Source organism: Populus nigra, chromosome 2 (assembly GCF_951802175.1).
Source record: "Populus nigra chromosome 2, ddPopNigr1.1, whole genome shotgun sequence".
Classification (NCBI taxonomy): domain Eukaryota; kingdom Viridiplantae; phylum Streptophyta; class Magnoliopsida; order Malpighiales; family Salicaceae; genus Populus; species Populus nigra.
Genome location: NC_084853.1, coordinates 47587295 through 47730139, shown reverse-complemented (window position 1 = coordinate 47730139; position 142845 = coordinate 47587295). Strand labels below are relative to the sequence as shown.

At 33.6% G+C, this 142845-nt stretch overlaps 15 protein-coding genes across 26 annotated transcripts; 9 read left to right on the top strand and 6 right to left on the bottom strand.

Moving 5' to 3' along the window:
- Positions 1-1712: 1712 nt before the first annotated feature.
- LOC133681679 (cytochrome P450 81Q32-like) lies at positions 1713-3956 on the top strand. The gene is made up of 2 exons (XM_062104788.1): positions 1713-2874; positions 3069-3956. Exons 1-2 carry the CDS (start codon positions 1945-1947, stop codon positions 3687-3689), a joined length of 1551 nt encoding a protein of 516 aa, XP_061960772.1. The 5' UTR covers positions 1713-1944; the 3' UTR covers positions 3690-3956.
- A 1959-nt stretch (positions 3957-5915) lies between these two features.
- Positions 5916-6718, top strand: LOC133681670 (MFP1 attachment factor 1-like). The gene has a single exon (XM_062104781.1). It carries the CDS (start codon positions 6008-6010, stop codon positions 6548-6550), a length of 543 nt encoding a protein of 180 aa, XP_061960765.1. The 5' UTR covers positions 5916-6007; the 3' UTR covers positions 6551-6718.
- A 17667-nt stretch (positions 6719-24385) lies between these two features.
- Positions 24386-25250, top strand: LOC133681450 (F-box protein GID2). Its single transcript, XM_062104499.1, has one exon. It carries the CDS (start codon positions 24492-24494, stop codon positions 25041-25043), a length of 552 nt encoding a protein of 183 aa, XP_061960483.1. The 5' UTR covers positions 24386-24491; the 3' UTR covers positions 25044-25250.
- A 9053-nt stretch (positions 25251-34303) lies between these two features.
- On the top strand, positions 34304-38744 carry LOC133682519 (protein MRG2-like). Of its 2 annotated transcripts, XM_062105882.1 has the most exons (10): positions 34306-34620; positions 34716-34769; positions 34877-34890; positions 35450-35595; positions 36392-36432; positions 36603-36707; positions 37080-37159; positions 37381-37550; positions 37888-37972; positions 38455-38744. In XM_062105882.1, the coding sequence occupies exons 1-10, from the start codon at positions 34429-34431 to the stop codon at positions 38543-38545; spliced, it is 978 nt and encodes a 325-aa protein (XP_061961866.1). In that variant the 5' UTR covers positions 34306-34428; the 3' UTR covers positions 38546-38744. The 2 variants fall into 2 exon arrangements, with proteins under 2 accessions (XP_061961867.1, XP_061961866.1); XM_062105883.1 differs by lacking the exon at positions 34716-34769 and having other exon boundaries at positions 34304-34620.
- Positions 38745-40981: 2237 nt separating this feature from the next.
- On the bottom strand, positions 40982-42341 carry LOC133682520 (transcription factor MYB44-like). Its single transcript, XM_062105884.1, has one exon. The coding sequence runs from the start codon at positions 42223-42225 to the stop codon at positions 41290-41292; it is 936 nt and encodes a 311-aa protein (XP_061961868.1). The 5' UTR covers positions 42226-42341; the 3' UTR covers positions 40982-41289.
- Positions 42342-60407: 18066 nt separating this feature from the next.
- On the top strand, positions 60408-61807 carry LOC133682026 (probable carbohydrate esterase At4g34215). Its single transcript, XM_062105264.1, has 2 exons — positions 60408-61116; positions 61413-61807. The coding sequence occupies exons 1-2, from the start codon at positions 60526-60528 to the stop codon at positions 61713-61715; spliced, it is 894 nt and encodes a 297-aa protein (XP_061961248.1). The 5' UTR covers positions 60408-60525; the 3' UTR covers positions 61716-61807.
- Positions 61808-64195: 2388 nt separating this feature from the next.
- Positions 64196-66124, top strand: LOC133681492 (probable carbohydrate esterase At4g34215). The gene is made up of 2 exons (XM_062104541.1): positions 64196-64815; positions 65755-66124. The coding sequence occupies exons 1-2, from the start codon at positions 64249-64251 to the stop codon at positions 65956-65958; spliced, it is 771 nt and encodes a 256-aa protein (XP_061960525.1). The 5' UTR covers positions 64196-64248; the 3' UTR covers positions 65959-66124.
- A 1953-nt stretch (positions 66125-68077) lies between these two features.
- LOC133682709 (D-3-phosphoglycerate dehydrogenase 3, chloroplastic-like) lies at positions 68078-71170 on the top strand. Its single transcript, XM_062106195.1, has 5 exons — positions 68078-68794; positions 69183-69559; positions 69639-69749; positions 69840-69935; positions 70214-71170. Exons 1-5 carry the CDS (start codon positions 68260-68262, stop codon positions 70883-70885), a joined length of 1791 nt encoding a protein of 596 aa, XP_061962179.1. The 5' UTR covers positions 68078-68259; the 3' UTR covers positions 70886-71170.
- Positions 71171-75057: 3887 nt separating this feature from the next.
- LOC133681488 (probable isoaspartyl peptidase/L-asparaginase 2) lies at positions 75058-77016 on the bottom strand. Its single transcript, XM_062104538.1, has 4 exons — positions 76771-77016; positions 76216-76449; positions 75792-75878; positions 75058-75708 (listed from the first exon to the last, which is right to left on the bottom strand). The coding sequence occupies exons 1-4, from the start codon at positions 76930-76932 to the stop codon at positions 75205-75207; spliced, it is 987 nt and encodes a 328-aa protein (XP_061960522.1). The 5' UTR covers positions 76933-77016; the 3' UTR covers positions 75058-75204.
- Positions 77017-91958: 14942 nt separating this feature from the next.
- LOC133681616 (cyclin-D3-1-like) lies at positions 91959-93936 on the bottom strand. Its single transcript, XM_062104707.1, has 4 exons — positions 93232-93936; positions 92917-93118; positions 92678-92808; positions 91959-92567 (listed from the first exon to the last, which is right to left on the bottom strand). Exons 1-4 carry the CDS (start codon positions 93760-93762, stop codon positions 92292-92294), a joined length of 1140 nt encoding a protein of 379 aa, XP_061960691.1. The 5' UTR covers positions 93763-93936; the 3' UTR covers positions 91959-92291.
- An 8772-nt stretch (positions 93937-102708) lies between these two features.
- Positions 102709-113514, bottom strand: LOC133681875 (protein DCL, chloroplastic). 10 transcript variants are annotated; one of them, XR_009836573.1, is made up of 8 exons: positions 113161-113185; positions 112966-113080; positions 112085-112160; positions 109498-109682; positions 106951-107390; positions 106756-106870; positions 103236-104371; positions 102902-103129 (listed from the first exon to the last, which is right to left on the bottom strand). XR_009836573.1 is itself a non-coding variant. In XM_062105053.1 (8 exons), the coding sequence occupies exons 4-8, from the start codon at positions 109513-109515 to the stop codon at positions 103125-103127; spliced, it is 672 nt and encodes a 223-aa protein (XP_061961037.1). In that variant the 5' UTR covers positions 109516-109682; positions 112085-112160; positions 112966-113080; positions 113161-113185; the 3' UTR covers positions 102902-103124. The 10 variants fall into 10 exon arrangements, 6 of the variants coding, with proteins under 6 accessions (XP_061961034.1, XP_061961037.1, XP_061961038.1 ...); XM_062105053.1 differs by having other exon boundaries at positions 103236-103329; XR_009836572.1 differs by having other exon boundaries at positions 103127-103329; positions 103405-104371.
- Positions 113515-114836: 1322 nt separating this feature from the next.
- LOC133683120 (F-box protein At1g47056-like) lies at positions 114837-116888 on the top strand. Its single transcript, XM_062106649.1, has one exon. It carries the CDS (start codon positions 114982-114984, stop codon positions 116581-116583), a length of 1602 nt encoding a protein of 533 aa, XP_061962633.1. The 5' UTR covers positions 114837-114981; the 3' UTR covers positions 116584-116888.
- Positions 116889-121740: 4852 nt separating this feature from the next.
- On the bottom strand, positions 121741-125696 carry LOC133683121 (mannose-P-dolichol utilization defect 1 protein homolog 2). The gene is made up of 8 exons (XM_062106650.1): positions 125466-125696; positions 125220-125373; positions 124482-124554; positions 124329-124395; positions 124008-124067; positions 122913-122973; positions 122788-122829; positions 121741-122163 (listed from the first exon to the last, which is right to left on the bottom strand). The coding sequence occupies exons 1-8, from the start codon at positions 125610-125612 to the stop codon at positions 122060-122062; spliced, it is 708 nt and encodes a 235-aa protein (XP_061962634.1). The 5' UTR covers positions 125613-125696; the 3' UTR covers positions 121741-122059.
- A 7675-nt stretch (positions 125697-133371) lies between these two features.
- LOC133681742 (transcription factor LHW-like) lies at positions 133372-135474 on the top strand. Of its 2 annotated transcripts, none has more exons than XM_062104864.1 (7): positions 133372-133744; positions 133890-133943; positions 134026-134157; positions 134249-134357; positions 134469-134507; positions 134612-134668; positions 134745-135474. In XM_062104864.1, exons 1-7 carry the CDS (start codon positions 133602-133604, stop codon positions 135360-135362), a joined length of 1152 nt encoding a protein of 383 aa, XP_061960848.1. In that variant the 5' UTR covers positions 133372-133601; the 3' UTR covers positions 135363-135474. The 2 variants fall into 2 exon arrangements, with proteins under 2 accessions (XP_061960848.1, XP_061960847.1); XM_062104863.1 differs by having other exon boundaries at positions 133375-133744; positions 134466-134507.
- Positions 135475-137439: 1965 nt separating this feature from the next.
- On the bottom strand, positions 137440-140762 carry LOC133683066 (cysteine proteinase mucunain-like). The gene is made up of 5 exons (XM_062106574.1): positions 140148-140762; positions 138866-139101; positions 138613-138753; positions 137996-138445; positions 137440-137897 (listed from the first exon to the last, which is right to left on the bottom strand). Exons 1-5 carry the CDS (start codon positions 140620-140622, stop codon positions 137802-137804), a joined length of 1398 nt encoding a protein of 465 aa, XP_061962558.1. The 5' UTR covers positions 140623-140762; the 3' UTR covers positions 137440-137801.
- Positions 140763-142845: the final 2083 nt, after the last annotated feature.

Genomic DNA, 142845 nt, shown 5'->3' with positions numbered 1-142845 from the left:
GCTTTAAATTCAAGGAAAAAAACATGTTTGTTCTTAAATTTTAAGTTGGTTAATGCTCTGAAATTTATATATTTTTATCTTAAAAGATAAAAAAATTTTAACTTTTTACTTAGATGGTTCATGAGGTATTTATATTTCCTGAACCTTATTGTTTTTAGAGAAAAAAATGACTGAAAAGCCCTCTATTTTCAGCGGTATTAATAGGAGAAAAATATCTTTTACATATCATTAATGAGATAATTAGTATGATATATTTATTAAAAGACCTTGTGTACACCTATGAGTATAGCTATGACAATTTATCATGTTTTTTTTATATTTTTATTGTAGAGGATCGTCCATGATCAGACATATAGCTTTAAAACTTAAACATTAACAAGTTTTTTTGATTTGACATGTTTATTAGAATCATGTTACCTTAAAATTAACTAATTTGCAAGTCCAAATGAATTTGGCATATTCTTCAAACGTTTTATCCGAGATGATTTTTTTATAAGAATTTTAACTAAAAAATGAACTCATCAGATATTAGATAGTATAACCATCTTGAGTATATAAATCTTGATGCTTGGGATACATTGGGCCCATAAAATCATCATTAAATTAGAAATCAGAGGGTTATGATCTAATAATGGATTCCATGGCCTCCTACCTTGGTAAAACCCGATTCAATTTTTTTGAGTGAGAGATCTGAGATCTTTTCTTTGATTATGATAGAATCACCCACAAGAACTTATTTAAAACAGGAATCAACAAAATCTCTTTATTATTGTGCAGCCAATATCAATATATAAGAACAAACGAGGATAATGTTATCATGGAGATCTTGTTAAACCTGGTCTATTCGGTAAATTAACACGGGAAATCCATGATTTGAAGTCTAAATTGGAAAAATCATTGATTTGATCATTGTTTTGGGTGCAATATTCCTTCCTCCCTAATTTTGGACATGGAATGAGAAGAATTTTTTTGTGAAAACACTGCAAAGGAGCTCTGATGATAAGAATGAGACACATAAATGAGGAAGGCCTCTTTGTTTTGAAACTGCTTGTGGAACAAAGAGCGACGCCTGATCTTTCCAAATGTCTTCCATTACTACATCAAGAACACGTCACAAAGAAAAATAATAAAAAATGGAGAACTTGCTCGGGCTTTGGTTCCATTTGGTGGTCAAGTTACGACTTACGAGGGCATTCCAGATTCCAACACTGGCTCCAAAGGAGATGCCTGGGAGAACTGAATCAATGTCAGAACGTCTCCAATCAATTAAATGCAGACACCCAAGTAAAGAATTAGAAAAAAAAAACAATTCAAGTTAACGGGCCCTAAAACTCTGTTTATTAATTAATATATATCATAATTTTATATATTAATTATAAAATTATGACATCTCAATTTAGTTTGAATTTGAGTTAATCTCCTTTTCCCTTTGTTCTGCTTCACCCTTAGTTTGAATTTGACATCTCAATTTTCAATTCCAATGCCATTAGCTAATGCAAAATGACAAGGGCCATTACACTGACAGAAAATACACGCAAAGGCCAATTTGTTTTAGCTGTCTCTTTCCATTATTTGGGTTCTAGTGGCCGGCCAACTATGTAAAGTTTACCTTTGCAATCAAAATTTCTGGTACAAATGTGTTTGTTTCAGAGGTGAAGGTTTCGCCAAAAAAAAAATTAGTTTTTATAAATGAGTTTTTTATATAACTAGATCACAACCTTAAAATAAATAAACACCAATTATTGTGATATTTGTAAAGTTCCTATAGGATTCAAGACTATTGACTTCAAGATTTCATAGTGGGAAGTGTAATCGAATCAGTCTGAATCTCTAGATCCTGTCCGTCATAGCTTATATCTGCAATTCTTCATACTAATTACTGCTGTCTTATCGTGAATTTTATTAACATCCATCCTTCCTACGCAGAAGCCTGCACAAAGGAAGATGGAGGTATCTCACTGGTTCAACTTTGCAGCACTATTCTTCTTCCTTGTGCTTGCATCAAAGCTTGTTATATACAAACTTGGAAGTCCCAAAAACCTCCCACCTAGTCCACCTTCCCGTCCTATCATAGGGCATCTCCATTTATTAAAGCAACCAATTCATAGAACTCTGTGCGAGCTTTCTAAGAAGTATGGTGACATACTGTTTCTCCGATTTGGGGCTCGTAAAGTCCTTGTAATCTCTTCACCATCAGCCGTTGAAGAGTGCTTCACTAGAAAAGATGTAATATTTGCTAACCGCCCTCGTACACTAGCTGGAAAACATCTCAATTACAACTCGACAACGATGGGTTTCTCTTCTTATGGTGAGCATTGGCGCAACCTCAGGCGCTTAGCAACCATTGAGCTCTTCTCTGCAAGTCGTGTTGCCTCGTTCTCTGATATTAGAAAAGAGGAAGTTCAGCTATTGCTAAAGCAATTGTTTCGGGATTCCAGCAAACAACAGGCTAAGGTGGGGCTTACAGCAAGTTTTATGGAGCTTACATTCAATGTTATGATGAGAATGATTGCAGGAAAACGTTATTATGGAAAAGAAGTGGTGGATGAAGAAGCGGGACAGTTTCAGAATATTATAAAAGAAATGGAGGCGCTGCGAGGGAGTTCTAATATGAATGATTTCTTTCCAGTACTGCAATGGATAGATTTCCAAGGCTTGGAGAAGAGAATGATGGGGTTGAAGAAGAAGATGGACAAATTCTTGCAGGATCTCATCGAGGAGCACCAGAAAGTGAGGAGTCAGTCATCTCACTCCACCAAGATAACCGGTTTGGGCAACCAAAAGAGAAACATGACACTTATTGATGTTATGTTATCGTTGAAAGAGACAGAACCTGAATTCTATACTGATCAAACCATAAAAGGTGTAATCATGGTAAGAAAATCTCTAGAACTTATGATCCCAATTTCAACAGATTGACCAGAGACAACTGTTGGGGATCACAAGTGATCATTCCGTTAGGTGATGGGCAATAGGCTCTTTACTGTTGATAAATTTCTACTAATATTCCTGTTTATCTGATATCTTCATTCTGAAGACATACTGGTAACACATCTGAGCATGTGCAGTCAACACTAACCGCAGGAAGCCAAACTTCAGCAGCTACCTTAGAGTGGGCAATGTCGCTTCTCCTTAACAACCCGGAAACAATGCAAAAGGCTTCTGAAGAGGTAGATGCTATGGTTGGAACAGAGCACATATTGGATGAAGTAGATGTAACAAAGCTCAGTTACCTCCAAAACATAATTAACGAGACATTTAGGCTCTTTCCACCTGCGCCGCTTCTTTTACCACATGAATCTTCCGAGGACTGCACTATTAGTGGATTTCATGTGCCCCGAGGCACAATGTTACTGGTCAATACTTGGAGCATTCATAGAGATACCAAGCTGTGGGTGGAGCCAACAAAATTCATGCCAGAGAGATTTGAAGGTGGAGAAGGTGAAGGGTATAAACTGCTTCCATTTGGTGCTGGAAGGCGGGCTTGTCCTGGGGCTGGTCTAGCCAAGCGAATCATAGGCCTGACACTAGGTGTCTTGATTCAGTGCTTCGAGTGGGATAGAGTTAGCAAAGACGAGATTAATCTGACTGAGGGAACAGGGCTTACCATGCCCAAAGCTGAACCACTGGAGGCGTTATGCAGACCTCGCCAATCCATGGTCAACCTCCTCTCTTCTATGCGAGTTTGAGTGGGATAGAGTTAGCAAAGAGGAGATTAACTTGACAGAGGGAACAGGGCTTCCCATGCCCAAAGCTGAACCACTGGAGGCGTTATGCAGACCTCGCCAATCCATGGTCAACCTCCTCTCTTCTATGTGAAGCATATGGATGATTTTCCTCAAGTATGCTCTCTTTGTTTGCTCTGAGACATTCTATAACTAAGGGAATACTTTTTTCATAGCATCCACAATAATATATATAAGCAATGAAAACCTGTCCCAACTTTGATGAACAAACGAACCAGAACGTAGTTTTGGCTTGCTTAATTCCAGTCGCATGTTTTGCTTGCAATCTGACTAGAAAAGTTCCCAATATCCGATCATGTAACTTCCCTTAATTAATTTTAATGTCTGATTTAGCCATTCCTAACAAATTTGCTAGATTTGAACTCGTAATTATTTCATCAATAACATATTAGATATTATATTATTAGGTTCATAGAAACATAATTTTTTACGCAACAGCAGTTTCCAGCTTCTTAGTGATTTCCTGAACAGTTCTATATAGTCTTTTCTTTTTTAATGTAGATGCAGCTCTATATAGTTTAGTGCATGCGTGAGTGAACACTTTCAAAACTCCACTTGCTGCAACTCGTAAGGGGTTCAAATTTAGCGATGCACAGAGCTATGTTTATGGGGTGACCAGGTCCCTGCTTATGAGATTGCACATTAATTTTGAAGATTTTGCCAGTAACTCCATAGCCGAAGGCTTAATTCTGTCCTGTTATAAGACCTCTCTACACCGTGCAATTGAATGTTTTTTGAACAGTTCTATATAGCCGAAGGTTTTTTGGTGATGATTCCTTCGATTTGGGAGGGTTGCTGCACCTTGACCTCAAGATATTTCAGTGCAATCTTTCGTAGGTTTGAAATTGACACCATTTGGAGTGGGGAGGAGGTCATGTCCCGGGGCTGGCCTTGCTAATAGGGTGGTGGGATTAGCATTGGCTTCCTTGATTCAATGCTTTGAGTGGGAGAGAATTCGTGAGGAGGAAGTAGACATGTCTGAGGGGTCAGGAATCACCATGCTTAAAGCTAAGCCTTTGAAAGCAATGTTCAAAGCTCGCATGTCCATGATTGATGTCCTTGCGTAGCTGGGAATTCTGTCTGATCACCTTCGCAAAATAATCATTACAGATCCAAATTAGTTCCTCGACACTTGAAAGATCTTTATTATTTGTCTGTAGCTAAAGCATTCCAGCATCTTATCTTCTGTAATATAGAAAAGGGGTTTGAGAGTATGAAAGTGGTAATTTTTTTAAATGTTTTTTATTTATAAATATATTAAAATGTTTTTTTAAAAAATAATATAGAAAAATAATTTTTTTTTAAAAAAACTGTTTTTCTACCTGGAAAAATTATCACGTTTTAAATTGTGGTTTTTCATTTGAACCATAAGGTGTCATCTCACCCTTGATCTCCATATTTCTATTCGCAAAAATTACTCATTGTCATGGCCTGGTCTTAGATTACCGGTTACATTAGAGCAAGGTCGTGCTTCAAAGTTTTAGCTTCTTGCGTATTGCCTCAAAAGAGAGGGAAGAGCTCATTTTTGTGCTGTCCATTAAGCATCATTGCGTAGTTTGTTTTTTTATTTTTTAGTGAAATTTCGTTCATTGTTGTTATTAAAAAAAAGTGTGTTTATTATTGTACTTTTAAAATATAGCTTTTTATCTCCAAAATATTAAATTCGCCTGTTCAAAATAAATCAAAGTAAATCCAAATCACATAATTTAAAAAAAAATAAAAATTAAAATTGAACCATTTTAAAAGGTCTAACTAAATCAATTGAAATTGAGTTGTAGTTGAGTTCATAACCTCAATTTTTATTTAATTTATTTTAGAATCTAACTCAGGCTAATTTATGGGTTAATTCATTTGATTGGACTAGGTTTAATGAGAATGATTATCTTTAAAAAGAATCAAGAAAGAAAGAAAAAAAATAATTCAATTTTGAATATGAAATTTGCTTAAAAATAAAAGTTGAAGATTAAAGGATATTTTACAAATTTATATATCTTCGTGACCAAGTAACGTATCAATAGTTAATTTTTTTTTTTTTTTAATTTGGAACATTACCCATAATTTTGTTTTCCACAGCCGTCCACGTGGCATTGAATGCTCCTGATTGTCACGAATTAGATCTAAGGTGACCCGTCACACGACATCACCTCATCATAAAACGACGCCACACCATTTCCCCTTCACATTTCACACACCCGTAGGCCGTAGTACTTCCATCCTCTTCTCTCTCAGCCCCTCGCCTCTCTTGCAAAAAGAACCCCAAAATGTCGGACTCTGAAACTACCCCCACCGTCTCCACCACAGCACCGCCATCAGAGGACCACTCATCTGCGGAGGGTATAAAGAAGCAGGCAAGCGGCGGCTTTTCTGTGCCATCAGACGACCACTACTCTGCGGAGGGTACAAAGAAGCAGACAAGCAGCAGCTTTTCTTTTAGCATTTGGCCACCGACTCAACGCACTCGCGACGCAATTATATCCCGTCTAATCGAGACCTTATCCACCACGTCCGTTCTCTCCAAGCGCTACGGTACTATACCTAAAGAAGAGGCCTCCGAAGCCTCCCGCCGCATTGAGGAGGAGGCATTCTCTGGCGCCACCACCGTGGCTTCCTCCGAGAAGGACGGGCTTGAGGTTCTCCAGCTTTACTCTAAGGAGATCAGTAAACGGATGTTAGAGACCGTCAAGGCTCGGGCTGGATCGGGTGCCAATGGTGATAATAGTGCGACGGAGACAGCGAGCGCTGATGTGACGCCGAAGGCGGTGGCGAATGAAGAGGTTTCGAGCTCTGCTGAGGCTGAAGCTTGATCTAATTAGGGTTTTTAGCTTCAAATTTGGTATGCTTTTAGGGTTTTTTATCTTTTTAATTTTGGTGTTTACTATGTTGAGATCTGGATATTTTAACTTATGGTTTTTTATGGTGATTGTATGATGATAATGATTTAGTATTATTATTAATAACTAGGTTTATTCTAATTTCTGATTGTTACAGTTTTGTGTTTTGATGTGTTTGCTATTTGCTGGGCTATTTGTGATCATGACAGTGTCAATGAAGTGAAAATTTATGTCTCATCAGCATGTTCATTGATTGATATCATAGAAAGTTTAGGCCTCATCAGCATGTTCATTGATTGATATCATAGAATATAGGGCACACTGATGGGCTCGTGTTAGGGATTTGATTGAACGGTGGGCAAATTTTGTTTTGTGCAAGTAATTGTGGTTTCTTAGAGCCAAGTCTGTTGTGTTTGATTTAAGAGCTTGAACTCGTATCGATATGTTTTTTGCTTATCTTGAATTTCAATTGGGGCATTTTATAGAATTGTTTTAGAAATATAATCACTATACTACATTGCGTAGTGAAAACAAGAGAAATTGGACACATAGTGAAATGGGAAGAAAATGGGGAAAAAGAAAAATGTTGCGAATCTACATATTATTGCAGTATTTCCTCTGTCAATTGTTGGTGTTGTGAGATGTCTAAAAGAAAAAATCATTCCTTTTGTAACGAGTGGGAAGACATTGTTATGTTATTCAACCCTTGATTACGCATGTTGTGCAATTCTCATGAGATGCTTTTGTGTAGACTAGGCTTAATGCACATACAAGTCTTCAATTTTCACTCAGACACCTCAAACACTGTTGTTTATCTAATTTCTAGAATGCATACTTGTATGATGGAGTGTGGATATGAAGTGCTTATGCTAGTTGTTTTAAAAAAACTGTTATTTGGATAGTTGAACCCAGGGAAGTTTCTGTTCTAGAGAGTTTGGTACTGCTAATGTTTTCTACCATCTTTCTGGTTGATCCAAGTTTCAACTTGGTTCCTATACCTCATTGTTCCTGTGTTAACCCCAGCAGTCTGAAATTCCTTTTTAACAGTCTAGGACGTTAGGCACGAGCTACTAGTATTATGCTTAGTGACTGGAAAGTGTTCTTGTCCCCATTCATTTCTGCATCATATACTGATCATTCTGTGTTGGGTTGTGGGGCCGTTTTCAAATTCTGAAAACGATTAGGACTTAAATGTCACCGGTAACATCTCTCGTTGCAAAAGGCAGCCATTTCATTTTCTGGAATTTAAATCAGTTAGTATGACTGCAGTACAAAAGGCAGCCCATCTCCCCTCTTCATTTGACATATCCATTTATGTTTTTTTTTTTTTTTTGCTGGATCCTCCTGGCATAGTCTCTCTCTCAAGGGTACAACGTCACGGCAATTATTTTTCTCGATCGGGAGTGTCGGAAATGATATGGATGGAAAGAAGAAGGAATTCTTATCCTTTATTAGTAAAATGAAAGAGAGGATAAGGGTCGTCGCTTAGTATTTTAGTCAATAGTAATCCTGACTAGTCTCGGAGTTTGAGTAAGGGAATTGATTGTGTAAAAAGAATATATTAACACTTTTAGTATGTTTTACCTGAAAGACGTTGTATTGTTTATTTATCTGATATAAACCAAGGAAATGTTGTGTTTTCTAACCTTTGACATGTCTAAGGTTTAAGAAAAGGCCTCCTTGATAAGGATGTCTTTATCTTATCGAGTTAAACATTTAATCGTTCTAATGCTAACATAAAAAATAAAATAAATTATCTTTTTATTTAATATCAGAAATATATCTTGCATAAAAGTTTATAATCTTGTATATTAAAAGAAACAAAAAAAAAATTTATTTTAATATTAGAAATATATCTTACTAATAAATTTATAATCTCACATATTTAAAAAAATAAAATAATTTATTTTTGTATTTTTAAAATGTGGGTCAAAATCTTTTAGAATTTTACGAACTTCTAAAATTCATGCAATATTTTTTTTAAAAAAATAAATATGTCGAAGTATTTTAGATTTTTTTTTTAAAAAAATACTTAAATAAATTTAGGATTTTTTCTTAGGTTTTGTTTGGTAAAAATTCATTTTTTTTGTAATAAAACTATCAAAAATAGGTTAATGTATGTTTGTCAATCACATCTTTAAACTAAATAGGGCCTTAAATCTTTTAACCTAATTTTTATGTTAAAGATGTGAATGCAACAACATTTGTTAAGTATTTCAAATCTTTTTTCTATGCTTATAAACATAAACATAAAATAAAATAAATAAAAATCAACAGAAACAGGCAATGAGGAATCCACTTTTGAATTAACAAGATATATCTATAACAACTACTTTCTCTTGGCTTTTCTATTTTGCCTCTCACAAAAACTTTTGTTTAGGCTTTTGGATCTCTATACTTGTGTTTCTTAATGATATTTTTCTTATTTTTTTCTTCTAATCTTTTCTTTTTTTTTTCCTTCCTTATTTTTTAAGCTTATTTTCTTGATCTTAAGATGAGTATTTATAGGGTTTTACTAGTATTTTGAGAGGTCTTGAATTTATTTTTTACCTCTTGATCTTGAAAGAAGTTTTGTAAACTCTTGATATAAACTCATTAAGGAGCCTTTGTGTGTGAACACATGAAAATCAAATTAGTTTTTGCATGATTGTTGCATTATTGAGGCTAATTGAGTTACCCACTTTTGAGGTCTCATTGGACCAATTCTGATATCATTGTTGCTTAAGACCACTTGAAGTTGATAGATGGGGTGTAGATCTTTCATTTAGATCTAACTTTACTCAATTTAGAAGTCAGCAGCTTCATATTCATTCATTTGAAATTGTCATCTTGATTAGTTAAAATTGTCAAAACGGAGATGCAAGTTGACGAACGACGTGTCATTTACCCTCTCTTCATTAAGTCTGAATGACATATTGTTTAGGGTTCTTAATTTGGGATTTGACATATTTCAATTGAGTCCTTATTCTTTTAATTACTTTTAATTATACTTGCAATTGCCTTCAAATTTTTAATTTCATGCAATTTTACCCTTGTCAAACTCAATTGGCAGTCCCAAAGTTGACCGTTATTTTCATTTTAGTTCCTAATTCTAAATTTGTGTATTTCGATCCTCAATTGACCTGAAAATTTTAATTTTTTCAATTTGGCCCGTGATTTGGTCAATTTCAACCCTTACATTCACATGTCTTTTTCTATTTGGTTATTGGTGTTGGATTTCTTTATTCAAGTCCTTAATTGCCCATTAAACTTCAATATTTATGCAATTAAGACCCTAATTTGACCAAATTAACTCTTAAAAATTACAATTCAACCCCTAGACTTTATTTTTTTTTAATTAAAGCCTAAATTGATTACAAATATCAATGTTTCTTGCAATTAAGCCCTTAATAAATTCAATTAAATCTTGAAAAATTTCAATTGAGTCCTTAAACATCCAATTTTGAATTTTCCTTCTGAAATTGAATTTTCTTTGCTAACTCATCAGTCGAAAATACATTGTTAAATTTTTAAATCTTGTATATTTTGATCTTCCTCAAACAGTCTTCAGCAATTTCCTAGCTATTCTGGTGTATTCTTCTTATTGGTATATTTTTTTTATTTTTTTTATTTTTTTTCAATTTTTTTTTGTATTTTTTTTTCTGATTTTTTTTGGTTTATATGGACCCCCTAAAATGGGTAACAACACTGTCTTTATCAAATATTTATTGGTTGGTATATATTTCTGTTTAAGCATGTTATCAATATTCTGCTTTAATCTAGGATGACCTGCCTCACCTGAGTACATTTACTCAATGTCGAAGTTGTGCTGCTGCTTGGACAGCAGAATGAATTGGTTATCCGTGGAGTGGCGGGCATACTTTCGGATCCTGTTGATTATACCCGTGATGTGTGTCATAGCAATGATATAGTACTTGAAATGCACCTCCACTGTTGATTATACCCGTGACCAGTGGCCTAAGCATTTTAGCGCAGGAATTGCTTTTTCTCTACCGAAAGGAAATACCACTCTTTAAGCTTAGAAAGCGTATTGTGAACTGTCAGTGGAAAAGAAAGGGCTCTTTAAGCCAAGACAAAGGGCATTTTTGAATGAGGTTAAGCCAGCAACGAGAAAGAGAAGTAGGAGATTAGGCCGCCTGATTCAGATCAAGGAGAAATTCCCCCAGAAAAGAAAGGGTAGAGCCTTAGCTATAGTCTAACTAGGTTGGTGCTTTACCAATATTAACCCTTGATGTATGCTCGTATTAGGATGATAATATTTGTGACTTCGAAGTTTGGAATTGCAGTGTTTGAAAACGTCCTGTTTCTTTCAAGACTAGGGACTTTTATACTGTAGTTTTGTGGACCGCATACATGCTTCTACTGTAACATTCCTTGCCCCCCAACCCTGTAATTCTGATTGGTTTGGATTATTAAAATTGTTTATAATGCTCAAGAAAGTTGTCATGGGATAACTAAATGTTGTCTTAGGTTTCAGAGTGTCCAGTCCTGCTCTTCCGTCTCCCTGGAGATATTTCACACTTGCACTGCACGTCTTAGATTGCCTTTGTGTTTCAAAGCCTTGCAAAACTTTTAAGAGCAGCAGATCAAAAGCCATTCACTCGATCCTCACTTCGAAGTTCCAACTCTATAGCTTTTACTGAAAGGAGGGTATTAATCAGTAATACTCTGCTTTTTGTCTGGTATGTCTCCTTTTGGATGAAGTGGATTTTGCTTCAACAAACTTTTCATCGCATGCATCTGTATTATCCAGCTGGTTGAAATATTTTGAAAGTTTTCCCTTGACAGTTGAATCTTTGTATGATAAGTAGGTAACCTAATTGAAAGGATATCTACTGTCGGTAATTTGTAGTTATTTCGAGGACCACACAGAAGTTGTTCACATTACAATCTAGTCGAAGGCTCATGTCTAATCATATAGTCCATGCATGCTCGATCAAGGTTAGATTGGCATGGAAGTTTAGATTGTTTTGAGTGATTCCCATCATGCTAATCTCTCTCTCTCTCTCTCTCTCTCTCTCTCTCTCTCTCTCTCTCTATTCTAGTAGTTTTAACCTAGAACAGTTCTATATTTTTCTGTATCCGGGTATAATTTATGCAGGCATACCCTTCGCATAAATTAATTAGTCCTATAGTTATTGTTCAGGTCTTCTGGATGTTCTTCGGTATTTATCCTCGGTGCTTAGAAAGAAACCCGAATCCCTTTACGAGACATCAACATAAGTGGTGGCTGAAGTTATTCTCGTGCACTCTCTCTCTCTCTGGAGTCCGGAATTTAGAATCAGTATAAAAACCATAGTTATAAGACCGGCCTGAGTCACTGTTTTGCAGTGTTAATGGTCAACTGTTTTGCAGCTGTATTCCCAAGTTTTTGACCAGAAAATCGTAGTGGGTGGTGGTGATGAAAGCATTTCTGTCAAAATTATATATTCCCATCCATTTGAATTCAATCGCAAGGGTGTCAGCAGTAGAAGCTCGGTGCACTAGTTGTCGGTTCTCTACTACATTTTCTTTGCTCTTTCTCCTTTTTTCTTGAAAAAAAAAAGGTCAGGTTAAATTAGGTGGTGTTTGACAAACAGTGACATGGATGAAAAATTGAGGAGCTTGCCAAAAAGAACAGAGAGTTGTTAATTTGATTACATTTTACCTACTTTCTCATCAATGAGTTGTACACTGTAATTCTTCTAATAATATATGGTGTAAATTGATTTTATGATATAATCATAATGGGAAAAAGTAAAGGTTTTTCTCCTAAAGAGGGACACCCAAGACATTTCACTGCAATTTTCTAGCACAAAATTTTGCCACTTGGATTTTCTATATCTTTTTATGATGACCAATTTTAATTTCAATAGAGGGGAACATGCATTTTTTGATTCTATGTTTAGTAATGCGATATATTTTATTAAAATATTTTTGAATTAAAAATATATTAAAATAATATTTTCCAGATTTTTTTAACTTTTCACATCTTTATATTGAAATTATTAAATATGCATAAAAAATTAATTTAACCGCAAAACAAGCACTTGCTAGACAATGGGCAAACAGTAATTCAAGCATAGGAAACCGAACCTTATTTTTTATTGCAAATGGAGGCGATATCGAGTGCCTATATTTTGGCGTGATCTAGTGCCATATTTTATTGCCACCATTCTATCAGAATCTTCTTTTTGACTTGGAGGCATTAATGTTTACAGAATTGTCCGAGCGAGAGAATAAAGCTCGTCGACTTCTCTGAATGTATTGGATAGCATGAGTGCCGAATTTATAAGAAAAAAACAACTCATTACTCACAGGTGCATTAATTTTTATCAATGTTCTTCATATGATTGAATTATAAGAGATGATATTACGTGCTGTGTTCCAGAGGTTTAGTAGATGCCCTGTTGATGACATGTATAAAAAGGTAGAGGCCAAATTGTATCCAAAGAGTTTATCTATAATGTTTCTATATCTGTAGCACTACAAATTACATTGTACTGGTCTATAAGATCAGTCCTTTGAAGGGAAAATCCTGGCAAATACAAAAACATGGGAAAACATGAGGGGGGGGGGGGGGGGGGGGGGTGCAAAAAGAGTCATGAAATCTGAGTGTTAATGGCCAGGGCCTCTTTTGCTAGGTCCAGAAGCCAATTTAAACATCAAGCTTCTCAACGAAGGACGACCGCCAGAGTTGTTTGAAGAAACAACAAATGAAGCCACGCCCTTTGATTCTTGAGCTCCATCTACTTGCTGGTATCCTGTGGTAGTGATGGTGCTGGAAGTTGAACGAAGGGCCCTGCAATGGACGACTCTCATCTCTGTCGACACCACCAATAGCATTAGGCCTAACGCAAACCAAAGGCTCTTCATTGAGCTCCCTTTTGTCATTGAGATTTCCATACCTTTAATTTGTTTCGAATTTCTATCTCTCAGAGAATTAGGTCGTCGTCTGAACCTGTTTTGATCAGTTCTGATCTCTCACACAAAGCTGAACTAGCTAGCTTCTTCTGTAATTCTTGTTGGGCTTTGTATTTGTGTGCCGTTTGATGCATATATTTATAGCAGTGTATGCTTGGTATGGACGGTGAGGCTCCTTGTCAAGTGGGACCGTAACAAGATCATCTGACTTGGCACAAGCAAGCTACCCCTTTCTTTTTCTCCTTTCGATCTGTTTAATTTGTGGTTTTATGCAAGACTATCGACCGTTTGGTTAAGGGCTAGTACGGGCCGCGGGGAGGTTGGAGGGACATTGAGCTTTTGCTTTGAAAACGTTCGTGCTGTTTCAGTTTGACCGTGTGCATTTATTCAAGCTGTGCAGTACATATATTACATAAAGTCGTGAGGAAGATAGCAAGAAACTTCAATACGTTACATATATGTATATGTAAGTGTGTGAGACTGTGCGATACAAAATAGTGCCTTTTCTGCATGGTTTCACACGGTTTCTGAGTTCAGAATCAAAGCGTGTGTTTACATTTGTCCAAGACGGTGCGTCCCTAGGGCATGGTCAATAAGCCAGGAGGGGGCAGCAGAACATGCTAGGCCCGTATATGATTAGGCAGCAAATTAAGTACTCATATTGAGGAGGGGGGGGGGGGGTTTGTAGCCATGTTAAGGCTATTTTAAGCCTATATTATTAAAATTTAATGATTTTAAAATATAAAGTATCAATTATTACCATTAAATTTCACTATATTATGCCTTGCAGCATCCACAATGTAATTTCAAGCTTTCATTATCATGAAACTTGATTTGTACTCACAAATCAACTCAAAACCTTGCTGACTTGATATCTAGCTTAGGTTAGATTTCATTTTAAACTTTTTTTCTTTTATCAAAAAATTATCATTTTAAAGATTTTATTTTAAGAAAAATCATAGCATAATAGCAAATCAATCCACTACCATAGTTTTAAGCAACTTTTAGATTGTGTCTTATAGAATAGATCTAATATGAAGTTGTTTAGGGGAGTAGTAGGAGTTGTTTTTTAAAATATTTTTTATTTAAAAATATATTAAAAAAATTATTTTTAATATAAACACATCAAAATAATCTAAATTAATAAAAAAATAATTTGAATTTTTTTAAAAAAAAAACTTGCAAAATTACGGTCAACCAAATCATCATGCACCCTCAAAGTGAGGTGAGGAGGTGCCACAGAATGCAGCATCCTACAGGCTGAAAAGGTAGGAATCCTTCGTCGGTATACACAATTTTCTGATATATAGTTTTACTAATAACAAAGCTTTTCTAGCTGTCGTTGTTGTCAAAGAAAGGCATTCAGGCTCAAAGTTTTCCACGTTCCTTTTCAAACCACATGCCTTTCAAGATGCGATAGACCACTTGGTGGATTAAATTGTTAAATCTCTAATTACTCCTTATTTACCTGTAGAAGGATTGACAATAATATTGTTGTCAGAATGATATGATCAGGTCTATCCTTTGACTATTACATAAACTCGATACTGGTTGCTAGTGCTTTATTATGCTTTAATTAAGCTATTAATTTACCTGTCTTTTTGGTACCGATTGAGACTTTGTTGTATGCATGGAATCAATCAAGTGATTTCCATGCTTCTCTAAGTAGATCAAACGACGACGATGTATGTTTAGTATTGTTGTTGTAAATTTTTTTATATAACCAAGATTTTAAATTAATAGAATTTTCAGTGAAATTCATTTATAAATATGGTATGTATTAATTAAACACTTTCAAAATTATAACCGGAATAAAACATAGTTTCAACTACACGGCAACTCTCCAAAACCAACCTAATATCATCATCAAGAAAGCAAATTAAAGCCCTTTAACAATTACAAAGAAAACATCGGTGTACAATGTGCATCGATCTACATTAGCATGTATGCTGCCACTGTCCTTGATCGGATGATAATTGAATTATAAGCTGCTCTGACAACAATACCATGGTAATAATAACACTTTATAATCAGAAAAGTTCGACGCAATTAGGTTGCTAACTTTATGAGTTTAGTTAAGGTTTGGGATTTAACAACAAAAACGAAATTATTAGGTTGAAAGGTAGGTTTTAATAATAAAAAGGGCCAGTCAAATATTACATCGCATGAGTGTTTCATTGAGTCCTGACCCTCTTCATTCACATGTGTCCCCAGAAATTGTCATAAATCAAATGTCAATGTTTTGATCATGTTTCTGCTTGAAATATCAGCATGGTGTCTGCCGGAATACTTCGACAGATTATATTAGTCAGACTTGATTTGCGAATTTATTGGAAAATGATACTTTGTTGTTTGGTCAAATTATTGGGGGCAATATAGGTAAATTATTTTTATTAAAATAATATTATTTTATTTTTAAAAACTTTTTTTTTTATATTGATAAACTTAGATTTAATCGAAGCTTAGTCAGGTTAATCGTTTCAAATAAAAACTCTTCTCCGACCAGGCAAATCTTAACAACCATGTAAAACACATTAATTGCAACCAAATCATTTAAGGCAACATTCCCCTGCAATTAATATAACTACCAATCTTTCAACCTGATGTCAAATATATGCTAGGATTTGGCATCTTTTTTTTTTATTATTATTATTTGTTTACTAGCCACAGCCAGTTCCTATACTGATCAAATCAGCCAACTTGCAGCCAAATCGTTTTGCAAGATTTACGGAGCTCAAATATATATATTAAGACACCTACAATTGTGTGTTCATGAACATTGTGTATCACGAACATACACTCGTGTTTTTAAGTTTTTCTACATTAGATCTGGCTTGCCAATTTACCGCATAAAGTTGATAAGCCTACCGAAAGAATTCTTTCGTAAGAGAATATGATTATGGTTTTCTTTATTTGTGAAAAAAAAAAAGTGAAGCAATGGTTCAGTTAAAGAATTTCTTAACCCCCGATTTAAAGAATAAATTTGACATTAATTTATGGTTTTATTTTTTTATTTTATCTTGGTCAAATATGATCTATATAAAGATGTGAAATGGGTATTAAAGAATCTATCTAGAGGCTCATGAAATGAATAAGATGATCTAAAATGGAGATAGTTATTATTATAGTTGTTGAGTTATTTTTTATATTTTTTTTATTAAAACCTATAAAATTAGTGTACAATCTGTCCTTTTTCTTTACTGTATGGGGCGAAAATGCTATCCACATTCATTATTCCCCTTGAATTCTTAATTTTTTTAATTTCTCATATTAGGTGAGCTGATTAGTCTCCGATTGCATTCGATTTTCACACTACTTTGTTGATCACGCATGCAACTACAACAAGCAAGTAGCAATCTTGCGGCCATGATCACAAGATTTTCTTCTTGTCCTGGCGAGACTTAAACTGGAGATGTCAACCCATCATGGATCATGCGCTGAGGAAAACATATTGTAGATACCTGTCTAAAATAATGCCATCAACATTCTGATGCCTTGTGAATATTAATTTTCATACTATGTTGCTGGACTGGCAATAATTCCTGCAAGGGATCTTGGAATAGTCCGGCAGGAGGCGAATAAGCCAGCACTTGCCAAGGTTGAAAGTTGTGGATTTGTGTTTCCATTTAGCAGAACCAGCAAGGGATCGAAAGGCGTTGACATTATTCAACCAGATCCTCTCCTCATTCACGGGTCGACTCGAAGAAGAAAGAATATTTCATTTTTCAAAAGAACCCATTTAATATAGGGGATTTGGTAAACATAAAGCTTTCTCAAATTCCATATTATTATTTTAAGATTAATAATACATATTAATAAATAAAAATTATGAGATTCTAACTCGTAATCGCTTGATTATCAAGATAAGATTATAGTATTATGTCAAAAAATCAATTCAATCTAATAATTTAAAATTTTAAATAAAATTTTAAAATATAATTTATATTATTTTCTAACAAATATATCATACTTTTATATATTTTTAGAAAAATATGAGCATAAAAAATGTAAATATTATATTAATAATATATTCATTTAGTCTTACCTAATCTTCATCTAAAACCGTCAAAGAATTTCTTGATAAAAACAAAATTACCTAAGAATTCATGGAATTTCGATCATGTCCAATGGGTCCATTAATTAATGAATTGTAAAAATATTATATTATTAAACCCTGTCCATGTCAATGTCAATGTCAATGGATGGAAGTAGTAATTTATGGGTTAAAGCTGGGTTTTGTTTTAACTAGTTTAAATATTAATTCAATTAAATTCAATCAATTCAATAATATTTTTCATAGTTATTAAGCTTAGTGTATACTAACATATTAATCCGGTAATTTGTTGATTAAAAAATTAGCTAAGATTGATTATTTTTTAAAACTAATTTAGACATTGATCCAATTAAATCTAAATAACTTGACAAATCAACTTGTGATCTAGTTCATATAGTTAAAAAAAATTAAAATCTTATTGGATCAACTCCAATAATTTAAAAAATATATATTCAAAACAAGGTTATTTTAGTTTATTTAAAAAAATTGTTCAAAACAATATTTTTTTAATTAAAAAAATAATAAAACAACATCATTTTAAAATTGGATAAACAACCTAATAACCCGAACCTCTAACCATATAAGAAACCAGTCCGGTCCATAAAGCGATGACTTTGTTATTCTTTATTCTTGCAATTTCTTTATATAATAATAATAAGTTTGACTGTAGTGAAAGCTTGTATACAGTATGCAATTTCACTTTGTCGAGTACTTGTCACAATCATGTATCACATTTTTTGCTGAAAAAGGGAGACTTTTTGGCCTTTTGGACATCTGGTATATGTTGAAATTTCTCAAGCAAATTGAGGTACACATGCGCTGTTTATTTCCCTAACATGCAGTCCATGAATTTTCCACTTGTTCATTCTCCTATTTATACCCAAAATATTTCCTTTTTTTTTCTATCAAACAACTTGAGCAACAAAAATGAAGCATCCCTGTCGTAGCTTCTCATATTCCTTGATTAAATCCTCTGCCACTATTATCACATTCATCCTCGTCCTGTCATGTTTCATGAACGTGGAGAGCTCTAGGACTTCAGGGCGGCATCTGCTTTCTCCTAGTTCAACCAACGCATTCAAGAAAGCTACAGCTTATGGCGCCAGTCACAGTCACGGAGGGCTTGAACACCTATCTCAAGAGTACTCTGGCCCCAGTCATGGAGGGATTGGTCACCAATTAATAACCCCTTGACTACCAAGTTCATATTCAGCTAATTGTTTCTATATATTTTTTTGTTTCAATTTCTATTCAGCTGCCTGCAGAATGTATGGTCTTCCTCGTTATCATGTATTCGACTAGAAAAGTTTGAACCTAATACTATGTTCTGTTTGTGATTGCATTGAAGAAGGGCGAGCTAACTGCATTGAAGAAGGGCGAGCTAACTCCAAAAATCCATCCTCAATTCAGATTGCAATATGCAACTCGCCTGCATAGAGCTAGAATCGCTAGTAATCGACCGTTAGCCAGCCATTGTGGATTGGGATTTTTTAGAATATGATAGTCATATTTATTATATCTAAATTATTTAATTTAATTCAAATGGTTATGATTTGATGTAAAATATAGAAATAACAATAACTTAAATGTTTGATATTTTTATTTTATTTTTACCTAACTGAAGTCATTAAATTTAAAATCAATGATGAGAATTAGAACATGATCGATAATATTTCTTTAAAAATATAAAGAATTCAAATCTCATGTGTATGAAGACATTTTTGGCATTTGTATCTCTTCATGGTTTAATTATTAAGTGTACAAAAAACCTGTAAATTGCCAAAAACAAATAATAAAAAAACAGAATAATATTTTCATAAAAAAGAATCATTTCGAGACACCAAAAACAATGTTATGCATAGTTGAGATCATAAAAATCAGTATTCCATACCAAAGGTTAAAGGCTAAAATAACATAAACTTGATCAGTTGTGATTAAGACTTGATTAAAGAAAATTCCGAAGTTTGGATATTATTTTAGCAACCCTTATTGATAGAAAGAGGCAAAAGCTAAAGGAAGAAACCACTCATCTTTAAGCCAAAACTCAGATCACTAAATCGACCACATCCTACAATTACATACTCGCATATCCATGAACATACACAAGAAGAAGAAGAAGAAGAAGAAGAAGAAGAAGAAGAAGAAGAAGAAAGAGTTGTAAGTGAAAGGAGAAAGTGTACTCACATTCAAATTTTTTGATGAAGGAAGAGAAAGAGAGTGAGGCTCGATCTAATTTGATGAGAGTTCAAGATGGGTGGAAATATGAAACGTAAAAAGAAGATTAGTGGGGATAAGAAAAGGAAAAACTTTGTCATTTAGAGGATTCCATTTAGATTTTCATGCAATGGAAGGAATGGCTAAATTCTTTTTAAGGGTATTCCATTCAATGAGAAAGAAAATCTTGTATGACCAAAAAATCAGAGAACTTAAATCAAACAAAATAGTGTTGCTCTACGATATTGGGCAGTGATGGAATGAAAGATGGGACGGTCATTTGACTTTGCCAGTGCAAGAATCAAGTTGCAAGAGCAAGAGGGTAATGGCTACATTTGACTTCGGCTCGCAACTTGGGCTTTAATTTAAAAGGATTAAACAAGAGTGACGATGCTCCTATAACCACCGGGAACGGTCGGGCATCTTTTAACTATCTTATACATATAGTTATAAAAGCCAGATGATTTGACAGATAAATCTAGAATTTATTGATCTTGGACCTCGACTAATTTGGATTGAAAGAAGAATAGGTTAAGATGTTAATCCAGCTTAATCTGATAAAAATTCTAAATAGACCCCAGGATTATTTATAAAAAAAATTAACTATGCTCCGACCAGTAAAATCATAGAGGGTATTATCCTAAACAGTGCATACTCCGCCATGCTCTTTTAGCTCAGACACATGATATATGTTTTATGCCTTAGATCGTGGGGACAACTAGAAGTCCCAACTAAGGCCCATTCGTTGTTTATGAACAAGCTCATTTCCAAATGGCCCTTCAAGATTCATCAAATTATTTGTTCAAGAGAAAGGAGAAACAAGGAGAAATTAAAATTTTATCATGGCAGACAAAAACCTTGTAAAGGGAGAAATTAAAATTTTACTGTGGCAGACTAAGACCTTGTGTAGGGACTAGGGCAGCCTGGCACGGCCTGTGAATTGCCCAAATACATTCAGTCCAGGTAAGTTTGTCTATGGGCCAAGAAATGACATGTTGTAGATACAGAACGCACGTAAGCATCAACACATAAGAGAATGGTTGCCAGGAGAGTGGTTGTCAAATCCATATGTAATAGAGTTTAGGGTGTAGGATTTAGGAAAATTAAGCTTAATATGTTATCAGATTTATATACTTTCAGGTTAAGTATATAATTGAACTTAAGAGTATTTAATTTGATATCTTACTAGATTTAGATTTATATACATTTAAGTTCAGCGCTAAGCTGACAAAGTAATTAAATTTAATATCTTATTAGATTAAATGTACTTGGACTCGGAATGTAACTGAACTCAATAATATTGAATTTGATATTTTATCAAATTTATATATACTTTGACTTAGAAAACATTTAAATTTAAGGATGTTGGATCTGGAAAAAAACCAAACTCATTCACCAAGATTTAGTATTCTATCAAGCTTAGATACATTGGGTTACTACCATGCATTTAACTCTTTTAGTCCTTATTTTTTTTATTTAACACATTAAAGATATATTTATCCATTGATTTGATAACTGAAACAAGTATGTTATTGAGTCGATTTCAAATTGGATTCAAGTACTTTGGTTTGTTTTACAACCCTACCCACTCCCTTGGAGAAAATTCTGATTTTTCTGTGTTCAAGGTTTCAAACACTTGGTTCTACTCACTAATCAAATTCCAATTGCAAGGCTTTAGAATGCCAATCCTGAAGCAACTTCGTTCCAGACCGTGCTCCAGGGTGGCTGATGCTGATTGATCTATCATTGATATTTGGCATCTAACCCTCGCATTTGGAAGCATTCCTTCATGATGAAATACTTGTACACGTCAATTCTAGGCTTCACATCATCTTCATGACACCGTTACCTAACTCTTCCTATTTGCTGCCAGTATGGTATTATATTAATGTATGCTTGTTTTCTAATTTAAGAACCAGATTATTCTGTTATTCTGTTATTCATGACACTTTTTGATAAAGTTTTATTAATGCCATAGCAAATCCCATTGAGATAAAAGATTTTTGTTTTTATAGTGTTGTTGGGGATATTTTTAGGCTGGTCGTCAAAAAAAAATGCCTTTCAATTTAAATTATAGTAAAATCTTGGGTGCGAGAAAAACTATAATTTATAATTTTTTTATTTTTTTAAAATTACAACCGCAAAAGCTACCGTAATACAAAACAAATTCAAAATGTAATTTTTATGGAATTGCATGCCTTGTTGATTATAAGAATTGTCTTGACCTTGCGTGTGAGAACTTTGGATTCTTAGAATCACTTCAACCATGCCAACTTGATAATCACATGGTTATGGTTATGGTCAAGGGGCATCGCTAATCCACTTTGGAATTAAATATGGTGTAGAAAAAAAGAGAGAACTCATGGAGCAGCCAACGTAGGGATCCGGTGGGTCGTGCCAAAAACCTCACTTTCAAACCAGATTCTCAAAATATTGTTTGGAATAATTGTAGCAAAACAACAATTTAGAAAGCCAAGGGGGGAAAAAGTAGAAGAAGCTCTTTTCTCTACCACTGAATTTGCTCTCTTCCTTTATCCTCGTTTTTCTTTCTTTGTTTCCTGTTTCGAAGACTTGAAAGCTTCTGTTAGTTTTCCCGAGCAGCCAATGAAGGCTCTGTGTGTGCTTTGATGCTCCATGAATCCATGCGCAAATTAAGCCCAGCCAATTGGTTCATACAAAGAAAGTAGAAGAAGACCCAATCCATTCGGTTTCCGAAAGCCTTTTAGGATAAAAAGACATGTAAAAAGTCATGATTTCGTGGTCCGAAAGAGTTTTTCATTTCTTACATAATTTTTGCTTGGACTTTAGATTTTTGAAATTTATTTTCACTGTTTTATAAGAATTTCTAACATTTTGATATCACTAATAAAATAAATGGATTAAAAACACTGATTATTTTCTCCTCTTACCCATTTCTTTTGCTATATTCCTTCACTGGCCCTCTGGGAGAATCATGTGCATACGTGCAATACAACAAAAGGTGGAAAAACACAGACCAATAAACCCAAGTGGTTTCAAGCATGCTTCCATAGATTGAAAAAAATTCTCATTTTAGTTAGTTTCAAAGAAGATAGTCAATTCTGTTCTGGTTGTAATTCTGTTCTCTCAATTGTAATGATATGTTTTAGTTTTGAAGTATTTTAGCATGTGTTTTCGGGAATGTACTATTCTTTTATATATATAAATACAATTCAAAATATTAATACAATAAATATAATTTCAATTCAAATCTAAAAATTAACAAATTAAAAATTATGCTATTCAAATTTCAAGCACAAAGTAAAAAATTAGAGTTGAACTTATTTGAAATTATACAATTTAAACTCCAAACACATATAAAAAAGTAGGAGTTGAGCCAATATAACTTAATCGACTCGATGAGTTCAAAAATAACTTGGATAACCGATAAAAATACAATTTGACTATAAAAAAATCAAAAACAATATTTTTTTAAAAAATATTGAGACGACAACATATTAGATCGACCCAGGTTAACCTTTTAAATCCGTGATCCAAGTAATGAAATCATGATAACTTCGAATAAAACAAATTATAAGACTCAATTCTCAATAAACCCATTATTAAATGATACAATTTAGAAAAAAAATTAATTTTTAAAAAAGACAATAAAATTACATTTCTAAATAAAAATCATGAATTTAGACAAAATTACAAAAATACATTTAATGAGTCCATGAGTTATTTTCTATATTTGTGTCCTATCATTGGTAGTTTCATAAGGTTTTTCTAGACTTTGATTACCCTTAGATTTTAACATGAGATATAAAAATATATTAGGAGACTCTTTGTAAAATTTCAACTCAATTTAATTGTTGGATTGAAAGATATGATTAATACCGTAAAATTAGAAAATATTATTTAAAAAAAGTAAAAAACAAAACATTATTTAGCCAGAACATAAGCCAGAATTTAGATGGAATTTTTGGAGTAGACTGAGATTCTTAAAGAAATAAAATTTATTCTAATATGTTCTGTTTTTTAAACTATAACAAAAATAATTAACAAATCCAACAAACTTGAATTACAGGTTGACTTGAAAAAAAATTGAAGACTCCAAGTATAAGTATACGTGTATTTTTATGGTTGTAATTTAAAAAAAATTATAAATTATAATTTTTTCAAATTAAAGTTTTAAAAAAGAGTTTGTAATGAAACTCATTATTCTAATTACAATTGTTAATTCTAATATGACTTATCACACGATTATCTAAAAAACTAAAGAATTAAAATATGTGTTTAGAATTGTGATAGTTTTTATTGATATAATTTTAAAATTTTTTTTTTTGAGAAAAGCTATAAATCATAATTTTATTATTATTATAATTTTATTTTTTGTAATCCAGGTTTCAAAAGAGTTTGATTAGATGACCCTTGAAAATCCTTTTTCCAGATATGACAATATTTTCAAGTTTGACACCAAAGCAACATGATAAAAAGAAAAAAGAAAAAAAGAAAAAAAGAAAAAAGAAAAAAGAAAGTAGAAACAAAACGCACCGTCATACAGATAACAAAATTACTAAAATAAACGCAAAATAGGACAAATTCGTCAATTACATATACACAGATGATAATAAATAAATAACAGCATCAACTCACCTTCTTGTCCTCTTCGATAACAACCAAGACCAGGCCCCATTAAGTCCATCATCTCTTCTCTACCTCCTCCGTTATTTCCTTTATCTAACCCTCTCCCTCGTCCCTCTTCCTCTCATTCATCTCTCCATGAAGCGCCCACTAGACACCGGACCCGAAATCCACAACAAAACCGACATAAAAATGAAGAAGAAAAGGCTCCAAGAAGAAGGAGAAATCAAGGAAGAAATAGAATCCGAAACCAATACAGGAACTGGGTTTATGAATTTAGACGAGAATTTACTTTTCGAGGTGTTGAAGCATGTAGACGCGAGGACTTTAGGGACGGCAGCCTGTGTGAGCAAGCAGTGGCACAGGACAGTACAGGACGAGAGGTTATGGGAGCTGATCTGTACCAAGCACGGGGCTAATATTGGCTGTGGTAATCAACAACTGAGATCTGTTGTTTTAGCTCTTGGTGGGTTTCGTCGACTTCACTCTCAGTATCTCTGCCCCCTGTCAAAACCACACTCAACTCCTGCACCCTCTTCTTCTTCTTCTCCTTCCGCCCGGAACCCGTTCCCGAAGATGAATGGGAACAAGCCACCGGCTAGGTGGGGCAAGGATGAGGTGCATCTGTCTCTGTCTTTGCTTTCAATTCGGTATTATGAGAAGATGAATTTTAGTAACAGAGGAAGGTGAATTAGAGTTAATTTATGTAATTTATACAAGAGAGTGTCTTGTTAATCTTTTTTTTCTTGTTTTTGTCCAAATTTGAATTCGGTATTTTTATTTTTTTTGGGTTTTGGTTTGGTTTTTTGTTGTTTTTGATATGGGTTATGACTGACTAGATCTGTACCGTGTATGTAAGCTTGTTGTAATGAAAAATGTTGTTTCACATTTTTGCTAGATTTAATGTTTTTGTCCAAATGAGGAGTAGTGGAAGGATTACGCCTTAATCTCTGAGCTTGCAAGAGCTACAAATCTGTGTTTGGACAAGATGAGAAAAGAGCGTGATGATATTTTTTTCTTTTTGATTGGAGGGAGAAGCATAAAGCCATTAACAGACAGAGCCAAGGTGGGTACAGTTGAAATTAAATGTCTGCCACTGCCCATGCCTTTTGTCAATTTTGCCATGGCCTGATTGTAAGAGACAAGATGTTGAGGATTAGATTTGTAAAAGCCCTCGAGTACCTGAAAAGAGGATTGGATTGTCGTTTATGTGGTCTTCATGATTCCACCGGGGGGCGTTTGGCAGGCCCGGCTTGACTTATTGGTATTGAGTTTTGAAAGTTATTTTAAAAAAATTTAATTTTTTTTTATTTTTTTACATTATTTTAATTGTTAATCTAAAAGTAATTTAAAAAAAATAAAAAAAATATTATTTTAATATATTTTAAAATAAAAAACATTTTAAAAAATAATACCTATTAACTTATTAAATCCGTGAACTTCTGTATTTTTTATTTTTTTGACGTTTGAGTTTGATTATCTAGAGTACATTTATTAAGCTCTGTTTGTTATTTTCTAAAAGCATAGATTGTTTTAATGTGATAATATTAAAAATAATATTATTTTAATATATTTAAAAAAATCATTATTATAATTCTACATGTTCTCAAAAACTGATGCCTCGTCAAGCATTTGTCAATTTAGAATCTAACTGTGTGTGTGTGTGTGTGTTGTGTGTGTGTGTGTGTGGAATAATTATCATTCGGGTTCACCAATGATCGGTATGATAATTATGCCTAGAAGTCGGAAGGCTCTTGGGTCACATGCAATTTCTGTTTTATTTCATCTTTATATATCCTGTGATGACTGCTGCATATGGAGCCAAGACAAAATGAATTGTTTCAAACAAGTTCCCACTACCAAGGTTTCGATTATTCTTGGGGATTGAGATCTACTTGGTTGTTTCTGTCTTGCCATGTGGCCATCAGAAGGAGATCGTTGGTATTTCTGCTCCAAGTAGACAGGCGATCAGAGTGAAAAAATTAATTCTTCCATGATATTAATTTCAAGCTTCTTTTCGGAGATTATACATGCGATCCATTATTTAGCAACATGATTCGCGAGTATCAAGTATTGTATCTACGACTCTTATAAATTGCAAAATATTTTTATGTTATTTATCTCTCTCTCTTCTCTCTTCACATATTTATTAAAAGGAGGGGAGATGAGAGAAAAAAAACAAAGAAAGGAAACAAAAATAATCTTGGAGGTATATCAAGACTTCGACAACGACCCCACTATCATTGTTAGAAATATCTTAACGAGACGAGTTCAACAACATCAAAGAATGTCACAAACGATGAACGGAGAGGGCCACACGAGCCGTCCAATGGTGTTAGGGCTCACTTGATTTTGGGCTACTTGTATGGCCTACTTCAATCACCATTGGTGATCTTTTTTAATATTATTGGTTTCATTTCGTTGAGATATTTTCAACAATACGGGTGGTGTCATTATCGAAGTTTCAGTGTATCTTAGAGATTTTTTCTTTCTTTCTTTTTTTCCTTTTCTCCTCTATTCTTTTTTATTATTATTAAATCTCGTGTCTTTAAAATTCAGCAATTTGAAATAATCACATATAACACTTGCGAGTCATGAATCGTGTAATGGCCTGGCCCAATATGTTGTATATTGCCCGCATTGGGCCTTCCAGTTCACCCATTACCAGGGCTTCCACCCAGATCCCCCTCACGGTTTTGTTCTTAACAGCCACGCATAACCCCAAAAAACGTACAACATGTTAGCAACCAACACCACTAATAAGGCCAGTTAGCACTCCCTCACCCGCCGACGTGGGATATTACAAATCTTATTTATCATTTGTAACTTTTTAAATCATGTTATTTTTTAAAATATTTTTTGTATGGTCTTATTTTATCATATCTTTTTTTTATACTATGCTAGAAAAAATAACTCCTTAGACAGTGATGGCATATTAACCTGGTAATCCACAGGAAGAAGAAGAAGATGTAAGATTCTTTGAACACTGGATCTCACTAGGGTTTATTAATTTATTATAAAGGGCTGGTCTTGCAGGCATTTTAATCAGACACCACAAGTGAGGACTCAGGAGGCCTTTCAACTGTTATGATATTTCATCTCGGCCCATACTGAAACTTCCGTTGCCTGGACACAGGCCTGCTTAACGGTCCTACACAAGCGTACAAGCTTGCTTACTTGTACAAGAAGGCCTTCCGAAATTGAGATGTATAATAGGAGAAATGGATACAAAGAAGTGAGAGAAAATTACATCTGGTTTTACTAAAAGTAATAAAAATATAATTCTTCTCTTTATTTTATTTTTAAATTATCATTTCCTGTTTTTCTTTCTTTCTTGTATCTATTATTTTTTATGTTATAACTATTGGTAATTATAGTTTGAACATTATAAAATTTCTTAATTTATGCTCAAGGAACAATGATTAAATTTGAAAACTCTCTGGCTAATGGAGCAGTCCTTGGTTTATTTTTAATTTGCCACATGCTTACAAGTGTTTTGTCCAAAACAGATGTCAGTGTCAGCAGAGGAAATCAAAGTTTTATATTTTGAGATAAATATCTAAAAACATTTATTAAGTTTATTTGAATGTATCAAATATATATGTTAGAGAAATTGATTATGAATAGAAATAAATAAAGAATTATTTTAGAGATGTGAAAACATTGTTTTAACGTGTTTATTTGTTTTATATATAAATAATACCTATAAAATACAAACAACCAAGCCCTCTATATATTTAACAAGTTTATATATTTGTTCCAAGTTTAGTAACATGTTTACATAAACTTCAAATATTATAATAAAATATTATAACTATTAATGAAACAGTTATATTTTAAATTAGACTAAATAATTGTTATTTATTTGTATCCAAACAACAATAACTATCAAAATTAATTACAAAAATTAAAAGAAATAAATTTAAAAAAATTTATTAATATCACTAACATATTAAATTTCAAATTTCAAATGTTATCTTTTAGTATTATAAATATTTATTTAATAACATTAAAAAGCCTACTAGAGAGTTTTTCCATCTTGTTTCTTAATTACTTAATTTACTACATAATAGAAATTTATTCTTATAAACACTTAGAAATTAGTGTTTTTTTTCTAATATAAAATAGATATTATTTTATTCTTTATTCATTTACAAAACCAGTCAACAAAATCAATATGGGATGTTCTTTTTTAAATTCTTCATCGCTTGGAGGAGTTTTAGTTTTGATTAACGAGTGAGCTAGCTTGAGCTACTTCTTTTGAAACGATCTTTCCCTACACGAACGAAAGAGGAGATTGTAAGTTGACCAAATGGCAATCTATATATATGATTGTAATTTGGCGATCCATGCTCACGCAAGCTCACACGATAATATTTGTGCACAAAGTGCCTTTTGATTTGTTGAATGCATTCTTACATCTTTGCTGATCCATCAAAGACCACAGGTGGCGGCACCTTGACAACCCCAATCCACCATGTTTTTAAACGTTCACACTGTCTAATTTTCTCCCAAGTCAAAGATTATTGCATGCCAATGGGCGATCTTTGCCTATATATATGGGAAGAGCGGGAAGAACCCTTTGCACCCACACAAAATATTTCCACCTTGCAATCTCTCTCAACTAGACAACTCTTTGTCATTCTTTCTAAATCCTTTCACGAATTCATATAGCATATTCATGGCCAGAAGTTTCAAGTCTTTTAGGCCCATGATTAATGTTCTTCTTCTACTTCTTGTTGTAAGTTCGTCATTTTTCATCTCAGATGCTCGTCCTCTAAGTGTTGCAGGGGCTGATCATGGCTCCATGAACAAGGGGTTTGAGCTTTTCTTTGATGGGTTATACATTGAAGGGATCAAATCGGGTCCTAGTCATGGTGGAATTGGTAATAAATATACCAATGCGCAAACCCTCGGAGCAGTCATCAACTCTGGCCCGTCAAACGGAGGTCCGGGAAACTGAGTGAACAATGTCACTGCAGTGCACCAGTGTCTTTTACATGCTATTCATCTATTTAAATTACAAGATATTTGTTATTTATTTTAATTTGTTTGATTTTTCGATTGTGATGTACTAGCTAATGCAAAATAATTTGAATTGCAAGAAATTAATTAGCTATTTATTTTAAAATATTTGATTCATCGATTGTATGTGATGTAATCATTAACATGCTGAAACAATAGTATCTTATGAGAGTTTGGTGTCTCAAAAAAATTCGGCCGACTGCTCAAAAAGCTGAAAAGAAACCAATAATGCAGTTCCATCCATGTTGCATGAACTTCAACGACATAATCATCCATAGTAATGAAATATTGAATACCTTAATGCCTGCGTCTCAGGCATTACATCAAGAAATCGCTTTATCTTCGCGGAAAAATCATTTAATTATATATGAAGAAAACAAAATCCCTATTCCAACTTAAGTTGCAAAACCCCACAATCTGGATTGATACGGAAAATTATAGGCTCGAAATCTGAGTTTGCTAGTTAAAAATACAAGTCCATTGACTCAACTAACCAACTTAGATTTATTAAAGAAAAATTTGAAACGATCAGATAGAATAATTAACTTGGAATCAATAAATTAGAAGTTAAAAATTATAAATTTTAATTAAAATAATTGTTTATTTAATTTTATATCAAACTCTTAATTAGAGTCAAAAGTTATTTTTAACAAAATATGTTTGTAATTTTTTTAAAATAAAAATTCCAAAAACAACTTAAATCAACTTACAAAAATCATATACCAAATGTAACCTTGATTTTCATTCTTTACTTACTAGAATAATTTCTTCTGCATATCACTAGGAAATGATTTATTATATTCAATAACATATTTCCTCATCTAAGGATGATATAAGATTCAGTTGGAGAATTAGTTCGATTTGGAATATTAAATAAACAAAATGAACAACTAATACCTAAAGTTAAAAATAAATCACATATATACACCTAAGAATTTAAATCTTTTAATACACTCAAAACTCAATTATTAAATTTAATCAATTCTAATAAATACTTTATTATTTATATGAACAATAAAACATTTTTTTCACTATTCAAAAAATTGTTATTATATAAATCGTGATTAAGAATTCTACCTTATCATTTATTAAATAATAAATAATGAAGAGAGAGAGTTGTCACTAGCCTTCGTTTTTTTTTTTTTTTTGCTATAAATAAAATGTTATAACCTAAGGGATTTTTTTTATAGAGGATGGACATGGGTAACCCCAAAATTAATTAATTGATGACCTGTATTCCACCTGCACCTGTGAATGGACCTGGTCTCTGCGCACTTATGGTGCTCTTTTTTTTTTTTTTTTGTGGTTACTAAGGCACTTACTCAGACCCTTCTGCTCTCATAAAGCAGCAGAGAAAAGTAAAAATTGATTGCTGACAAAGTTCCTTTTATGTCTTGAATTTTTTTATAATGTTTTTCCTCTTTGCAATTATTGTACAATGTATAATACTGTTTCTTCCAGGACGCACATATAGACTGACGTAGCCCCTCCTTTCAGGAAAATGGTAGAGAGTCAGGTGACGGCAACTGAAATGCTCTCGAGCCACCACGTGTTTTCCAGGGGCTGTTCCTCTCCTTTTCCCTAGTCAAATTTCTAGGTCATATGTTGCAGAATGCAGACTTGCAGTCCCTATAAATAGGACACCGAGTTAATTAGCTCTCTACTTGCAAAAAACATTCTTCTGAATAATACTTGGAAACTTCGTCAACAACAAGAAATATCTTGATTGCACCATTCAATGGCAAGACTTTCCATGTCTTCAATACTCTTCGTCGGGCTTCTCTTCGTAAGCTCTCTGCTTTTGATAGTCTCGGAAGCTCGTCTTCTCAATGTGGTGGAGTCACATGGCTCTGTAAACAAAGGGACTGGTGCGATATTCTCCGATGGGTTGCATATTGAAGAGATTAAAAACAGCGGCCCAAGCGAAGGAGGGAGGGGCCATGCTTCTAAGAATGTCAACACCCAAGAAACCCCCGACGGTCCTAGCCCTGGTGCGGGTCACTGATATAATATTGAATACCAGTCTTCTGTGAATCGATTATTCTTTTAATCTTTGTAGCTTGCTAGCTATATAGCAATTCATTCCTATATAGATTCTCATGATTATTTTCATTAATTTAATTTTACTTGGCAATGAAGCTTTCTTCCATATAGTTTCTCTCTTACGAGCAGAGACATGATCTTTAATTTTCTCCAGCCTGACTAAAGAAAACCTTGTTATATCTAGTAATAACCAATAGGAGTTTCAGGCAACTTGATCTCATGATCAGCTAGTTTACAATTGGCTGCTGAACATCATAAAGGTTTTCAGACCATGCCGAAATATGTTCCTCGGTGACACACATGATGTCTTCGTACGTAAGTTGAAAAGGGACCTTAATTTGGTGCTTGTAATTAAGAAAAGGGAAAAATGGACGTATCAATGCAACTACATCAATCACATTTATTAAGACAATGCCAGTACTAGCGAGCAATCTCTTCCACTAATGGTCACTCAATCTCTTCCCACGGCTGCTCTTATTACATCACACCACTACAAAAATAAAGCTTTTAGCAACTATCTAATCCATTATCCATTGCAGATAAAATTAAGATTTGTTTCTGATAAAAATAGCAACAAAATGAGCAATAAAAAAAATATGAGACGTAGATTTGTGGTTGTTGATTTATTATAATCAATATATTTTTCATTGTTGAAATCTATAGCTGACAATTAATAACGAGAATATTCATTGCTGAAATTAGTAATGGAGATTTTCCGAGTTATTTCTAATTAGCAACAAAAAATCAATTCCTGTTTATATAGATTTTTTAAATTAATTTATATATTTTTTTGTTTTGGTTTGTTATTATTTTGATTAATTATTTTTGGATATTTTGAAAGTAGTAGAAATTAAATATATAAACAACATACACTAATATTTAAAACTACTTCATCAACAAAAATAAAGGAATAAAAATAAAATTTAAAACTCATTTAAACTTAAATTAATCCAAATAAGGATACTAAGGATCAACGCAAGGTTGTTACTACAACATCAGCAACGAAAAATCCATTGTAAATTTCTTAGATAATTTATTTTTTAAATAATTTATTGTTTTTCAACCATGAATTTTTCATTGCTGATATTAAAAAATAAATATATACATAATTTGTTGATAATCTGTTTCTAAATCAATAACATGATTATTCCATTGCTAAAATCCGATGTAACAGCTCTAGGTTTTAGTAGTGTCAATTGCATTAACCAGGAAAGAAAGTTGTATAGCTATCTACCTTCGACCATGAGAACCTGTGTCCATAAGTTACAAAAATCTGCATGGCTAGCTACATCAACATTCGATGAGACTTTTGGAAATAAAAAAGAAGATACATTTCCTAACCAACGAGAATTGGGTCTAGTTCTTTCTGTAAAGCGAATATGATTTAAATCCCTGCCGGTAGTGGAACCCGCTTTAAGGTGCACGATGATACCACAAATTAAGAGGATTAGTCTCCTGATCTGAAAGGAGCCGGAGGATACCCTGGTGCAATAAAAAAAAGAGAGGAAAACCTAACCCTTGCCCCACCCTAAAAGGCGTATGGTGCATCCTTTAAAGAGTCTCCCTCCTTGTTCGTCCATGACGTATTAGTCGTCGTTTTTCACAAATTGTATGAGCAGAAGCTCTTATCTTCATGTTTTTAATTTTTTTAATTTTGAATATACATACTTTTGAGCCAATATTTAATGAACTTTTTGAGAAAACTGATTAAAACACTTTCCAGGAACAGGATAATAAAAGATAAATTTCTTTAAAAAATATAAAACAAAAAACAGGTTCCATAATATGACCAAGTTCTAGCATAACTATGCAGTTTAATTATTTCTACTAAAAATGGATTGTGTCAGGGAGAGGTCTTGCTTTCTGCATATGGATGGGGGCTCTTAGAAAGCAAAGAAAACAATACCTGAAGAAGAGATGCATCATGGCTATATTTTCCTGAAGAGTTCGAGAATTGAATACGAACAAACTCAAGACGGTAGGGCTGCTTCAAAGTGCCGTGGACTACAACCAAACTTGGCTGCTTCCTTCTGTTTTGTTCTTTTCTGTTCAAAGCTTTGACAGTCAAAATCAACACCTTTAACAGGACTCCAGGAAACAACAACGCGTAATGGTTGTTGTTTGCTGTATGATTTAGGTATTTGTCCTCCTCAAATTTTTGTTAGCTATATAACATGTTATGCTATTAAGTATGTGTTTTAAGCGGTTGATTTGCCTTCTTATCATACATTCTCACCGATCATTTCTAGGCTTCCGGGGGAGGTTCTTATAATCTTTATTGTGCTGGAATATTTCTGATACCTTTTGCCTTTGGATTATTTTGCAACTTTTCTCTCGTAACAATATTCAAGCTTTGGCTTAGATTTGGTCTAACAAATTGATCCGTAAACTAAACTAATAGAAATATATAACACATAAATAAAATACCAATATCAATTTAGATGGAGTTTGTAATTCCTGGAATTTTCGTTCCATACCTCATTTCATAAATACCTCAAAGTCACTTCAAAATTTAAATGGAGTTTTTTTCGAAATGGGTTGAACATTGACTCAATTTTACTCAAATGATCTGATTGATCAATTTATAATTTGGTTGATCAACTCAAACTTAAATGAAACATAAATGAATTAATTTTATTTTTATTTTTTATTTTATAAAAAGATGCCATCTCAGTTTAAAAAAAATTAAAATAATATCATTATAAAATAATATAAGCTGACTCAGCTAACTCGTGAAATGGCTTTTGAATTGGGTGAAGTGATAACCTTGTGATGATGGACGATGACTGACGAGCAGGGGCCATCCACCATGGATAATAAGCCTACTTGCCAATATGACCCAAGCCCTAAAATCCCTGGTCATTGACCAAATATCACCCAGCTCGGACTAACTTTGGGTTTTAGCGTAATTTCAACGAGCCCACGTATCATTCCATTTCCCAAACTTCTTCGTCTTCTTTATCCTCTCTCTAAAAAAAACCTCCATTACCATAGCTTGCAAAGCAAAATGGGAAGCTCGGACACTGGATTAAACAACGATGATGACTCAGCGACCGTGTCAGATGAGTCAAACACCGAGACAGACTCAGACACGAGAACCGAAACCGACGAGGAATGTCAGTCTTCGCACCCTCCATCTGTATTTGTAAATGATGAGAAGGTCCTCGCTTTTCACTCTGGACAATACTATGAAGCCAAGGTAATTGTAATATTCAGAGAAGGTTGAATCTTTGTGTTCTTTTTTTCTTTATTTTATTAAAATTGAACGTAATTTGAATAACTCCATGTAAATAGGTGATAAGAGCTTTATATGAAGAAAACAAATGGGGTTTTTTTGTTCATTACACAGTAAGGATCAACTGCCAAGTTGTCTAATTTTATGTTTATTTATGCACCCACTTGCCTTTCCTTGTCCTTTGAAGTATTTTAATTTTGTAATGTCATGTGTTTTGCAGGGGTGGAACAAAACGTGAGTAGCATCTTCTATGGTACTGAAACTTGGGATTTATGTTTTGAGGGAGTTAGGCAGGTTGTTTTTTGTTGGGACTATAAATCTGCTCAATTTGCTACTTTTAGTTCTTCGAAAGCTTCGTTCGAGTTTCTTTTCTGATGAATTACTTTCTCCCTGCTTAAACTCCTCAAGTATTGTTCTTTTCCTTCTACTTAAGAGCTGAAGGAAGTTACTGAATTGGGGGGAGAGAGTGTTTCTTCTCAAAGCTTTATCCCTTCATTCTGGCCTACTTTTATGTTTTTATGACCTCGAACCATGTTCTAAAGGATTGTATTTGGAGCACATTTAGCTCTTTGGATTTTAATATCCAGTTTAACTTCTACATAAAATATGTATTTTTGCTTGAAAGTTTTGGAATGTTTGTTGGCTGGTGCTGAGAGGGTGGATGGAGTTGGAGTTGATTATTTTTTTTGAGGGGGGGATGCTATGCTAAAGCTTTTCTCATTCGTTAATTGTTTACTCTGCTTGTAAAAAACTCTGCCCTTTTGTCATTTCTTGAACTTCTGTTTGTGAACAGTTGGGATGAATGGGTTGGAACGGATCGTTTGCTGAAGCACACTGAAGAGAATGTTCAGAAGCAGAAAGCCCTCAAAGAACGATTGGAAATGGAGATGAAAACAAAGGCGGTACAGGCACCACAAATGAAACTGAAAAATTCTGGTGGTTAGTATGATTCTCACACTAAATTTACTACTGTATAGTGTATGTTGAAACTTTGATATACTAAGTATGATTACATGATGATGCAAGTACTTTACATTTCCATTTCTTTTTAAAGTTATTGTATTGGTTGTTGTAGAACATGCACTTTTACTTATTGTGGAATGAAGAATATGATCCGTAATACTGTATAGAATCAGAAAATATTTGGGATAAATTGAATAGTGATTGGATTGCTTCCTATTGTCTTGTGTTATTGGATAATGTGCACAGATGTTGATTGTTCTAGTTTCTATTTTCTGTCTAGTTTTAAAATTGGAGATTGTGTCCCGTATCTCCTATCCTCAGCATCATACATAAGAGTTCACTGTTCCAGAATTTGGTTTGCTGTAATAGTTGTAAGATCATAAGTTAGAGATACATGCAACTTCAGTCTTATTAAGAGGAAACTTGATGGTTGAGGTCAAAATAAGTCTTTCAAAGCAATTCAAACAGTCCCTCAATCTTGATGCAAATTTAATAGCATGACATGCTTTGTTATTAAATCCATTAAATTTGGATTCTGATCCATGGTTTGTTTCCAAAATAGATCATTGGTGGCCCAAAGAAGGGAAAAGTTGCCTTAATTTACCATTACAGATGGAACCTTTGTTATTCAGGAGAACCTCCACTAAGTTTACTTTAATCTTACATGCGGGAAAAAAAAAAAAAAAACCTTGTAATTGTTGATTGCAAGATTCTTTTTGGTAATCCTTTGGACTGGCTATTTCTTAAAGCTGTTCTGGGGACATATATGCAGTTTCAAGGGGAAGGAAGCGGAAAAATGACAATCTTAATAAGGTACTCTCCGGTTTATTGAAGCCTTGTGCACTTTTGGTTTGCCCATGTCAATCTAAGCGTATTCCTTATCGTAAAAAATTGAATCAGCTAAGATTTTTTAAAAAAAAATTAAAAGGTTTTCCATTGATCATTTGGCATCTTTTTGCTTAGCCTGTTGTTTTGACTGTTAGGAAAAAGATCTTGTACCCTTGGAAAAGCTGGTGAATCTCCAAATTCCACCAACACTAAAGAAACAACTTGTTGATGATTGTGAATTTATCACTCATCAGAGCAAGGTAATTATTGTCACTGTTCACAGCTGGTTTCTCAGATTTAAATATTTTGTAAAATTACTTGTGTACACCACTGTTACATTTCTTTGTGTTTCCCTTGCCGCCAATCTTTTTCCTTTTTCTTTCATCATCTTTTCCATGCCTGTTTTACTTACTTCTCTGTTCAATTGTAACTAATTAAGCAGCACTACTGACTGACTGTTTTAAATTTCAACTTGTTTGACAGCATAGACAAGTAAGATTTGATTACTACAGTGCTGAAATAATTGTGTTATCATTCTAATGATTAGCTTGGCATTATATCTGTTTGTTTAGATGAAGAGTTAACTTTAATAACTGATTTAATGTATTTTTTTTTTATCTCTTTTCTTTCAGCTCGTGAAACTTCCTCGTGCCCCAAATGTCCAAGACATATGTAAGAAGTATTGTGAGTATAGGTCAAAAAAAGATGTCATGTAAGTAGAGAACCTGCTCTTTTGTCAACTTTTTATTATACCCTTGGGGACTGCTACTCTTTAAGTTATAAGATTTAGCCCAAGTAACTAGAAATAATTATTTCAATAAATATTTGGAAACTTTTTTATTCTCTGCTGACCAGAGGAGAGGGGAGAGTGTTTAGATTTTTTATTGTCAATAAAGGACAGTGCTCTTAGGTTTTATGATTTGATGGGTGTAGGATGCCTGAATCAACTGCTGAAATTATGAAAGGTTTGCGCTGTTACTTTGACAAGGCCTTGCCAGCAATGCTTCTGTATAAAAGTGAGCGGCAACAGTATACTTATGCAATTAGAGATGATGTTTCTCCCTCAATGGTATATGGTGCTGAGCATCTACTACGCCTCTTTGGTATGTTTACTCTTTGCTGTGGGAAAAAATAAATCGTGTTTTCTTTTTATCAAAAATAGCTTTGAAAACTGTGTTTGGTTTCCTTTGTCCACATTTTTTAAATCAGTGAGCTAGAAACTTGTCTTCTGGCAATAGATGTAGCATCGAATTCTATGCAACACTGGTTTTCACAGGATGCTTCTTGCTGTTCATACTAGTACTTAATACATTTGTCTGTGCACAGGCCTCGAGAAGTATAGCATGGTGGTACTGATATTTATTGGAAATACAGATGCTGAAATACACTAGCTATCTATCTCAACTTATTGTGCTAATATTCTCCTTGTTGCATTTTCAGTTAAGTTGCCTGAGTTATTGGTTCATGCAAACATTGAAGAGGAGACACTGACAGAGTTGCACCAAAAATTGGTTGACTTTCTGAGGTAGGAACTCCAACCATTAATAAATCCTTATGGCTGGACTTATGTTCTGTATTTACCACCTTTATTTAGGTTTGAGTTTCCCGAGATACTGATTGATCAAGAGCAAAAGATAGTTGGATCAGAAGTCTAACTTGGACTAGCTGCACCATGATGTCTGCAATACATTTTTTTCATCTGCAATACCCGCTGACAACCATGAATTCCGAGCTCATGTCATCCTTTTGTGGCAATTAGAAATCTATATTATCACAGAAATTAAGTCCAACTAATAATCTCAGAAGAATTAACTTAGTTTACTGTTGTGTGTAATTCCAACTGTTGAACTTCATTGGAACAAATAGAATTCAATTGACGTAGCTTGCTTTGTGTATGTTTCTGGAAAATTATTTCAGATAATCAGTGTCTATGATGCTTCAGTTTCATGTTTTTCTTTTTTCATTTAGGAATTCCGTCATACTGATATACTGTCTACTTTCATGCAGGTTTCTACAGAAGAATCAGAGTGCTTTTTTCCTCTCTACATATCATGTCCCAGAAGATTCTGAAGCAAACACCATCAAACAAGATCACTAGGTTGGGGGCATAAGGATGTCAATTTGTACATAATACACCATCAAATACAACTGAACCATTTTAATCTATCCCCTTTCTACGTTAAAAACTTCTGAGATTCAAGTGTATGTCATTCACTTGCGAACCCTTTTGTGAGAATCCAGTAGTTACTTAAACTAAATTGATTATCTAGATGGTATATGCCAACTATCTTTAGCTATCTTGTCTTGCAAGGTACGCAGGAGGCTGTGCCCAACTTTATTAGAATCTCTTTCACTACCTAGCAAGAGAGAGTTAGGTTTGGAATTGAGAATGTCATTTCCAAATTGTTCTTCTTTAGTCAACTTCAGTCACGTGTGTGAAGGAATTGCATCTCGTTGAGAGACTTTTGAAAAATCTAAGAGAGTGGTGTCTAAATCAATGCTCAGATTTTTATCTTCCTCGTTAAATTCCAAGACAATGAGACTCGTGTAGTACTCAATTTGTCTAACAGCAGTGATAAGAATATTCACCTGTAGCCCAAACTATTCTTCTATTTTCTTTGTATTGGTAATTGCTCTCTGAATACTCTAGAATTTCTCGACAAGCACTATTTTTTATGAAATGTATAGTCGAATTTACATAACTAATTCAACGTATCCAAATCTTTTGAAACCGGTGCCAGCAAAAGGGTATCTTGTTTAAAAACTTGGGGTTATGATCGGGCCTAGCCATGAATCAGCACGCCTAGAAGAGTAGTTGCTTTGACTTCTGGACGGGATAAAGACAATTTTTGTTGATTTGAAGCTTCTCCAGGGGGTAGCTTCTCCGAAGTTTGAAGAACAAGATTGCCGGATGCCACTGTTTAGTATAGTTGGAGTTGCACTCGAGAGAGGGAGGTTGAATATTGCCCCGCATGATCAAAGCAAGCAGAGGAAAAACCGTTCCAGTTTTCAGCAGGGAAAACTTAAGAGCCTTTTGCATTAACTGGTCGATCTCTATTTTCCATCCAAACTATTGTTGGAAGCTGAAAGCATTGTCCCCTTCAGAAAATTAGAACCCTGCAGAGAAAATACCATTCTCTGGAACAAAAACATCGTTTGATTTCTCATTTGACAGAGATGGGTATTGTTGAAGAGTATCTATGGTTTGCAGAAGATGAAAAACGAAGTTGCAACAAGCAGAAGAGAGCGAGAAAGAGAGCTGAAAAGACTGAGAAAGCCATTAGTAATTGCATTGCCATTAACTTCAAGTACTTTTATCCAAGGAAGGATTTACTTATACATGAATAAAACTTTTAGTATTGGATGATTTCTCAACCTTAAATTTATTTATTTATTTTTTTGTCGAATGATTAGTATTAGAAAAATCAAATGGATTGGGTCATTTTTTATTGCATTTCATCAGTATTTTCTTTTGTTTCGCTGCGACTGTTGCTTGTTGACAATGTCTAGATATGAACTGTGCAACATCAATTTTCACCTTAAAAATAAAGATAAAAACGTAGTTGTTAAGCCTGGTTGTTTTTAGCGGGTCAACTCATAAAACTCATCCATCTGGACCTAACCTAGATGTATTTCAAGTTAAATAAAAAAATATTAACATTGTAAAATTTAATAGACCACTCGAGTTAATAACCTAATAAAATCTGATTGATCCAATCAAATTAATCCGTGACCAAATTCATTCGGCTGGCTCCAGCCCAACTAGAAAAAATAAAGCAGAAAAAAAGAAGAGAAAGCAACCCGTTTAAAAAAGAAGGATAATTGATTGTGTGATGCTTCTCAAGGCTGAAGATATTTTAGTAGAGTATCTGAGGAGGAGCTGTTTCCCTGGATGCTTTAGTGGCAACAATAATGAATGAACAGTAATCGGAAACATCCTCAATTTAAGCACCAGCTTCTCCTAGTACCCATCCAATCAATGCATCCACCGAATCTTCAAATGTTTTTTTCTTACCGTTAATTAAGTGGAGTCATCAACCACAAGCAGCAAACTCAATCCTTCCGACCTGGTTAAAACGAACCCGAAAGACGCCACCTAAAAGTCCAACACAAAATTCCAAAAAGTGTAATTTATTATTATTTATTTTTTAAAAATCTTGTTTGATAGATCGAGAGAACGGTTAAAATTATTATTCGAGTTTTTTTATAAATCCAGAAATTCTATTAAGATAATGTTTTAAGATTTTCGGTTCTAATTGCCGTCTTTATAGTTTATATCTTTATAGTTTATTTTTTTCGAAATATAAAAAGATTTATTACCATTCAGAGAATTTATCCTTAAAATTACCAGGTACAACCCCTTAATCATCCTCATCAAGCAAGCCAACAACCAAACAAAATCATTCGGTCTGAGTTTTGGTTTTTCTTTCTGTATACAAACAAAAACGGTTGTGTCCTTTCTGTGCATCACTTTACTACAGTGCAGGTCATTTAATTCCAGTTTTCTTGAATTTAAATTAAAGATTAATAAAAATAAAAGGAAAGATCGTTTTTTTTTTTCAATTTATATTCAAAAGAAATTTTGTTCCTTCGAGATCCTCTTCTTCTCTGCCGAAGAAAACTGCTCTGTACACTACCAAAATTATTACTTCTGTATAAAGCAACGATTAAAGCAACTTTAAAGAAAGCAAATTTAAAAAAAAAAAAAAAAAAACAAGAGTTTTTTTCTCCTTTTTGCCCTCCTCTCTCATTCTCTCTCCGAGTCAACTCAGCTGCTTCATCATCATGCCCAGATGATCATGATCATGGCCGTCACTAACAATCTACTTCTCTTCTGCTTGGCTACTCGATTCTGCTAATACCAATTCGTTTAACCACAGCGTTCCTTATAGCCTCTGTTCCCAAACAGAGCCCATTTTGCTCAATCCCGGACATATAGTTCCTCACTTCCTTCCTTATCATCTCTTGCATGACTGCTAAAAACTCAGCACTGAAAAACTGGTTCTCAAGTCGAGACCCAGGATTCTTCTGTTGCAGAAATGAAACTTGCTCCTGTTGCTGCACAGCCACTGCAGCTTGTGGGGGTGCAGCAGGTGTTTGCACCATAGGTGTCGGGTTAACAACATGGGATCCAGAACTTGAGCCAGAACCCGGAGCCTGACAAGTAATGGATCCAGGCAGAGACAGGGATAATGAAGTCGGTGGATCGACGGTCGGAGTGGACACGTCAATCGACAAACTAGGTGGGACAAGAGAGGCGGTTTTGACTGGCGGCCTGAAAACGGGAGATGAATTCACGCCGGGTATACTTGAATCGCTCAAATCGGATCCGGATGGGCTACTCGGGTTCAAGTGTAGACCCGAACCCGCCCCGAGACTTGCGGATCTTTTAAGAGGCTGTTGTTGTGCGTCGTCGTTTAAGTCATCAAACATGGAAGAACATTTTCTCTTGAGGGTTGAGTTCCAGTGGTTCTTGATAGCGTTATCGGTGCGCCCATTGAGAAGGCGGGCGATGGTGGCCCATTTGTTGCCGATACGAGCATGGGCCCTGATGATTGTGTCATCTTCTTCAGCACTAAATGGTCTGTGCTCGACCTCAGGGGATAGCTGGTTGCACCATCGCAACCTGCATGATTTCCCAGATCGACCAGGGATTGATTTGCTTATCAGAGACCAGTTTCTTGGTCCATAGGTTTGGACTAATCTCTGTAACGCCTCGTCTTCTTCGGGGCTCCATGGACCTTTAATCCGATCCACATCTTTTCTCGTAGAAGCCATGGATTGATTTAGAGATAAATTAAGCCCTAAATTAAATATAAATTAAGAGAAGGGTTTTCTTTTCAAGTGGTGGAGGCAGAGCCTCGCCGTGGTTTATATGAAAGAACAGTGAAAGGAGTGGAAACGGGGGTATATATATATATACATGGAAGGGTTAGGGATGACTGGTTAAGCCGGTTACAATGACCGGTTATGGCCGTTAAAAGAGTGAGGATTCTTCCTGGCAAGGCAGTTACTAGTAAACAGCTGTCAAACTAACACGCGTCATCTGTTCGTTTATCTAACTTTTTAAAAGCTATTTGAAAAGTAAACAATAACAAATACTATCTAAAAAATCCAAAAACAACAGAAAAAATAAATAAATAAAAATATATTATTTAAAAAAACACGATCAATGCCGCAGTACCGAACAGTGTTTCAATCACCACTCACTTCCACTCGAGATAGAAATAACTGACTCATCTGCAGTTGGCATAGTACAGCCCGTCCAGTTCACACACAAATAGAGCCTATAATATAGAGGAAAAAACTAAAAATGCCTAACTGAAATTCAAATTTCGAGATTCTTTTATTTTTAAGATTATATTGTTATTTGTTAGCACTGCGGTTTTGAAGTCATAAAAAAGCTATTAGGTATCCACAGTCCAAGATCTTAGTTATAAAAAACCAATATATATTTTAAAAATATATTTTTTAATTGAAAATATATTAAGATAAAAAAAATAGATTTTTTTATTTTTATATTAACATGAAAAATTATATATAAAAAATTATCTAATAAATTAATTTCATATTTTTAAAAATAATTTTAGAAACATTTTTAAAACATGTCAACCACTCTTATTATAATAAAAGGATTTTTTTAGAGAAAAAAAACGTGGGGATTAAGACATGGACGGGAGGGGGGGGGGGATGTGAATGTGATTCTTATCCGCTAAGGGGAAAATAATAATATTTTTTAAAAGAAAAAGGCAAATAAAATGAGGGGTGACTTTGACCAAAGACAGGCTGGAGAGCATTTACGTCCGATGGATTTATTTTAAAATTGATTTAAAATGAGAAGGGAGTGAAAAGGACGCACGGAAGTGGTGAGCTGGCAGAAAACGACAAGAGTTGAGAAGCAGAATCAGGGGACGAACGGTGCTAAAATCTTGTCAGTCCAGCCTGTCATGGGAGCCCCACTCGCCATTACCCTCTTCTCTAACGGCCTTCTCCCCCACCACTGCCACGTGCCAGTCACGCTCCTTTCCTTGCTGAACTGCCAAAACCGACCTCACCGTCCTATTTCTTGCGTTCTTATTTATTTATCATCTCTGCCTTTACGAGGCTTTCCCTGTTGTTTCGCTTCCCCTCTTCGAATTTTGAACGATGAAACACGGATCGCCTCGTACCCATGTCATAGTTGTACAACTTCACAGGAGGATTGCCCTTAGCAAGGCAGTAATAATAATAATTATTATTATTATTATTATAATCAAAACAATATTGTTTTCTGTTATTTAAAAAAAAAAACAAATCAATAAGTTGAGAGTTAACTGAGTCATTAAGTTAACCACGATTTTTTATTGAGCTAATCAAGTTTTTTTTTTCTATTTTTTTCAATCCAAACATGTCTCGAATTGATCTTTCAGGCCTGCGTTTTGGGTTCGTCTATAACTCGTGTAGCGTATCTTGTATCAAAATCTTCTACTTCTTTTTCTTCCTTCTTGTTATTTCATGTAATACTATAAGATAAAAATCACGTGATCACATGATTACATGATCTACATAAAAGAAAATCTTGAAAAAGTCAAAAAAATTAGGTTTGATAAGAATATAATATAAAAATTAATTTAATTAAAATACCAACATTATTAAAATGAACGTCCACCAAACAAATACTTATTCACGAATAAAGAATATAAGGAAAAGGCTATAAGTTCAGTTATAAGTTATACATAATACAGATTTATTAGCTCAAAAGCTAAAATTTAATTATAAGTAAATAATTTTATTTATTTATTAGGTATAAAAAAACATTATAAGCAATTCTGGGGGGGAAAAGATTCTAGATATTATATCTTATCACAACGAATTATAAATTAAGAGACACCATGCCGACAAGAGGTTTTTATGTCTTTAAGCAAGCATGGCAACAAGATAGATTCATAGTAACCAATGTTACCTCACACGTGGCTAATAGTATGCATTCAATGAATTTGATATTTTAGTTTTGAAAACTGGATTCATCATTTAAAAAAATTATTAAATTCATTTAAATACATCATGTTAATATAGAGATACACCTTATAAATAGAAACCAAGTACACAATTGTTCGAAATTGAATAATCCTTCTAGCTTCGTAGAGAAGTGATGAGACCCAAATATTTAGAAATAAAATTGATGTATTAGATAATTGATTAATTTTTTAATTTAAATAATATGATCTATTATTCGTAGTTAATATATCTGATAATTTGATATGAAAAATTTAGAGGGTTAATGGTAACTAGGAGCAGGTGATGTCTGGTAAGCTAAGGTGATCGGTAACAGTGATAGTATTAGGTAATACTTGGTAAGTCAGGTAACCAATAGATGTTGTAGTAGCATGTGGTGTTTAGTAAGTCACGTAATTGATAGTTGTGGCAGTAGCATGTAATGTCTGTTAAGTCAGGTGATCGATAGTTGTAGCAGTAGCAGGTGATACCGAGTGAGTCACGTGATCAGTAATTGTGGTAGTAACATATGATGTTTGTTAAGCTAGGTGATCGATAGTTGTGGTGGTAGCAGGTAATGCCTAGTAAGTCATGTGACCGGCAGCTGGTACTTATAAAAAGTCTTTTTTGATAGGCATAAGAATTCTCTAATGGTAAAATCAATAACTTTACAAAGAGAAAAAATACAATGATATTTTAAAGAGATAGATTCTGAAAATATATATGTTGAAAATGTTAAGAATTAAGAGATTCTCCATCTTTGTCTTAAGGATTCATGGTGTATTTACAACCTATGAATCTTGTTTTTTTTTTAGAGAAGGGGTTAAAGTGTACTTTTACTTTATAATATTTTAAGTTATATTATATTCAAAACAATACATGTTGGATCAATATAAATGTTAAGGGACTCATCTTGGGTCCCATAAAAGTTTTCTGACGAGTGTTGGATTCGAGGCGCATGCCCGAGCTCATGGAGAGCTGGGCTTGGGACGCATGCCTAAGCTCGTAGGGGTTTTTAGGCCTGTTTGTGGTTTTTTTGATCCATTTTATTTGAATCCTTTAATAAGTAAATTATAAAACTAGTTTACATGACGAGCCATGAGAATTTTTTTTTCAGTCCTTTTATTGTAGATATTTTATTTATTTATTATTATTATTATAGATTTGTTTTTTTAGCACAATAATTAAACTTTAAACATGCATTTAAAATTTTTCATTGCCAACAAAAAAAAAAAGCCCCCACATGTTTTTTTTTTTAAATTCTGACCGCAACATAAACACAAACACCAGAACTAGTAATAAACTGCATATCTTAGTTTGTGCTTTTTCCAGGTAAGGAAAGAAGTGATATGCAAGATCCGATTTTATACCTGAATATATTTTTTTCCCTCTCCTTTATCGTTGTATTAGGTTTTAATAAAATTACGGAATTACCCTTCTTTTCTTTCAATTTTTTTCTTCTCAAAATTCGTTCTTACAGGGACAAGAAAGAGAGGCTATATTTCAATAAAAGAATATGAGATAGGCGAATCAATTAACTAAGGGACCGAACTACATAATACGAGCAAATTCAAGGACAAATAGTGTTATGAACCCACTTAGTTAAATTGAAAAAGGCTCTGGTTACAGGTACACACCGCTAAAAAAGAATTTATTCTTGCACAAAATTAGTGTTCAAGAATATAATAGCTTCTGTTATTTGTGTGTGATTCGAAAAAAAATATTGGCTTTATATTTTTTAAGTGTTTTTTAATGGTTTTAACATGGTAATGAAAAAAAATTAAAAAAATATTTTAATATATTTTTAAATAAAAAATATTTTTGAAAAATTATATACACTAAAATACCAAACAAATAGAGACGTGCATCACCGAAATTCCTTGATTAGATAAATCCTTTATCCGTCACTCCCCACTCATTCATTCTGAATCTGAAGCTCTACTACGAGAAAAAAGAAGAAAAAGAGATGTAAAATAACATAGCAGAGGAGGAGCAGTAACCATTCAGAAATGATAACGACACTGTCGACCTTTATATGACAATACAGTACAATACCGAGGTCCCTCCTCGAAGCAATTATCAGGTACAACATACGATTGACGTACATGTTCACCTTCCCACCCACCACGTTATAAATTTTGACCCTTTATAAGGCCGGTTGCAGAATCAACCCCCCGAAGTTACTTTTAAAAAAATATAAAATTATTCTGTTTCGACAATAAAAAAAAAAAAAAAAGTTAATGAATTAAGAATCGGTCAGCCCGAATCAACTAGATCATCATCGACTAAATCATCAAATTAATATTGTATTTTTTACTGATTTAGTCCAGTTTTTTATTTCAATACAGATTAGTTAACATCTCGAGCTCCGGGTTAATTTATTAAATTTATTTAAATTTTGCAAGTATGATTCTCTCACACCCATGCCTGAGATATATATAAAAATAAAGGAGGGAGGGAGAGAGAGAGAGAGAGTCCGAAGAAAAGCAACAAAAACAGAGAGCCTAAAGAGAGGAAAAAGAATGGGTGTTCTTATCTTCAATATGCAGTCGTTTTGCGGGAGATTGCTTTTTAAACCCGCACCCCTTTTCTAACACCCTGCCATACATGCATAACCACTCTCATTGCCCGCACGCGCCCACCTCTTACGTAAGCATGTCCTTTACCCGTACTTCCACGTGACCTCCTCCTCCGCACGAGTGCAACTCACGTGGCAACGGAAACGCACAGTTTTGATGCACCTTTTGTATTAGGGGTGACTTGGTTCGTCTTTTGCGAGAATCGAAGGCATGTTAAGTAGATATTACTCTTCATTGCCCGCTTATGGAATCTGGGAATGTCTAGAACCGGTTTTACATCTTGATATCATGTACGTTTATTATTTATTCTGAAAAAAATAAGAAATTATTAATTTTTCATGTTTACATTTACGATCTTGGGATTTAGATCTTGATATAGATTGAATCTTTAGATAAACACCTTGAATTGTAAGAAATCCCCTCCCTCTTCCCTCTTCCCTCTTCCCTCTTTTGATTGTGATTTTTTAAAATAAATCAGGCAACATAATTAATTTCTTCCTTCATTTTTTTTAAAACCGATCCGGTTTAAGTTTGAGATAAATTAGGTTTAATTTGGATCAATCCAAGAGTTGTCCCAAATCAACAAGCTTACAATGGTATTAAGGGTCAACATGTTGTACTGCAGCATTGTTTCTGGTCAGTATGAGAGAAATCATTAAGCACAATATGGTCCCAGCAGTGGTGGGCATGCTTAAGGTTTGCCTTTTAGCAGCAATTATAATGCTTTGGATTCCTGCAATTGTGCCATATGCTACGGATTTTTTGCGAAACATCGTGTCAGTTCATTCGGAAGTGCATGTTTTCTTCAGAATTATAGATAATTACAGATTAATCTGAGAATTAAAGAATGATAGAGGGATCTGGGCGAGTCACATGGTCTGGAAAGAGGAAGGATGTTTCCTCTCTCGCTCGAGCTCGTGATTTAAGTAATAGTCACTGACTCACCGGCTTAATATAATAAGATGATGAAGACCGCGAGGAAGCAAAGCTCCCATTTCTGGTCTCGGAAAGGCTAACCTTCGAATCCGAACAGACAGGAGAAAATATTTGTTTCCATAATTTAAAGCAAGTGGCATCGTGCCTTGTTTGAATCCACAAGAGCATCACATAAAATAACAAGACGTTGAGAAGAAAAAGGTCCCAGAAGATTGTACGCATGTGGGAGAAGAATAATAACCCAGGATTTAGCCTCATGAACCACTATGGTGCTTGGATTCCCTGGAACCAATTAGAAGATAATCATCTTTCTATAATTTTCATAGGAGCATTGAGTTATAATTAAATATTCAAGCATATTTAAAGGGCACTAAATGCACTTTTCAAATGCATAATTTAATAGCAACTCTTCTTTATTTCTTTCTTTTAAATCATAATTAAACAATGTTGGATAGTCCTCTTAATATACATAGATAATATTAAAATTTTATATGGGAATTTTATCGAGACATTATCTAAATTGATACAATTATTATTGTTATTGTATTTAAACAGGAACAATAGCAAATTAGATATTTATGATGATGCATATGGCTTCAAATTTTTAAGATTGTATAATGAAATATTAATAATCCAAATTGCTTTTTTATTAGTTGAAGAACGCATTTTAATTTATATTACACCTATTCAGTTAAAACATCTTTATTTATCAATGATATTGATTGAAATGAATTAAGAAAAAAAATATTGTGACAGGAAAAGGAATAAAAAAACCAAATTGTAGATACATGTATGATAAACCCAAATTTAATAGACAAAAAAAAAAAACCCAAAAGACCCCATTCAATGTATAGTGACACAATAACTTCATGGACTCGTATTAGGTACGCTTTAGCCCCCCTCTTCATAAAAACACAAGGCTCATGAGGTGTAAATATAGTGTGAATCTTTCAAATACAATATTCATAATATCTTTATTCTCAACACTTTTAAATACATATTTTCAGTATTTATCTCTCTAAAATATCATTACATCTTTTTTATATAAAATTATTGATTTAAGCATATGAAAGTTATTACATCCATCAAAATGAATTTTTTACAAGTACCAGCTACTAGTCACCTTAGTTTACCAGAAACCATTAACTACCAGTTACCAACCACATACGCTTTGCATATGAAGCTATCAGATACTTTAGTTAGAAAGAATGGATCAAATTACTTGAACTAAGAGCATAACCGATTATCCAACATACCAACTTTATTCTTGGACATCTTGATTTTTGAGACACATTAATGTATATAATATATTCTACATTCTCCATGCACAATCAAATTAATATATATTACATTGGATGATTTTATCATTTTGCTACTAAAGTCTTTAATTAAAAAATAATAAGCATGTAAACAATACATAATTCAGTTATTGTATTGTCATAAATTTTTAAATAATTTAAGAGGCTCTAACAAAAATTGATTCGGCGTGGATGAAAATTTTATAATATTCAAAGAGTAATTAATAACATATTAATAGCTACATCGTGGATCCATCTTAAATAAATAAATAAACACAAAGAAAATAAAAGAAAATAAAACACATGACTGATAAAAAATGATAAGAGTAATATCTCCACCTAATATTTCTTTCTCTTAATTATATCATTTTTTTTTATTTAAAGTGAGTTTAGAAAATAACTAATAACATACCATTAATTACTTTCTAAACATTATAAATTTTCTCTCAATATGAATACAATTTCTTTGTCTTTTTTTCTAGTTTTACTTCTAAAAAAAGGTATTCAACACACCTCTTAAATTAAAGTATACAATATGAATTTTTAATTACTGCAAACAAAAGTAATAAAAATCAAACAAATTGTAAGAAACCTTATAAATCTAAAGTTTTTGGTTAATTTTTGTTTTATCTCTTCTAGAAACTTTAATAATGTTCTTTCTTTTTCTTTTGTTTTTTATAGTAACACATAACATAACATAGTCTGTCTCTCTCTGTCTCTCTCATGAATTATTAAGGGTCCCACCCAGGAACATAGAGACTTGTGAGAGTCCTAAATTTCTTCGTCCCAGCCGGGCAGTTAAATCATGCCGAACCCAGAAACAACACGTGGACACACAGATGATGACTGAACAGCCGATGCCCTAACCATATACCTGACAGTGCCACGGATGCTCTGTCAGAAGTTGAAGGGTAATTGGTCATTTATAAATAGGCAAAATAACATAGAGTAAAAAGATTTGCTGAAATAATAAATGTATGAAAGTTATAGTTCTAAGTCGTGACATCAAACTAAAGGTATATTATAACATGGATGAACACAGAGCTAAGTTAGTCATCTTCATGCATGTTTATTTTCTTTTTCTTTTTTTTAATGAGAGGAGACATACATATTCTTATATTTTAATTAACACTCAAAGTTAAAAATATAAAAATAGAATTTTGTATTTATTTTATTTATGTAAATAAATAAAAAATATATAATTTTAAAGCAGATATATTATATTTCAGAAATATAATATTCATTAAGTATTATTTTTTTAAGTGTGACAAGAAAAAAAAATATTTTATATAATTTTTTTAAAATGGTATGATTTTAATAATTTTTTTCCTGTGCTAGTTTTTTTTTTTAAAAAAACCCCCCGAAGTAGGGCAGGGGTTAGTTTTGTCTGTTTCAGTTGACGTGGCAACGTGGGACCAGGAACTGTAACGGACCTAGCTGCGAGCATTTAAAAATCTTTGGCCACGTCAATAGAATGCCAGCCAGAACCCACTGAATTTAGCCCGAGTTCCAAGAGAATCATAATCTAGGGATTCGCAAAGAGACGTTAAGTGGGGACCACCAACATGATTTTCCGATTCATGCATCCATCGTACGACTCGAAAGAAGAGCACCTGACGTCTGCTAATGAGAGCGTGTGGGAGGGAGGATATTTTACTCGTACGGATTGTTAACACCAACTCTTCGTTTGTTTTACTGCTTTCATATCTTACTCGCATCTATTAATTTTCATATCCTTTATTTATCAAACTCGTTCACCCCATTGGTTGCTTTAGGTTTTAATTGAATTAAAAATATATTGATTTTATTAAATTTGGTTAGATTGATTTAGTCAAGCTTAATTTAAATTTAAACTAGTTAGTATTAGAATTTAAAAATAAATAATAAATTATCATTTTAAAAAAAATTAATCCAGTAAAATTGAGGTTGACAATATAAGTCAATAGTTCATTTTTTTTTTCCAATCAAAACTTCAATCATGACCTAAAGTGCGTGTGATATTATAGTAGCGGTTATTTTTTTTAAATATTTAATTTTTAAAATTTATTTTGATATCAATATATTTAAAAAATAAAAAAAATAATTTTAAACCAAAATGAAATAGAATTTTAGTAAATGATATTTTAATTGTGGTGCAAAGTACACTATAACTATGATCATAGATAGCAAATTTTGCTGTCAATAACACACAATAACACTTGGAAAATGAGAGATCATCAATACATATTTTTTTTATTATTCTCTCTCTACCCAAAAGTTATCAATGCGTACACAGAGAAATATTGAGTTAGTTTATGTACGGTGGTAGTCAAAATGGACAGGTGCAGGTTTTAATACATGATCAGTATTACTATAGTGGATAATGTTTTTTATTTTAAAATATATTAAAATATTTTTTAAATTTTTTAATATTAATATATCAAAACTATAAAAAAATAATAAAATAAAAATTTAATATTTTTTATAGTGAAATATATTTTTAAAATACACTCAATAACATAATTTATCATATTTCTAAACACTCAATTAATTCGATAGTCACATAATATCATCTTATCAACTTTCATTATAAGCATTTAGTTCAAATTTTCGGTGTGGGTGTCGAAATTTTCCATTTGGTTTTAGCTTCGATCAAATGTTTCTGAAGCAAAAATTAAGCAAACTAAGCAAATTCTTTGATGTTTTTTATTTGCTCAATGGTTCTTTATCATTTCTTAGACGGTTTGAAAAGCAACAATTTACCTAACCTGACCCCAATGAAATCCTTAAAAACATGAGATTGGGTACCTCAACTACCTGGTCGAAATTGACTCCGAGGATGGTTGTAACGTAATTTGACTCGGAGTGATCATGAGCCATCATCCTTTAACCGCCTACCGCCCGCCGACGCAAAGGACGATATTTCAATGCAAGGCAGACGGTCCAATTTTCCACATCCCATCTCCTAACTTTCAATTTTCAGCCCGAACCAAATGTAAGATGTTCAAAACATTCGTTGCCATGGAAATTGGAATGTTGATTTTTCTCTTTAAACCTCTTATGAATTTAACAAACAACATTATTTTCAACTACTTTACTTTGATTTTGTATAAAAAAACTTTTTTAAAAATTCCTTCACCAATCATGAAATAACAAATCAGATCATAAAAAAAAATCAAATCAACATTTTAAACGGTTTAAAAAAAATTCTAATTAGAGCTAGATTCTAAATTAAAAGGTCACCATATCAACCCATTATATCAACTAATCAAATTTTGGATTTGCTCTTCAAAGATCACCAGTTCGAGTCCTACAAATCTCAGGGTTACTAGAGACCTACGTGGTCGATAACTTCAAGGTCTATGAGATTAGTCGAGCTGCGCACAACCTGACCTGAATACCCATGTTAATCTAGAAAAAAAATTACTTATTCTGAAAAAAATGTTAGAAGGACTAATTTAGGTAGTTACTAAAAATAAATTAGAAACATCTTGAATTAATCAGGATGAAAACAATAGATTGAGGAATCCATTTTGGCTTTCCCCTCTTAAGGAATCCAACTAGTTGATAAAACGTCATCTGTCTCCATTTATAATCGTTGTTTATCATTATTCGCTAACGTTGTGACTTGTTAAGAGAACATTATCCATGTAGTCAATGTATTAATCGACCAGGTGGGTTACAACTAACATCGTGTTCATACTAGATTATTAATAATATACTTTGTAATATTTTAATAGGTTAATTAAACAAACGATTTGCTGAAATCAACAAGTCTTGTGGTTACCTATCAATTATGCAATCCTGCAACTACACATCTTCTCGGATTTGTTGCGTCTTGGCATGGGAAACCAAACAATTTTGGATCACGTCCAGAGGGCTGGACCGGAGCCACTTGCTCCCTTGATGGCTACGACATTACGGTCAAAGGTTGGCCAATTATTTGATAGGTGGACTCACTAGAGATAAAATCAACCTTGGCAAGTGAAAAAAAAAAATGATGGTTAAGTGGTAAGAACTTGGGACCAAGAGCTTTGCTTTCTCTGTGGTTTCAGGTTCGAGCCCTGTGGTTGCTCATATAATGACCAATGGAGGTTTACATAGTCGTTAACTTCAGGGCCCGTGGGATTAGTCGAGGTGCGCGCAAGCTGGCCTGGACATTCACGTTAAAATAAAAAAATAATAACAAGACTAAACGTGTTTAGTTCTTTGTTGAATTACTCAATATAATCCAATAGATGTCTTTTAATTATAGATTTTTTTAATTATTTTTTTAAATTTATTTATTAATATTAATTTATTTATTTAGTTATTATACTCTCATGTTATATATCCTAATTTTGACAAATTAATTTGATTCGGCGGGTTAATACAGTTGATTCAAATTCTTTTGCTTCTTCTTCATTAGTTTTTTTCTGCCGATAGTTTTTTTCTCTCTTTAATTAATCTTTTTTTTTTGTTTAATTCTATTTATTAATGTTAATTTTTTTTTCTATTTAGTTATCACACTCTCATGACATGTATCTCAGGTTTGACGGGTTAACCCAGTTGATTCAATTTTTTTTCTTTTTCTTCATTAGTTTTTCTCTTTCAATTTTATTTTTTAATATCATAACTATAACTAAAAAAGATCAACCTTTCACTGTGGATTGCACTATGCAAATCCACAGTGAAAGACAGATGCCTTTTAGTTATAGGTTTTTTTTTTATTTTGTTTATTTTTAATTAATCTTTTTTTTTGTTTAATTTAGTTTTTTAATATTAAAAAAATTTCAATTTAGTTATCACACTCTCGTAGTATGGATCTCAAGTTTGATGGGTTAACCTGGTTTAGTGGGTTAACCTTATTGATTTAGATTTTTTTTCTTTTTTTAATTGGTTTTTTCCCTTCCAAATTCATCTTTAATATCGATTTGATTGAGAACTAAATTTCATGATTTATTTTATTTACTTTTTATTAGATTATCGTGATCTTATAAGGGGATTTTACTGTACCATTTCTCGTAAAGCACCGTTCATTGGAATAGTGCTTTGCTTTGTTTTTTTTTTCCTTTTCAAATAATAATTTCTTTTTGTTTAATTTCATTTTTTAATATTAATTTTTTTTATATTTAATTATCACACTTTCATGACACGGCCTTGCAGTCAGACCTACATACAAGGCTCTTGGATTTGGTGTTGTAGGCAGACCCACTTAAACTTGGGTCATGCAAGTTTAATATTATTATTTGTATTATAATAATATTATTTTTATTATAATGACTATTGCTAATATAATAATTAATAAATTTGAAAAAATATTAATAGTTATAGGTTTTTTTTGTTTTTAATTATTATTTTTTGTTTAATTTAGTTTGTTAATATTAATTTTTTTTCTACTTAGTTATCACACTCCCATCACATGGATCCCAGGTTTAGTGGGTTAACCTGGTTTGACGGGTTATCCCAGTTGATTCAAAAAAAAATTTTAAAGTAATTTTTTTTCCAATTTTATCTTTTAATATTGATTTGATTGAGAATTATCATGATTTTTTTTTGTTTCCTTTCATTAGATTATCGTGATCTCATGAGGGGATTTTATTGTACCCCTCCTCGCAAAGCACTATTCATTGGAATAGTGCTTTGCTTTATTGTTTTTTTTTTTCGTTTTCAATTAATCTTTTTTTTTGTTTAATTTCATTCTGTAATATTAAATTTTTTTCTATTTATTTATCACAGTTGCATGACACGACCTTACAGCAAGACCCACATCTAAGGCTTTTAGGTTTGATGTTGCCGCCAGATTCAAGGCTCTTGGACCTAGCGTTGCAAACAGATCCACTTAAACTTGGGTCATGCAAGTTTAATATTATTATTATTATTAAAAATATTATTACTTGTATTATAAATATTACCATTAGTATTATAATTAATATTATAAATATTAATCTTGGGTTAGGCGTTGCAGCCAGACCCAAAACTCTTAGTTCTTGCTTTGCAGATAGACCTAACACTCTTAGATCTTAGTTTTTTTTTGATATTTTTTATGCCAAAAACAATTAGTGTGCGGCGTAGCGTGAGCCACCTAACTAGTAATAACTAAACGAGGAAGAGAGCGGATAATGAAGACTATTCTCCAGAGGAGGTCCATGCTAGGACTTGGGGGGTTGGACGTGATAGAGACATTGAAAAAACATCTCACCTTTTCTTGTAATGTGGAAGAACTAGCTAACCCAAGCTTTCAACGTCATCTTACACTTATTAAACATATGGCTTTTCAGGTAAGATAGCAAATTAATTTTATTTTATTTGTTATTTTTAAAGATAACTTATATTATCTTTTTTGTTGTTTAGACCTTCATGATATGTGGTCAAATAGTAGGTGGGCTGAAGAGAGAAAGGCTATAGAGTAGGCTTTTGAGCAGTATCGTGCAGATAAGTTTTAAAATACATAAACTTAAAGAAAAAAAGATTGCTTTAGATATTGAAATGGACTCTTTTAGAACTGAGTATTCCAGGCTGCAAAGACATATGAGAACTCAGACCTATCTCTTAGAGTCAACTGAACAACGATTGGTGGAGGCTTATAGTTGTATTGACCTCCTAAAGAGAGGGGGGGCATGTGTCTCTAACAAGGGTTGAGCTTAAAAGGGAAAAGGACACCCAAGAAGAAAAACTAAAAATAATGAGGGAGGAGGTTCAAAACTTTTTTTATTAAGTATGTAAAACTTGACGAATTCCTCCCAAATGTTTTGGTTTGAATATAGGGAGTTCGGGTCTCTAACGGAAACAATATGGGAGAAACTCTTCTTGACCATGCCAAACTTGTATTTCTTCAACCTATCTAAAGAAATACATCTTGACTTTAGTGAGATTTTTTCAAATGACCAAGTCCTAACTTTCATTGATGTCTTCTCAGTTAGAGCTACTTTAACCAGAAGTGGAGTTTATCTCGCCTAGAAACCTGGCTTGAAGATGAAAGTTCTTTTAAGGTTGTTTGTTTTTTTATTATAATGTATTGAATACTAGAGCGTTTCAAACTTTGAATTTAGCCATAAAATTTATATCTTACTTACATTATTATTGTATTTGAGTATGCTAACAGGTTTTATTATAGGTCTAAATGGGTCCAACACCCACTATTAAAAACACAAATCTTGAACACTTAGAAAAATTCTTATAAAAATGTTAACACTGACAATGAAAGTTTAAAAAGTTTGGAGGGATCGTTCTATTTTAGAGATAGTTTGCCCTTACTCTATTTGTTACTCGTAGCCTCTAGTTTTTTAAACCTTGCCGTTATGATATTGAGTAGTCTGAGCTTATAGACTTTATTCTTAAATGTAGTTGTCAGACATGACTATTCTAGAAAGTCGAGGTTGGTCCTAAGACCTTGTTCATTACCTTTTGAGTTATAGTGAAAAATTTAGTGGCTTAAACATTCTATTTCAACTGGTATCATGCCTTATGTCCCATATATGAGAAGAAATAATGTTTCACCAATGGACCTATATGTGAGAAGAAATGGTGTCTTACCACTGGTTGTTTTTTGAGTCGTTATGTAGGCCGATAAAATTTCACTCAACAATTATGTCAACTCTGACTTGATTTTCCCTGTCTTTTACTTAAGTCTATTAAACAAAATTTTGTTAGTCAACTCAATTTGACCATTTATTTGAAGGTGTGATACTAAGAAGAAACGATGATTTATATGAAGCCTTTGACAATGTTCTCTCATCTTGTGATTGTCAAATTATGTTATATTATTAGTGATCAAAACTTTTAGAGCCCAAAACGAAATATGATATTCTTTGAAAAGAAATAAAACACTTTATTAATGGTTATCTTTACTAGAGCTTCTAATTTAACTTATCTAGTATGTCGCACGTGTGCGGCTTCGCGACGATCATCTACCACTCTCAGGAAAACATGTAAATGTATGGTCTATCTGGCAAATGTGGAGAGACAAGGAATTATTGTCTCAGTGAAAAATTTGAATGAGAGTCGCCACCTGGTATTCTGGCTATTAGGAACCCTAACTGGTCTCAGAGATCGGGTACGAAGACTAGTTGCGTAAAGGGAAGGTATTGACACTCCAACTACGCCCTACCTAAGGTAAACTGTATTGTTTTAATGTCTGATAAAACTTATGGTCTTATTGTATTTTCTAATTGTTGGTCCTGTCTGTCTAAAATTGAAGAAAAACCCTCCTCAATAAGGAGGTTCTTATCTTAATGGAGTAAAACCTAACCGTTCTACGTCTGGAAAAAAATAGAATTTAATATCCAGAATACGTATTACGTGTAATGTCGTACCCCGGATACTAAAAAACAAACAAAATAAAATTTCTGTTGTTTTTGAAATTTTGATCAATGTTCTATTGACTTTAATAAACTGGTTATTAAAACCAAAATGCATGCTAAAACATTGTTTTTTGGTGTATGAAAAACACAATATGATTTTTTTAGCTTTGAGACACTTTGTCGTATGCACAAAAACATTTTTTTTTTCAATTTTTTTTGTATTTTGGAAGTTTTGACCAAAACCGGGTATTTTAATACTAGATTCGTATTTTTTTGAACTAAAATACATACTGATATTAAGCAAAAAAGGCGTATAGCCAAAAGGTGAAAAAAGTCACAAAATTTTAAACATAAAATTTTAATTTTTTTTTTGAACTGTGTCGGATCCGGCCCAATACTGTGGGCTGGGCCGAACCCAGCCCAAATACGTGTGCTGGGCTGAGCCCAGCCCGTGTGAACAGTGTCTTACACTGTTCACATGCTACGTGAACAATGGAGGTGTTGCATGGACAAAGCAAGAGAAAAAAGAAGGGGAGAAGGGCTGACATGCGGTGGCTGTTGTCGTTGGCGGAGCTGCTTGAGGTGACAGGCAATGGCGCTGGTGGCAGTGGCTCTGTTTTTTTATTTCTTCTCTCTCTCCTCTGTTTTTCATTCTCTTCTCTGCTTCTTCTTCTCTCTCTCCTCTGTTTTTCATTCTCTTCTTTGCTTCTTCTTCTACTTTTTTTTCTTTCAGTCTTCCCCCTCTTTTCTGCTCTCTCTCTCTTGTCCCCCTCTCGTCTCTTTTTTTTCGTTTGTTCTGCCCCCCTGTTTTTATAGGCAAAAACAGGGGAGGGACATGACTGGAATGGCCATTGTGCTGCCGACTCCACCGCCCATCCAACATGTGGAAAGCTTTTGGGCAAGTGGGTGTCCTTAGTCGACATCTTTTTGATGCTTTTTAGAGGAAAAAAGTCGATGAAAACAGGGGGAAGAAAAATCTTTTTCTTCCCCTGCCTCGCGTGTCTAGGGGAAAAAGAAGATCCAAAGTGCCATCAAAACGACATCGTTTCGGGCTTCTCTTTTTTTTTTAATGAACAGTGAGTGAAATGGTGTAGTTTCGGGCAAGACGCGCAATTTCAGGCAAAACATGTCATTTTATTTAAATGAAAACGACACCAAACTTATGTCAAAATACAATTTAGTCCTCAATTTGTGATTTGTTCAATCAAGCCCTCAATTGCAATTTTGATTTTAAAAATCAATTCAATTGCATCCCTACCAAATTCAATCGCCGCCCTTGAAGTTGGCCACCTTTTTCAAATTGGTCATTGGTCTTTAATTAGTGTAATTTGACCCTCAATTGAGCAATAAACTTCTAATTTCTTCAATTTAGCCCTTGATTCGATTTAATTACAGTCCCTCTATTTATGCGCCTTTCCAGTTTGGTCCTTGGTTTCAGATTTCTTCAATTAAGTCCCTAATTGGGAAGCAAACTTCAATATTTATGCAATTAAGCCCCTGATTTGACCAAATTAACTCTAAAAAATTATAATTTGACTAAGAACTTTAATTTTTTCCAATTAAAACCTAAATTAACTTGCATTTAACATAAAAAGAATCAATGGATATGACTCGAGATGGCTAGACACAAAAGAAAAATGGATAAGGATAAATTATTGGTGTGGTTTCACTTACAAGTGGACAATTCCCTGGTTTCAAACTTAGGCATGCCAAATCAACTTGAACTTGAATGATATTGACTCAACTTGAACGTAATAAGTGATTATTTTATAGATTGCTGTTTTATATAATTGGTAGGGTATGAATATTATTAATTTCAACTCAAAATGAGCCCAAACTTAATCCAAAATAAATATTTATATTATATAGATATATTTGTAGATCATTTAGATTATGTTTTAATATATTATGATATATATATATATATATATATATATATATATATATCTCAATATTGATATAAAACACACACACACATATTTTTATTGAATAATTAATTATAATAAATAATGAATAACCATATAGATACTCAAAATTAAATAAATTATTTATAAATATTTAATAATAAATAAAATATAAACATTAAAAATATATGACTAATGAATACCCATTGCCATCCCTGTCCAAGCCCCAATTAATTGTTTATTTATTTCTGATAGTAATGGAGGCGTCATCTAGGACTCCGAACGGCCAGCACTCTTCTGGTCCCATTTCATGCGGTGTTGGGCTTGACTTGGATAAACATCTACCCTTGGAAAATTCAGTATTGCTTCAAATTATTGAAAAGAAATACGTGGGCTTAGTTTTATTTTACTCCTCCGAGCAATATTGGTTTTATGAGTTTTTTCTCATTTATTTATTCTCCGTCATTATTTTTTATTGATTAAAATACATGTTGATTACCTTATTTTCATTCCATGTGAATGTTTGGTATCATCAGTGATAAATAAAATAAAACTAAAACAGAATTAAAAAAAATTTTATTCATTGATTAGACTATCAAATTGTTTTTGTTACCTAAGAGGCTTTGTTCTCTGGCTTAAAAAAAGTAGCGGAATGATACTTGATCAATATACACAACTCTATCTATAGCATAAATAATCTTGATAATTAATACTCGGTAAATTAATAGTATTAATTACATAACATTTTTTGGGTCTCGATTTAAATTTGAAAGTTTAAATAATATTTTAATTAATTAATAAGTATTCACTGCCCAAGAATACTAATTTATAGAGATTTAATATTTTTCTTACATTTCATGTGCAAATTCAATTTTCCTCCTCCCCTTTCTTTCTTTTTATTTTTCCTGTAATAAAAAAAAAACGTTTTCCCCATGATCTTGGCACGTGCCTTGTTTCTTAAAAAATGTATCTGAGAAATAATCAATCTTCTCTTAATTAATCACCAGACTATAAAAAAGGCTTCCACTTTGCTTTCAAAATGGGGTGAGAGGCGAAACTGAGAAAACAAGAAAGAGGACTGTCTCGTTTGCGACATCTCAACGCAAAGTGAGAGAGAACCTGAACGATGCTTTACTTGTTGTTCTTGGTTCTTCTAACTCAAGGCGATCTATCCATGTCTGAACAACTGCCTCAAAACATATTTATCTTAGCCGGACAGAGCAACATGGCCGGTCGTGGAGGCGTAGTCAACAACACCAAGAACGGCATCCCCTCATGGGACGGCGTTGTCCCTGTTCAATGCCAACCAAACCCATCGATTCTCCGGCTAAGTGCCAGCCTCACGTGGGTCCAAGCCCATGAACCTCTACACGCCGACATTGATTATAACAAGACCAATGGGGTTGGACCAGGGATGTCGTTTGCCAACGCAATCTTGACGAAAGTGCCTAACTTCGGTTCCATTGGTTTAGTACCGTGCGCCATCGGAGGGACTTCGATAAGTGAATGGGCAAAGGGAGGTTTCCTCTATGACCAGTTGGTGAGGAGGACTCAGTTTGCCTTGCAGAGGGGGGGAGTCATTAGAGCCATGCTATGGTATCAAGGAGAAAGTGATACCCAAATCAGAGAAGATGCTGATGCGTATGAAGGAAGGTTGGACAGGTTTTTCATAGATCTCCGCGCCGATCTAGGGTATCCAACGCTACCAATAATCCAGGTAATTAAGGGCTATTCTTTCACATATGTCTGGATTGCTTCTAAACATCATGCACACCATTTTAAAACATGAAAACTAAATCTACAATTGCAATCAAGTCCCAGGAATCTTGGCCTTCTTGACTAGATGCCTGAACAAAAAAATAGAGAGGAAGTTTGATGAAACAAGACAACTTGCTCAGTCAACAAAAACAAAGAATAAAATTAAAATGTGTGTGTGTGGATAGCCAGCTCACCAGTTCTGAAGCAACAACCGTTGACCGAAAAGCATATAACGTTAATTGTTTAAATTGTTAGGTGGCTCTGGCATCCGGGGAGGGGCCGTATGTGGAGATTGTGAGAAACGCTCAACTGGGAATTAACCTTCCTAACGTGCAGTGCGTTGACGCCAAGGGACTTCCACTAGAACCAGACAGGGTGCACCTTACCACGCCGGCTCAGGTTCAACTCGGTCAGACTTTGACCGATGCATTTCTTCAATCGCTGTCTAGCCCAATTCATATTGCCAATAATTCTTGTAGGAGATTTTCAAATCTCATGTTTCACTCTCTTATCCGTCCATTATTGAGATTTGTTATGTTGATTGTAGCTTTTACTTAGATTTGTCCATTGAACAAAAGTTATTTAAATGGAACTTACTCGTGAACTCCATCGATTAAAATAAAAATACTATTTTAAATTTATTTTTTTAATGCAAACTAGATATTCATCCAGTCCTGGGCATATCTGGTTACTCCGATTTAATTGAATCATCTCCTATCTTACTTTTTTAAACACAGACCAAGTGAAGTTTCTTATTATTTTAATGACTTGAGTTAAGGGGTGTTGGGAGTACAGTAATGTTTATTTTTTAAAATATTTTTTATTTAAAAATATATTAAAATAATATTTTTTAATTTTTAATCAATCATCCTAAAAATGATGAATCAAAAATAATCTGAACAACGTTGCTCCTGTGGTTGTGTTATTGTGCCAATGCCTTGGGCACTAAACCAGTGACCTAATGGCAACTACTTTGAATCTTTTGGGTCTCACTTTACTATTAATATTAATTAACTAACAAAACACAACACTAAAGGAATTTAATTCACTGTTATAGATTTTTTTTTTCTTTAATTTTATCCTTTAACAATTTTTTTTTATCATTTCATATTAAATTGTTTTATAACAAAACACTAAAAATATGACTAAATCATTATAACCACACTCATAAAATATTATTTACTGTAATAGTTTTCTATGTTTTTTTGTTTAGTTTTTTATTATTATTTCACCCTTTAACAATCCAATATTTTTTTTTATCAAAGTTGTCCTTTAATATTATTTTATTTTTAAACAAATATTCAATGAAATAGTATTTTTTGTTTTTTGTTATTTATTTATTTATTTAATTTTACCCTTCAATAACCTAATTTTTTTTAATTTCATCATTTGATATTAGATTATATTTGAAATTTGTGCCTCGATCGTAATGTTTTTTTTTTGTTTTTTTTTATTATTTCAAAATAAAAGGAATAGTTTTTTTTTATTATTTCAAAATAAAAGGAACAACAAATACATCCATGAAACAACTATTTTTATCTTTTTATCTTTAAAAATAGCAATCAAACCCTGAAACGAAAATATATTTAACCAAATGATTGGAGAATGTTTTAACCAAACCATTTACTTTCTTTTCCCTTACTTACCCTAAACATGAGAAATGTGTTAATTGTTAAATTCTATGGGTATGTTTAGTATTGTGATGTAAAGTGATATTTTAAAAATAATTCACTTGAAAATATTAGATTTTATTTATTTATTATATCAACAAGTAAAAACTATTAATAAAAATAAAAAATATCAATTTAATATTTTCTTACAACAAATATATTTTTTAAAAATATAAAAACAGAAACTATCCATCACCAATACCATACCGAATTACCGATAAATAGCTGGGGGCAAGGCCCAAAATCCAATTCGTACAAATCTAAAATCGCGTCACTCAAGGCAGCAGAAATGGGACAGCCTACCAATCAAAATTTCCAATTTTTGGGTTGGAAAATCCAATTTTTACAAATTGATTGACGGTTCCTTTTCCCTTTTTTTTCCCTCTCAACTTCTACGTTTGGAAATAATATCCCACCTTACATTGCACTTGGGGAAATTGTTTTAAACATAAACATTAAATGCATCTCCAAATTATTAGGATAGTATAATTTTGTTTTTAAATTATTTTGTTTTTTTAATTAGGCTTTAAAAATGGATTAAGATCCTTAATTAATATTGTTTTCTAAATTTAGAGTAAAACTAATATAAAAAAAATTTTAACGACAAAATCAAGACTACGTAACTACTACTAATTTATAGGCCTTTAATTAAAAAATTATTTAATATCATTTTTCTAGAATTCATTTTTTCAAAATTTATTTTCTAAAAAAAATTACTTTTCAACAAACAAATAGCATCTTAATTAGATTTGTTTCAAAATTGACAGATTTTGTTTATCCTTTTCAATTATTATAAAAATATTATTATTATTATTATTATTATTATTATTATTATTATTATTATTATTTACAAAAAGAGAGATTCAAATTAAAAACCTCTTAAAAGTTAGAAAGATATTAATATTAATTGCATTACATCCAAATTAGCCATATAAAACTTTTATACTTTAAAATTCTATGTTTTTGTTTTTAGCTTTTCAAAATGTTTTTTTTTTGCTTGAACAAGTATTAAATTGATATTTTTAAGTGTTTTTTTTTTGAGATTTTGTTATATTTATATTAAAAAATTAAAAAACTATCATTTAACACATTATCAAACACTCACATACTATTATTAGTGATAGTAACTAACATGTTTCAAATTACTTACCTCTAACCAAATAATTGACCAATATCTTCTTGATTCATGGCATACTTGTTAATAATAACTAACCAAATTAAACATTTACTAATTACAAAATCAAGCAAGATTTCTAATTAGAGTAATTCCCCTTTGCTCGTAAAACAAATCAATTCGTTAGCGCCGTCTAGGCTATATAACATTGTCATCTCAGTACGTAAAATAAACCTATATAAACACCTGCACCAGGGGCAAGCAATAGGCTCTCTTCTCGTAGTAAGCTTAATAAATTATAGAAGCCATGTTCAAGCTACTTATGTTGTTGCTAATGTTCCTTTCCAGTTTAGCAGCTAACGTTTCCCAGGACATCTTTATTCTTGCTGGCCAAAGTAACATGGCCGGCAGAGGCGGTGTGGAACATGGAAAGTGGGACGGGAATGTCCCGCCGGAGTGTAGACCGAACCCATCAACACTTCGACTGAGTGCTAAACTCACATGGGAAGAGGCACACGAGCCACTCCACGCAGACATCGATGTGGGAAAGACATGTGGGATTGGCCCAGGCATGGCATTTGTTGATGGACTCAGAGCTAATGGCTCGAGAATTGGTGTGGTGGGTCTGGTCCCTTGTGCGGTTGGTGGGACCAAAATCAGTAAGTGGGCTCGAGGTACGCAGTTGTACAGTCAGTTGGTGAGTCGGGCTGGAGCGTCAGTAAAGGATGGCGGGACGATTCGAGCGATTTTGTGGTATCAGGGAGAAAGCGATACTGTTACAAAAGAAGATGCTGATGCTTACAAGGGAAATATTGAGACGCTTATCACCAACTTGCGCACTGATCTTAATATACCATCGCTGCCTGTAATCCAGGTACGACCCTTTTCTATTTCTTTAAAGATTTTAAGGTACGTACCATACACCATTAGTACTACTGATATAACATAAGGTGATGAAACAGTAGTGGTGGGGATGGTTGTTTCAGGCCCATCAAGTCTTTTAAATTCCTCTGGTGGGGAAACCAATAATATGTGGCTCCGACCAAATTCGACTGAAAGGCTGCCATGCCTATGAGAACAGTAACATTAATTGTAAGACCATCGTGTTCTGCAGTATTAATAATGGGTCTTGTTCATGAGAATTTCTTTGATACAAGCATGTCGCCAGAATAGATTCTTGGAATGATTAATCATCTGGAGGATACATGTCTTCTGGCTTGCAGATGTTCCGAGAAATTGATGATTGGATAATTGATTTTTAACCATTTAAATGGTGATCCAGTAATAAAAATTTAGAAAGAGATTTGTTTTTTCTGTAATCTCAGGTTCGAATCCTGTAATTGTTTATATGATGGTCACTGAAGACTTATATAGTTATTAACTTTAAGATCCATGAGATTAGTTGAGACATGTATAACCTAACCCGGACATCCACATTAAACTAAAAAAACATTTTGTTTGGATTCTACGTCAAGTACAAAAACGTTAAACATATAGGTACAAAAGGTAAAGTTGTTCTCCGAATAAGTTTTGTAAATGATGCCCTTCACTAGGAGGTCGGGCCCTTATTAGAAGGGTAGTGATCCCTGGTAGATGTTATTGGGAAAGTTCATTGCAAGATAATATTTCAAAGATTAGCTAGTAGCATCACTCGTCTGCAAAACTATCTACAGGTTCAGCTTAGGCTACTTGTAGGCAATAATCCTTGCTCGGAATGCAAAGTTTCTATGCTGATTAATCCTGTTCTTCAACCAAACTTCGAGATTATTTTAGAAGCATTTTGTCCTTGTGCATAAAACTTTCTTGGTTACAGGTAGCTCTTGCGTCAGGTGAAGGCAAATTCATAGAGACTGTCAGAAGTAGTCAACTTGCAATCAACCTACCTAATGTGAAGTGCATAGATGCCCAGGGACTGGCCCTTCAAAGAGATAACCTGCACCTCACTACAATGTCTCAAGTACAAGTAGGCTTGAAGTTGGCCAGTGCCTTCATAGATTCTTTCGGCAATATGCCATGAATGAATCGCGATTATAGAGTTAAAATGTTGTGCTCGCCATGTGGACAGCAATTAAATCCTCAGACACCAACTTCCTATATTCACTGGCCTAGTTTTATAATATTACCTCATAATTATTAATAAATAATTAAATCCATCAAACAAAATGCAAAAAAATAATGTTAATGATAAGGATAGATTTTCCCAGTCTCCAAATTATTAAATACAATTAGTCTTTTTAACTAATGAACAAATTTTTAAACTTAATGAACAAATTTAAATATTTAATCGAGTCGTTTTAACTTAAACTAAGCTTTCATCCAATTTTTAAATGACACGTCTAATTGGATGGAAATATAAAATTATTAAGAATGTAATCAAATTATATTTAATTATTTTAAATATTTGTAAGCATAATACAACAATCAGTTGCCCAACATTGTTACTGTAAAAAAAAAAGGGACGCGGACCATGCTTAGATTAATAATAAATTCTAAAAGAAATTGATTTCTAACAACACTTATTTAATTAATTTTAATTTCAAATAAAACTCCATTCACCGCTAAACTATTGTAATCAAGCTATAGAAATTTCCTGGAAAATATCTTACAATATTAGATTTAATTAAAGTTGCTTTTGCTACTGGCTGCTCCTTATACAGTTTCGGTATTGCGTTTATACTACACTTGAAAGTGTTTTTCAAAGCGTGCTTAATTATAAGCACATCAATTTTATGTTTTTTTAAATATTTTTAGATAATTTGAATATAAACATAAAAAGATATATGAAAATATGTTTATTTAAATTTTTTTAAAAAAAATTAAACATACTTTTATCAAGGTACACTTGTTTGACTTCTTGTGCTGCACCGTAGAATGAAGTACTTTTTTACTATTAATAAAAAATTAATTGTAAAATTAAACAGTTTATACTTTCATTAAATAAAATAAATTGATAATTATATGTAATAATAAATAATAATAAATTTGTTAACTCTAATTAAAGATTGAGTTGAAACCTAAAATGAAGATGTTATTTCTTAGGGGAAAAAAGATATTGAATCTTTATTTCGGTTTAAAATTGAATTTTTAAAGTTTTAATTGGTTTGAATTAATAAAATAAAATTTTAATTTATCAAATTGAACAATCACTTAATAATAAAACTTATTTTTAACATTGCAAGAGCCTCATATAAAATTAACTAAAATAAAATATCAAACTCAACTCCAAGTCAACTTAATATGAAATGGTTTGATTGAGAATAAAATACCAAATGGCAAAGAAAAACAAAAGAAAAAAAAATATTGTGTGTAATTATTGCAACCCAAATTGTGTCATTCTTTTATATTATTTTGTTAATATTTTTTCCGGGTCTTGTATGATTATGATTTCAAATATCATTTTATAATTTACGGAATATTAATTTTACAAAATCAAATTATAATTATTAAATAAAAACAGAAGGACTAAATTAAGAAAAATGAAGGATGCAAATGAATAAAAAAAACACAATAAAAAAGAAGAAGAATGTGAATTAAAAGGATGATTCATTGTTTATAATTTAAATATCAATTTCATGATTTATATAGCGTCAATTTTACAATTAAATAGGAAGCAAAAGAACTAAAAAAAGCAGTAGATGTAAATGAAAAAGAAACCCAATAAAAACTATATATAAAAAAAATGACATGAAGAATGTTTTCACCTCAAATCTTTTAATGTTTTTGTTAACGGACTGCACTCCCACATCCACTCCGCGTTTGGTGGAACTTTATAGTATTTTGCTATAAAGTTCTTGTTCTTGACGTTGAGAAGGAAACAACCACTACAAAAGAAATGTATACATTCTTCCATCTTGTTAGGTGCAAATTCAAACAGATTCATTTCAATGATCAACCAATTTGCAATTAAGTATGTTAATCATGGGCCCACATGATTAAGGTATATTATACACTAATCAATGGGTTCGATTTTAATTTAATATTATTAGTATTAAATCAATCATATAGATAAATAATATCTAGTTAATAAGTCGCTGCCAAGTGTTATTTAACTCGGTTTCAATTAACCAGGGTTAACGCATTCAATTCGTGATTAGTCCCATACCGAGTTTAATGAGTTTAACGAGTGTGGTAGTTGGCAACCAATCCAAAGTTCTTGCTGATATGTTGCTGACTTGTCAGCACTGAAGTCCCCAAAACAACGAATACCTTCGGCCACTTGACAAGCACTTCTACCAATGAACTATACAGAGTCAACGTGAATCCTCGATTTAGTTTCAGCCTTTCAGGACTCCAAGACAGAGGCGAGGAGGAACCTGAAATGGCGGCTACATCTTGGAATTTCATGGTTACTCCGACAAAGCCTTCTCTCTCGTGGAAACTCTCTTTTCTCTCTCCTTTAACTACAGTCAACGTTACCCGCCGCCAAAACAGGACGGCCAAAAGATTTGTCGTCTTTGCCACTGTATTTCTTGATCCCAAGCCCACGGTCCTCGTTGCCGAAAAACTCGGAGAAGCTGGTCTCGAGCTACTGAAAACATTTGCAAATGTTGATTGCTCTTACAACCTCGACCATGAGGAGTTATGTACTAAGATTTCACTTTGTGATGCGTTGATTGTGAGAAGTGGGACTAAGGTCACCCGCGAGGTTTTTGAAAGGTCAGGCGGCAGACTTAAGGTTGTGGGTCGGGCTGGTGTTGGTATTGATAATGTTGACTTGTCGGCTGCCACTGAACATGGGTGTTTGGTGGTTAATGCTCCCACGGCTAATACGATTGCAGCTGCTGAGCATGGGATTGCTTTGCTTACTGCTATGGCTAGGAATATTGCTCAAGCTGATGCCTCTATTAAATCTGGTTTGAGCTCTCTTTTTTTCATGGTTATGCCTTTTTTAATGCTTCAATTAGTCATTTATCGAGCCGGTGGCTTACTTTATTGTTGTGAGTTGAATTTTTTTCTTTGCTATGTTCTTCAATTCTCTGTTCAATATGTTTCTGTTATAATGATCAATAAGGGTTTTCTTGTTTAAACTTTACTGCACGGTCAGTGAGATTTTGGAGGATAACGTGATTTCAACAGATCTTGTTTACGCACAAAATTGTTGAGATTAGCAAATTGGTTGTATTTTGACCATATCCTTCATCAATGATCAAGTAATTTCCAAACAATGGCTTAAATAATGTCTCTGTTATCATCCAATTTTGAAATTCTTCAGCGGTGTCTTATTCTCTGTTATCTGCCCAGGAAAGTGGCAGAGAAGCAAATATGTTGGGGTTTCACTTGTGGGGAAGACACTTGCTGTCATGGGGTTTGGAAAGGTTGGTTCGGAAGTGGCACGGCGTGCCAAGGGTCTTGGCATGCATGTGATTGCACATGATCCTTATGCCCCAGCAGACCGTGCCCGTGCTATAGGTGTGGATTTGGTATCTTTCGAAGAAGCTATATCGACAGCAGATTTCATCTCCCTACATATGCCTCTTACCCCTGCTACATCAAAAATGTTCAACGATGACTCTTTTTCCCAGATGAAGAAAGGAGTCCGAATTGTCAATGTTGCTCGTGGTGGAGTAATCGATGAGGAAGCTCTAGTAAGAGCTCTGGATTCCGGGACTGTTGCTCAGGTTCTGCTTTTCTTCACTGAGTCCTCATTACCTTGTTCCCTTTTTCCGTTGAGTCTTGGTAATTTTAGTATTTGTGCAGGCAGCGCTTGATGTGTTTACAGAAGAGCCCCCTTCAAAAGACAGCAAGTTGGTGCTGCATGAAAATGTGACTGTGACTCCTCATCTCGGTGCTAGCACTACAGAGGCTCAGGTATGCTTGACCATCTATCTAGGCTTCTGGTTATACTTTAATAACTTCTCATTTTTATTATCTTGCTTAATGGTGACGAGATTTAATCAGGAAGGTGTAGCCATTGAAGTAGCAGAAGCTGTTGTTGGAGCTTTAAAGGGGCAGCTTGCTGCGACTGCTGTAAATGCACCAATGCTTCCTGCCGAGGTAATTCTTACTTTCAAACCTTCAACCCCTCACAAACATTGGACTGTAGATATTTTGTGCATTCCTTTGATGAAGTGAAATAGAAATATCTCAAGTGTTAGCTTTCCACCAATTTTAAGTGATGTTTATTGATATTATATACTAGTTCAAGGATTGTGATCACTTTGCTTTTCATCATGGTGTAGAGAAGGGCTCGTTCCCTCCCCTTATGTTTATGTACGTTGTGCAAGGTAGGGAATGATATCTTTTTTGTCCTCAGATTATTTTTCTCATTGCAGATCCTGTCAGAACTTGCACCATTTGTTACTCTGTCAGAAAAGCTTGGCAGACTGGCAGTCCAACTGGTTGCTGGTGGAAGGGGGGTGCAATCAGTTAAGGTGACTTATGCTTCTGCCAGAGGTCCAGATGATCTTGACACTCGGCTGCTTCGTGCGATGATTACCAAGGGTCTGATTGAGCCTATCTCCAGTGTTTTTATAAACTTAGTGAATGCTGACTTCTCTGCTAAGCAGAGAGGACTTAGGATAACAGAAGAGCGCATTCTGCTGGATGGTTCACCAGAAAATCCACTTGAGTTCATCCAGGTTCAAATTGCCAATGTAGAATCCAAATTTTCCATAGCAATGTCCGACTCTGGTGAGATTAAAGTTGAGGGAAGAGTGAAAGATGGGAAGCCCCACCTTACAATGGTAGGTTCATTTGGTGTTGATGTGAGCATGGAAGGCAGCCTCATACTGTGCAGACAGGTTGATCAACCAGGTATGGTTGGCAGTGTGGGGAGTATCCTTGGTGAGGAGAATGTAAATGTGAGTTTCATGAGTGTTGGTAGGATCGCTCCACGAAAACAGGCTGTAATGACCATTGGTGTCGATGAGGAACCCAGCAAGGAGGCGTTAAGGAGGATCAGGGAAATACCAGCAGTTGAAGAAATTGTGTTTCTTAAGTTGTAGTGCTCAGAATTCCATCATTCTAGAAGTATATTTCATGCCCAATTTTGGAGACACCTGTGCTGATAGTCCAAGGTTGATTTTTTTTTCCGACTGATTGTTTTTGGATCAGTTTTCATGTTTGATTATGCATTCCAATAGCCTGGTGTTTCGTTGTAGATTTTTTTTATACTCTTTGTTTTCTGTCAGTTGGTCTCTTTAGCATCACAGGTGTTTGTCACAGCTGTATTTCGATGTGAATATTCAGAAGTTACAAACTGCAGAATGGCTGTGTTGATTGTTTGTGCATTTCCATGGTTTCAAATTGTCATACTGCCTCTTGTAGGTTTTGCAGTAATCCGTTGTTGTTTCACAGCATGTTTGGTCCCCTATTTAGCTTTGATGAAATTCCAGTTCATGAAGAGTTCAGCCTATTGAGCAAGAGAAAACAAGGCAACAACTGCTAACAATTCAATAGATCACGTGAGGAGCTGGTAGACATGGGGTTGAGAAATTATTGAGAATTTAGCCTGCCGCATCTTTAGTTATAAAATTGGACTCTGAATTGATTGGAGTCTGTAACATATTAATTCAAGTTAATTTAATATTTATATTTTTTATAATGAAATTATTAATTACATATTAAAAAACTAAAATTTAATATCACAAACTTTAATCGTGATTTATGAAACCAAAGTTATAGATGCTGACTGTTTTAATTTAAAAATAAAGGCCAAATCCATATTAGATTAGGCTCGATATATTCATGAAATAAACTTTTACACATGATTTTGGTTTTTTTTTTTTAGAAAAATTTCTTTATTTTTCTTGAAATATGCTTTTCTTGTCGCGGATATTTATAATTGTAAGACTCGTGTTTCGACCTAACAGATCCAAACTCAAAATTCAATCTAAACTCAACCCAACTAACCTAGGTATTTAAAAAAAAAAGTAACCCAAGATTGATTTTTCTTTTCTTTTCCTTGCCTCCTCCCCCTGTGGTGACTTTCATCTCCAAATTACAAGGGATATTAGTTTTGAATTTAAATTTTTTTGTTCAAGAAAGGTTGAAGAAATAAGTGATTCCCTCTTTTGTTATTTTCAATTAAAATATTAATTGTGAAAGGATTTAAGAAATGTTTCGGTTTTTATATTGTTTTGATTATAGAATGATTAAACGAATTGCATTGATGTTTTAGGATGTTACTTGGTCTTCAATGAACTAATTCAATGATAAAAATTATGGATTATTGAGGAACAAATTGTGTTATTGTGAAATTTATATATTTTAAGATTAGCGAATCATGATTCTGAAAATCTTGATCAACCAGTCGACTAGCTAGTCTAAACTGGCCAACCGATTGACTTGTGATAGTGATCAATAGGTCGACCCAGCAATAGAGTTTTATCGAGTATGTTAAGCTTGATTAGTTTGAGTAATGTTCGGGATTGATCGTGTGAATTAGTTTGGCTTTTATAATTATGTTTTGGTCTCTAAACTTCGAATTTCAATCTTATTTTACTTTGAGTTGTTTTTTAGTATTTTTCATATCCATTTTAGGTTCTACCAACATTCCTCCTAACGATCTCCAGTAATTTCTTGTTCTGCATCTGTTATCTTTTACTTTTATTTTCCGGGTGAGTGAGATAATATTTAATATGCATGTAATATATAAACATGGATGTTGATTATATGACGAGTATAACTAGTTAATTTCTTAAATATTTATATATGTTTTTTTATTTTTTGAATACTCATTCCTTCTTAAATTTGCACTTACATTGTGTTGACTTAAATTCCAGTCAATATGATATACATTATTTTGATAATTATGTGAGTATCTATTATATATTTATATTGGTATACTTGTCAGTAACTTCATGCTAACGGAGAATAGTTAGTCTATATGCACAAAATATTATGTATACCTAATTGGAGAGAGAGGCACCAGCCTGTGGCGACTGATCCTCCTATAATGGTCACCTTTTAGGTGTCATTTGATCATCTTCGAGTTTTATCTGATCTCTAACATGTATTCCACTACTTCATGCTAATATACTTAGTATGTATGTTTATATCAAGATGTATCGACTTACCAACTTTTAATATCTAAGATGAGTAGGTCAAACTCACCTCTCTATTTTTAATATTATTTCAAATTCTTAATTTTTGTTAACAAGTGAACTTTGTTTAATGTTTTTTTTCTTCAGTTTTGATCGGTATGCTTTGCTTGCCCTGCAAAACTTTCATTTTAATTTTTTATTTGATGTTTTAAACACTTCACTATTATATTGTTTTAATTAGGTTTGAATTTTGATAATGTAATAAGTATTATAAATTATTTGTTTTACTTTGATTTTGAAAAATATAATATTTTAATCGATATTAAAACACTACGAATTCTTTATATAATTTATTTTATAATATATATATGTATTTTGAGGTTAGCATATATTAGTATACTTAGAATACCGCTCTTGCATTTTTAGTCATCTAACTGGGATTCATATCGTGCCAATAATTATGTTGACTTGTGGCTTGACGGTTTCCTAATTTAATAACACAAATTCAAAAGCAACGGTGGCTTAAAAATGTTGATATTTTTTCAATAGCAATTTAAAAAATTGGTTAAAAGTTGTCAATTTCATTATGTTTAGTTCAGAATAATCAAAACATTTCATATTAATTTTTTTAAAAAAACAAAACAGAATAATTTTCATCTCATTTCAAATCTCGGTCCATTCTAGATTTTTTAGTTAAATTTCGGTCAGAATGTTCCAGTTTCATTTTACATGTTCCGTTCCAGTCTTAAAAAGTCATTGAATCAAATTGAACCTGGTTTAATTTAATTAATTAAACCACCCAAGTATAAAAAAAAACTCTTTTCATTACTATTTTCAATAACAATGATATTAAAAATAATATTAAAAATTATTATTACTATTTTCATTAACAATGATATTAATTTTTTAAAATTAGATTTATCACTAATATATATATATTTTATATTCATGTTGTTTTTTTCATGTTTATACTTTGTAGGAATTTGAATAAAACAATGTATGCTTTAGATGTTATTAGTCTTGATAATATTGACCTGACTTTGTATTTAAAATATTTGTGTTAAAACATTTTACTTTTATAATATTTTGATATTTTTTTTTAAGTTGAATTACTTTAACTTAAAAATCTATTTAATCTTAACTATTTAAAAATATTTTTAATTTTAAAATTATATTTGTTTGACATTGTGTTTGTATTGTATAATTTATAATTAATTTATCTTAAATTTAAATTATGTTTGTTAAATTTTGTATATATAAATAGTACAATTCCAAAACAGTATATCAAAACACTCTAAATTAAAATATTTCATTTCAATTAAAAAAACAAAACGGAATTATAACCTTACTTAAACTACATAAACAAACTCACCCTTAATTACAGTAAGTTACAGCCTGTAATCCATGAAGGCAAAATCTTAGATGGACACTATTTTATTCCTCTTTAGAAATAACTTTTGTTCTCGAACCAAATGAAATGGAAATTAAGATTATATCTATATATGTGAGTAAAATAACCAAATTCATTGAAATTCAGTGAAAAAACTAAATCGAGATATTGAATAAAAAATTTGATTATGAATAATTTAGAAAAAAATTTATTCAAATTCAGTTTTTGATTTGAGCAACCAAAAAAATTAAACCTAGTCAAACCACTCTTTCTAAATTCAAAAAAAAAAAAAACATGTATGTCACATCAAAACCTCTAAAAATATCTCAATTAAAACTCGTTTAACTAATTCAATTTGAACTGAATTTTTGTTCAATTTAATTTCTTATTCTGATCGAACTAACCTACGCTTGTTGGTACATGCATGTGTGTGGGAGAGTTATCAAATTGGTATAGAAAAAACAGACCCACTAGGAACATGTTGAAGTTTTTGTTAAGAAGTATTTAATATTATAGTAATAATTATTTTTTAAAGTGTTTTTTATTTAAGAATATATTAAAATAATATTTATTTATTTTTTAAAATATATTTCTGACCTAAAAAATACTAAAAAAATACTTAATTTAAAGCATTTTTTTTTTGAAAAGCACAGTTAACTTAAATCCCATGCTGATGACACTGGGTGTCTACAGAAACAAATGAAACATGCAAGCCGCCATCTCATGACATGGTCTCAAGATGTTCGTGAATATTCCATATTATTTCGACTACAATAAGATTGGAGTCCGACGACAAGACATGGGTGGGTGACACATGTAGCCGTCCCATCTTCAAAGCAAAATACAGTAGCACTAAACTTGATAATAATACAAAGTTAACGACAAAAATTTATTCCCAAATACCAACTTCCATGAACCCATCTTCAGTGGCAAATCCCCTAAACATCCCATTGGTGTTAAAACCACACGCCACTTCCCCGTCTCTAGACACTGCTATCAACCCAGCTCGCCCTTCATCAAGCCTCTCCTTCACAACAAAATCCACAGCTTCTTGCAGGCCTAATCCCTTGTACTCCATCACTGCCGCCACATCACGTGCTAGTGTCCCTCGTATAATGGCCTCTCCTTCTCCAGTGCATGAGATACCACAAAGATCACCAGCGTAGGTCCCAGAACCAATCAAGGGTGAGTCACCAATACGACCTGTTTTTTTGTTCATGAGCCCACCTGTTGAAGTGGCGGCAGCGCACATTCCTTCGCTGTCCACAGCCACACACCCAACTGTTTCGGGCGCATAAACGCTGATTGGGAGTCCGTTCATTACCAAGGGACTGTTAGCAGCGGCACCCACGCTGCAACTTTCCAATCCAGCGGCTGGGATTCTGTAATCAAACTGGTTTCGAACAGAGCAAAAAGACATCGAGTCAAAAAAGGGCCCGCCGCATCAATAAAAGATTCTACAGGGATTCAGCTTACCAAGATGGAGTTGGCTTCTTTTGCTAATTTCAACATCCCGACGTTTTCCTCTGTTATAAAATAGTCATTGTCCACCAGCTCAACACCCTAAACAAACCCAAGATTTAATAAATATAATTGAGATCACCACCATATTTTAGTATATCCAGTCATCTTATTTCATTAATTATTTTCTTTATTTATTTTTATTGGTTCGGTCCAAGACAAAGTCACGGGGCAAGCCCACGTACCAATCCAGATTTTTATTTTAAAAATATTAAAAATCTTTATTTTAATAAATAAAAACTCGAGCAAAAGCAAATAATCTTATTTTAATAAATAAAACCCGGTCACGGGAGCCGTGTGCCACGGTCTCTTTTTTCACTCAATTTGCACACGTGGCTTAATAAAGGGTTGCCCCGGAGGCTAAAAGAAGGAAAAATACCTGTTGCCTAGCAAATTCCTCGGCGCCAGAAAAAGCAAGATAGGAATGGGGAGATTTCTCCATGACAAGTCTTGCAAGAGAGACTGGGTTTTTAACTGTGGTTAAACCTGATACGGCACCACATCTTCTCTTAGGACCATCCATTATGCTGGCTTCCATTTCCACTGTTCCATTCTCCGTTAGTGCAGATCCACGGCCAGAATTGAACAGGGGATCCGTTTCCAATTCTCTCACCTGTCACAACAAAAACATCAAAAGATTCAACCCTTAAAACCTTTATTTACAAGTTCAAAACCCAAAAATAACTACCGAAACTACTTCGTTCTCTACACGGCTTGGCCAGAAAGAAAACATGGTGCCAGGGAGAGTAATGTAGAGCGGGGGGGACATGACATCGATTGACATGACAATTTCTTTATTTACCAAGAAAATATGAAACAAAAATCTAAGACCGATGATGGTGCAGTTATTTTCCATTCACAGTAAGTGATCAAACAGTTGGGAACACAGAAATTCCTTGTAAGAAATTAAAACAGAGAGGGAGGAATCACATACAACAAGTTCGACAACATCAATAGCGGGGAGATTAGAGCGAAGAGCAGAGATGCCGATCTGAAGGCAGCGAGTGAGGAGTTTTTTGGCCTCCTCTTGTCTCTCTCGCGGGAGATTTGGGTCCACACCAGCGCCTCCATGCACCGCTATAGCCCATCCTCCCATTTTTCCTCTCTCGCTATCTCGCTTTCTCTAGGTTTCGTTTCTTACGAGGGTGTGTGTCTTTGGTGTCTGCCATGAGAGCTGGTGGTCAGCTTATATAGGCGTTTTGCGGACTCCACGTCCCCTATTATTTGGAATTAAAATCTGTGTTCCATTCGGATATTCACTTTCCAATGGCGTCGTTTCAGAATTTATTTAAATTTGAATTCGCTCACTTATTCAGTATGTTTTTATATTTTAAAAGTATTTTTAAGAAGTGAAAAAAAATTTATCTGTTTTAAATTAATATTTTTTTTATGTTTTTAGATTATTTTAATGTATTGATATTAAAAATAATTTTTAAAAATTAAAAAAATATTATTTTAATATATTTTAATAAAATAAAAAACACTCTAAAAAATAACACAAGCACACTTTCAATAATACCCTTACTGTCTTACTGTCTTGACCCTGTAATTATTTTTACTTGCCAGCTAATGACTTGCTATATTTTCGTCAGAATTGTAATTATAAGCAGGGGAGTTTATTAGGTAATTACTATTTATTAAAGTTATAAAACTCTACGAGGGAAAAGGCTACAGTTGAGGGTTGGTTATACTTTCTTTTTAAAAATGAGTAAACAGGATGAGTAGTGGAGTTTTGAAAGGGTGAGGCCTAGATCGACAAAGCAACGTGGTTAGATATTTTTTTCCTTTTTCTATTTATTTTTCCATCTAAATCAGTTCAGGTCTCAAATTAATTTTCAAGTGAACCCGCGATGTCAATATAAGTTTTATAACTGTCATAATTATTAAATTTGGTTGGATGATCTAAAGTTTACCACAACCAAGTTTTTTCAAATATTTTTTAATATAAATTTAATTATATTTGAATGACTCGGTGAAGCAAACCAAAATATTTAACTCTAAATTTTTTAATATGAAATATATGGCAAGGTGGTGTATACCTTATATTCAGATTAAATTTTGCAAAAAAAAACTTAATTCACCTATGGTTTAGTAAAAAAATATGCCATTTAAGTTGCAATTAACATGAAAATTTTATTTTTAAGTTTAGGCTTTGAAGTCTAGTGCCGAGGATATGACTGAATCCTCTTCCTGATTCTCAGTTGTAGTTATAAGAAACTTTTCTCCATGATTATAGTAGTTGAGATATGAACAATTTCTTTCCAGTTGTATTTTATTTTCTTTTTATGTAATGCCTTATATATATTATTTTTACTGCATGTTTGAAAGTGATATAGTTTGATTTTTATAGAGTTTTTTTTTTGTTGGTAAATATATTAAAATAATATTTTTCGTTATTTTTAAAATTTTATTTTTGAAATTAATATATTAAACAATAGAAAAACTAAAATGAAAATAATAATATTTTCTAAAACACGGTTGAACCGCAGTACCCATCACCTTAATGTTATCATAAAATCACCATCATACTAATTAATCAATCATCATTCATGACTGTTCTTAATGCTTTCCAGCAACGCAAACACCAACTCCTTTCCTAATCTCAATATATGAAAAACATCGTTAAAATTATATTTTTTAAAATTTATTTTTTATTAAAAAATATTTTTAATGTTTTTATATCATTTTGATATGTTGATCTCAAAAATAATTTTTTAAAAATAAAAAAATATTATTTTAAAGTATTTCTAAGGTCCCGTTTGTTTGTTGGGAAGTAGTTTTCTTTTGGAAACTGAATTCTGAAAAAATAAATTATTTTTCGATGTTTGGTAGTATAATGAAAAATAAGTTGGAAAACACTTTCCAGTGTTTGGTTATATCATGAAAAATGAGTTAGAAAATAACTTATTAATGTTTTATTTTTTTCAAGTTTGTTAAAATAATAAGTAATAAATCTTACAAATTAAAAAGTTGAATGAGAATGAAATTGAAAAAAAAATATAATTTCATAAATTATCTCAAATAAAATAAATAATAATAAAATAATAAAGAACAAATTTAAAAAATAAAAAAATTAAAAAATGAAGAAATTAAAATAATAATAATTAACTTTTATAAATTATTTCAAATAAAATAAGTAACAATAAAAAAATAAGTACTAAATTTGATAAATAAAAAATTTCAATTAAAAAATGATAAAGAAAAAGCAAATAACAATTATAAAAATAAGGATCAAAATTAATATAAAAATTAAATTATAAGGGATGAAATTGAAAAATAAATATTCAAAACAAAATATATATAGCAATCAAAAGTTTGAGGACCAAATTTGATATAATCAGCAAATAATATGACATTTCTAAATTTTTTCACAATTTTCAGAAAGTGTTTGCCGTCCAAAATAAAAGGAAAACACTTTCTTGGAAACCAAGGTGTAACGGCTGTATAGACATTGAAAATTGAAATTAAATTTAGTTAAAATAAAATAAAATTTAAAATGCAACTCCCCTTTCATGACTTCGGGCAATGACACGTTGGATTCATGGACATTGCTTATTTTCTTGGTGTAGCCATTAACACGGGGGGGGCTCAGAGAAATATAATTAGAATTCCGTGCTCAAATTCTCGCCGACGTCGACGAAGGAGAAAATTTTAATCAGGAATGATCTGACACTCATATCTAACAAAAAAAAAAAAAAACTCAGCGTGATAATATTGTTTAATCAATCCCCGCTTTATATAATATTGTCACCAATTTTCAAAGATGAAACAAACAGAACATAACAGCTGTGACCAGTTTTTAGCAGCATCTATTGCCACTTTCGAGTTAATACTCCGTACTATAGAACTATAATATAAAATAAAAGTGTGCCCGTGTGTGTGTGTGTGTATTAAAACTCGGATTATTAGTTCGATCAAGGTAATTCATAATTTGGGTCTACTTCAAGACAAGGTTTTAAATTGAATCATAAAAACATTCCTAAGAGAAACTTGTTAACACATCAAATCTTGTCCAGACCCAATTATATTAATATTAAAAAAATAGCATGGTGCATGCATATGTGATATTATGTTTTCAGCGTGCTTGAGGGTGCTTGAAAAATATTAAATTAATTTTTTTAATATATTCTGATATTTTGATATATTGATCTCAAACATGAAAAAAAACCTAAAATAAATGTTAATATATTTTTTTAAAAATATACAAGTAGCTTTTATGAAAGTATGTTTTGGAATATGAGCAATTCAAAGTATTTTTTTTATAAATGTATTAAAGTAATATTTTTTATTTAAAAAAATTATTTTAACATCAACACATCAAAATAATATAAAAATTAATTTTTTAAAAAAAATTAAATTTTTAAAAAACATAATTTTAACCAAATTCATAAAAATACTTCTAATAACCCCGGTGGCCATGTATTGACTATGAAATCCATATCTTTTGGACCCACAGGGCCCAAAGTAGAGGAGAAATGTTGTGGTTCTGTGTCTGTGTCCTTGAGCTTGACCGTGGGCAGGGCGGCTGGGCCAAAAGCACAAAAGTAAAAGGTTGGGTCCCACAACGTCAGGTTTCTGGGAACTGAGTTCCGAACTAATGGAAATCATCTGACGATGATGAAGTGCTGATAAGAATGCTGATTGGTTGGATTTGCTTAAACCGATGACTAAGCGACAAGCTGTAGCCTATAGATTGGCATAAACCGATTCAATATTCAAAATAAATATAAAAGAATCAAGGTGAGTAAATCCCTAGGAAGTAAGAACATAGATAGAGTGGCTAGGCTTCTCACGCCAGCTGCTTGATTAGTATATTCTGTGGACGTTGTACCACTTCCGTTTATGAAATTCTCATCCCTACACTTCAACATACATGTCCATGTCTAACTCGGTCCGATCTCACTCACATTCAATCAGGTTACTAAAATCGGTCACATTTAATAAGATTAATTTTCAAATTAATTTAAGGGGTGTTTGAGAGTGTGTTATCGGTTACGGTTTAAAAATATTTTTTGCTCAAAAATACATCAAAATAATATATTTTTTATTTTAAAAAAATTACTTTTAACACAAACACATCAAAACAATCTGAAAATATTTAAAAAATTAATTTTTTTAAAAACACATTTTTTATCTGCATTCCTAAAAATTACCTTCAAATAAAACCTTCTCTAAATTCTGAATTAATAAGGTATCGGATTGATTTGCCGAGCACGCAAACCTTGTGTAATAATATGCGTGTGCAGTCCATTCAAAGTAAATTTAGTAACCACTGGCAAGAAGAAAAGGGTGTTATGCTAGCTTGATTCTCCACCAGGATTATTCTTAAGTAAATTTTCTAACCATGAAGTAAATGTGTTTGGTACCGGTAGTTTTTGTAATTGTGGTTTGAAAAAATTATTTTATAAAAATTATTTTTGGTCGAGTTTACTTTGGTATTTATATATGTTTGGTTAAAACTGTGGTTGAAATTGAGTTTGAATAAAAAGTAGTTTAATGTATTTAGTTAAACATACTTTTCAAATTAAGGTTATAAAATAATTAAAAAAGATATATATTAATATTGATGATTTTTAATTTAAATATTGTAAATTTAATTACCATTAGTATATCATTAAATAAATAATATTTTATATCAAATATTTTTAATTGTTCCATTAACTTAACTATAATCTCATCACGTATAGAATTCATCCAATAAGGACTATAGTTTTCATGATTTTTTGAATATGCAACAAAATCAGGTAAAATATCATCATAACAAAATTGGAATTGCGATCAAAATCTACAAATGTTACGTCATCATATGATCTCTTTTCAATTTATATAGTGTTATTATATATTATTTAACATTAGTTTTTCAAATAAAACACAATTTAAAAAATATGAATTTTTTTTTGGTAGGAAACGGTTCAATCAACACTATTAACATAAACAGAAGACTAACCCATGAATTAATTAACCTGGCACTGGCACTGTTTATGTGAACAGTGCCAGGTGAATCCACTGGGCTGCAGTTGATGATGATTGCCACAGAAATACTCCTACTTAGCTGCGAAGGAAGGAAGCAAACAACAAATTGAGTGGGCCCTTAAGTTTTTCTTTCCCCTGGGAGCAGGCGAGCAAAAATGAATTGAAAAGCAGCTATTTTCTACTTCATAAAACCAACGGTAAGAACTTAATTTCAAGTGGAACTCATCTCTGTATATCTGTATTTTAAATGTTTATTAAACGATTATAAATTGTGGTTGGAACAAAACACAGTTTTAATTACAGTATTAAACACCAACATTGCAAAAATAGCTAAAAGCGAAATACTTTACTGAAAAACACATTGGACTTGGACCTAACAAATAAAGAGACAAATTATTCCTCATAAAGCACACGCAGGAGTGCCAGAGTCATTAATTTGTAGTGCAATGCTGAGTGAGTTGATGGAATCGCTTGAATTGTCTCCAAACCTAAAAATGGCCACATGATAACGATGATTGTTGTTAAAATTGATGGTTAACAAATATGTATTTAACGTTAAAATCATACTAAAAATTTTAAAACTAGTAAAATTATACTTAACTCGTGCAAAATTGATAAATTTAGTAAACTTGGTCCGATTTTATGAATTTACTAAATTTATGATATGAATCATGTTAAGTTTAAATTTGACATTAAAATATCTACTGACCAGTTTTGCAAAGTTGAACATATTTTTCAAACCGTGCATTGGATAGAACTGAAATTTTACAAGAAAATATTATACACATGAAAATATATTGTGGTTAATTTTTCAGGTCAAATGGAGTTCGGGAATATAATATTTCAGATTATCAAGGTTAGCAGATGAATCTTGTCAAATATATCAAACTAGACCTTCATGTACTGTTTTGGACATATATGAAGCTACCACTTAAATTTTATTGCGATTAAAGTTGTGCTGAAAACTAGACATCTGAAGTTTTCCAACTATATATTATAGGTCTAGTAATTCATTAGATGAGAGAGATCGACATATTTGAAATTATGACTCAAATCTGCTAAGAATATGCAGAAATTAGAGATTCGGACTATATGGAGGAATTTTACATTAAAAATTTTTTTTATTTAATATTAAATAATTATTTTTAATTTGAATTTTTTCTAGCTCATTAGATATTGTTTAGGGGTTTATTTCATTATTGAATTTATATTAGCTAATTACTAGTTTATACTCATTAGTTTTCAACTCAAAAGAAATCCATTAGAACTTATTGTGATGGAAACAATCAAATTGTCATTAGGTTCATGTATACTTACTACTGTACAATGATTTTCTTGAATTCAAAAGTTTTATTTGAGAGTTTTTTATATTTCCATGTCATTAATATATTGATTTATATTATTTATTTTATTTAGATAACTCATTAATTATAATATTATTGACATAATTTATTAGATTTTAATGTAATTTAATTTTTTAATTAGAATTTTTAATATATAATTAATTTAAAAATTACTATTTTACAATTTAAATTTATCATATGAGTTTATATTATATTTTTTTTATGTTTAGTGTGAAAAAACAGGAAGAAGAAAGACAATCTTGGTAATGATTACGTTCCTCATGCCCACGTCTTTTCCCACGATAGAAGGACGCTCTCTCCCAGTCCAACGTTAAAGAAAAAATATGAATGTTTCAGAAAGTTTTTTTTAATGAAAACGAGCATGATTCTCTATTTTAATTGTTAAATTTAGTCAAGATTTGACAAACGTATTCTACCGACCATGATGAAGGTGGACGAGGTCAAGAATACCCTCAAATTAAGTCCAAAAGATATTATTTAGGATTTTGCTTTAGTTTTCTAGTTACTGTTTTTTTTTTTATTTTCTAGTTAGATTTTAAGATTTTGATTTGATTTAATTTTAATTAACCTTGTTTTATAATATGTTTTTTTTAAAAAAATAAATAAGAATTATTGAATTTTAAAACATGTCGAAACAAATTTTGTTTCTACCTAAAAATATCTATAACCTTAGAATTTAAGAAAATCGAATTTCTATATTTTTTACCTTAATTACAATTGGAGCTCGTAAAGGGGATCGAGACGTGATTGAGATGGGAAAAGGGGAAAGGGTAGTTAAAATGGAGGATGGTTCAGACAGCATTTGCAAAAGGACTTTTTGGGCCTCCAATCCCACACGAGCAAGATGCAGGGAAGAACAGGAATTGGTGGCCGTAAGCATCAAACAGAGAGGGAGAGGGAGAGAGAGAAGTGGAATCCTCGAGATACTTTTGCCCACTATCACTAAGGACATTGTTGTTGTGCACTCCAAGAGATCCGCATCACGTGTTTCTGTCTCTCAGTATCTCCATTCATCATCATCAGATTCTTGAATCTTTCGTCGCAGAAAAAACAAAGGTGACGCTGCGTCTCAAATCGTGGCCCCTCCGGCTCCTTCAACAGTCACCCCCAGCGCTGATGAAAACAAGAATAGACCAGGAAGAATTAATTTTAAAAACAATTTAAAAACAAATTATTTTTAATATCATTACATCCAAATAATTTAAAAACATGAAACAAATTAATTTCAAACAAAAAAAAAATCAAATTTCACCTCATCTCCATTTCAAATATAGTTCCAAACAGAGGCTAAGATCCATTTGTTTTCATTGGCAGCGTTGTATGGTGTATGTTTTATTCTAAAGTGTTTTGGTTAATTAACACATGAAACACTTTCAATCTTCCGCCTTCACTATTCAAGATTCCTGGTGTTGCTAAAAAGCTTGTTTCTTTGCAAATGCGCCTCTTATGGAGTGGTGATGTTGAGAGGAGCAAAATTGCAAAGTTGTGTGGAAAACGTCGGCTTGATGCAAGTCTAGAGGTGGATTAGGAGTGTGGACCAAAAATAAAGTTTTCAAATGTTCCTAGTTTTGTATGGATTCCATAAAACATACACCAAATGCCTCTTATGGAGTAGTGATGTTGAGAGGAGCAAAATTGCGAAGTTGTATGGAACACTTCGGCTTGGTGCAAGTCTAGAGGTGGATTAGGAGTGGGTTTTATTTGGACCAAAACTAAAGTTTTGATTTTCAAGTGGATTTTGGAGGTTGAGTGGCTCGAGCTTTTTCGGGGGGGGGGGGGGGGGGGGGGGGGGGGGGGCGGGCGTAGAATTTATCCTGCCCAAATACAAGGTAGAATTTTGTGGAGGTCTTCCTATTTTTTCAGGAGAACTCTCCATGGTGTAATAACTCAACCGTCAGTGGCCATAACCCATGCTCATAAGTTTGATGTAACAGCTGCCGGTCCACTATAGGAACAGGCCATTCATTACAGTTCTCATGCCATTAAGAAAGCTCTAGAGCTCAGTTGTTCTCATGCTAATGCTTAGCCTGGTGGATTGCGTTCTTGAATTGGATTCAACGAAAGCAGTTGCTGGGCTTCAAAATGATACAGGATTGGGGCTAAACATTAGTTTAAAAGTGATCCAAACCCAAATTAAGTTTTGTTTCTTGTTTCAAAAATACTTTAACACAGTTTTATCATGGAAGCAGGAATAGACCAGGAAGAAAACAATATGAACAAAATGGATTTAGATGATCGCGGAGAAATAGAATAGATGTTGCCAAATCTGTCTTCAATCTGGGCTAAGACCAGTTTGTAGGCCAGCGAATCTGACTCCAAACTCTAAAGTGACACCCACCAGGCACCAAGTAGCTATTTGAGCAACAAGTTTCAGTTCCAAAAGAGGCCTTTTATTTAGGTCCATTCAAGAAGTTTGCACCACAAGGGGGTCAAACACTGTTTCGCTCGTAACGTGGGCTTGTCTTGTGCTCTGGGTGTTGAGGTGGGCTAGGATACTTAATTGTAATTGGGTCTTCGATCCAATTTTCTGCGAGGAAGTCGTACTTTTCCAATGCGGACGCCCAGCCCTTGTTTGCTCGCCATGCCAGAGCGACCTCGCTGAGAAAGACAAAACCCGGGAAAGAGCCGAAGACTGGTGGTTTCTGGGTTGGGTCAGAACTCATTAGTCCAATAATTTATCTATCTAGTCAGTGGATAGCTAGAAGCCATCCATCATCCTTGTTAAAAAGCATCTCACCCCTCCCCATCCACACTTACATGCACTCGTTGAAAGGTAACCAGAGTACCTTATCATTCACCTAAAGTGCCAAACAATAAAATTCCAATCTCTGAAAGATTGTTAGGTTGAACATTCTAGGTTGCCAAGATATACACAGAGCCAGATCTTGATATCTCTTGCCAGATGGTTGATAGCAACCTAATTTTAAATGAAAACAATTTTCCGAGCATGGCTGCACCTAAAAATGGAGAGCATTGTCCCTTTCTTTCTGCCCATAAAAAGGGACACTTGAGGCCTAAAAGTCATTTGGCACTGCGAATGTTAGCTACAGCTGCAATCTTGCATGACCCCACACAAAAGAAATCTGTATTCACTGGGCACGGTAGAAAAAGGAGCCCGTCTACCCTACCTCAGGACCCCATTGCTCCCATTAAAATTCTGCTGTTGTTTACTGAATTTTTTTGGCTTTCTTTCGATGTTTTCCATGTTATGTTTTAACATATACTATCATATGCATTCACTGTATATACTAGTATATTTTTGTGCTAGTGACAATAAACTAGTATAACATACAGTAAAATAAAATATTTAGTGCTAGTTTAGCGGTAGTGCAGTACACTACGCGGTGCAACTTGCGTTTCGCCAGCAAAAAAACCAAAAATAATGTTTTTGCTAGGGTGCAGCGCCTTGCCAAATGGTGCCTTATTCTCTCTTATTTCTTCGTTAAAAGGGATCATTCTTGTATATTTTTTCGCTGCAGAAAACTTGTATGCTTGATTTAATTTTAGCTAGAAATAGAAGAGCTAAGCTTGTTTGATGACAGGTGGTCAAGACCAGATAAATTAAATACATGGTTGCCTTTACCTGGAAGGGCTCAATAGTATGATGCTTGGCGTTTCCTGGGATGTTGACACATAATGGCAGACACAGGGAGTCTAGCCCAAACAGCCCATTGGATACTCATCCTGTGGAGCAAAACACTATCAACTCGTCTGCTCTGATATTCATCAGCAAAACCTATATATCGTTAGGATAGAAGGGTCTGTCCATTACAATTATACCACTCACGAATAGAATGTGCCTTCCCTGCCAAATTGTAGATAGATCGAAGTATCCCATCCCTCAACTCTCATTTCCATGGAATTATGATCTTAGTGATTGGACCCACTCCATAAATCTTTCAGCTCAGCCTTTTGTTATTGTTCTTTTATGTATTTCTTCTTTTCCTTCCGAGTTCAATAGATTTTAACTCTAGACACCAACTTATTCTCACCTCACTCTCTCTCGAGTCACCAGGATAATGGTGTCGTGCCTCGTTGCCCTATTAATTTTCAAGGGCTGTTTGATAGTATTCGTACTAAATAAGCAATTAGTTTGCCATGCACGACAAAAGTTCGGAAGATATGTATCCATGTTTCTCATACCTAAAAGTACTGTTTTGAAATAATTTCCTCTAAATTGAGGTCCCTCAAAACTTAATGATATCGTCCTGTCTAGCTTCGAGCTTTGAAATCATGTGAACATAGGTTGGCCTTCGGAGGAAATTATTGAAAGCCTGTTTGTGCACATGTCTTCGGATGCTTTTTACGTGAAATTTGTCTTAAAAGAAGTTTGTACAAGCCAAACTAGCTTTCTAACGAAAACAATCACAGATTTTTATTTAATAGCTGCGTCGAACTAAAATTTGATTAACGCGTTCTACTGGTCCAGTTGCCTATCAGTTGCTGTTTTAAAATCATACCAGCATTAGACCCTAGAAGATATTGATATTTTGGATTTTTATTTATTTTTAGTTTTTATTCTTTTATTTTTTTTTTTAAATTGAAAATCTTAGGGTGGTCAGATAGTAACTAGCAACATCGTATTCATTACTATTTATAATTTAAATAAAAAAATACAAAAAGAGAGAAAATAAAATTTCTATATATCTACTTCTTGTATGTAGCAACTAATAAAATATTTTTGATTATTCTTTAAACACCATAAAAATTTTCTTTATAATTAGTTTTTAAAATTTTATTTGATTTGAGTTTTATTAATTAGATTGGTTTAGCTACAATTTAAATATTTTAATGTTATTTTTTAAAATAATTAAGAATTATTGACATTTAGAGTTTATTAAAATCATTTTCTTTCTACAACTTAGTTGTAATTTAAGGACTTGTGAAACTCTGATTTCTTCCTTTTTCTTGAATATCTCACACTCCTCGTGTTGTAATGTGATAGATTTGGAAGACTAGTTCCGATGCCAAATTTATATAATGAATACCTCTTATTTGTTAAACGTTCCATCAAGTTTGAAGAGAGAAATACACTACAGACACGCAACACTGTGAATTATAAGATTATGTCCTAATGCATTTCTTCGATAGTTGATTGTTCGGGTAATCACTCTCCTCAAATGTGATGCTGAAATACTTCATCTCGACAAATCTGCCAGAGTAGCTGACAATCACCATCAGTGGTAGCTCGCTGTTAAGTAATGTTGTTATGATACGATAATTATTGATTGGCTTGTCGGCAACACGATCAAATTCAGTCTGGGAACTATTAACTTCTGTCAACGCTTGACAAATTTTGGCTACATGACTATCGACAGACAACACGGCAACGTTGTCTAATAAGTAACAGCTTAATAAACGGGGCAATGACTATCACGACCACAAATATGATTACCAAAGGAAAATTGTGTTATTCTTGAAAAGAAAAGGGCTGCAATGGAAAAGCTGGATGTGACAAGCTAGTGGATTGTGCAATGCGGTACAGCAAAATCAGGTTCGATTCAAAGAATTGAATATAAAGGAGCAATGCACAAGATAGACAAATTTCCGCATTTCTGTGAATAGCTTCGAGCCATGACTACGTTAATTTTATCCAAGGAAATAACAAGCTGGGTCAGGTGAGTATTTCGACATTATGCTGGTGTATTTGTTTAGTATTAACAGCTTGAATTAACCAAAAAAAAAAAAACAGCTTGAAAAATCCAAGGCTTTCACAAGGTCAAAAGGGTGTGTGACGGTGAATGCTAGAAGTTTAAAGATGGTGTCTACAAAGGAAAGTAAAGAAGAGATTCACTGGAACCAATTACCAGAGCTCTCTATTTTATGATCATTCATCCATATCTTATCATTGTCTTTTTCCTTCTTTTCCTTTCCGAGTTGAAATACACTACAGTCCATTGCTTCTAACTATCAAAAGCAAAGAACAAAGCGCAGCAGCAAAGACATTACAAACAAAATCAAAAGATTTTGTCCCCCAATTTCAGCATTCCCTTGCCTTTCAACTCTTTCCCTTTTAGTGCTTGATTTTTTTTTTTATTGGAGCTAATTGCATCCCCTTTTAATCTCCCCTTGTGACTTCTTTATTTGGTTAATGAGGCTAGTTCTTGTACTTTCTGTTCGGATCTTCTTTTTCTAGATTAATCCTCCCCTCCCCTCAAGCCCCGAGTCCACTGCACGCTGGAAAAAAATGAACTGAGGGAAGGTAACATACTACAGCTTGAAGTGCTCCCCATTTCCTGGATAGATCTTCCAGGACGATGAGCACATGCAAGAAGATAAACTTGGAAAAACATACGAGTGTAACATGCTTTGATTTAGTGCAAAATCTTCGAAGTGTCGCCATGTATTGAATGGCAATTACCAGATCTACGCCTGTCCATGGCATGGTCAAGATGACCCAAAATGGCTAATAACCTTGTACATGATATATTAGTTCCTTGTTTCACGGTACATTAAAAGATTTGGATTCAATAATTTAGAGAGTCTAGCAGCTGGTTTAGCAATTCAGTAAGAAATCTAGAGAGTTGTGTTAATTAAGATCGAGAATAAAGCCAAGTAATGATTCCCTTTAGTTTAAAGCGGTAGAAAGCACATGCAAGCCTTCTTGACCGAGAGTGATGACTTGTATCAAAATTCTATATTCGTGTAATGCGTTTCAAATTATGATTGGAATGAAAAGGAATAAAAAATAGTATCTTTTCGATCCAACCGTAGTTTTAACCGCGGCATCACCACGTAGATAAATTCTATATACTGGAAGTTTTAGCATGTTTCGGATAATATTACTCGGACCCCCATTGCCTGTCTTTATCAGAGTAGTTAGCTCTGTTCGTCCATTGATTCTGCCCTGTTAGGTTGGACTCTTCTAGCTTCAAAATGCTAAAATTTGGAGCATGAGCTTTTGCGTATAACTCAAGCTGCCATGAATAATAATATCATCCTCTCTTTATGGGTTTTAACTAGCTATTTTATAGACGCTTCTTAGTTTGTATAATTTTTTTTTAACATGTAGATTTCTACTATATGCTTTTATATATAATTTTTTTTAAGTAGAACTAAAAAAATTTATGCATATATTTAATTAAATAAACCAATAAATATTTATACAACAAAAACATTATCAAACCTAATCTCTATCTAATCAGAGTTAATCAGTCAAACATGTAACTGTGGTTATACACTTAACTGGATTCAATAATTTTTTTATATAATTTTTTATCTAAAACATACACTTATAAAATCAAGAATCAACAAAATATCAAAGTGATTGGAAAAAAAATAAATCAAACCAGAACAAATTATATTGCTCATTAGTAATTAACCAAATATTAAGCGATGAAATTAATAGAAAAAAAAATTGTAATGGATAAAAATAAAAATAAAGAAAAAAAGAAATTTTTTTAAGGGGTAGATGACTTCACCTTTTAATACTTTAAAAAAAAATTGCAGGCAACACATCACCTGCATTGCTTAGATTTCAGCTATCTCCGGTCACTAGTAAATCAGTTTAGTTTATTCCAGACTAAGAGAAACTCATTTTCAACTATATTTTGACACAAAACATATTTATAATTACTAACAACTTAGAAATTGATTTCAAAACCCACAATCAACTCGAAAACAAAAAATTCATTTTAGGTTAAGATCTATCATTCCATATAGGTTTAAGAGGGGAAAACACCTAAACTTTTCTCATCAAAAGAATCTTATTGACACAAAACTACCAGTTTTTGTGGTTGAAAGTAATCGTAATAGAAATTCTGTCTTTACAACTGAAACCCAACTACTTTTTCTTATTTCTATAACCAAGAACCAGAAAATAAAATTTAGAATCAAGTTAAATTTCAACTCAAAAACACTGTTGCAATAATTTGTTACTTAATAAATAATGGTGTGGGAAACAATATTTTTTCCATATTTTTTAGAGTTTCTTAATGAGACCATGACACACAGAGAATGAAAGAGAGGCTCAAGCTTTCATACTCACACTAGAATAGTGATGTTAAATTTATTAAAAAAATATTTTTTTAAAAAAATATTTTTTAATATTAATATATTAAAATGATTCAAAAATATTTAAAGCACGTGATCTAGGCAGGTAGGTAGCCCCAAGTGATCTCTGTGTATTACTAAAATAAAATTATATACTCAGTATTTACTATACACATTCGATATTTTTTGCAAGTTGAGAAAGAAAATGAAAGCTGGGAACCTGTAAACAGAAAGAAAAGGTTATTTAAGAGCTATATGCTTAGCGTGAATCAGCAGCAGAACAGGAAAGAGCAGGTATCTACTATCTAGGTTAGAGGCATAGGAGAAAGTGCTTGTAATAAGAAAATCAGAATGGACGGTGTGGTTACAGCTGCGAGGTGCAAGCTGGTAACGAACTCTCTCGGCAGTCTGATTCTATGGTAACATATCAAACACTAGTCACTCGAAAAATGAGCTCTGCCGAAGAGGTCAAACACCAAAATGTTACTGCTACTGGTCCAAAAAATCGAAATCCCTGATATTCTCAGTGGCCGACAACATGTTCCGATCTTCACATGCAAACAAAAACCCTTCTTGTGTGTATTTTCAATTTCCCATTTCCCTCCTCCTAGCTCCCATTTCCCTCCCTCCAAGCTTTCGTCAAGTAATCTTCCCTCCATAGTACATCCATTTATTTTTTTATGCATTAAATGGGTGCAGACAACACTGAAATGTACAGGAGATTGTCGATGTCAAACTTAGTGAAAGTGAGCAGGTTTTATTTTTATCTTTTTATACAGATGAAATAGACTACTTAATGAATAAGTTCATATGAGATGTTTTATTTATAGAATATGAGACAATAAAGGGCCTAATGAAGTGGGGGGAAAGAGGTCAGATTACTACCAGAACTCTTCCTCATCGGCTCTCTCTTTTTTTCTTTTTTTTGTTCTGTTCTGTTCTTCATTTCCGGTAAAATGCCAACTATCTCTGCTTCCAATTCCCAGTACCCAATCAATATTTCAGCGTTCTAAGCATTGGTCTGAGCTGGAAAAGCAGAGATGGCAGGCAATTTAACTTGAACATTGAAAAAGCACAAGACTTATTAACCGTACAAGAGGTAGTCCATTAGGGAAAAACAGGAATTTTAAGGCACTAGAGAGGAATGCTGAGAAAAATCTGAAGTTGTTGCGTTGTTTAGACTCTGCAGTGCCCTACTCTTCTTGGACAGAGGCTTTGGTGATGAAGACACGGATGATGCCACAGACCATGAATCATTTGAGCTGTCTGAGCTAAAAGACACATCAACCACACCGCTAGGACTGCCTGGAAGTGAACAAAACTTGCGTTTGTTTGAGAGAAGCTTAAAATGGTCTCTTAGAGCAAATTCCATTAAGAACTTGCTGCAGTCCTCTACCTTGTCCTGTTTTAGGCATGATCAAGATTCAGTATAAAAGTTCATATATAATGACATTTTCTGTTTCATTGTGGACAGAATGGAATTCAATAAAATTAGAGAGTAAAGCCACTAACTTTATCGATTCCAAGAATGCTCAACAGCTGGCTTTGGTATTCCGTTGCAAGACTGGGTTCTATGTTATCAATAACATAGAGCATCGTGGCAGCGGCCATTACAGAAGGAACATAAGGCATAGACCTAGAATCTGCATGTATTCATTCAAGAAACATAATGTAAGTAAAAAATTGAGAGCAAATTAAATGAAAGAATTCTAATCTATCAGCGAGGTAAAGGAAGGATATTGACAACTTGCCTGCCAGGATAGAGAGGACCATGCGCTCACACCTCTTGAGAAACTCCAAACAAAGATAGTGTTCTAGGCCAAGCCTTCTAGTGATGTAATCAAGAAACGATATTGGGGTTACTGGATTCATCTTCCATTTAAGAGTAGAAAGCACCAGGATCTCCATTCTCTGGATAGTTTTGGCCTCGAACACGTATTTACTGTCCTCCACCTAAGGAAGTCAAACAACATACACACATTTATGAGCAAATCGGGCAAACAAATTAATCACAAGCGTTTAACAAATGAGCCTGCAGATTTATATCAGATCGAATACACGTCTACCTGAAAATCCAATAGAAGGGGCACTTGGGTCTCCTCCACTTTGGCAGCAAGTGAGAGGCAAGACACAGCTGCAAGTTGGGCCATCCATGGCTTCTCTTTCTGAAGGTGGACACTGAATAAAAACCTATCAAGATAGTTCACTGCCAAAACTGCAGTTAGAGCGGTGAAAGAGTAGTGTTCATTGACCTTTAGAATCCACTCTACAGCCTCACAGCGAGCCCTAGCCAAAGATGGGTTGGTTTCTAAGTCTTTGCACAGCTGATTTTGCTCCTCCTTGGCAAACAAAGAGGAAAGCTCCTCATCTTCCCAGCTTAAGTCTTGTTCTAGCAATATTGGAAAAGTGTTTAGTTTATTGCTATTGTTGCTACAATAACTCTCTCCTTCTAGTTCATCTTGAAAACAGTCCTCTCTAACTTCTTCCACCCAATTCTCTTCAGAACAATAGAGAGCATCATAAAGTAATGTAGGGTTTTGTTGGTATTGTTGTTGGTCTTGTACCGCACTCGTTTCTGGGTTATACATTGATGGCATCTTCTTCCAGGAAGAAGGGGTGCAGATCTTGGTTCATTGTAGGCAAGAATAGAAAGACATGAGCAGGGTAGAGAGACAAGAAGAGCTAGCTTGAGCCATCTCTCTTACTCTCTCGGTGTGAAGTAAAGAGCGAGAAGGGAGGGGACTGACCAGTGACCTAAAAGTTGTGTTTTATTTGAGGGTATCGAGCTGGTGGGTCTTGTTTTATCAGGATTTCTCGGGTCTATCGTCCCAGACCGGAATCATGTGGGCCATGTAGAGCAATTACTCGACACGTCACACAATTTTACCTCGGTTTTGCCTGGCCCCACGGTTTGAAATTTATTGGGCCCCTTGCAGTGTGGTTTTGCTCTCCCGTCAGTCATCATGCCGAAACCAACACATGTAACTTTAATGTTTTGTTTTTAGGCTTTAGGTTGTGTTTGGTTAGAGGAAAAAAAAATTGATGTTAAGTAATAAATGTTAATAATGTAACAAAATAGTTGAGAGAAAAGGAGTTAAAGCATACTTAAAAAAATCTGAGCTGGTGGTATGGTAGGTGGACTGGAGACCTGGCCCGGCCAGCTTTCAGTAAAATAAAAGAAAGCTCATCCTTTATGGTCCGTCTACTTGTAGCTCGGTTCATCCCATCAAGACCAGTTATTTTTTAAAAAAAAAATATATATTATTTTGATTATTTAGAAAAATAGGTTAAGCTCTGTACCAAATTACGATGATGTTTTTCCATGGAATTGCAAAAATTATATTGTTTTGGTGAAAAAATAAAATCATAATTTTAATTAAATACAATAAAACATATTGTATAAAATATCTTGAACCACCTCGCTTGAGTTACCACTTGACTCGATTAAGATTTTCGTTCTCTAGAATTTTCCAATCGAGGTTAAAAGGATTAATTGTTGAGAAATTAATATCCGTTTTATTTTTTTAGTCTAGAACTAAACATGGTCATGGATTAAGCAAGTATCAAGTATATGGAAGTGTAATCATTTATGTTTTTATGTGCTTGCTTTTTAAAAAATTAATGTTTTTTATTTAATTTTTTATATCTCTAATGTGTTAGTGTTAAAAATATATTTTTAAAAAAATATCTACACCTCTGTAATATCGAAAACACTCTTTAAATAGTATTGGATGTTAGCTTCTTGATATTCAACCCAATCTTATTCGACAGTCTTTTGAAGGAGGGGGTAATTGTCAAGAACCATGACAGAATTAAATTACAACATCTAATAACTGGAATTCTTTACTCTCTATCCACAGGCTTTCGTGTAAAATTTTAAACACTTCCAAAATTCTATTATTCATGGATAAATCCTGATCCAATTTATAATTTTCGAATATCCCCTCGACATTTAATTCCATCCTTGATTGTTTTAATAATAAAAAAAAAAGGTAGAATAAAGAACGAACATGCAAAACCCTTGTTTGTATTTCATTCGTGTCCCCGAGTATTTAAATTCAATTAAAAAAACTCTATTTGTATGATATGCTTATAAAAAATAATTAAACTGAATTGTTTTTATGCTAATGAAAAACCCTTGGATACAATTTTTTCGAGCCTATTGTTCAATCTCATCTAGAGGCATTTCATCGATCATTTTCTTAAAAACCTTCCCCGGTCTCCTATGTATTTTTATTTATTACCCATTTATTATTTGATATGGATGTTTATCTATAAAATACCATATCATATTCATGATGCTCAATTTTATATGAGAAAACTCGGAAAAATAATTTTGAAGAATATTGCGTGTACAGTTTTCTATATTATTCTTTTTGTCTTTTCCTGAAATTGAGGAGTCATGGTGTCCTCGTCACTTGAGCAATTCTTCCAAGGTTGCGAGGGCAAAAACATACTGTATATTAGGATGCTAAAACTTACTGTATATTTAAGAAATCGTTTGTGTTCATGAGATTTTTGCATCAGAATGTACGAATGCATTTATGTATACCGAATCTTTGAATTGAGTATGTGTGAATGTATATGATTTCCTACCGAATCTTTGGATTGAGTATGTGTGAATGTATATGATTTCCTACCGAATCTTTGAATTGAGTATGTGTGAATACATGATTTCCTTCTCGAGTGGATGTCAAGGGTTTTCCCCGAGGGAGATGGAGTAACAAGCGGTTGCCGTGGAGAGCTTGGAAGTTTGTACATTTTTTCTTCTTTTCAAATTTATCATCGATTTCCCTTCCTTTTCAACCACGTCCAATAGCACCCCACATATTTAATTTCAATTTTAGCTTGAAAATATCTTGGACCACCTTACTATAAATATTTTTTTTATCAAATATCCTTAACGTTTTGTTTTTCAATTACCTTTTCACGTCAATGATAAATCATAGGATGATGGTTTAAGCAGATAGAAGGATTTATTTTCATGGTAAACATTAGAGTGGAGTGAAAAAACAATTTCTTGAGGGTATATCAATTTCAATATGTAAAGTTAGAGATATTTAATCATGATAAATTAAAAATATTTTATCTCGATAAGTCATAAAATTTTATTATAACAAAATAAAAATATTACATGGATATGTGAACTCCTTTTTTATATAAAATGATATATAAAACCTCATTTTTTTCTCTACTATAAATATATATATACATTGTTTTTTTTAAATGATTGTTTTTTCTTTTAAATAATATTGATTTAATTATTGGAAAATTTTCAAACTCAAATAAAAAGATTTTCTATATATACCGAATATAATCTATCAATCATTACACTAAAAAAGAGAAGAAGAAGAAGATAGATTAAATTGTTTTCAATCCTGTATAATAGAAACTGTTATAATCACCATGGACTACTCTACTCAGCCATATCAATTTACAGACAATGTCGGATGTCGAAAACAAACAAAACAGACAAAAAATTATTATAATTTTTCAACGTTAAACTTTTTTTTTTTTAAAAAAAAAAACAAGCATGTTCCCACCAAGGCCAAGGCAAACGTAAGGATCTACAACAGAAGATTGTGGTGTACGAGTGGACCATACGCCAGACATTTTGTTTTAAACTAGTAATTGCACTTTGACATTTTGTCCGAGGGACGAGTGAGAATGGTGTTATTAAAAAGCAAAAGCATTTTACTCTTTCAACCATGAGTCCGAGTCCAAGTGTAAACTCAAGACAACATCAACATATATTTTTAATGATATTCAAATGATTAACAAGGTCTTGCTTGCAAATTCTCCAGCCTGGCTACGTACGTCCACAGATCAAGACATTGAATCGCAGACTACACTTGGTTATCAAAACCGAATCGCAGATGGGTAAATTTAAAGACCTGGAATTGACTCGAGTTCGATCTCATTTCATATTATTTTTAATATTAATTCAGCTAAATCATATATAACTAAATAAGTTGACTTATAACTTGGTTCATCTGGTCAAATATAATTATCACCCAGTTAAAACTAGTTTAGACATTGTCCAGCTAAAAATAAAAAATTAAAACAACATTATTCTAAACAAAAATTTAATTGATACCACGATGTAATAACTCATATCCTAAAACTGAGCTTGACCCTGTTTTGGATTTGATAGATAGCTGTGAAATTGCATTGAATATGGTGGGATCGAGTTGCGCGCAACATGGCAATTTTAGAGATAGATCCTTACAGCTAAAATACTATTTAGTGAAAATATGATTTTTTAAATTATTTTTTTAATATTTTTTGATTTTCTAAATACGTTGATATTTAAAATTTACTGCTAACACAATATCTTAATCACTGCAATACTATGACTAGAACAGTGCTGCGCATGCCAGTAAACAACAGGGGGTGCGTCCTCTAAGAAACCAAGTCAATGTGTGCAATCAATGCTCTTACATCTATGTATTTTTTATTTTCTCCTGTCCAACAATCGTGCTTTTCTTCCATGGATTATTATTATTATTTTTTTATTTACATGGGGTGTTCGGGTCAGTTTGCGCGTACCACGATTATTTTTTATGGCCAACTGGACATTCTGTAAGCCCAGGAGCAAGTAAGGTACCGCGGGGGTGACATGCGTGCACATAGAGGGTCGAACCCAGAACGGGAACGAAACAAGTCACACGATTAACCACAGCGGCTAGACCCTCAAGTGCTCCATGGATTATTAATTACTAGGTTATGGGTTAGAACAGAACCTCACCTCTGATGAGCAAAATTGGAATCTACTTAAGATAGTTTTTGGAGTAACAATTTATTTTTATAGGGTTTTTATTATAAAAATATACTAAAATAATATATTTTTTATTTTTTAAAATTTATTTTAATATCAATGTATCAAAATAATATAAAAAATAATAATCTTGAAGCAAAAAAATCAGATTTTTTAAAAAACACGGCGTGACCGTGTCATTACAGTGCAAAATATTTTTTTAAAGTGTTTTTTACATGAAAATACTTCTAAATATTTTTTATACCAACTTATAAAAATTATTTAAAAACACTAACAAAAATACTATTTTAATATTTTTTCATATCAGACACACTTTTAAAATGTCGTTTTAAATACAAAAATAAACACTTTAGATTTTATTTGTTCCTGGTATAATGTGTTGCAGGTCTTGTTTTAACTTGATCACAATTTTAAAAATATTTAACTAATCAATATATATTATAATTTTACAAGGATCACACTAAAAATTGATTATCAAGACCTTAATTAATAAAAAAAACAAAATTTATAGCTTTTATTAAATTTACCTTTTCAAATCAAAATTACAAAAGTTACCCATCATCTTGGATTAAAATTAAGGAAGCATTAATTACTCACACCATAGATGTTCTGTTCCGCAGAGATTTCATAGTAAATAACCAATTAATGAACTATTTATTGAGTTTGGAAACATGGGAGACCTTGTTTAATCAAGAAAGCGATGCCCTGCAAGCAGAACTTGTTGATTATTAACTGATTACTGTGAGTCATTACTCGTATCAAATGCTTTGTCGGTTTGCTAACTACTGTTAAAGAGTAATTAATCAGTTCGATTACTGCACAAATCTTTAGATTTACATTTTTTCTGCACATTGAGTAATAATGACCTGCATACTAGCGAGAGCAGTGCTCTTTACCTTCGAAAGGTACAATGATAGGAAAATAATTTTGCTACACAAGGCATGAACCAAATCCATCAAGGTTTTGAGTTTTCCAAGCAACTTTAAAACAATGATGTTTTAGATAAAATAAAATAAATTTAGAGTTAATTTCTTTGAATCTTCACCTGAATTTAAAAAAATTATTTTAATATATTTTTAAATAAAAAAATATTTTAAAAAATACATAATCACTAGCAAAATACTAAACACACGGAAATCGAATGCTAAATAAAGAAGATTGATTGACATTAACAGGACAATTATTTCTCTTTTCATTTTTTTGGATTCATTCTCCACTGATTGGTTTCGAATAGATCATCAGAGTTGGTACTTCCAGAGGAAAGGAATTGGAAAATTCAGTTCCCAATGTGATTTTTTTTACTACAATCCCAGCAAGACAAGTCAGTTCGTTCCTTGGAGGTCTCTGTCTGTCTATCTCTGCCTAACCAATGACAGGAGGGGTAAACCCGAAGAGGGCAATTCAATTCTCATCAGAAATCTATAAAATCTTTGCTCCATTGCAAGCACAGAGGAAATCTGGCACTGTTCGCGTTGTTTACTTTACCTATTAAGAAGCGTGTAGGGTTTCTGCCGTGAGCCTGATTTGTTGCTTTCTTTTCTCTCCTTTCATCTTCTTTATAGGGCTCGATGTCCAAGAAATGTCGCTCTGCTAGACAGATAGTGAGAGTACTGAGAGGACATGAAAAAGAGGGGGGTAGTGCTAGCAGGTGAGATGGAATCACTTGAGGAAAGAAATTGAAGGAGGAGGTAGGCGTGTAGTGGTGGTTGAATTGGTTTCCAGTTCACTGCACAGAGTAAAAACTCTCGGGGAAAGGGAACAAAATTGAGAAGCTTGATCTTGTTTTTGCATTATTTACCATTCAAAGAAAACTCGTTTCTTTCTTACCCTTTTTCCTTTTCCTTTTACCTGTTCATCACAGCTCACAATGGCCATAGTTGTACCGCTAGGGAGTATTTTATTTTACATCTCAAGTTTCTCCATCAATTTTCGGATTCAAAAACCCACGACACCTCTTCAGAATCAGAAAAGACCTTGTACATTTCAATCACAAAAACACGAATCAACCAGAAGGCCAAGTAACCCTCGATGCCCTTTATTGGAACTCTCCAAGCCATTCCCTATTGCACCAACGCCGACCTATACCTACACATACTATTTAGCTCGTGGGACCATGCTTCAACATGAAGAAGGTTTTGATACAAGAAATTTGTTGTATAAATGGTGTCTTTTGTAATTCTAACCTATTTTAATAAAAGTTTTGAAAAAAAAAAAGATGTGTTAGAAAACTATTTGTAAAATATCACAGTTTCAACAGAACCACTATTAAAAATAATAATTGTTTTAAAAGTTATTTCTCAATTAAATTAATTAATAACTATAAAAATCTATCTAAATTTTTATGAAAATTCAATAGTTAGAAAATAAAATTTAAGATTTGATGGCCAAGAAAAAAATAAGTCGCAAGATATATATTAGAGCTTTGTTTTTGACACATCCATTATTGTTATAAATATTTTGATAAGATAATTTTAATTAAATTTAAAATTTTGAGTTTGTTTGTAACAAGGTTAATTATTTTGTAAAAGAGCAAACATCATATACAATCGTGTATAAAATTAAAACGTTGATATTAAACTATTATTTTTAATAGTGATTATGTATAAAATTAATATTAAAAAATATGATTGTGTTAAACTATTATTTTTAATAACAATAGTATATAAAATTAATATTAAAAAATAAAATTATATTCGTAATTTCGTACTGTACTATTTCTCCTATACTTTTACAACCCGTATCATTCTCTCAATAATTTTACCTAACCGTGTTATTTTTCCAAAAAAATAATAATAATCCGTATCAAATGGGTCACGAAAGAGAGAATAGTTGTATGAAATTGAAAAAACTCATCATGGACTAGGGGACTGTTTGGATTGATGACCCACGTGGATTTCTTAAGTCCAGCTGGCTGGAGGACCTCCCAGGTTGAGGTCCACTTCTGCTCGTCTTAGTCTAATGATCATGTGTAATCATTACTTAGCACATCGAAACTTTTTATTACTGATGCATGGCAACTGCTAAAGATTGCAATATTGGAAGCTGTAGCATGATAATGAAGGGTTGACCTTTGATTACTCACCCACGAGCCATGGATCGTTGCTTTTTCACCCCACTATTATTTCATCTTCATCATCTACACATGCATCTTGATTATAATAAGCTTTCTCAAGTCTCAACGCCTGTTAATCCCCACCAGCGATATGATCTGGCCGAAGTAATTTTCTACAGCTGATGTGGTCAAAGATTATTGTGATGAACAGCTCATCCAGGTCTTAGCACACAGCCCAAGCAAGGCTTGTGATCACACCGTGTAACTTATTATCCCATCCTCATCAACGGCTCTTACTCTTGCATCTTCAATGATTTATGTCTAGCTAGCATCATTGCATGGGAGTTGCGACATTGCTGCTCTCACAGCATCTGCGATTCCGAAAATGGCTAACGTTTAAACATACGAGAAGAATGGCCAAGCCCTGCGAGTTTTGCCATTTGTAATCACACTGAGCTCCAAGGACCAAATGCATATCATGAGAGTCACACGTAATTATCTCTAATTGTTACGGGGACAAGCTCCTCTCTCAAGAAGCTTCATACCAGCACTATAAATCTACTAGTAACCAACAGATTCTTAGCTGACAAGAACCCTCCTAAGTCCAATCTTCTGAATTAATCTTATAGTTACAGATGGTTATTTAGCATATACTGCCAAGAACAGCACCACTTCATTCAAGGGCAGTTTGTTTTGTGGCCCAGCAGCACTTCTTCAAAAAATTTGTTTTAATCTTTTCACTTTAAATTGTTTTTTTAATGTTTTTTTTTCTTGTTTTGGTATGATGGTATAAAAAATAAATTTAAAAAAATAAAAAAATATTATTTTAATTCATTTCTAAATACAACTTTATACAGCAACAGTGCTGTAATTTTAAAGAATAAATTCCTGCCGGATGGTATTTCCAGTCCCCCGCGTGCTTTGACTACTCAAAACCTACATACATAAAAGAGAGAGATTCGTGTCTTCCAAATTTAACACATTGTGTAGACATTACAGATGTTAGACAATGATAGCTCTCCAGCGTTTTGACCAATAGAAGCCCACAAACCCAAACTATTCAACTTGCCAGCTACGCTCGACTCTTTTGACCAGCCCAAGTCCACCACTCAGTGTTGATCACACCCTCTTCTTTTCAAAGTAATTTTGTTTATAAATATATTAAAATAATACTTTTTCAAAGTAATTTTGTTTATAAATATATTAAAATAATACTTTTTTAATTTATTAAAAATTCTAAACAAAAGTAAAATTCATATTTTTGAGAAACTCCATTCTAAACTCGTTTCAAACAGCCCACAGACCCTATTGGTTAAACATCACTTGCTTATTTAGTCGAGCACCACGGCCTAGACAATGACTACTCGGATCAATGTGATGCCCGAGGTGCGAAATCCTGTCCCAAGAGCCACAGGACCGCATGGTCACCATCAAAACAAGACAGAGATCTGCATGATAGACTAAAAAACTAGAGGAATATAATTGATTATGTTGAGCACCTGTGCCATGGGCTATGATGCTTATTGACTGCAAACATGACCTTTTGAATCGTTTGCCCGATTGGCGTGGTGCAAACCTCATCCACGTTCACATTCTCTTTTCCTACAGAACCCTCCTACTTTATTCTATCGAATCGTAAACAAGTTCTTGACATGTTTGGCGTTCCTGCCAAAGAAGCCAAATATGCCAAGGAAACAAAACGACAGACGCAAGTCAACAAAGTCGAGAGCATTTCAATCATTTTGTCATCATTTCTATACGAACAAACTTGGAAGGGCTAGTCGAGGGTTATCTACTATTTCTGACAATTTGAAAAGACCTACGATGCATTTAGGTCCTAGAATCAGTACACAATCCGGCCCTGATGGAAAACTTCAAAATATGTCAATCTGAATGATCTCTAATAGACAAAAGAAAGAAGAAAATTGCAGATGGAGTATCAGGTAACCGCCCGGGTTGTAACCATCATCAGGCCATGTTTAAAATGTTCTTTAATGAATCTTTCTGCATGAGTTGGGTACTTGAATTGAATGTATGCTCGCAGACACTTCCTATAGGAGAAGTCTATCCATCCACCATCAGATCTTACAACAAACAGGCACCTTGACGTTTTAAAATGGGAATGACGATCAACCTTCAACAAGAGTGGTTCAACTGCTTATTAGTATTCTCATAGACCAACAGGATAGCAAACTCGAAAACATTCACAATTTCACATAGCACATGATATCAACACACACACAAAGGAGAAAATGACGGGTGAGTCCAATTCTGGCCACAATAGCTGGCATTTGACTTGAAGCGAACAAATAGCTCTACTGGTACAAATGCCCTCTGCAAACAAAAAGAAATGAGGGACCAGCAAAACAAATGAAGGAGGCACCTGTTAAAAGATTTTTATCTACTGACCTACATACATGCTGACCATGTGTGGACCAAAACCCTGCAGATCTTCTAGGCAAAAGGTGCACGCAAGACATTAACAAGAACAGAGAGACTGATGCATGTATCTGTCAATTTCTTCCATGACTTTTCACTTACGTTGCAAGGGACAAAACGAGAAACCCAAAAACTGGGACTCGTGGGAAAATTCAAAGAGATAGATAGCATAGTCAAGCAAGAAGAATCCAACTGGTCACGCATCAAAAGTTTCCAGCTGTGTTGCAAAGATGCATGGGAAATTCCAATTTTTAAAAATCTCATTACCAAGCATCAAAAGAATATTAACTCTCTATGGAGTGCCGGACAATAACACATAGGTCACTCCAAAGGGATAGGCAGCATAGTCCATATGAAAAAGTGAAAGCAAAATATAATCAATTTGGGGCAGAAAACATCCATTATACATTAGGAAAAGAATAACAATGGATTCGTGGTGAGCTATGAGCAATAAGTTTTAAGAACTGTTTTGAAGTCTATTTAATTCTATTGAGATATAAAATAGAAGCAGTATTCTACTTGCATGCGTCCATATGATGGATTCTTCCAGCCTCTAAATTGTTATGTGCATGCAAATGTCAATAAACCAATGGTGGAGAAGCAACAGAAGATCTTTAAGAATATTATCTAGGAAAGCTCAAGATGTCATTCTATTTTATTTGCATGTAATGTAGTGAATCTAACTGTTTAGATTATTGTGATATTTGGTATTGATTAGAGTTTTTATTTTGCTTGGAACTTTATCATATTATTCTAGTGTTTCGTTAGGGTTGAAGTGCCTATATGAAGGCCATAACCTAGTATTAGTAGTGGGGTGAGTTGGATGGTTATTAAAAATTGAGGGTGTTTTTTTTTCCCTGCTATTCTTTCAATCTTTCCCTTCCCCTCTTCATCTACTCTTGTGCCCTTTCTTCCCTTTCTCATTTCTATCTTTATCCTGCATCAACCAATTATGTCCACAGCTAAGCAGTTAACAGAAAAGGAACAGAAGTGCATTACACTAAAAGGAACATAAAATTGAAACAAGAAAAGAAAAAAATTGAGAACTTGAAAACTAAGGAAAAATATCAGAAAGTGAGATACATACCAAGCCAAATTTTCTAGCAGTTAGATCTCATAAATGCCTCAGATATTTGGAGTGAATTACGACAAATATTAAATCAGTAATAATGGATAGTGAATTTGAAAATTGTAAGGATCCGTCCCATCCTTAAGATAGCAACAAAGAAATATTATAGTGCTGCCCCTGAAAAATATAAATCCTCCAAATTTAATGGGTTGTAATTCGTATGCTAATGAGACATCTGTTCGTTTCATTTGTTTAAATTTCTTTGGGATCCTCCTAATTGTCAACTCAAACTTTTCATTAAATCCTGATGACAACTTTGGGCCTATTAGCATCATCTAAATGGACTTAGAAAAGGGGCACCCTTCTCAATAGGCAAAACCAACAGTAAGCATGTAAAAAACCTTAGAGCACATGCAAGCTATACATCAATAAAAACAAGGTAATTAGATGGCAAAACCTTAAATCTCATCATGATATGCAGAATGTGCGTGTATACCGCAAACAAAGCATCCCTGAGCCCTATGCCCACTAATATGGGTCACTTATCAGTATGAATGATGCTCGAAAGATAGAATGTTGGATCATAGAGATAAAGTAAATCATCCTAGACCTTCAACATTTAAGTAATGACATTGCCTGACTATATTCTTGTCTTTTATGTCTGACCTATATCACTAGCAACACACATGTCAGACATTTGGAAATTCAAATTTAAAACTCACAAGGACAATCACCATGGCAAATTCTAGATTCATTCAAACTTGGCAAAAGTTCTATACTCAAAATTGAATCAGGAGTCTTTGACAGCCTTACCACAGTGATTCTGAAATATCTACAGTATAGCCATTATGTAATAGCGTGGGAAAATATGCCAGATAAATTTTATACCAGTTAAGATAAATGGTTGACATTTCAAATTTACTTAGAAAGTCATCCAAAATTGATCCATTCCCACGGGCTTACTATGCACGCTACCATCTAAAAGGGATTCGACAAAGACAACTTTATAAATGACATTCATTCTCACCAGGTTAACACCTTTGAAATAAATAGTATCAGTAATTAGAAGCAAGAATTTAAATCCATTCAATCTATGCATAATGGAAAATAAAGCATTTTTGGGCACTAGTTGGACCTAAGAACTTGGGGTCACACGACATTCCTGCTGATGTTTGGTGTAGTGGGATTAAGCAAATCACCTTACACCATCAAGATTTCAAGCAATAATATCACTTACTAACATTCTTTCTTTTGGTTCAGACGAACTGACTCATGACAATAACTTCATACTTGAGTCAGAAACTGGGTATTTTAGATGTTGAAAATAACATGAACAATCAAAACAGAAAATGATAGACTGCATTCTAACTTGGCAAACATCCAATATTCAATCTAACACTATTAGAGAGAACAGTTCAAGAATTGAGTCAGGACATTAGATATGTAGAGAAGTATCAAAATATCTAATGCCCCCCCACCATTCATTACATGTTGGAAGAGACCTTAGATAAAGGAAATTATATCTCCTTGTAAAATTAAGAAAATAATAGCAAGGAAAAGGGAATGAAAAGAAACAGATGAGCATCCTACCATTAAAAACAACACGAGGAGAACCCTGGGCATGAGCTAAAATGCTAGAAAAACCAAGGAAACATTAGAACGTGGAAAAAAAATCGTGGGCAGTGGCGAGACCTAAAGAGTCAGGAAAAGACTCAATGTTTAGCATAAAAATCTTATCTCTACCGAAAATAAATTTTGAACCCTCCATACTGACACGATCAAAGAGTTGATGTTTTATCCTAAGTGCAGAAGTGTCAAAGTAATAAATAACTCGGTAAAACCAGGATGGATCCACAGGGAAATCAACTATATAAATTATAAATAATATATATAATTTAATAAAGAGTTAAAGAGATTTTTGAGATGTGAGATTAATAAGAGGATTATGCCTGCATTTAAAATGAATATTTATCCTAAATTAAAGCTATTTTATATTATCAGATTTGTTATTATAAAATATGTTTAAGTTAGTCCAATATGATGATATAAAAACTTAATAATAATGTATTTTTAATTACTAATCACATACATTAGCAGAAAAAAAACATTTCATAGCATGAATAAAAATCTTATGTTCACCAAAAGTAAATGTCGAACCCTCCATAAATTAGCACAAAAAAAAAAAAGTTTCATGGCATGAAAACAAAAGCGGAAAACAATTAAATGCCTTTTGGAAAACTACGCAAACTTACCGCTATAGAATCAAGCCCACACCCTACTTTATCATCACAATTCGGATGATAAACAAGAAGCCTACCTGCCACAGCTTTCTCATCTTCATCTGTTAGTTGTTCTCCATCCTTATATCTAGCAGTAAGTAAGAAAATCAGAAGAAAAGTAGAAATGATAAGAAAGGAAAGGCAGACGACATTATAGAGTAAAGGGACCTGTTAGAGTGGAGAATGTCTTTAGCGAGGTGAGCTATAGGTTCGATATCTCTCCAAATCTCTGCTTCTTTATCTTTCCACTGTCGGTAATTTTGCTCTTCCCAACTTGAATACTTTGCTGCCTCGCACAAGCTCGACACTGTGTCAATCAAAACAGATATATCATCCTCTTCCATTCGAATATACTCCGCAGTCGAACACCATGATCTCCGAAGTGGCACTAGTAATCCGGTGGCGAAGCGGTGGTGGTGGTGGAGCCGGAGCCGCAGGAGCTGACTGAGAAGTGCAGATGCGGCCATTTTAGGGTCTGGGAGTGGATGGTAACTAAGCTTGTATTGTGCCATCGGTAACTCGATGGGCCCATTTATCTCTTCGTGAAATAAGTGGGCTCGTTTTGAGTCTGTTTCTATGTTTGGGTTAAAGACAATCTGGCCCGTGGCCTGTTTCATCAAATTAAAGACAATTTGGTTTTTGAGTATTATTTGTATTAACCAGCTGTACAATTATGAAAAACAAAATATTCTAAATTAAATAGGGATAAAAAAAGAAATCATCAATATTCATTATGAAATGCTCCTGCAGTATAGGAATAAAGATTAAGTAACCGAGTATTTCTCTTTCGTAAAGATTATTTTATACGAGGAGAGAACTGAATTTTAAATGTAAGCATAGGAGAAATCATGGGAAAAGAAAAATAAAAGCACTTTACCTCATTGTTTTACAAAGAAATTCTCTACTCCATCCGACTAATTCCAAGTTTGAGTCTCGAACTAGTATAATGAAATTCTATATTCTATTTCTATGTGTGGAAATATAAATTGAATTCTAATTTTTAACCTACTTTGATTTCATCCATCCATTACTCGAAAAAGGGCTTGGATGATCAAGTAAACTCAAATCATTCCATCAATCAAAATCTTTTATTTGTATTAAAACAGCATCATTTTTTTTTTTTGACTAGTTACATTGGAAGTTATGCATACATAGAACTTGAAAATGTATCAAATGGCTGTTCCAGAGCACCGTAATTATTGGCCAAAAACATTAAAAGACTTGGATAAGAAATACTTGCACTGCAGGTTTATCTTTTTCTTCCTTCATTTCCTCTTTGACATTTGATTGAATTTTTATAATTTGTTTTGATTTATTTTAGCTATAATGAAATGGGACACACAAAGACTTGTCCAAGGTTGAATGTTACTACTGCAATGAAATGGGACAAACAAAGCACAATTGTCCACAATTGAAAAGGAAATCAGACATGCACAGGAGAGGGAAAGTTGCTGTTGTGATCACCTCTGAAACAAACCTTAGCACTGAAACAAATGTTGTTTCAGGTAAAACTCGAGAAATGATTCGACAAGCTATTTCTAATGTGGGTTGCTCTAGCTAGGCTAACAATACCATCGCGGCATCTGTTTTGACAACTGCCCCAGGTACTGATTGTCCTGATTGGATTGTCGCCTCTGGAGTGTTCAACCACATGACATCTGATGAAAACCGTTTTTTACTCTTTAAATCTTGTTCCTTACATCCACTCCATTCAAACATCCTATTTTATCGTTAGAATTCGGACGGTAAGCAAGAAGCCACCCTGCCACAACTTTCTCATCTTCAGCTGTTAGTTGTTCTCCATCCATGTATCTAAATAAAAGTAGAAATGAACATTAGAGAGTAAAGGGACCTTTAAGAGTGGAGAATTTCTATGGGGAGGTAAGTTATAGGTTCAATATCTCTTAAAAAATATCGACAGGTTGACCAGGTGACCAGTGATACGATCTCTTTGCCAGGTTAGACCCTCGAATTGGGTCTAACACCTATGAGTTAAACATACTTGCTTTACTTATTTACTCAGCACCCTAGACACTGACTACTCGGATCAATATGATGCTATGATAGGAAATGTTCTCCCAAGAGCCACAGGACCACACGTTCAGAATCAAAACAAGAGAAAAAAATGGAACACTGAAAGATCTGCATCATTTACTAAAAACCTGTAGGAATATAATTGATTCTAATTGATCACCAGTGCCATGGGCTATGACGTTTATTGACTGTAGCCATGGCCCTTTGAATAGGATGCATGATTGGCGTGCAAACCCCATCTACGTTCACATTCTCTTTTCCTACAGACCCCTCCTAGTTTATTCTATTGGTGTGTAAACAAGTTCTTGACATGCTAGGTACGACTAATTTGGCCAATCTGCAAACAATCAAATGTGGGTCCTAGGATTTGCGAAAAAAGCTTATTCCTGCCGAAGAAGCCATATGTGCTAAAAAAAAAAAAAGGACAGATGCAAGTCAACAAAGTCGAGTTCATTTCAATCATCTTGTGTCGTCATTTCTAAACAAACAAAAAAACTTGAAAGTGCTAGACAAGGATTATCTACTACGTTTGACAATTTGGCAAGACCTAGGATACATTTAGGTACTAGAATCCATACACAATCCCCTGCACTTGTGCAAAACTTTAAAATATGTCGATCACGATGATCTCTAATTGACAAAAGAAAAAAGAAAATTGCAGATGGAGTATCAAGTAATCACCCGGGTTATAATCATCATCAACTGCCACGTTTAAAATGTTCTTTAATGAATCTTTCTGCATGAGTTGGGTACTTGGATCGAATGTATGCTCGCAGGCACTTCTGATAGGAGAAGTCTATCCATCCACCATCAGTTCTTACAACAAACAGGCACCTGGAGTTTTTAAATTGGGGATGACGGTCAACCTTCAACAAGAGTAGTTCAACTGCTTATTAGTATTCTCATAGACCAACAGAATAGCTAACTTGAAGACATTCACAATTTCACATAGCACATGATTATAGACACAAAGAAAGGAGAAAATGACGGGTGAGTCCAATTCCAGCCACAATAGCTGGCATTTGACTTGAGCGAACAAATTTCTCTATTAATAGAAATGCACTCTGCAAACAAAAAGAAACGTGGGACAGCAAAAGAAATAATGGAATAGATTCCATGTTACAGAGAAATGAAGAAGGCACCCGTTCAAAGATTTTTATCTACTGACCTACATACATGCCGACCATGTATGGACCAGAACCCTGCAGATCTCCTAAGTAAAAGGCGCGTGCAAGAAATTAACAAGAACAGTGGGACTGGTGCATGTCCCCGTCAATTTCTTGCCTGACTTTTCGCTAAGTTGCAAGGGATAAATGGAGAAACATAAAAACAGGGACTTGTGGAAAAACTCAAAGAGATAGAGATAGATAGCATAGTCAAGTGAGAAGAATCCAATTGGCCGTGCATCAAAAGTCTCCAGCTGTGTTGCAAAACTGCCTGGGAAATTCCAATGGAGTGTTGGACAGGTTTAAGACATAGGCCATTTACTCCAAAATTGCTAGTTTGACACAAAAATGGCTTGGGAAAGATAGGCAGCATAGTCCATATGAAATAGTGAAAGCAAAATATAATCAATCTGGGGCAGTAAACATCCAGTACACATTAGGAAAAGAACAACAATCGATTTGTGGTGATTGCCGAGCTATGAGCAATTACTTTTAGAAACTGTTTTGAACTCTATATAATTCTAATGAGGTATAAAATTGAAGCAGTATTCTGCTTGCATGCGTCCATATGATGGATTCTTCCAACCTCTAAATTGTTATGTGCATGCAAATGTCAATAAACCAATGGTGGAGAAGCAACGGAAGATCTTTAAGAATATTATCAAGGAAAGCTCAAGATGTAATTCTATTTTGTTTGTATGTAATAGCGAATCTAATTGTTTAGATTATTATGATATGTGGTATTGATTAGGGTTTTTATTTTGTTTAGAACTTTATCATATTATTCTAGTGTTTCGTTAGGGTTGAAGTGCCTATATGAAGGCCATAACCTAGCATTAGTAGTGGGGTGAGTTGGATGATTATTAAAAATTGAGTTTTTTTGTTTTGTTATCCTTCCCACAGCTATTTTTCCAATCTTTCCCTTCCCCTCTTCATCTACTCTTGTGCCCCTTTCTTCCCTTTCTCATTTCTATCTTCATCCTACATCAACCAATTATGTCCACAGCTAGGCAGTTAACAGAATCGGAACAGAATTGCATTCCACTAAAAGGAGCATAAAATTGGAACTTGAAAAGAAAAAACTGAGAACTTGAAAACTAAGGAAAAATATCAGAAAGTGAGGTGCATACCAAGCCAAATTTTATATCAGTATGGTCTTATGAATGCCTCAGATATTCAGAGTGAATTACGACAAAAAATTAAATCAATAAAAATGTATCATGAATTTGAAAATTGTAAGGATGTGTCCCATCAATAAGAAAGCAAATAAGAAAATAATAAAGTGTTGCTGCTAAAAAAATGCAAATCCTTTAAATTTCATGGGTTATAATTCGTATACTAATAAGAAATCTGATTGTTTCATTTGTTTAAATTTCTTAGGAAAACCTCTTTCACTGTTAGCTGAAACTTTGATTGATCACTGAGGACCCCTTTGGACTTGTAATCATCATCTAAATAGGGTTAGCAAAATGGCACCCTTCTCAACAGCCTACACCTACAGCAGCAGGCAAATTAACTTGGAGTTGTGCGGTGAAACTTCCAGCACATGCAAGATAAATATCCAAAAAGACAAGGTACTTAGATGGCAATACCTTACATCTCATCATGATATGCAGAATGTGCGTGTATACTGCATCCTTGAGCCCTATGCCCACTAATATGGGTCACTTATCAGTATGAATGATGCTCGAAAGATAGAATGTTGGATCATAGAGATAAAGTAAATCATCCTAGACCTTCAACATTTAAGTAATGACATCCCTTGACTATAGTCTTGTCTTTTATGTCTGACCTATATCACTAGCAACACACATGTCAGACATTTGGAAATTCAGATTTAAAACTCACAAGGACAATCACCATGGCAAATTCTAGTTTCATTCAAACTTAGCAAAAGTTCTGTCCTCAAAATTGAATCAGGAGTCTTTGATAGTACACTTAGACAGCCTTACCACAGTGATTCTGAAATATCTACAGTATAGCCATTATGTAATAGCGTGGGAAAATATGCCAGATAAATTTTATACCAGTTAAGATAAATGGTTGACATATCAAATTTACTTAGAAAGTCTTTCAAAATTGATCCATTTCCATGGGCTTACCTATGCACACTACCATCTGAAAGGGATTTGGCAAAGACAACTTTATAAATGACATTCATTCTCACCAGGTTAACACCTTCAAAATAAATAGTTTGGATTAACACATTGTATACAGGCTGGATAACACAAAAAAAAATGTAGCAGTAATTAGAAGCCAGAATTCAAATCCATTCATGAAATGCAGAGTGGAAAATAATGCATTTTTGGGCACTTGGGCAGTTGGACCTGAGAATTTGGGGTCACTCAGCAGTCCAGCCGATGTTTGGCTAGGTGGAATTAAGCAAATCACCTTACACCGTCAAGATTTTAAGCAATGATATCACTTGCTAATATTCTTTCTTTTGGGTCATACAAACCGACTCGGGACAATAACTCCATACTCGAGTCAGAAATTGGGAATTTCAGATGTTAAAAATTACACAAGAACAATCAAAACAGAGAATCGTAGACTGCATTCTAACATGGCAGACATTCTCCATCCAAAATTGAATCAGATACTATTGGAAAGAACAGTTCAAGAATTGAGTCAAGACATTAGGCACATGGAGAAGTGTCAAATTAAGAAAACAAGAGAAAGGAAAGACGAATGAAAAGAAACAGATGGGCATTCTAACAATAAAAACAACACGAGGAGAACCATGGGTATGAGCTCAAATGCTAGGAAATTGAAGGAAACATTAGAGCATGGAGAAAAAAATTGTGGGGCATTGGCAAGACCCAGAGAGTCAGGAAAAGACTATTTGCAGAATAAAAATCTTATCTTTACCAAAAATAAATGTCGAACCCTCCGTAAATAGCACAGAAAAAAAAGTTTAATAGCACGGAACAAAAGCGGCAAACAATTAAATTCCTTCGAAAACCATGCAAGCTTAGTAGCTTACCATTATAGAATCAAGCCCACATCCTATTTTATCATCAGAATTCGGATGATACGCAAGAAGCCTCTCTGCCACAATTTTCTCATCTTCATCTGTTAGTTGTTCTCCGTCCATGTATCTACCAGTAAGTAAGAAAATCAGAACAAAAGTAGAAATGATAAGCAAACAAAGGCAGACGACATTAGAGAGTAAAGGGACCTGTCAGAGTGGATAATTTCTTTAGCGAGGTGAGTTATAGGTTCAATATCTCTCCAAATCTCTGCTTCTTCATCTTTCCACTGTCGGTAATTTTGGTCGTCCCAACTTGAATACTTTGGTGCCTTGCGCAAGCTCAACGCTGCGGGAGTCGAAAGAGGTACACCATCCTCTTCCAGTGGAGTAGACTCCGCTGCAGAACACCATGATCTCCGGAGTGGCACGAGTAATCCGGTGGCGAAGCGATGGCGGTGTTGAAGCCGGAGGCGCAGAAGCGGGGCGCCCCTGATAAGTGCAGATGCAGCCATTTTTTGTGTTTGGGAATGGATGGTTACTAAGCTTGTACTGTGCGATTGGTACTTAATGGGCCCATTTATCTCTTCATTAAAACCTGGGCTCTTTTAATGGCAAAACGTTTGTACGTATTTATTAGGGCCTGTTTTGTGGATCCAGTTGTATTGGGCCTTGTAGGTCTATTACTATTTGAAACGTTTCAGAATTTGAAAAATACAAACCACAAAAATTTGACATATAAAAAAAAAATTGGGATTCTCTGCCAACAATTTCCAATTCACTATTCAGAATGCTTCTCCCACCGCTGATTCTTCCTCGTTGCCCCTTCAACTAAAATATTCCCTTTTCTTGCAAATTGAAATTTCATGATATTTCAAAAGTCAACAATTTTTCAAAAGAAAATTATTCCGTCACATTGCATTTTAAATCGTAGCTATCAAATCTAGTTTGGTTAATAAGTTGACGTGAAGATTCATAGCCTAACCTAACTTGAATTTGAAATTCAATTAAAAAACATTGAACAGGCTAGAATCAATTTAAATCATTGTGTCAATATTAAATGATTTTTTTATAAATAAAATAATATTATATTAATGAAAATAACTAATTTACATTAGCTCATAAATTAATTCAATAATCTAATAACTTAATTTGTTTTTTCATTTGGATAAAATTGAAATCCAATCCAATTATTAGTTCAATAGATAAACGTTACGATGACTCCGTAATAAAGACGTTGCAATCATATTTCGTGAAGCAATGGAAAGATAAATATATTGTTTAGAGTGCAAGCAAAATAAATAAATAAATACTGGCACAAGATTCCAAGCGGACGACATCACCCCCCCTGTCAGACAACGTCCTTTTTACAGTGCTGTTATGGTATGGTTATTTTTTAAAAATGTTTTTTTATATATTAAAATAATATTTTTTATAAAACAATTCCAAAAAATAATTCAACCAACCATAACCTCCGCCTAGTTTTTCACAATAATTAAATAAATGAAGACCAGAAGATCAAACAATTGATTATGAATAAATATTAATTAAAGATTAATGTTATTTAAACTGAATATAACTCGAGGTATGTCTATTTGTATTATATGAATATATACATGAAATATTTATATTTTCTAATATAATGTATATTTTTAATATTAACTTGGTATAAATATGTTTATATATATATAATTTTTCATGATAAATATTCAAAATAATATATGAATCTTTAATTTTATTATTCAACGAATACCTCAAGTACATTCCACAGGATGACAAAAAAAAAAATCCGGTCAGAAAGAAGAGTCCACGGTAAACAAATGAGAACGCATTCACTGTATGTAAACTCAACAGTAGAGAAGCCTATTCAATAAAAGAAAAACGAAATTGTAATCCATTTTCAGATCCGTCTTTGAAAAAAAGAAAAGAAAAAAGGCAAATCAAACTACGCGAGAGAGCACCGTACTCCTCCCTCAGAAGCTGAGGCTGCAAATCTCCACCGTTCAGGTTTTAATCAATCAATCGCCGTGGATGGGCCAGTCAGCTTCGACGGCTTTAATCACAAGCCGTCGAGATTCAAATCGCAGCAGCCACCGGTCAAAATCTAAATTCACGGTCCCGATCATTCCGATGCAAGTAGAAGAACAAACTGAATTTATATTCTGCGAAGGACCTGATTACATCTCAGATCTTCCTGATGAATGCTTAGCTTGTATTTTCCAGTCACTCAATTCCGGCGACCGGAAACGCTGCTCTCTAGTCTGTCGGCGATGGTTAAGAATCGAAGGACAGAGCCGTCACCGACTCTCTCTCAACGCCCAATCAGATCTTCTCCCTTTAGTACCGTTTCTCTTTTCTCGCTTCGACTCTGTAACTAAACTTGCTCTAAAATGTGACCGCAGATCTACTAGCATCGGCGACGAAGCATTAGTTGCAATATCCAGTCGTTGCCGTCACCTCACGCGCCTCAAGCTCCGCTCGTGTAGAGAACTCACCGACGCAGGCATGGCAGCTTTCGCTAAAAATTGTAAAGCATTGAAGAAGCTATCTTGTGGATCTTGCACTTTTGGAGCGAGAGGGATGAATGCCATACTTGATAATTGCGCGTCGCTCGAGGAGCTATCGCTAAAACGGCTTCGAGGAATTACCGATGGCGCGGCGGCTGAGCCCGTAGGACCGGGTCTAGCTGCGGCTTCACTTAAAACTATTTGCTTAAAGGAACTTTATAATGGACAGTGTTTCGGCCCGCTTATAATCGGGTCAAAGAATTTAAAAACTCTGAAGCTTTTTAGATGCTCTGGCGATTGGGATAAGCTTCTTCAAGTAATTTCGGATCGGGTAACGGGTATGGTTGAGATCCATTTAGAGAGGCTCCAAGTTAGCGATACTGGCCTTGCGGCCATCTCTAATTGTTTGAATTTAGAGATTTTGCATCTAGTTAAAACCCCAGAGTGTACTGATATGGGACTTGTTTCCATCGCGGAGCGTTGTAGGTTATTAAGAAAGCTTCATGTTGATGGTTGGAAGACGAATCGGATTGGTGATGATGGGTTATCGGCAGTTGCTAAGTACTGTCCCAATTTGCAAGAGTTGGTGCTCATTGGTGTGAATCCTACAAAAATTAGTGTAGAATTGTTAGCTTCAAATTGTCAGAATCTAGAGCGGTTAGCATTATGTGGGAGTGATACTGTTGGTGATGCGGAGATTTCTTGTATTGCAGCCAAATGTGTAGCATTGAAAAAGCTTTGTATTAAGAGTTGTCCTGTTTCAGATCATGGGATGGAAGCGCTTGCAAATGGGTGCCCGAATTTGGTTAAAGTGAAGGTGAAGAAGTGTAGAGCAGTTACTTATGAGTGTGCGGATTGGTTGAGAACGAACAGGGGATCTTTGGCAGTGAATTTGGACTGTGGGGAACCTGAGCATCAGGATGCAAGTGCTAGTGATGGTGGGTTACTGGAAAATGTAGTTGAGTTTCATTCAGTTGCTAATCAAATGCCGCTGCCTAGTATTGCATCTAGCAGTACTGGACGATCAACTTCTTTCAAGTCAAGATTAGGGCTTTTGAGTGGGAAACATTTGGTGGCTTGCACTCTTAGAAGATGGTCAGGTGGTAATAGCAGTTCTCGAGGATAATGAGACCGTGAACCTGAAGTCTGCACTACTGAAAAAACAGTCATTGCCCTTGGTCTCTGTGGATTATTTTGGATTGTATTGCCTGATTCCATGTTTTATGTACTTAATTTGATGTTGTGTGCTGTTTATTGCCTTTCCTATGGAATCTTCACTATAAAAAAGTGATCATTTTCTTATTTCTTAGATTGCTGTTCACTTCAACTTTGTGTTTCTTTATGTTGCAAGTTGTATGACACGCTTCTGGTTTACATGCTAAGAAGATTCCCTGGGAAATACATCTATGCATTATACTATTGTTTGTTAAACATTGTCTGTGTGGTTTGTTAATGTTATCCAAGTTTTGCCCCGTTATACATTTACTGTTTTGATGCCTCTGTTCACTGGTTCTATATGTATTATGCTACTTTTTCAGCGAGAAGCTGCTTCAGTTGGTGCATAAGCACATGAATCCTTATAGGTTGATTTCGCCACGGTGAATATAATGTTTGAACCTGAATTTTTAGGGGCTGCATTGTGCAAGTCAAATTCTAGAAGTGACAGATGTCTATCATCTGTTTAATTTATATGGCAATGACTCAATGGAGCTAGTTTCTTTGAGTTATGCCAGCTTGTCTTGATACTGGATCATCATTAGCAGTTTATAAATCTCCGAACACCTGTTGTCTAGCATCCGATTCTTCCGCGTCTTTCTCAATCAATGGGAGATCAGGAAGTGAATCTCTCCTAATTGGTAATTTACCTTTGTTTTAGAAATCTCTCTCCAAAACACACATATTGACATACTAACTAGAGTAATTAGATATTTGTTTGTCTAATTAGTTACTTTTAAGAACAATTACTTGCATTCCATGCAGTGTAGTATAACAACACCCACAACCCACACACTCACATAATAACCCAAAAAGGCCTTGACCCTTCAGCTTCTTGTGTGCAGTGTAGTACAAGGATCCTTTCTACATCGAGTATATGGTGCAAGTAAGCTCTCTGCGCAGACTTTATCATTTCAGTTGGGATCGATCAGCTAAATACTGTTTTTAGATAAAGTGCCTTGCTAGTATTTCAGCCATGGCAGCTATTTCAGCAATGTAGTGTAAGTGCTACTTCTCTGGCTACATGATGGCATTTAATTCAACCACAAGGTACAGTTCACTTCAGCTCTTGTGTTTACTGCCTTATGAGCTAGTCTGCATTTGATTTTACTAAACTTGCTCAGTGTCATACTAGAGGACGATGATTTGCACCGTTTTTCCTTTGAAATTAATTCCTCCAAATTTTGATGAGTAATTGTAAATGCATGAGCTACATAGACTGGCAGTTAGTTGAGTTTGTGTGAGCTTGATCTTTTCATAGAAATGTTCATGGATACCTTTTGATCTGCTCCAGCTACAGAAGATTACTTATCCAAGCATCCTTTTCGAGTATGTATAACGGCTGTGCTCTGTGATTTATTGATTTTCCTTGTTCTCGAGATTTTAGTACGGGCTCTGAACTCCGACTGAACTGATTAAAAGAATTGGACTTTGTGGGCAGGTCTGAGGTTTGATTGTTATCTTGAAAGGGAAAACAGTAGGAGGGAGAGGGAGAGAAGAACGACGGTAATTAAAAGATTCTCCTTTGTGTTTAGAGGCGGGCCAATCTATTAACAAAAGAAACGTGGTTTGGATTCTCAGAGAGATTTGGTGTTTGCGGGCATGGGAAGTGGGAGATTCTCATTCTTGTTTGTGGGGGTGATTAAAGCATCAGCTAGCGAAGCAAGTTTTGCATTCTTAGACTCGCAGACTTTGGTCATTCCACACCACAGGGATGGATTATACTTCAAGGTAACCCCAACTTTGATGCTATTGATTAGTGTTCTTATACGGTGTCAAATCTTACGCCTATTTATAAAACACGCCTGTCTCGGCAACGAGACGCTATCAATGATTTTTTATTTGTGCCAAACAATGTCGTCTTTGATTTTTTTTTTCTCTAAAATAATATCTTCTCTTTATAAAAAAAAAAAAAAAAACCCAATAGATACGAGGGAACTTTGAACTAGTCCAACAAGCAACATGGATCTTAGATATAGATGATCCGGGATCTGATACAGACTGAGTTTGCTGTTAAACCGTTAAGGGAGTTGATTTGGTTAAAATCAAAATAAGACATGATCTATTATTGTTTTTATCTACAATAACGTTTCAATTTTTTGTATGAAAAAAATGTCTAAAATCACATTGTTTCATAAATAAATAAAAAACCAATAGATCTTGGTTAATCCGTTACGCATGAGTTGACTTGTTCAACTTGCAACATAAATCTTATCCTAAACTTGTAACTATGGTCTCTGAGCATCTCCGAGGAAGATGCTAAATGAAAAGTCAAAAATAATAATAAAAATATTATGTTGGCTTTTCAATATTTAATTTACATGTTTTAAGAGGAGTGTTCAAATAAAATATCATTTATCATTTCTTTTATAAAAGTACTATTTTTTTATATCTTTGCAAAAATATCAAAACACTATATTATAATAATGTTTTTTTTCTTGATTTTTTATTAAATCTATGTTTTTTTTTTTTTGTAAAATTATCCTAATCTTGTATCATGTGGTTGACTAATTCATCTAGATTAATCCAAGATATATTTTTTTGTTTTTTAATTGAATTTTTTTAATTTTATTTTTTAATATTAAGTTGATTGAGAGTCATTCGAGTTGATTTTAGATCTATTAAGTTAATTAGATTATATCAAATTGTTAAAATAGTTGTGTATTAAATATACTAAAATATAATAAGCTTTTCTAAATAATTTTTTACTATTGGAGTGCATATAAAAAAACTATATTTATACTATTTAAAAAATTATATTATCAATTTCACTATTCTATCTAGCTTCTTCCCTGGATATATATATATATATATATATATATATATATATATATATATATATTGGAATGAGTTTTATTTTTTTTATTTTTAAAAAAAGAGTATTTTGTCATTTTATTGGTGGGCGTAAAATAGAGATCAAATGAAAAAAAAAAAAGGAGGCATTTTTGGTTTCGCTTCTCATTGAGCATGCCCTAATGCCTTGAAAAGACATTGGTCATTCCTCTCATGAGGCGACTTTATTTTTCAAACAGGCTAGGGTCTGCAAAGACATCATTCATTATTTTCCTGTGTTTGCTCCACTGCAGAAAATAAACCTTGCCTTTGAGGGCAAGACTTTCCGACTGGAAGCAAATGTGTTTTCTTTGTTAATTGGATGATACCAGTTTGGAAGCTGTCATCTAAAGCAAATGGGCAGTTTGATCTTGAAGGTGATTTGTAAAACTTTATGTAGTGTATATTTTAAAATAATATTTTTTTATTTTTTAAAAATATTAGCATATTAAAATGATTTTAAAAAATTAAACAAAAAATATTAAATCTTAAAAAACTGTCGTGTAGTATCATTGGCGGCATTTTCAAGAATAGACGTGTCTTTAGCAATATTTACCTGCCGTAAAATAAACAACCTTTTATGGTTAGACATTTGAGGAAGCTTGCCCTTTTAAATGAACACTTGCTTCTGCTATTAGAAAATGGGTTTTATACACCGCAGTGGAACGTTTTGCAGGTTGGTGATGGCTTTTATGCTGTTGATGTAAGGATATTTTACAGGTCAGTATTAATTGTATTTTAAAGTATTTTTTGTTTGTAAATATATTAATATAATATATTTTTTATTTTTAAAAAATTTATTTTTCACATCAACACCTCCAAACAACTAAAAAGCACTAAAAATAAATTAACTTGATGTAAAAAAAATACATATGTGAATTATGACAAAATAAATTAAAACTCAATGTCAAACACCTCGTAAACTAGTCATTGCTCTTTCAAAAAAAAAAAATTCTGAAAAATTGTCGTAAAATTATATTTTTCCTTAATTTATATTGTATTTATGAAAAATAATTTTAAATTAATTATTTGATAAATATCAATCTTAATAACCTCTATAAATTAATACTTTTAAGACTATAAAAAAAATATTAATTAATTGAGATATTATATAAATTTTAAAAAATATCAAATAAAAACATTATTTAAACAAGATTTTTATCAAGTTATACAGTTTATTAATTAATTCAAAAAATAATAATTTTAAATTCAAGTTTTAAACATTTTTTATACAGTAATGTTTGTCAAGCAAGATTTTAAAACAATGTTCACAAGTCTTAAAACTTCCGTAGTTTTCTTTCCTTTTTTTCCCTGAGCAACACACATTCATGCGGAGGAATTTAAACTTCATGAAGCTGTCCGGAAACGCGGCACAAATACCATTTCATAAAAAAATAGTTTTTTTAAAAAAAATATTTTTTTTATATTTTTAAATAATCAATATTAAAAATAAAATATACTTTCAAAAACATCCACAATATATTTATCTAATAAGCTTGTGGAAGTCTCGTGCTGCATCAGATGTTTCTTTGCATCATTATTGTATTTTCAGATTTTACCTGCCCGTCTACTTTAATCACGGTTCCCGTGCTTTCCAACGCTTTATTCATGCTGGTTTGCTAATAATTAATTATAGTCATAAAACTCGAATAAAAACTTGAATCATTTGGTCATCATATCAAAAATAAAACCATATTATTTAAATTTTTTAAAATAAAACAACATTATTTTAAATATATTTTCCAAAAAATTCTTTTAGATTGATTAGATAAAGATATAACTCACTACATCACCTAGGTTTGACTCAAACAAGATGAAAAGAAAACCCGCATCAAGTCAACTGGGCAGGCTATGTTTAATAACTATGCTAACAGATGCTTATATTAACTTCATCAATGCCCGATTAAAAAAATAAAAAAAGACTTCAATAAATGCCCAACTCCGACTGGTTTTGCTCCCTTTCAATTGAATGGGAATTGACAACCGCAAGATCTGGCTTAAGTAGATTACTAGTTTTAAGTGTGCATTTTAGAGTGCATGTATGTACGTAATCACTAACCTCGTATAAGACTCCAACATGCGCAATCCTCCCCTTGCATTCCCGTGCAAAGCACCGTCGCTTTCCATGGACTAACCTGATTGGTAAAACTCACAGCTAACCAAGTCTTTAGGGATCCTTTGCATCGTGGAGTTCATCAAACAATACAAATAAACCAACGCATGCAGCGGGAATAGATTATGCAACTAAAATGAAAGATGTATATAACGTAGAGAGTAAAATATAATTCTACTAGTCTTTAACACACTACAAAGAACGAAGAAAAATAATAACCACCACCTTTGTCTTGTGCATTCATGACCATGGTTAAGCAGGCTTCCTCGCAACCCTAGCATAAATGTGAGTTCAGCTGCGCCTGATAGATTTGTCTTATTGATGGATGATAACTTTCCCATCTTCAAATATTGAAAACTTATTAAAGGTCTTGCAACAATGGCTCACTAAAGGCACCTGTTGAGTCTTATATTGAAGCAAAGCTCATGTCACCTGTCTCCGCTTAGTTTATTTTTTTCTCTTTCTTGGTTTCAGGCTTTCGGTAGAAAATTATCTGACTGAGGATGGTACCATTTGTGATCATACCAAGTAGGGAGCCCAAAACAACTGCAGAAGAATTAAGGACAGAAACTATACGAAACACACGCAATGAACAAAGAAATGGTACAGGCATCTTACAAAAAGAAAAGCAAAATAATTCAGTTCACATAAAGCTGTAGAGAAGGGTGAGGTGAAAGGGAAAGCATTATTTAAAGATATAGCATCTCGACATTCAAATTTACCAAAGTATGCATATTTGACAAGAATATCTCCAAGAGAAAGATCATCTTAAGAGTAATGCTTGCAAATCCATGTCCATATTCATCTATCACCTTCATAAACATACTGAATTCAAAAACATGACTATTAATGAAATTTTGTCTCACTGTACCACTTCATGAAAAATCATATTCTCAATTATATCCTGGCCTAGCAGCGCATAAAACATTCAAACCAACACGATTCATGTCCCACATCAACTTCTTGAAGGAAAATGTTTTTAAGTGGAAATGAAATTAAGTTATGAAACAGGCTAATGCCCAAGAAACAGGACCAAGCGAAATGATAGTTGAATTTTTTAAGCATGGAAGCCAGCTTGTTAAAGTAGAGTCAAATAATTTTCTCTGTTCAAACAATCAACTGCAGATGTTAAAATAAATCTCCAAAAGCAAGGAAAGTTGACAAGGATACCACTTGTTGGTGCCTTCTCTTGCATGCTGGTAAAAACTCTCACTGCAAAACAATTCAAAATTTCATTAACTCCACTCAACATGTCTACTCACAGTGGAAACTGTTAAATTTACAATGTCTCTCACCCAAACCACCACCAAAATTCATGAAGCATGTTAAGAAGCTGAGCTCCCCTGTGCTTTTGTTCTGTTCAAGGATAGCCATTAATTAGTACCATGAGAGCAAAGAACATACATATCATTCATCATAGATAGAAGGTTGCATATCAGACAGCATAATAAGAGAGCTGCTACTAATTCTACTCATCCAAAGATCTTAACTCTTCTCATGAAAGCAATGAGGAGTAGCCCAATTCAACACCTCATGCACCACTCACTTACATGTCCAATTAGTACAGCTAAAACCTAAATATGTATGTGAGGGATGATAAAGGCACCGGTGCAATTTTTGTACATGGAATGAATTAGGAGCTCACCAATGTCCAGTACTATAACAAATGATGAACAACATGTGGCTCGTAATAACTAATAACTACAAAATCAAATACAGACAATATCCCTCTCACAAGGGCAGTATTTCCTTGTTAGTAACATATAAATAAGAAGCATTTTTTGGAGAAAAAAATGCCGAACTACCTACAAGGTCAATTTTGCAAGCTACAAGTTACAGACATCCTATTGGCGCATATACTAAAGTATGGGAACTTGTTACTAGTATCTTACAAAAGACTTAGGGAAAGGTGGCAAAAATATATTTGATAACTATGAAAGTTCACCCCCCATGAAAAAGTTCTCCCATTTTCTAGTGCAAACAAACACTGAAAAATTATTCAATGGAAAAACTTTTCCCGTGAACCCTTGCATAGCGACATTTCAGAGGAAAGTATTTTAACCAACTCATAATATTATTCATTAATACCATCACTTAACCACTTAAGCCACCTCTAACACAACCACCATCCCGTTGCCATCGCCACCGCCTCCACACCATCATATCACCAACACCACCACTCCCCCATTTTATCACCATCACTATCTCTACGATGACTCATTTTTTCAGGAAAAATAATATTTTCTACAAACAAACACACCCTTAGTCGGAAAGTTCTCTCAAGTAATTGCAGAACTAAAACAAATATGCAAAATATAATTTCAAACAGATTTCATTGAGACATACCCTACAACTTAACAACAAAACATAAACTTGATCTTCTAACTTACAGAAAAGTTCTCCCATATCTGTGGAATCCTGGCAAAGAGAAAAATCGCATGTTGGGATGCCTGTAACAGATTGTTTCCACATTAGATTGCTTCATATATGCAATAGAAGAAAGAAATGGAAAAAAAAAGAAAAGAGTAAAATTTCCTTAACACGAAGAGTGAATATGTGTCTAGATTTCGAGTCTGGGCGACACAACTATTAACCTTGTGTATGGATTATCCCTTTATTTTTATAATATCAAAAGAAGAAAGAAAAGATGAATGGCAACAATTCCCGATGAAGAGTTTAAAATGCAGAGTATACATTAAAGGGCCACTTACATAGAGAGCTTCAAAAAGAAACGGCTCTATTTGACCAGCTAAAACAGTTGGTGCTACAGCACAATAACTGAAACAGTGTAATAAGGAAAAACGTTGACTGCATTTTAAATTTTCACAGTTTGAAAATATCAAAACTAGGAGATAGTAGGATACAGCAATGCCCTGATCCACGTAGTGGTTCGCACAGGTTGTGAGAAGTAGTAGATAATAGCAACTAAAATTATAGCTGCAAGATACAAGCAAAAGAGGAAGAAAGTTAGATCTTTCAATATACAACTTCAGTTTTAATGAACGGAACATGAAGTATAAGGATAATCAGAACATAAAAAGAACTAATCAGAGGAAAACCTAGAGCCTAACTAACCATTATGGATGTAGAAAAACTAATGCTTCAGTCTCAGCTATATTGAACAAAAAAATGTGTACTCAACAAGATACATTCATTAAAGGTGCAATGAATAAAGTCTGACTTCAATATCACATCAGAGTTAGCATGGTAAACAATGTTAATCAGAGTATCTACAACTAACCCACGAATTCTACATAGATAGACAATAGAATTCAGATTCATGGAATAATTTGTAGCGATTAGTTTCTCATCCATCAAATGTTAAAACTATACCAGATCATTATTTGACAACGATCCAGTTTGAAATCATTAACACAAACAATTGATCAGCCTAACACCAAAATAACAGATAATGTCCCCCAAAACCAAGAGACGCTCATGACAATAGTAAAGTTAGACCTACACAATCATGATCATCAACTTCGAGAAAATTCATGATAGATTTCAAAGTAATCCATCCCTCTAAATTCAATGCAGCAACATTTTCACCTGGCAGCCTATAAGGAGAAGTCAGAATAAAGAGAAAAAAGTGTAGCACGCACCTTGGATCAAAAGAAAAGCCAATTCTCCATAAGCAGAAAAAGGAAGGCCTTTGTGAAGACAGTAAGCTAGGGCTATGGTATAACCAACCACTTCAAGCTCAAACCCTACAACACTAAGCCCTCTCACGCTTTTATTCTTCAAAATTTTCAGTATCTGGAATTTCAATAAATAATTAAATAAATTATATCCGAATACTATTATAAAAAAAAAAAAACAAATGATTTAGAGTGAAGAAAACCACCTACCTGGGGGACTTTGACGGTGGTGGAGGCAGCAACGATGGCGTAACCGAGAAGCTTGGAGATTAGTGGAAGCAAACAGTCTTTATCGGGGAATTTACCGTCGCGGAGAGATCCGGTTGCGCAGCCGAAATCCATCCCTAAAACCTTCATTTTCTTCTCTTTTCGGTGTGCTATGGGATTGAGGATCTGAACAGAGCTATGCTGCTCGTCTACCTGAAGTTTAGAACATTTTATATATAATCTGGTGCGTAGACTTTTATATGTTTTTTATTTGAGTGTCGTTACCTTTATTATTTGCAATTTAAGGTGTTAATTTCTAATTTCTTTTAATTAAGTATGCTTGAACATTTTAAATTATCTATGATTGAGTGTTTGTATTTTTATTTTTTTATTTGAATGTATATTTTTTATTTTTGTAATTTATAATATGTGTTCTCAAAATTAATCAATTGAGTGCCTTTTATTTTAAAAGCTAGCAAAAATCTACATTGTATATTTACGAAGAACATCATGTTTAATCTAGATATACTTGAGGGCCTAGCTGCTGTGGTCAACCGTGTGACTTGTTCCGCTCCCGTTCCGGGTTCGACTCTTTATGTGCACGCCTGTCACCCCGCGGTGCCTAACCTGCCCTTGGGCTTACAGGATGTCCAGTGGGCCGTGGGGAATAATCGTGGTGCGCGCAAGCTGGCCCGGACACCCCACGTAAATTAAAAAAAAAGATATATAAAACTAAAAATAATTTATTTAAATTAAAAAAATAAAAATAAAAAGCGACTTGCATGAGAAATAAATTTGTGTGGACAACAATTGAACACATAAAAAAACATTTTAAAAAATTAAAGGTTTAATAAAACTTAGTGTTGATTCATATATTTATTTGATGTATATAAAATCATATAAAAAAGACAATTTTTTGTATAATAAATTTATATTTAGAATCATGAAGTTGTAAAAATAATTAAGTTTTTCATCTTTAAAAAGTTAGAATGAAAGATCTGTTTTGTTTTAAAGAAAGTGAATAAAATTAAATCAATTTAATTTTTTTCTATCTAGATAAGTTCATGTTTATTTTTTAAAAAAACAAATAAAATTTAATAAAATTTACTATCCAGTTATTTTGATTTTATTCTATTTGGTCAAATATGACCCAGTAAAGATATAAAATGAATATTTTTTAATTTAAAAAATTAAAATCAACACGTTGATCATAAATATTTGAAAATACAAATATTTAAATAAAAAATAATAACAAAAATAAGTACATGCACTTAATTAAAAATAAAATAGAATATTTAAGCACAGGCAACATATATGTAAGCATATCATGTGTTAATTTAATGGTTATATCAACACATGTTTGATAAAATCTAATAAAATCACTCGATTAGAAAAACAATATGAAAAATATATACTCAAATAAAATAAATAAAAGTAAAGACACTGCCATGTAAAAAATGAAAAGTTGGCACCCCAAATTTGTAATAATCTCCTAAAGTTAACCACTCCTTCAACTACACGCATACAGTCAGAGTTGTTTGGTAGCTTGTGTAAGGCGTCGTTTACTTGTTATGAATCAAAGGCTGCAGCCGCTGCACAAAAGTGTCCAGTAGCAGTGCTATTGGGCTACGAGCCAGGTTTAGTGGAGGAGCCACCCTTTCATCTTTTACTTTTAAAATTTAAAATTAATAAAACATAAAATCTAGCAAAACTATAAATTATTCTGGGTCACCTTTTCATTTTCTTTTATATGCATTAATTCTTTCTTATATGCAAAAATTAGAATTTTTCAAATTCTAAAATCATAATTACATTGCAGAGAGAATTGTAATTTGATAAATTTTGAATATTAATAATAATAATAATTTCAATAATTTATCTTAAAGTTAATTTAAAAGACAACATATAAACTATTTAAATCATAACTAAAATTCACCTGATTAATGAGAAACCAAATAATATCTTGAGATATAATTAATAAAAAATCCAAAAATAACTTTGAAAATAAATAAAATTTTAAAACAACATCTCGGATTTGAGCTTAAAATCATGTCAATCGATTATAGCTATTTAAACCATTATAAAACCAACTTTATAGATCCGATCTAACATTTAAATTAAAAATTACGTATGTTATCATTAAAATTTGATTTGTCGAATCTTCTTCTTGGTATCCTCTATCTAACGGGGGTGATCATGGATGTGAGGGTGCAGGGGGCTTGCTTAGAGATGCTCATGGTCACTTTCTTGCTGGCTTATGAGCAAGTATTGGCGTTTATAGTGCTTTCAAGGCCGAGTTATGGCCTGCGAGGATTGGTGTGGAGTTTACATGGAATATTAACGATAGACTTCTGCAATCGGAGGTTGATTCCCGGGAAGTGGCTTCAGTTCTGTCAAAAGAGACAACTTGGTTCCGTTACAATGGAGCAATTAATGAGCTAATTAACATTTGATCAATTTTTTGCACGAAGACTTGACTTTCGAGAGTAATTTGGCGAAGCAATCTGCTTATTTCTACGTTTTCTGAATGAATCTTCAGCACTAATTGTTCAAAGCCTAGCCTATCAGCCCACGCCGTCGCTTTAACTTTGAAACCAGGCTTTTGAGTCTAAAAGCTAAAACAAAACTCTGCAAAGATCGATGGGCCTTTGTCATCCTATATGGTATATGTTGTATATTACTCACATGTCAGGTTACCAAGTCTCCCTCGTCTCCCTCTTTATAGGGTGGGGTTAATGCAGGGTTATAAAACCTAACCGAGGACTCAGATTATAGATTAGATAAGTTAAATTGAATTGATTAATGCTGTTTTATTTATCTTTTTTAATAAAAAAATCAAATCATGTTTCATTTAAATTTTGATTATATGACAAATTAACTCGTTCAATCAGATTAATCAACTAGATTTAATCGAGTCAAATTTCACTTGATTTACTATGAAACTCAACTCTTGTCGACTAGTCTTAAGAATGTAGCCGACCGGAGGAAATAAACCGGGTGTGGATATGCCTATCCAATGAGATGTAATAATAAGGATTCAGCACCAATTGAAGGCTAATATTGGAATGTCCTATCCAAGAAGATAAGGGAAGAGAGAGATGATTGTAGGGTGGGAGGGCCGTGCCAGTATCCTTTAAGAAAGAAGGGGATGCTCTTTTTTGCCCCTATTATTTGTAGCTGTCATCCAATTGGGCTGCCCCCCAGCCGAGGGGTGCCATCCCTATCCTATGTTTTTCATGCTGGACCAATTTCCTCTGTAATTTCCACCGCAAGACGTGGACGACACCAACCACTGGGCACCACCAATTCATTTTAACTACGAGCGGCTAGGTGTTTGACTGCAGCAGTGTGGGGACTGGGGGTCTCTACGAGATCACTTTGGCGAGTTGGTGAGATACCTTTTGGTTATTAAATGTGAATTGATTGGCGATAATTTATGGGTCCACACCACGATTCGTATAAGCCAATGAAATGCTGATTTTATACCTATTTCAAATTAGGTTTTATATGGTTAACGGTTAAATTTCGGTAATCCATTAGATTAATCCGTAAAACAGTTAACTTAGATAAAATTAAGACATGGCTTGACTTTTTTTTAAAAAAATAATTCTAAGATAATATCGGCCTTCAAACAGTATCATTTTAAATTTGACCATTTAACCCATAATCCAAGTCTTGTAACTTTACAAGCAACAAAACTTGAATGTTATTACTGTCGTTGTAGTCAAGTGAAGTGAATTCAAGACAAAACTAAAAGATTTATAAGAAATCACAGCATCGTAATAGATAATTTCCCTCTGTTTATATATATATAGAAGACTAGGATGCAGCTTGATTACCAAACAAGATTTCTAGGAAAGACATTCCAAAGATACCCGGATAGTTAGATCGAGGGTGGTGAAGGCCAGTAACCCTTAGAGAAACTTCATGGTGATCGATGTATAACTATCAGAATCCTATTAGAAATTACAAGGCCTACCATTCTCTAAACACCTAAAACTAGTGTCTATCGAGGAGAAATCTTGACTATCATACAAATGATCATAATTATCATTCCAAATTCGATTCCCGTCTAAAACAGAGAGCGAGAGAGAGGGGCGTGGTCGCGCAGCGTTAGAGGAAGGGAGGATGGCGGTGCTGTGAATTTTTTCAAGCAGAGAGATGGAATGAGATGTGGTTTTTTTAGGGATTGGGAGTTGAGGGAAGAGAAGAGGAGAAATTAAAAAAAAAAAATGGAATGGTTGACATGGATGATGACATTGTCTATCAGGATAACACTAGTTATACCCCCAGCATTATAAATTTTTTCATAACCCCCTGCATGTTATTAGAAATGTTATTTGATTTTTTTACCATCCAATATCACTCTACCAAGTGCTCGCTTCCGAACTTTGATCAACTTCTTCTTTAGTTTGTTTTTGTTACCATTTAATTCGTTTTATTTTTGACATTGATTTGAGATTACCTAATTTGATACACTCTAATGAGCAATTTCATAGTGTTTCACTTGTCACATTGCACATCAAGTATATTAATTTAAAATTTGATTTGAGCTAAGTTTATTTTTGAATTGTTTAAGAAGTTGATCTAAATAATCTTGAGTAAGATTAAATCAATTATTTTTTCCCTTTAATTCTTTTATCTAAAAACAACTTTATTTTATTAAAAAAATCATATATCTTAATCAACTCGCGGACCCACAATTGACTTGACAACACACGGGCTACTTCTTGAGTCGGATTATGGATCGGGGCAAGTCATGAATCGAGTTGTGCCTTCCAACTATGATTAAAAGAATTGGCGCATTAGTCTTGAAGTAATTGAGTCTTGGTTAATATTAAAGAATGAAAAGAAGTTGTTAATAACAAAGATCTCAAGTGCGTTGCAATACTTTTCAGTTCCATTGAAATTAATTATGGAGGTGTGGGAGAAGGGCAGACTGTGCATGGAATCTAGCTAGCAAGGAAGGGAACAGTACAGCACATGTCGAGGGAGAGTGGGGACGTATTGGTCAAGTTCATGATGCTGCTCTCCTAATTGCATAAACACGAGGTTCAGGACCACATTTTTATCCCTCTGCTAGTTTTTTTTGCTTAATGGATGATTTATAAGATCTTGCACTGCAAAGGAGCTGATCGTTTTCTATTCCGAAAATATTCACATACTCATTAGAAAGTTCAATGCCCAGAAGCTCGTCTCTTCGTATTTGTAAAACCAGCCTAATTGCCAGGTTTCACGGCCATAATTACGCCTTCTCTGCACCGTTGAATTTGAAACTTCAGTGTCATTTCATGTGTTTCAACTTTACAGAATTGGTAGAAAAAACGACACAGCAAATAAAAGAAGTTTTTTTTAAGTAGCATCTAGGAGTTCGAAAATAATTAGAAAAATAAAGAAAATTTCAAAACAATAACTTATGGATAGATCCCGACCTCGTTTAACAATAACTAGCCAAACTCGTATATAATTGAGCTTGTAGAACATCTTGATGAAATTTCAATATAATTTAATAATTAGATCAAAAATTATATTTTTATAATTAAAAAATATTATTTAACTTGTTGAGATTTTTTTAGATTTAAAACTATTTACATAACTAATGAATCAATATTTATTGTTTTTTATTTGTTTGTTTGAAATTACTCTCCAAAAGCTTACAATAAAAAGATTACGACCCATTATTTTTGGGTACGGCCAAATATTTAGCCCATACGTTCCCTAATGAATAATAAATATTAAGAGGGAATAGTGGTCAGATATTTGCAGTGAATTCGATTCTGCCGATCGAGAACAAATTAGCTAGTTGGTGTAGATTGCTTTAATGTTAAGACTGGACGATTTCTCATTTTCTTCCTGAAAAACATTTTTGGCACAACTTTTAAAAGCTGGAGCTGAGAACGTAATTGCCCCTGACAGGATCTGGGCGTGTGGACTGTGGCTAATGCTGGGGAGGTTGGCTGGGTCTTAAATGCTGCGTTTATATCCCCACAAAAGTTCCCATCTCTACCTTTATCGATTAATCTCCAGGATTCCACGGTTAAATTCCTTCCACACTACCTTCAACAGCAAGGTAAATTCATCCAAACCCCACGGAAGATTACTGTAAATGGTTCATGTCGCCGTCAACGTGGCATGGCCCTTCTGTCCAGTTACCTCCGATGGCTAGAAAAATTATTGCAGCTAGGTTCTTTTCTCTGTGGGGCATGTGCCCATTTTGTCAAGGACATGTTGTTTTCCTAGCTACACCCACCTATCTACAACATCCCACGACCATATGCATGCAAGTTGATCATCTTTCGTGTTTGTTTTACATAACCAGGCTTCATCTGAGATGTCAATGATTTAATTTTAGCCATTACTAGAGTGTATTTAAAACAAGAAGTTGTGAGATGGAGACGAGGACAACAGTTGTGTGTGTGTGTTTTGCGGGCCATGTTTAACTTCGATTATTGAAGCGTAGTGATAGAATAGAATCATGCTCTAGTAGTTTTTTAGTGCGATATACGTTTTACTTCGATTATATATTTAAAAATATTTAATTAATTAATATGCGCTATATTTTTTTTTAAAAAATTATATTTTCAAACTATAAAAATCACCAAACACACTTAGCATCACTTTTAAGGACCAGAAGACTCACTGTTGTGCCGAATTTTGCTGCTAATGATGACTAATCAATGGTGCGTTTCCCAGCCTCCCAATACTATATTAAGTTAATGGTTTATATTTTCAAATATGACCCCATGCCATGCATATTAAGTTTATAGTTAGGAAATGAGAAATTTTCTTAAAATTAACTTGAGTCCTCTGCTTAACCATTTTAGCAAATCAATTAATCACACTCCACAAATTGGTACGTCAAAAAAATACCCTTCTACTTTTGATTTATTTATGTTGGAGTAATTTGGTCTCGAGATATTCGGCCATCAGATATTTTTTTAGATGTAGTTTTAAAACTTGATCTGGAAGTTGATCTTGGATAAAACATGTGTCATGGGTCAAAAAAAGTTGACCCGAACCCTAACTTTTTTTCAAAAATTAAAATAATATTATTTTAACAAAAAAAATCAATAAATTAATAACTGAATTTTGATTAATAAACTTATATTTTTGACCTAATCAGCCTTTTTTTTTATTTGTTGAGCAAGTCTGAGTTTTAAATCAATGTTTTAGAGTGTTTTTTTTTTAGTTTAACGTGAGTGTCTGGGCCAGCTTGCGCATACCTCGACTAATCTCACTGACTCTGAGTTAACGACCATGTAAGCCTCTAGTGGCTATTATATGAGTAACTATAGAACTCGAACCTGAGATTATAAAATAAACAAATCTCTTAGTTACAATCAATTACTACGGAGCTACCAACTAGATGTTTATTTATTACAGGATAGATGGTCTTTCTTTTACTTTTATTACCAACGACACTAACAGCATATTTTTGTTGCAGTACACATCAGTTGAGCTGAGTTACTGTGAAATAAAATAAGGTAGCAAACAAGGGAAGAGAAAAAAAGAAATTGCTCCGAATTAAGAGAGAACGAGATGCAAAAGGACACTAAGGACAGTCCCATCATGTTTCCTTGAACAAAAAAACAAAATGGAGAAGGTTCTGTCATGTTTACAGCTACTTAAGCATGCTTTCATTTAAAAGCATGCAGACATGCCCTTAATAGTAGTCGAGCTTGTAGCTTCAAGTTTGGTAATGCAACCACCTGCTTTGGCTTGGTGGTGAATTATCCAGTTGATTTCTGGCCGTTTTTAAAAAATCAAATTAAAGTAGATCTGATTAACCCTGTTGATTCCACTCGTGATCTAATTGATTTTATCAAAATTTAATTTAATTTTTTTATTTTAAAAATTAAAAACTTTTATCAGGATCTAATAACTTCGAATAAAACCTTAAATACCTGACACAGGCGCTTTATACAAGCGGGTTAAGCAGGAGCGTGCTTTTTCACTCTCGGTTTTCTTATTTCCCGCGCTTGGTTTGTGCCATTTGTCATGCTTTTTGTTTGCTTTTTTCCTTTTTATTAACCGTGACTCTTAAACTAGAACTCCTTGTCAACTGGTAGCTCACCCCCCTCTTCTCTCTGTGCGTGTCTGGCTGGCTTTCTTTTTATCTATCTTTCTGTGCTTGTGACAATGGAAGGTGGACTTCCGATGCTTAACTGTCTCTTACAGCACACGCTGAGAAGCCTGTGTTCATGTACAGATTCTTCTAATCCTTCCAAATGGGTGTATGCAGTCTTTTGGAGGATACTGCCTAGGAATTACCCTCCACCAAAGTAGGAAACTTGAAATTGAAGTTATTTGCTCACTATAAAGGGCCAAATTATTATAATTTGGTTATCAGAAAGAATTTCAAAAGCTAATATTTTTCTCCAAGTGCATGCATGCCTAATGCCAAGGGGATACATTGTTTTCTTGCAGGTGGGATTATGGAGGCACTGCTCTTGATCGTTCCAAAGGAAACAAAAGAAACTGGTAAGAATGACACAAAGTCCCTACTCATTTTTCTCTTAATTTTGGCCTAATGATGTATACCCTTCCTTTGGTGACTTTTCAGGATCCTAGTTTGGGAGGATGGATTTTGCGATATCTATGAATGTGAGAGGGCAGGAACTGGGTACATGAAGGGAAGATTTGGAACAGATGTCTTCTTCAAAATGTCTCATGAAGTTTATAACTACGGGGAAGGGTGAGAATTGATATTTCTAAAATTATGACTTTTGTTGGTGACGATATGGCAGGCAAGTGAATGAAGGACATTGTATGGAAACTTATTGCAGATTAGTGGGGAAAGTTGCAGCAGATAACAGTCACAAATGGGTGTTCAAAGAAAACCCAAATGAGAGTGATCCGAACTTAATCTCCTCATGGAGTATGTCAATTGAACCTGTAAGATGATCAGTACAAATTTTGCTCTAAAAGGCTGAAAGCAGATAAGAATACTGCACTGCTTTTACCTTCTAACATAACTTTCTAATGTGTCTTTCCTTTATACAGCAGCCAAGAGCATGGGAATTTCAATTCAATTCAGGCATTCAGGTTGGTACTTTGATCACAATTCATTAAGCATAAGAAAATAGAAGCCAGCCCAATCACCAAAAGTTATCCATGGAAGCTCATTACAACTTTTTCTTGACTAGCAGACAATTGCCATCATTTCAGTCAGGGAAGGTGTCATTCAATTGGGTTCTTTTGATAAGGTACTTCTCTCCCCCTCTCTTTCTCTCTTGACTTCTAAATTTGTGCATTAACCAACAGGAATTTACTATCTTCTAGATTGTGGAAGACCTTAATTTGGTAATCAGTATACAGAGGAAATTCAGCTATCTCCAGAGCATACCAGGAATCTTTGCAATACAAAGACCATACCTGCCAATTCAGCATCCATACATTATCAAACCCAACACCCATACGATCGAAAACCAAGAAATAGCCTTCTCAGTTGATGACAAACGCCAAATAACAGGAGTTAAGAGATTGTTTCATGAAAGTTTGGATGATTTTCCAATAAAGGCAATCAACATGGGCTGGAACAGTCCCCAAAATGGAATCCCAGGACCCCCCATTTGGTCAATACCACCTCTTCTGCCCACCATGTCTTGCAGTCTCGGAGCTTTGTTATCAAAGTTACCTTCTGCGACCCCTTCCTATAGTAACATCGAAGCTCTTGGCACATCTCTTCTTAACAACAACAACAATAATCGTAGTACTATAAGCCAGAGAGTCAGGGTTGATCTTGGAGTTGCAAGAGAAGGCCAGCTAGTCTCCTCTAGCCATTTAGATGCTGCTCGAGAAGAAAAACCAACTTCCATAAAGCCTAGTTTAAACTTACCGGACAAAGTGGTCGGTTTTGGACATCTCAGAGAGGGAGAAAGTGCCTTGAGTCTCAACTGATCCGGGGAACCAAATTGCACTTATAATTGTATTTCATTGTCTTACGCACAAACGTGGCGTTGTTGATAAATTAATATTAGTGCATAATAAAACTCTCTTGATTGTATCCTAAGCTAACATTACATCACAAGCATGAAGTCATAATCAAATTTAGCCCACGTAGATTTGTGCATTAGAATTTAGAAGCTGAACGCAACACACCTGTCTGGTGTCTACACTTTGGAGCAGAAATACAAGCTCAATACAGCCTACATAATGAGAGATGTTAATAGTTGCGAGAAGGCATCCCCTTCATCAAGGGCAGGTATGGGGTGGCATTGTGGGGTTGCGCAATCGTGGTCTATCCCTATCCTTTTGGGCAGTGGTACTCAAGCATATGCAATGGTCCCCGAAAATCGAAGTAAAGATGAAAAATGACAAGAGATAATTGAGTGTAGGATCGAGTTGTTTTGTGAGACATTTGGTATCTAACCCCCGACACTAGGGATGGTCCCAACCTCAATTTGTAGATGATTTTCTTTTCAGTCGATGTGCTCTCGTATTATGTCTTAAGAGAATGAGTTGTGATTTGAGTTGTGAAACATTCATCTGGTCCCATTTGCTAGGATAAGACAACATGTTAAGCTCGGTTGTGAACGGTCAAAAATAGAAAATAAAGTGAACTTGATCAACAACCTCGGAATTTGAATAATGCTGACAATTTTCTGAAGGTAAGAAAAAAAATGGTTGTTTCTAGTTTATGTATCTGATTTTTCTGTCACGAGAAACAAGTGTTGTTCACAAGACAAATCACCACTTGCCAATTCTCAAACTTTTAAGTTGATCGAACTTCGAGAATTTTTGAGATTGGAAAATTTCGTCGCATAAGTTTAGAACTGGATTGAGGTAACACTCATGTTCTCATGTGAGAACTAAAATGCTCAGCAATCAAGGTACTTAAATGCTGATGTTTGCTATTATCCATGCCTTCTACTCCTGGTCTGGGATCTAACCTAGGAAAAAGTTTTGTTAAGGAGGTGTTTTATACAGTTTTAGTTTTTATTTTTATTTTTAGGTGTTTTTTAAAAATATTTTTGATTTAAAAACACATTAAATTAATATTTTTTTAATATTTTTTTGATAGTTTTGATTTTATCAATTTAAAAAATCTAAAAAAAATATTTTAATTTATTTTTAAATAAAAATATATTTTTAAAAACATTATAAACCACGATCCAAACACTTCTAAGTTCTTTGGTCAGCTGATGATCACCTAGTGCACAAATTAATTATTTTAATTCAAAATAATTAGTTTGATTTTAACTCAATGAAATTTAAATTTAATTTAATTGAATAAACCAAGTTTAATCAAACTAGTTTAAATTAAAACTTGACTTTAATAATTATGTTTTCTAATAAACAGCTCGTAAAATAAGGTTGACGGGTATCATCCGCCCTGTTAGTTAGAAGTATGAACACCCAGATCAAGAAGACATGCCTATGAGACCAGATTATATATAAATTGAGCATAAATGTTTTACGTGCATGAATATGGCATTGGTAAGTATAGATTATTTTTTCGTTTACAGAAAAATAAAAACAAAAAATGTTATTCATAGTTAATTTACAATGATAAAACTAAATTACGATAATAAATTAAAAATATATTAATAAAAATAGCTCAAAACATTTTTTTAAGAATGAACAGTGTACAAGTTAAAATCCATAAATTAAAAGTTAAAACATCTAATTTTTTTTTAAAAAAAAAATTGATTCAATTTTGTAACAAATTTTCGATTAAAATCAAAAGTTATTTCAATGTAAACATACTTGAAATATTTTTAATCAAAAAAAAAACCAACTTCAAAATCATTTTACAAGATCATATCAAAGATAACCTTTAAATCTCATAATTTCAAATCATGGGCCGGGCCATGTTTTGATTAATAGGCTTATTATGCTGGTCTATTCTATTATACCCCATAATTTCAGATAATATTCAAATTTGTGCCTCATCGATATAACAAGGAACTGTGATTGTTGATTCATCTAGGGAAATAATTGAACTTTTAAATATGACTGGCACAGATACAAGAAGTGCAGAGAAAAGGATAAATGCCATTGATGCTTAGCATACCACAATATACAAGCACCGCGGATGGTATTACAGACCAAATTCATCATAGTCATATTGCTAGATTATGACAACATTTACAGAAGATATTGGAAACAGATAACAAGCTGTCTATTCTCCAGATGCAATGCAGATAAATATTAAATTATTTACACAATCAGCATCTTAATGATCATTTAATTATCATCCATCTTTGGGTGTCGAATGATGCAGAAATTAAGGTCTGCAGCATAATAAAATCAAGAGGAAAAGCATCAAAACCAGCTATGATTCTTTTCTCATTTCTTTGATTCTATCGACTGCTGCTTCTGGGCGTGAACTGATGCTCAAGCAACGCTGTTTTTGCCTTCAGTTCCGTGAGCCCAGTGAGGCTTAGCAGGAGTGCGTCGCAATGCCTTCACTCCAAATGGATTGCCCTTGCTCTGTTCAGGAGTTCAAATAATCAAAAACATAAAATTAGATTTGTATGAATGATGATATACATAAAATGGCTGTAGAAGCTAAGTGTAGTTTGTCTTACAATCAAGCAGGTTCCTTCATTAACGTTGCAGACTGGGTACTCATGTGGGCAGCAGCTATAATGGTCATCACAGCAGGTGGCACCCTCGAGTGGGCAGCATCCCCATGCAAAGCAATACTTTCCATACTCAAAGATGCAGCAGCAAGTACTGCTATCAGGGCAGGAAAAGTAATTGTCACACACGGAAGGAGGTTTTACTGGAGATGGAGGCGATGGACCAGGATTGGGCGGATTTTGGCCTTTCTTGATAGGGTAAGAGGGTTCTATTGCAATTCCACATTTTCCTGTTGGACTAGCAATGTTTCTCTCCATTCTGATATAGCCGCTCTCTCCCCAGCTCTTGCCCCATGAGTTCCTCACAATCCAGTAATCTTTACCCTTTTCAGTTCCGTAACCCACGGCAGCAACACCATGGTCCAGACTTGTCCCACATTCTCCAGTAAATACACCCTGGAAGGTAAGGAAATAAGATGTAATTAATTATGATCGGTTCTTGTAGCCATTACTCAATTGAACTGCATGTTTGGCACTTCAACAAAGTTCTACTGTGCTTTAAGACATCAAAACCATCATCAGGTCTTGTACATAATACCATGTCAGGGAGAGAAATTTCTTACCGAATTATATAACTGGAAATTTCTGCCACCACCTTCAATTGCAACACTCACTGGCTGATTTGCCACTGCCTTTTTCAATGCCGTCTCATCATTTTCAGGAACATCTTCATAAGAATCGATTGAAACAACTTTGGCATTTTTCTGCAAGCACAAACATCTATTAGGAACCATCTTCTTGAATGAATAAACATTTCATTATCTGCATTAATTTCTTCGTGTTTCAGTTTCATCTTGAAGACCAAAGAAGGCTCACCCTGTACGTGTCACATCTACCATCACGACCAAGGTAGGGATAGTCATCTTCAGTGTCAATGCCACCATTGTTGATGATGAATTCAAAAGCGTAATCCATAAGACCACCATTGCACCCTTCATTATAACTGGTATCACAATCCACCAACTCCTGCTCAGACAAAGCGATCAAATCACCAGTGACGATCTTGTTAATCCCTTCCACAGCAGCAATCGTTGAGAACGCCCAGCAACTCCCTTTATATCAAAAGAAACGTCAGTAATTTATCCTTTCACGGTGTATATAAAATCAAAACGTTTCAAGACTCAGTTTGATGCCGGCAAGCTCATTTACTAACATATCAATACACAAATCTTTAATCAAATAAAAAAATTGGATTCTTTGCCTATAATCGCGCTCCTATTTTGCTTTTCTGGATTAATCAACGAGTAAAATGTATCATTCAACATTGGCTAGCAGTTTGCCCTTGTGCTGGAATCAGTGGATCCAAAAATTATCTATACCAGCCGCAATCATGACTATTAGTTTGGAACCTTCTCGCACATGACGAAACCGAAACTAAATTCAAGACACGGCTGAGATGAAGAAATACAGTTCCTGGTATACTGAATAATTTATCGGGTAAAGCGATATTACAGTCGTAGAAAAACATGAAGAAAACTCCACACACGAGGAACCAATTTCCTAAGTACTGCATCAAATGTATAGGCAAAAGTGTCTAGCGATCCCTCAAACCAAAAAAATATATTAAAACAGTAGTAACTTTGACGATCACTTTTAGTTTTTTAATCATCCACATCCGGATCGATTATATATATATATATATATATATATATATATATATATATATATATATATATATATATATATATATATATATATATATATTGTGATGTGTGTAAGTGAATTTTTTCCCCCTCGATCTCCTCTTAAATGCTATCATAGAGAAAAAAAGTCGTTGACCAACAAAGACAAATCAAAGGTTAATCAAAATATTTGGAACACGATTAGATAATTCCAAGGAAATCAAAAACAAATACCTACCAAATAAAATTGATTCGATGCCAGAAAAAGTTTGACAAAAAATTTTAACCCTCTAGTTTGAACTTTACTCTTCCTTTTCTTTTATGATTTACTGTAATTTCGGATCGGCCTCTAAAATCTTTAATAAGAATTAAAAGGGAGCAGGTCTAAATATTTGCTTCACTGAAAATAGATTTATATTTTTAATAAAAATAAATATATTAGCAAAGAGCAATCCTGGTAGTTAAAAGAAACTTACCACAGCCTCCCTGATCTTTGACCTCAGCTACGGCACCTTCCTTCCTCCAGTCAACGGAATCCGGCAAAGAGTCTCCAACACGCGGAGCATAACGATCACTTGTCTTAGGCAACCTCTTCTTATGACCAGTTCGAGTACCCAAGTACATGGACCGGTACTCCTCGTTGGTCAGATCAGCAAATCGGTTCAACCCGACTGTGTAGGTCCGGTTCTCTGAATTATGCTGATCAATAAACATAAGATTATCCTTAAAAATCTCAAATCTCTTTTCTTTCTCTCCTAGAGCGTTGTAGTTCTTTCCATGCTTTACAAGCCACTCCTCGTACATGGCCATAACCTCATCATCAGTTCTCCAGCTTGATTTGGTAGCATGAGTTTGGTCATAGGATATGATTGACATGTCGAAGGCTGATGATAAAGTATAGACTAGAAACAATAGCATCAACATGAGCGTTGATGATCTAAACAACCCCATCTCTGATTATTTCTCTCCTTTTTTTCCCTTTTGAGAAAGGATTGGAGAGGAAGACAGGATGTGAAAATGGAGGGGTGGGGATGGTAGGCTTATAAAGAAAAAATGGATGAGATATTAGGGTTAGATACAACAAGGTGAGGGATTAAATTTAAGGGAAAAAAAATTAAGCCTTGAGGTGGTATGGTAATTTAATATTGGAAAACTGGAAGATGAAAATTTTGGTAGATGACAAGTGAGAACAGAAAAGCTACTGTCCATGCGGATGAGATTTGATTGGTCAGGAACCTGAACGAGAGTCCAACACCGTGAATATCGGAGTTGTTGTAATGGGGACTGATTTTCACGCGCGGATTTTTTCTGGGTAAACTGGCCAGCCGTATTGGTTAGAACTTAGAATCATAGCTATTAAACCTTATTCGAATGGACATCTTGACTTGAAAATTTTAGAATTCAGAACTTCATTCCATATTGGTTTTTTTTTTAATCAAATAAGATATTAATCTATAAAAGTTTTATTATTTCATATTGGTTTTTTAGTAATTCAATTGTTCTTCCCAAACCCAACTGAATCAACACCTGTGAATTGATTTAATGATTTATGGATTAATATGATGATTTGTGAATTAAGTGTGTATATATTTTAGTAGTTTTGCTGCTATGATGATTTGAAGAGGTAAGGTTTAAGAATAATTACAAATTATTTTTTATTATTAATTAAGATTTCAAAATAATAAATTAAACATATAAAATTATAATACATCTTGATTAGTCAAATATTTTTTAAATTATGGTGGATGCATAACCTAGTTTCAGACACACCATGCGCTCCCAACTGACCCTAACTTGATAATCCAGGTTACAGTTAGTATGAAGCGGTTAAAAGGTAAAATGTATTGTTTTTACTTGAAAAGATTATGGTGTTGAGAGTGGTTGATACAGTGTGCGAATTAGGAGTGACCACGTCATCTGACTTTTGTGTGGGTGCCTTGGGCTGGTGGGAGACTGAGACCCCTCTTTTTGTCTTTCTGTGGGACACCACTAAAAGTTTCAATTGATTCCTCCGCTGCATCAATAATTACAACCCCTTTCCCTTTCACAAAACACAATTGCTTCGCTACCCTTCGGAGTCGTAGTTTGTATTTGGTCCTCGCGTTTTATCTAATCTAAATTTTGACACTTTTATTTTTTTTATCCTAATATTATCCATCAACTCCTTGTTTCTCCATCATTTGGTACTTTTGTCAGCTTCCTCGTAAAAATTTTGGGTTTAATTTCAATTTATCTCCTTAGATTTAGGATAGATCTAGTCTTTTTTTTCTAAGATTTTAATTATTACACTCAAGTATCAACATCCCTTTTAAACTAACCCAAATAATATATATATTATCACCTCATTTGACCAATTAAAACCTTATTTTGTATTGAATTTCAAAAAAAATTTATAAAAAAAGAAGTTGAAACTCGATACCATGCAGCTCTAAAAATCAAAATATTTAGTGTCAAATCAAAGAACAAATCTAGAGTCAATCTATTTTGTAAATCCCAACTATGTAATCACTTTTCTTGGCACCAAGCCGCTCAACCAACTAAGATCTTGGTTGTAATTCAAGAACTATGTAACCACTTGTACTAGAACTTGGGAAATAACATTAGGTAAGAAAACATGGGGATCAGTTCGAAACAAAATTAGGATCGCAGGGCTCAAATATGCTATGTCTTGCAAGTGGTGATGTGCTACTTTTCTTGTTCTTTTGTTTAATTCGAGCCCTTTTTTAATTCATTTACAAAGTCGTCGGTGAAAAAATTACAGAAAACGTGAAAGCTAATCTTCACGACAGTCCTAGAAAACTGCGACTGTAGAAGGGAGATGGTGTTTACGTGCTGGATTGAAAATCTAAAACGATCCTATGGATCAAAGCAAGCAGATTTAAAAAAACAAAAGCATATGCATTGATTAATTATTCTGATATTTAGACCATGTGCTTGGATTATTAAGCAATTTCTAATCGAGTGAATTCAACTTCGAAGATCGAGAGAGAGAGGGAGAGAGATGAAGGTTGCTGTGCCGAGGACATTAATTAACGAAGTAAACAAAGTCTTAACTCTTAAGGGTCCGAGTGATTTTGTTTTTCGAGACAGATTTGTTTCTTTTTTCTTTTATTTATCTGTGAAATTCTTTGAGAGAAAAAAAACTATAATTAAAGCATGTGGTAAATAGATGTC

Excerpts from the sequence above, each read along its gene's own strand:
- LOC133681679 (XM_062104788.1), top strand. The coding sequence starts at position 1,945 with ATGGAGGTATCTCACTGGTTCAACTTTGCAGCACTATTCTTCTTCCTT. Across the intron at positions 2,875-3,068 it reads CCATAAAAGGTGTAATCATG|TCAACACTAACCGCAGGAAG; the intron begins GTAAGAAAATCT and ends GAGCATGTGCAG.
- LOC133681670 (XM_062104781.1), top strand. The coding sequence starts at position 6,008 with ATGTCGGACTCTGAAACTACCCCCACCGTCTCCACCACAGCACCGCCA.
- LOC133681450 (XM_062104499.1), top strand. The coding sequence starts at position 24,492 with ATGAAGCGCCCACTAGACACCGGACCCGAAATCCACAACAAAACCGAC.
- LOC133682519 (XM_062105882.1), top strand. The coding sequence starts at position 34,429 with ATGGGAAGCTCGGACACTGGATTAAACAACGATGATGACTCAGCGACC. Across the intron at positions 35,596-36,391 it reads GAAACTGAAAAATTCTGGTG|TTTCAAGGGGAAGGAAGCGG; the intron begins GTTAGTATGATT and ends ACATATATGCAG. Across the intron at positions 37,973-38,454 it reads AAATTGGTTGACTTTCTGAG|GTTTCTACAGAAGAATCAGA; the intron begins GTAGGAACTCCA and ends ACTTTCATGCAG.
- LOC133682520 (XM_062105884.1), bottom strand. The coding sequence starts at position 42,225 with ATGGCTTCTACGAGAAAAGATGTGGATCGGATTAAAGGTCCATGGAGC.
- LOC133682026 (XM_062105264.1), top strand. The coding sequence starts at position 60,526 with ATGCTTTACTTGTTGTTCTTGGTTCTTCTAACTCAAGGCGATCTATCC. Across the intron at positions 61,117-61,412 it reads CAACGCTACCAATAATCCAG|GTGGCTCTGGCATCCGGGGA; the intron begins GTAATTAAGGGC and ends TTAAATTGTTAG.
- LOC133681492 (XM_062104541.1), top strand. The coding sequence starts at position 64,249 with ATGTTCAAGCTACTTATGTTGTTGCTAATGTTCCTTTCCAGTTTAGCA. Across the intron at positions 64,816-65,754 it reads CATCGCTGCCTGTAATCCAG|GTAGCTCTTGCGTCAGGTGA; the intron begins GTACGACCCTTT and ends TCTTGGTTACAG.
- LOC133682709 (XM_062106195.1), top strand. The coding sequence starts at position 68,260 with ATGGCGGCTACATCTTGGAATTTCATGGTTACTCCGACAAAGCCTTCT. Across the intron at positions 69,750-69,839 it reads CTAGCACTACAGAGGCTCAG|GAAGGTGTAGCCATTGAAGT; the intron begins GTATGCTTGACC and ends AGATTTAATCAG. Across the intron at positions 69,936-70,213 it reads CACCAATGCTTCCTGCCGAG|ATCCTGTCAGAACTTGCACC; the intron begins GTAATTCTTACT and ends TTCTCATTGCAG.
- LOC133681488 (XM_062104538.1), bottom strand. The coding sequence starts at position 76,932 with ATGGGAGGATGGGCTATAGCGGTGCATGGAGGCGCTGGTGTGGACCCA. Across the intron at positions 75,879-76,215 it reads AGGAATTTGCTAGGCAACAG|GGTGTTGAGCTGGTGGACAA; the intron begins GTATTTTTCCTT and ends GGGTTTGTTTAG. Across the intron at positions 75,709-75,791 it reads AAGAAGCCAACTCCATCTTG|TTTGATTACAGAATCCCAGC; the intron begins GTAAGCTGAATC and ends GTTCGAAACCAG.
- LOC133681616 (XM_062104707.1), bottom strand. The coding sequence starts at position 93,762 with ATGCCATCAATGTATAACCCAGAAACGAGTGCGGTACAAGACCAACAA. Across the intron at positions 93,119-93,231 it reads CCCTTCTATTGGATTTTCAG|GTGGAGGACAGTAAATACGT; the intron begins GTAGACGTGTAT and ends TGACTTCCTTAG. Across the intron at positions 92,809-92,916 it reads GGTCCTCTCTATCCTGGCAG|ATTCTAGGTCTATGCCTTAT; the intron begins GCAAGTTGTCAA and ends GAATACATGCAG.
- LOC133681875 (XM_062105050.1), bottom strand. Across the intron at positions 106,871-106,950 it reads GACATTCTCCACTCTAACAG|ATATAAGGATGGAGAACAAC; the intron begins GTCCCTTTACTC and ends ACTTACTGCTAG. Across the intron at positions 103,130-106,755 it reads GTGGGCTTGATTCTATAGCG|GTTGATCGTCATTCCCATTT; the intron begins GTAAGTTTGCGT and ends CTCTTGTTGAAG.
- LOC133683120 (XM_062106649.1), top strand. The coding sequence starts at position 114,982 with ATGGGCCAGTCAGCTTCGACGGCTTTAATCACAAGCCGTCGAGATTCA.
- LOC133683121 (XM_062106650.1), bottom strand. The coding sequence starts at position 125,612 with ATGAAGGTTTTAGGGATGGATTTCGGCTGCGCAACCGGATCTCTCCGC. Across the intron at positions 124,068-124,328 it reads TTCTTTTTGAAGCTCTCTAT|GCATCCCAACATGCGATTTT; the intron begins GTAAGTGGCCCT and ends AATCTGTTACAG. Across the intron at positions 122,830-122,912 it reads GAATTTTGGTGGTGGTTTGG|TGAGAGTTTTTACCAGCATG; the intron begins GTGAGAGACATT and ends ATTGTTTTGCAG.
- LOC133681742 (XM_062104863.1), top strand. The coding sequence starts at position 133,602 with ATGGAAGGTGGACTTCCGATGCTTAACTGTCTCTTACAGCACACGCTG. Across the intron at positions 134,158-134,248 it reads GTTTATAACTACGGGGAAGG|ATTAGTGGGGAAAGTTGCAG; the intron begins GTGAGAATTGAT and ends AACTTATTGCAG. Across the intron at positions 134,508-134,611 it reads AATTCAATTCAGGCATTCAG|ACAATTGCCATCATTTCAGT; the intron begins GTTGGTACTTTG and ends CTTGACTAGCAG.
- LOC133683066 (XM_062106574.1), bottom strand. The coding sequence starts at position 140,622 with ATGGGGTTGTTTAGATCATCAACGCTCATGTTGATGCTATTGTTTCTA. Across the intron at positions 139,102-140,147 it reads CAAAGATCAGGGAGGCTGTG|GGAGTTGCTGGGCGTTCTCA; the intron begins GTAAGTTTCTTT and ends TTTGATATAAAG. Across the intron at positions 138,446-138,612 it reads ATTTCCAGTTATATAATTCG|GGTGTATTTACTGGAGAATG; the intron begins GTAAGAAATTTC and ends CTTACCTTCCAG.